Below are 144,179 nucleotides of genomic sequence, written 5' to 3'. Positions count from 1 at the left end.
AAAGTTTGGTGTCGATTAAACGGTTGGATCATCAATTCATATAATAATCAAATGATGGTCAACTAGGCGGTTAATTATGAAACTATATTAAAACATCGAAATTTCACTACATGGATGTCTAATATGGAATCGGGGCATCAAATTTAGCCTAGTATGGTCAGGTATGGTTTCGGCCCACGCGCTGCCGCCACACGCTGCCGTCCCGACTTGCAGGAAAATTCAACTATTTCAAAAAATTATCAAATTTTACAGGTATGTAGATCTCAATGAGGGGAGTAATTTTCATACCTAGGCTGAAGTCCAATTCGGTCAGGAAACCCCTGAAATCGCCCTCGATCTGCCCGATGGCCGGAAATTTTCGAACTTCGCCGTTCCTCCATCGAAGGTTCGATGATAGTGATTATTGTCGGGTTTTACTCCCGCTAGGGAGGGCTACCAACCCCAGGTGGTGCGCCACCGTGATTGTTGCTGGAAAGGGAGCTAATTGTTCTAGGGTTTCGGCCACGAAGTTTTCGTGCTTCGTTTGTCAAACATGGTAATTAATAGGTGGAATTAAGGTAAGGGTTCGATTGGGTTTGAAGAGAGGAGCATTTTGGCATCGGTCCCGTCGTCAACGGTGGTCGGAATAGAGATCTAGAATCGGGTTGAGTCGACGGTCACATGGGATCCGGGATTTGCCGGTCCTTTCCTCTCTCATTTCCCCTCATTTCCCTCCTTATTCTCCTTCCTGATTGGCCTTCCCTTCCCTCTTTTTCTCTCCCGCATCTCTTATCTTCCCCTCTCTTTTGCTGCGATTTGGCAGCATCCAGTCCTTTTTTTCTTTTCTTTTTGTCAATTAAAACGTCTATAATTTCTTCATTTCAACTCTGATTCACGAACAGTTTTCGTCTAAGCGCTCGTAGGATCGAATTCTATCCAATTATACTTAGTGTGACCCTGTAAAGTCCACAAATTTTAATGATTACTGACCAAAATTCAAACTTCGGAAATAGTTTAATTAAAATTTTTCAAAAATAATATAAAATCTCCTTAATACAAATACGTAGTTTTCAATAGTGAAATCCAGGAACGAGATTTCACATAAATAACTTAGGAATGCCGAAATTCCAATTATTAGTGACATTTTGTAACCTAGAAGGTTGTCCTTTGGTACAATACCTAGGGCACACAGTGTGCACAAGTGTGGGCATATAAGTTTGCCATTCTTACTTTAGAAGTTGAAAGATTATCAACTGCTAATCTATGTATACATTTATGATTGATCCAATCGGTTTAGGATGCTACTAGCTACCCTTTTAAGTTCCGATCTTAGTTCAATAGAAAAATGTGCCCTTATCTAGACTGGATAATGCTAGGGAGACCTGAATTTAGTCTAGTTAATTAAAGCATTGTAGTTTTCCATTTGCGTGCAAGTTCAGTTCTTACTTCTTATCATTTAGAATAAGAATCTTCAATGAGAGATCTAAAATACTTTGGAATGAGCACCTTACATTCTTATTTGACGAACAAAAATTAATTAAGGATATTCATCTTGGCCAAAAAATGTGATACAAATGTAAATGGGAAGTTTGGAAAAATAACCAAAATTTGAACACTATATAGAATTATAGCCACATTTTTAAATTTATGATATGTATAACCAAAAGTTGATATGAAAGTACTAATATACCCTTAATGATTAAGACTTTTTACAAAACAAATTCAAAGCCTCACCTCAGCAACTTGACAATTGCAGCCCTTTGAAAAAACTTAGCCAATTTCTAATTATCAACATCAAAAGCTAAATTTCCAACAAATACCTTAGCCTCCTCCTGTGGCTCGACATTCGAATCGTCCTCTCTTCCAACAAATACCTTGGCCTATTCCTGCGGCTCGACATTCGGATCGTCCTCTCTCTCTCTCTCTCTCTCTCTCTCTCTCTCTCTCTCTCTCTCTCTCCCTCCACAAAGACCCGTTTTCCTCGTTGTCGTCACTCCGTCAATGGTGAGCATGTTGTCCTCTCCACCCCAGTCCAAGGTCTGGGCTACGAAGGCGACAGAGGACAGTGGATTTTGCTCCTGAAGGGCAGCTAAATTTCACTCCTTTGTTTTCCACACTCTAAAGTTCACTTCTTTTTTTTCTTGAGAGATTATATTCGCACAACCCAAATTACATGCCCCACACTTTTTTATTTTTTAAATATTTTTTAGATATTCTACACACCACTAACACTTGATAAAAAATATTAAAAATTAAAAGAATGTGAGAGAAGTAATTTGAGGTGTGTGAATATAATCTCTATTCTTTTTTCCCTTCTTTAGATCAGAAAATCACTCAAATCTCATGCTTCTTCCGAACTTGGCAACCAAGATTCAAATATGCATAAGGAGTTTCATTCTACACCTCACAAATGCAATTTTCTTTCCAATTATAGAAAATTTGGAATGCAAAATGAGATTGTTGGAGTGTCAATAACATTTATCTTTTTAAATAGCAAAGATTAAAGCCCAAATAAATGCAAATGCCGGGGTACGTAAATGGATTGATATGGGCCATGGTTGGTAGTTGGTATAAGTAAAACCTTTCTCAATTACATCATGCTCCATTTAAGGTGCCTTAAATTGACTTGAATAACTAGGCCCGTCAAACACGAAAAACAACTCATTGGTACCTCAATTTTTATTTATTTTTTATTATTATAAACGATATTACTACAGTCCCATTCTCCTAGGCTATATGGTATAATGAAATTATACTCACTGTTCGATTTTAATTCAACTATAAGTGGTCATTGAACTTTGTTGTTATTGTACCTTCTTGTCCACTGTTGTACTAAGATAGAACAGTGATTGACCACAACGTTCTTGCACCAAAAGGGTCTAGAAAAAAAGGGACATTGTAAAGGAAAGGGTCTAAACAATAGACGTAGTGGTTTGAAGAGACTCATATCCACTAGGGTAATTCAACACTTGCAAATGATGTCTTTAGTATGAAATGAATAAATTACTTTCATTGTAATATAACAGAAAACAATAATCTCATATCATTTTTTTCAATGAACAAACCAACAGAAACAACAAATAAAATTAAACAAGACTGTATTAAAAAGATAAAAAGGGAAGTGGTTATTATTTTCACTAATGAACTACAATAAAGGTATTAAGTTTCGTTTATCATAACATGAACATGTAATTTCTTGCTACTCAATTTAGCGATAAAAGTTAAAGAACAATTGCTCACACATGTGTTGGTTCAGTCAGTTGTATATATGCTTGAACTTTGTCCAAAACGTGGCATAGAACAAATGTTCTGTTCCAGCTTGCACGTACTAAACGTTGCACGGAGCTTCTGTTTCATCCCATTCCATCTCGTCTCACTGTCCCTTCTAATGCCAAACGCTATCCTATTCCTTTGGCCTTTTTAAGTTTTGTTTCCTTTGTTTATATCGGAATTCTTTGTAATATTTGGATGGGCCTAATATGCATAGATAATGGAATCGAGCTATATACTACGTCAACTTTCAAGGTATATAATTTCTTCTCAGTCCTCGCCTCCCTCTTAGATCCACCTATCTCAACTTTTGTACCGTTTTCTCTTTTTAATGAAATTTATTTTTTCGGAAAAACAAAGAAGAAGGAAAATACGACAGGCACCAAATTCTATACTAATTTTGTGTCCCAATTTTCGTGTAAAAATTAAATGTCCTAGGAAAATGAGTGTATTCTCGTGGTGGTTGTGTTTTTCTGTTGGGTGTTGGTTGGGTCATTATTTCACTAAGTACCAAACTAATCATTAATTATTTTCTGGGGAAACATGTGTTGATATTGATTTTCTCCAAATTTGACAAGTTAACGCCTGCAGGCTGTCTGTTTCTTTGTCTGCATGAACACTAAAAAATATGTTCCAGTGCAGCTATGAGCATTCTTACCCAGTGAGACCTATTTCCTGATGTTGTTATGTGCCATCCACTTACTTGATCCTGTAAGCATATCACAAGGAGTTTATTTTATTTACACTCCACAACCAACCTAAGTTCATCTTGCAGAATTTTTTAACACCTAAAAATCGCAAACTCTGCACTCTGTCACCCTTCCTCCACCACCACTGTACGCTCCATCACATTGCTTTTAATTTCATTGAAATCGTTTTAGTTTGATCTCATTCAAATCCATTTTGATCCGACGAGGAGGAGGAAGAAGAAGAAAGTAAGAGAGTGGTGGGGCGAGAGGGAGGAAGATGGCTGGGGCGGTAGGTTTTGTAAAGTTAAAGGGTAATATTGGATCTTTAGGTGTTAAAACTTTTTGGCGGGTGAACTTAAATTAGTATAGAAAATGTAACTAGAAAAACTCTTATCGCATGGCTGATGGCGCCTTAAGTATATTAAAAACTCTTGGAGTTTTTAAATTTGGTCATTATATTTTTAGCAAAGATTCTAACGAGTGTAGAATTAACTGAAGTATATTAGAAAATTCATCAAATCAAATGCCAGTAGTAAGGTGCAACTTAGGCAGATTGAGCGGGTTAGATGGTCAACCTAACCCTAACCTACATTCATAATTCGGTTTTGGATTGAGTTCGGGTTCATGTGGGTTATTCAAGTTCGGATTTAAATTGGGTTTGGACTTACTTGGGTTGGATTCGAGTTTGTCCAACTTTATCAAGTTTAATCTTATAAAATCTTATTTTGCAGGATTTTCAAAATTATGTACAAAAAAACACCGATACTAGTCAAAATTTAATTTTACACATCATCTTTCACAATAAAAACTAAACCAAACAGTGTGGATACCATTTCTAATTTTTCAAGCATGCGAAGTTCAAAATAAAATAACAAGAGAATACCAAAGTTTTAACCAAAAGAAATGTAAAAAGCAACATTATCACTATAAAAACCAACAAAATTCAATTATAGTCCTAAAACTTGTATCTAATATGAAACATGATGGGCATGAAAGAATTCAGGCTAGAAATCGAGTTGAGTTTGGGTTGATATGGACGGGCAAGGCATCAATCCAACCCAACCTAATAAATGATCCGGTTAAGGTTATTAACCTACAGAAATGTAGTGAGAGGAAGAAGAGATTCAAGCAATTTAGAGAGAGAAGTAGAAACCAAACACTTTCAGTATATTACTTTTCTTACTTACTAAGCAATCCCACATACAACAGTATTTATACCCTTCTCAATATTTTAAACAAACTGCCTAACTAACTTTCTAACTAACTCTCTAATCTGCATACAAGTGGCAGTATCTCAGCCACACAATATATGTCTATCATCCTCCCTCAATCTCATGTTTGGATGATCCTAACATGAGATTGTTACAATGAAAAAGAAACAATGAAGAGCTGAGGCCTTTGGTTAAGATATCAGCAAACTGCTCATTTGAGGACACAAACTGCACCACAAGCTTGTTCTGAGAAACCCGCTCTCGAACAAAATGCACATCAATTTCAATGTGTTTGGTCCGTTGATGTTGGACGGGATTGAAAGACAAGGCTATAGCAGAAAGGTTGTCACAGTATAAAACAGGAGGAGCAGAAATCGGAAAATGAAGAAAAGCAAGGATTTGTTGAATCCAATCAAGTTCTGCTGCAGTGGAAGATAAAGCACGATACTCTGCCTCAGTCGAAGATCGGGACACTGTCTGCTGTTTCTTAGAGGACCATGATATAGGGTTATTCCCGAGGAACACCACAGACCCTGTTGTAGATCGCCAATCATTGGGATCTCTAGCCCAATCGGCATCACTAAATGCAGATAGTGCCAAGTCCCCTTGAGAATAGGTAATGCCACAGGACATAGTGCCCTTCAAATACCGCAGGATCCTTTTAACGGCAGTGAAATGAGAGACCATGGGATGCTGCATAAACTGACAGACTTGATGCACAGAGAAAGCTATATCAGGTCGTGTGAACGTTAGATATTGAAGAGCACCCACCACACTCCTATATAAAGTAGGATTAGGATAGGGGTCACCATCATCCTTGAGTAATCTGTTAGAAGGTAAGCAGGGTGTGTCACAAGGCTTGGAGTCAAGCATTTCTGTTTTGACTAGGAGATCCTGCACATATTTCTGTTGGGACAAAAATAACCCCTTGGCAGTCTTGGAAATCTGAATGCCGAGGAAGTAGTGAAGAGGACCTAAGTCCTTGATGTTAAATTCAGAAGTTAAAGCATCAATGACTTGCTGAATCACAATGGTTGCACTTCCTGTGATGATAATATCATCGACATATAGCAATAAGATCACAATATTGGCACCAACAGTTTTCACAAATAAGGAGGAATCAGAATAAGTGTTATGGAAGCCCAACTTAGGCAGAAAAGAAGTAAACCTGTCATTCCATGCCCTTGGGGCCTGTTTTAAGCCATATAGGGATTTATGCAATTGACATACCAAAGTGGGATTCTGGGGATCCTCAAAGCCAGGTGGCTGATCCATATACACCTCATCCTGTAAGATTCCATGGAGAAACGCATTCTTCACATCTAGTTGCCGAAGTGACCAATTAAATTGAGCAGCAAGTGCTAAAACAATCCTCACTGTGGTGGGTTTAACAACTGGACTAAAGGTCTCACTGTAATCCAGCCCAGGTTCTTGACTAAATCCCTTGGCAACCAATCGAGCTTTATGTCGTGCAATTGAACCATCTGAATGTCTCTTGAGTTTGAAAATCCATTTACACCCTACTAAATTCTTGTTTGCTGGTAAAGGAACTAAACTCCATGTTCCTTGAGTATGCAAAGCACTGATCTCTTCCTTCATTGCTTGAAACCACACATGACTCTTGAGAGCATATTTGTATGTTTTGGGTTCACACATAGACAAATCAGCATCCATGGAAGTAGCAAGGGCAGACAAAAGAACCTTCTTTTTGCTGATACCACTCTTACTCCTAGTCTGCATAGGATGTATATTCAAGGAGGGAATGGAAGGAACCACTTGTAGTGTAACAGGACTATGTTCAAGTACCACAGGGATGTGATCAGTGGTTGAAACTGCACCAGTAATGGACTGAGGAGAGGGTGGTGGATCAAGAAAATGAGAAGTGGTTGCTGAGAAGGATGAAGACCCGGGAGCAGAAGGGGAATGTAATGGAGACTCAGGAGAAATGGGAGTATGAGAGGAGGGTATAGTGACTATAGGCTGTGAGGGGACTACAGGAAGAGATGACAGATCAGTAATGTGAACAGAAGTGGTAGATTGTGGTGTGGTGGCTCGGGACAACAAGTCATTATAAGGAAACTCATGTTCACTAAACACCACATGTCTAGACACAAAGAATTTATGTGTAGAAACTGCAAAACATATGAAGCCCTTGAATTTGGATGCATATCCCAAAAACACACATTTTGTAGTCTTAGCTTGAAGTTTGGTAGCATTGTAAGGTCTTAAGAAAGGATAACAAGCACAACCAAATGTTCGCAAGTGATGAATCACTGGAACAACACCATATAAGGCTTCAAAAGGAGACTGGTTATGTAGAATGGGAGTAGGCATTCTATTAATGAGATAAATGGCAGTTTGACATGCAAAGGACCAAAACTGTGAAGGCAGTTTAGCTGTTTGCAACAAAGTTATTGTGGTTTCAATAACGTGTCTGTGTTTACGTTCAGCCATCCCATTTTGTTCAGGGGTATAAGGACATGATTTTTGATGAGAAATGCCCTTTTGGAGAAGAAAAGATTGAAGTGACTTGCTAATGTACTCACCACCACCATCACTTTGCAAAATTTTAATGTTTGCAGAGAATTGAGTGAGAACATAAGCATGAAAAGCAATAAAAGTGGCACAAAGATCAGATTTATTAATCAATGGGAAAATCCAGGAATACCGGGTACATTCATCAATGAAGGTGACATAGTACCGATATCCATCCACAGATTTACACGGTGCAGGACCCCAAAGATCACTATGCACTACATCAAAAGGAGTTACAGATTTATTGACACTTAATGCAAAGGGAAGTTTACAGAATTTACCCTCAAGACACCTAAGACACAGAACCGGATTTGGGTCTTTTGCAAAAGCAACTTTGGACTTATGCAACATAAGAGAGACAATTGAATTAGATGGATGTCCTAATCTATTGTGCCAGGTAGTAGAAGTAACCAACTGACCAAGGAGGGCTTTATTTGAAGCAATGCTTTGAGAACTGGCAGGTGACACATTGGCTAGAGATGAAAGTGGGTAGAGTCCATTACTGCACAATCCTTTATAGAGTACCCTCCCTGTGGCCTTGTCCTGGATCCAAAAACAGAAGGCATCAAAGATAAGCCAACAATTATTATCCAAACAGATGCGATGGACAGATAGAAGATTCTATGTTAATTTGGGAACATATAACACAGAATTCAATTTTATAGGATGGAGAAATGGTTTTATAACAGTACTACCAATGTGAGATACAGGCAAACATTCACCATTGGCAGTTTGTATGACTTCATTAGTGGGATGGGGTGAAGCTAGAGACAGATTGAAGAGATCAGCAGTCATATGATTCGTTGCGCCGGAATCAGTTATCCAAACTTGGGAAGGAGATGAAGATGCTGCTGGAGGAGAGGGGTGTGGCACCATAGTATGAAAAGCCTGCATTGGTGCTTGAGACTGAATTTGTTGTGGAGCAGGAAACTGTGATGAATACCCTTGCTGTGGATAAGAAGACTGCTGAGAATATGGATGCCCTGGTTGTGGATAAGAACCATTGCCAGCACCAATATAGTTGGGACCCTTGTCATTGTAAAAACAGAACCATGTACTGTGATTAAACCTGCCACAAATCTGACATCGGGATTTCGCAGAAGAATTGGATGGACAGAAAGGCGCAGAATGACCATCACAGTTGCAAAGTTTACATGAGATGAGGGGTGGAGCAGAAGGAGGGGAGTGATGCTGATGAGGAAAAGAACCAAGAACACCAGGACTTGGATTTTGGAGAACATGAGTTTGAGTAGGAAGATATGGCTTGGATGAAAAAGTCCTGTTATTTTGATGAAACCGGCCCTTCCCCTTGTTTTTGGGAGCATTGAACTGCTTGAAAGCACCAGCTACAAAATTGGATTGAGTAGGTGCTCTCGGAGGTAAAGTATGGGCAACCATTGCAGTCATAAAGGGTGCATTAACAGTGGATTCCAGAATAGCTTCTTCAGCAAGTAATTGTGTCCTAAACTCCTTCAGAGATATAACATTCTCACGTCCCCTTATTACTGTTCTGAATGTATTATACTCTGGTGGCAAACCATTCAACGCAAGAATGACAATATCTTCATCAACAAAATACACCCCAGCAGCTGAAAGATAATCTCTGGCCTCTTTGATTTTCTGTAAATATTGAGCAACAGAATCAGATCCCTTTTTAATGGTTTGAAGATTAGACTTCATCTGAAATATGCTAGTCTTGGAGACTGTGGAGAATTGTTCTTGCAATCGAATCCAGAGATCCCGAGAGCTTGTACTACCAATAGTACACGACAGAGCCATTGGACTCAAAGAAGCAGCAAGTAACTGCATCAGGGCTTTATCATGCATCATCCAAATCAAATACTCATCACTAGCAGAAGAAGTTGTTGAATTTGAGGAATTAACACCAGAATCTCTAGATTGTGAGGAATGTCGAAAAGGACAGGGATGCGTGCCGTCGACAAACCCTAGAATTCCATTACTCTCAAGCAGTAATTGCATTTGAAAATGCCAAGTGAGATAATTCGAATCATCCAACTTCACATTCACAGATGTAGAAATCGACGAAACTAGAGCAGTGATTGGAGATTGAAGAAGCTGAAGTTGAGAAGTTGTTACCATCGTTGCCGAAACTCACTGAGACAATGTATCAAACACATGGAGTGCAATATTAGAAGAAGACGAAGACGCAACCAGATCGTAGTTGCAGAGCACCCGGAAACAATAAACCCTAGAAAGCAGAGAAGACAAAGTCCAAGCAATCAAGAAATGCGTGCAAGAAGCAAGAATTCAGAGGAAGACGAAGTGTTGGAGCTGCGGAAGACTCGGATCGAAGAAGCTGATCAAGCTCTAATGGCGAGTGATACCATATTAACCTACAGAAATGTAGTGAGAGGAAGAAGAGATTCAAGCAATTTAGAGAGAGAAGTAGAAACCAAACACTTTCAGTATATTACTTTTCTTACTTACTAAGCAATCCCACATACAACAGTATTTATACCCTTCTCAATATTCTAAACAAACTGCCTAACTAACTTTCTAACTAACTCTCTAATCTGCATACAAGTGGCAGTATCTCAGCCACACAATATATGTCTATCAAAGGTCACGTTGAGTTTAGGCGGTTTTTTATTTCATTATATAACCTCCCAATTAAGTTTGAAATGAAGTCTGGACATGTCTGGATTGGAGTTGACCAAATCCAAATTGCACCCCTAGCCAGTAAGAGATATAATGAGAAAGTGGGTAAACTGTCACACACCATCTTGTAAATGTTAGAGTTCTGCTGTTGGTGTTGTCTCTTTTCATTGTACCCAATAAAATGGGTAAACTTAATTTAGATTTTGTTTGTTAAGAGGTAAACTTTAGTTTTAAATCGTGGGCGTATGCTAAAAATTAAGATAAAATATAAACTCACAAAAGTTGGATTTTTTGAGAAAAACTCTCAATGTTGTACTATATTCAAATGTCATAAGACTATCAATAATGTTATTAATTGGACATATAAAACTGACTACACTACTCTAATATGATTAATTTTGTGTCTAAATAACTCTAATACATACTATATTATGAGGTGGACTAAAAAGATTAGTGAAAATATCGTATTAAGTTACTATCTATATTTAATTCTAATTAATCAGAGCTAGAGAAGGCAACCACACAGCTCAAATATGATTATTTTAAATACATCAACACTCAACTTAATTTGCTAATATATATAATCAGCAGTCATTATATATTAAACATTATATCCATCTTCCATTGTTCTTTTTAGCTTCTTACACACATCTGTATAATTATAATCATTGATTCTGTTTAATTTATTCAATTTGATGATCATAAATAAATAAATAAAGTGTGTAAAATGTTATAAAATATATATATATATATATATATATATAAATGTTTGAAAACCACTTTCTTTAAAAAAAAATTGAATGGCACAAGGTTTAGAATCATCGTCGTATGAGCAAGAATATTGAAGAGGCATCTATATGCTGATTGCTGAGCCAAAAGACTCGAACTCTGGAGCATTGACTAATTTTATACTTATTTTTAATTAGGGTTAACTGCCTTTACACCATAAGATTTTGAAAACCAAATGAGCTTCTAAGTTTTATTTTTGTATTTTACACTGACACACCCAGACCTAAATCAAGGCGTGCTGGCCGTCATGTGAGGGTGACGTAACCCTGTGCGTAGTGCGGAAGTGATAATGATGTAAAAATACGAGTAAATAAAAAAACCAATTTAACTAATTTACACTAGATGAAAATATAGGTGCTAGAGACGAGATTTAAGTGTGATTACACATAATCAAAGCATAGGTAACCAAAGTGCAGTCCAGCAGGACAAATACTAGTTATACAATACCAGAGAGATGGTCCTACATTAATTACAGTCTGTTAGAACCGTTGTCAACTCCTCGCAAGCCACCAACAAGCACACCTACCTAGAAACTGGAGGGGCGCAAAACAGAAAGTGTGAGTGGGAAAAAACAAAGCTTTTCAAAACCATTTCACTTATTAAAAGTAATAACCTCTCGCCATAAAACCCGTATAATTTCCCAGAAAAGAGAATACATATCTATATCGAAACCATATTTGAAATAGTCAAATCCACATGTATGTCATTCCAAATATCTCAACATAATGAAATAAGTAAACCAGGTGAAGTAAATAAATGAAAAGTAATATGTCAGCCGGATCCATCTATTGTGGCCTGTATGGCTGAACCTATAACTCATCAAATATGCCTGCACACGAGTCGGAACGATCTAGAGTGGTCTGTACGACAGAACTGGGTGTAAATAAATACACTCAAGTGCTACGATCACGTGAAGATTGTGCGAATAATTACGGGTCACCTACGAGTCGGAACCATCTATAATGGTTTGTACGACAGGACTGTGCGCCTAACTTGGATGCAAGGTGAGTGTGCGGTGTGGGAGGTGAACATCATGTGAAGGACTGTGCCCTGGCCACGGGCAGGAGCACTAACACCGGGGTGCAGGTTTATGAGCTCTAAATGCATCAAGTGTAATCATAACCATGCAATTCACATCCACAATCTATAAACTCACCTGGAACTTACCTGAGCATTCGCAGCACCGCCAATAATATATGCAACTACTAAATGCACATTCTAAGTATAAAACATTTGGCATGGCTTTCAAAACATAAAACCATTTAACTAAATTTTCTGGGAAAAATACCAAGCATATATATATATATATATGTTGATGCACAAAATCGATGAGGACTTTGGTACAACAGAAAGTGTTAAGTTTGTGACCTTCGCTAGATTGCTCCAGTCACTAGTGTGGATAAGTATGCAAATGGATAGAGACAGGGAAGCAAATACAAGATGTACGTGGTTCACCCAGATTGGCTACGTCCATGGAGTAGAGGAGTTTTCATTAATTGTGAAGGGTTTACACAAGTACATAGGTTCAAGTTCTCATTTACTAAGTACTACAAATGACATTAGGAAATATTGTGAGAGAATGATCTCTATTTATAGAAGAGAGTTTCTAGTTTCATTCTGACATTGACACGTGTCGTGTTGTGATTGACTTCTGATGTTGACATGTGTCGCGCTATGATTGACCTTTGATGTCGACACGTGTCGCGCTGTGATTGGCCTCTTGGTTGGAGGGAAACTCTTCTGGGTCTTTGATGGTATAACGTTGACCGATGCTCAGTAGTTTTGAGATTGGTCAAGTATGGTACAAACAGTGCTCCCCTAAGTTCCCGAGTAAGGGAAGCTTCTCGGTTGGGGACTTGCAAGATCCAAGCTATTGAGTAATCACAAAACTTCTAAATACCAAAGTGTGGTATCATTTTCACTTGCCTTATCTGTCTTATATTTAGATGTGGCATCTTCTCTGGAAATACTTTTCCTCCATCCATGGGTGGTATCTTTAACCGATAAAGATGCACAAGGTAATGTATCAATTTCACTTGAAGCTTACTTGTAGTTTCGGGCTTGGTCAAGTGTGATACAAACCCTATAGTAGGAGTCCCCCAAGTCGCCGAGCTAGGAGATTTGCCGAATGAGGTAACAGACAAGGTAAGCAATCAGACTTTCAAGCAAGCAACATGGATCGGAGGTTCGACTTCGGCTTCCGGTTGGTTGTTCTCATTCTCCTTGTGTCGTAAACAGCAACAAGGATAAGGAGAAGCAAATGGAGAAGAGATGATATGAGATATTTTTGCTTTTGAAGAAGTAACTTTCCACAGGCTTATTCTTAAACTAGGCTAGAGGGTTTTCTGGTTTCCTCCAGAGTATAAGGCCGACTCAAGAATTTGAGGGTCAAAACAAGTCCATCAAATCTAGAGTACGTTCGACCCTGATGATATGAGATACGTTTGCTATTGACAAAGTAGTGGATGTATTGGTACGTGTTCTATTACGCTTGTCTCCACATGCTTCCTTGTATCATTCTCACTTGCCCTATCTGTTCCTCAGGCAGATGTGGTATCTTCTCTGGAAGCATAAGATGTTGAAGATGACTACTCGAGAGCAATGCTAGGTAAGTAATCAGGCAAGGGGTTCCAGGCAGTCAGTTTTTGACTGGAAGCTTGATTCCAAGTGCTGACTGATTACTCTCTTTCTCCTTGTCGTGCAGGTAAGAACAAGGCCAAAGGAAAAGATAGGGAAAAAGCATGATATGGGATACTCTTGCTTTTAACCCTGATGATATGAGATACTCTTGCTCTGGTGTGGCTTGTTTACAGAGGTATTATCGGGAGGAAAAGAAGCTGAGTATTTCGAGAGACTCTGCTGAGAGTGCCCTCTCCGATGTGAAGAAAAGTTGAGCATTTTTTTTATTTGCAAGTCTGCCTGGCTGTGGAGGATGGAGGTCGACATATATAGGAGTCTCCCTAACAACAAGTAGTAATGTTATTCCTTTAACCTTCTTGGTCATAGCAATGTAATAGGAGCTGCACGCTTCACGTGCTTTAACTTTGTCAGAGCACTTTGAAAAAGTGGTATGTGGTATCTGGAAAGCTGATGTTGCGTGTGAAGATTGCATACAAGCTTTATCCAAGGAAATCTGGCTCTCGAAGTTCGGAGAGCAGTGCCTCTTCGATTTTTGAACAAGCAATCCTGTCGGGGATCTGGCTCTCGAGATTCAGAGAACGGTGCCTCTTCGATTTTTTAGAAAGCAATCCTGTTGGGAGTCTGAATCTTGAGATTCGGATAGCAGTGTCTCTTTGATTTTTGAGAAAGTAATCATGTTGGGAGTCTGGCTCTCGAGATTCGGAGGGCAGTGCCTCTTAAATTTTTGAGCAAGTAATCCTGTTGGGAGTCTGGCTCTCGAGATTCGGAGAGTGGTGCCTCTTCAATTTTTGAGAAAGTAATCATGTTGGGAGTTTGGCTCTCGAGATTCGAATGCTAGTGCCTCTTCGATTTTTGAGCATGTAATCCTGTTGGGAGTGTTTTCTTGAATATGAGTAAAGGTTGTGCATTTTTGCCAGTCTGCCTTGCCATGGAGCACGAAGGTTGACACACATTGGGACTTTCTAGTTATCAAGCAGTGGTGCTATTCCTTTACCATTGTGGGTAATAGTAGGGTTCTGGACCTTCAAAATTTATGTGTCTAAACTTTGTCAGAGATCTTTGGATAACAGACTACTTTCCAAACGGTCTGATGAGTTGGCTGTTAAGGATTCTCTGGCTCTCAATGTTCAGTTTGCAGGTTCTATGTCTAATATGGACCAACGCCTATTTGCTTGAATCTGCCAAGTTGAATCATTGGTGGCTGAAGTGAAGTCTCAAATAGGAGATCAGAGGGCTCAAGCATGAGAATAAACAGTTGCACAGGCTCACACATGACTATGCTACAAACATGAAGAGGAAGCTCGACCAGCTGCAGGAATCTGATGGTCAGATTTTACTTGACTATCAGAGGTTTGTGGGTTTGTTCCAAAGGCATTTATTGCCTTCGTCTTCTGGGGCTGTACTGCATAACGAAGCTCCAAATGATCAACCTCCGATGCCTCATCCTTCTGGGGTTCTGCCTAGTACTGAGGCTCCGAATAATCACCCTCTGGTGCCTCCTCTTTCTGAGGCTCTGCCGACTGCTGAGACTTCTCCTAAGCAACCTTTGTGAAGGCTCCCTCTTGTTTGTTTATGATTCATGTATATGTACATATTTGTAACCTATCAGAGATATCAATAAACAAGCTTTGCTTCATTTCAACGTATTGTGTTAAATACACCAAGGCCTTCTTCACTAAGTTCTTTGAATTTTTCTTTTTGTTGAATCTTGTATGTTGAAGCTTTGTGAGTGAAGCATGTAGGTTGAGGTAGTGCTCCCTTAATTTCCCGAGTGAGGAAAACTTCTCGGTTGGAGACTTGAAAAAATCCAAGTCACTGAGTGGTCGTGAGACTTCCGAGTATCAAGGTGCAGTAGCATATGGTATGAGTCCCCCAAGTCTCCGGTCGAGGGAGTTGACGAAAGAGGTGTCTTGCTAGTAGCCAAGTTTCCAAAGTAACAAAACTTCACCATTTTCCTTTCTAAGTGGTAGCCCAAAACTCTTCATTCATATATATATTTGTTATGAAAGTTGTTAGGCCCAAAGAAGAGGAGGCCTAGGCAATTTTTTTTTTTTTTGAATTTTTGAATTTTTGAATTTTCGAATTTCCAAAATATATATATATATATATATATATATATTAAGCTTTATAGGTGAAGCTTTGTAGGTGAAGCTTTGAGGTTGAAACTTTGTTCGGTACCATGAATTGATTTTGCTTCACACTATCTTGATCAAGATAGTGTGAAGCTTTTGTAGGTGAAGCTTTTGTGTTGAAGCTTTGTAGGTGAAACTTTTGTAGGTGAAGCCTTTGTGGTGGGTGAAGCTTCTGTTGTGGGGGAAGCTTTTGTGGTGGGGGAAGCTTTTGTGGGTGAAGCTTTTGTTGGTGAAGCTTTTATGGGTGAAGCTTTTGTAGGTGAAGCTTTTGTGGTGGGCGAAGCTTTTATGGGTGAAGTTTTTGTTGGTGAAGCTTTTATGGGTGAAGCTTTTGTAGGTGAAACTATTGTGGGTAAAGCTTTTATAGATGAAGCTTTTGTGGTGGGTGAAACTTTTATGGGTGAAGCTTTTATGGGTGAAGCTTTTGTAGGTAAAGCTATTGTGGGTGAAGCTTTTGTAGGTGAAGCTTTGTAGGTGAAGCTTTGGAGTTGAAGCTTTTGTTGGGTACCATGAATTGATTTTGCTTCACACTATCTTGATCAAGATAGTGTGAAGCTTTTGAGAATTTGTAGTTGTCCTCCATTGATGAAGCTTTTGTGGTGAAGCTTTGTTGGGTACCACGAATTGATTTTGCTTCACACTATCTTGATCAAGATAGTGTGAAACTTTTGAGAATTTGTAGTTGTCCTCCATTGATGAAGCTTTGTTGAATTTCCCTTTTTTTATGGGGGGGGACTAGAAATTTAAAAATGTGGGAGAGACAACATATACAAATTTTGCTTCCACACTGTTGAGCAAGAGATTGTGATGCAAGCCACACCTTGTAGTAGTCGAAGGCTTGGATAAACCATATAAATTGAATTTGCTTCGAACAGTCTTGAATTTGCCTCGAAGGTTTGAGAATTGTAGTTGCCTTCCATTGATGAAGGTTTTGTTGGCATCATAAATTGGTTTTGCTTCACACTGTCTTGATCAAGAGTGTGTGAAGCTTTTGAGAATTGTGGTTGCCCTCCATTGATGAAGCTCTTGTTGGCACCATAAATTGGTTTTGCTTCACACTGTCTTGATTAAGAGTGTGTGAAGCTTTTGAGAATTGTAGTTGAACTCCTTTGATGAAGCTTTTGTTGGCACCTTAAATTTGTTTTGCTTCACACTGTCTTGACCAAGAGTGTGTGAAGCTTTTGAGAATTGTTGTTGCCCTCCATTGATGAAGCTTTTGTTGGCACCATAAATTGGTTTTGCTTCACACTGTCTTGATCAAGAGTGTGTGAAACTTTTGAGAATTGTGGTTGAACTCTTTTGATGAAGCTTTGGCACCATAAATTGGTTTTGCTTCACACTGTCTTGATCAAAAGTGTGTGAAGCTTTTGAGAATTGTGGTTGCCCTTCATTGATAAAGCTCTTGTTGGCACCATAAATTGGTTTTGCTTCACACTGTCTTGATCAAGAGTGTGTGAAGCTTTTGAGAATTGTGGTTACCCTTCATTGATGAAGCTCTTGTTGACACTATAAATTGTTTTTGCTTCACATTGTCTTGATCAAGAGTGTGTGAAGCTTTTGAGAATTGTGGTTGGACTTCTTTGATGAAGCTTTTGTTGGCACCATAAATTGGTTTTGCTTCACACTATCTTGATAAAGAGTGTGAAGCTTTCTATGAGTTGTAGTGTTTGCATTGTTACAAATGGGAAATGTCTGAAGCAGATGCAAGAGGGCTGAATAGCTTGATCTTCGTATGCCATGCACTGAAGTTGTTGTTAGCTTGCAATAAGACTTTGTTGGTGACTATAACTCTTGTTGGGCATAAGTGCTCCCTTAGTTGAGTTGTCAAGCTTGAGGGTTTTTGATTATTTGTGAATGCTAGGAGTTCATATGTACAAGTTGTACCACTCGTCTTCTGGTAGGTGGAATGAATGGTGAGTTACTTTCATCACTTGGTTGGTGGTACGAAGGTGAGTTCATTCATCACCTTTCATCACATTTCATCACCTGGTTGGTGGCATGAATGGCAAGTTTCCAAATGATATTAGAGTACGGGTTGTACATTTTATCACCTAGTTGGTGGCATGAAGATGAGTTCCTTCTTCACCTGGTTGGTGGCATGAGTGGCAAGTTGCCAAATGATATTAGAGTACTGGTTGTACATTTCATCACCTGGTTGGTGGCATGAAGGAGAGTACGGGTTGTACATTTCATCACCTGGTTGGTGGCATGAATATGAGTTCCTTTTTCACCTGGTTGGTAGCATGAGTGGCAAGTTGCCAAATGATATTAGAGTACGGGTTGTGCATTTCATCACCTAGTTGGTGGCATAAATGAGACTACGGGTTGTACATTTCATCACCTGGTTGGTGGCACGAAGATGAGTTCCTTCTTCACCTGGTTGGTGGCATGAGTGGCAAGTTGCTTAATGATATTAGAGTACGGGTTGTACATTTCCTCACCTGGTTGGTGGCATGAAGAAAAGTACGGGTTGTACATTTCATCACCTGGTTGGTGGCATAAAGATGAGTTCCTTATTCACCAGGTTGGTGGCATGAGTGGCAAGTTGCCAAATGATATTAGAGTACGGGTTTTACATTTCATCACCTGGTTTGTGGCATGAAGGAGAGTACGGGTTGTAGATTTCATCACCTGGTTGGTGGCATGAAGATGAGTTCCTTCTTCACATTTCATCACCTGGTTGGTGAGAATAAGGGCAAGGTGTCAAGGCACATTGTAGCAACTGTCGAAGACACAAAGTATGTTGAACCCTTTCGAAGCACAGTTGGCTTATGTATGGATGTGTTGGAATGTATGATGTTTATGTATGAATGTGTTGGAATATATGATGTTTATGTATGAATGTGTTGGAATGTATAATGTTTATGTTGATTGATATGAGTGATGCTTATGAATGTTTTTCTATGCATGAAGGGATCCATGCTTTTGATATGTGAACCATGTTGGTTGTAACACTTAGTATCACATACTTTGTGTCAAAGTACGCATGTTGAAGCTCTGAGTTGGAGTATAAGGGTAGGTCAGTGTAGACCAAGTGTTCCAGTGCTAGGAACGCAAAAAACTCAGAAAAAAGTTGTCTGAATTCCCTCTTCTTTAAATATTTTCCGAATGGCTTGTGTGACAAAAGATCTCAAGCGGTTGAGAGTCAAAACATTTGTAATGTGTATACCTTCTTATAATAGCATTTCCTTCAGTACCTAGTCCTCCACTTTGAAAGAGTGAGGCTTGGCCCCATAGTCATAATAGTCGACGGTACGTTCACCCCTGGTTGTCTTGATACGAACTTTTATCCTTTTTGTTGTAATGGGTTTGCTGAGAGTAAAAATCCTTCCTCTTACCAAAAGACAGATATGTTTGGTGACTTAGCGAGTAGCTAAATGAGGTATGAGATGATGTAATGGGTGTCTAAATGGCCAATATCTCCTCACTTGGTAGAACTTGACTTCCACTTCCCATTTGTTGATAGGGATTAACCATATAGGGGTTCCCTTAGTATGTCCTTGCTTCGGCGGAGGCGTGGTTGTAAGCGTAGCGAGAATACTCATGGATGAAGCGACCGACATACTCTCGTAGTGACTCATCCAGCTTTTGGCGTATAATGTACAAGTCATCTGCAGAATGCAAGTGATCGGTTTGGAAGATGTGTTGAGAGACAAACAGTTTCCTCAATTCCTCAAATGAGTCTACTATTTCAGGTGGAAGACGGCAATACCAGTTTAGAGCTCCGCCAGAGAGGGTGGAGGGGAAGAGAAGACATCGCTCTTCGTCGGTGTGCATCCGATATGCCATGGTGGACTCAAAGAGGTTAAGTGTTCAATTGGGTCCTCCCTTCCGGTATAGAGTTGTAAACCAAACTTTTGTTTTGTCTTCGCTTGAAGAGGGTGTCGAGGATCCTTCTTGTGAGAGGGCCAGGCCTAGGTTGGTTCCAGTCAGGTATCTCGGCCTGACGTTCGGCCTTCAACTTGTTTACTTCCTCAAGGAGCTGTAGGACAAGGGGGTCTTGAGTGGAGTCATGTACCACTGGAATTTTCTTTCGTAAGTCTTCATCGCCTCTTGGAAGTAGGAAAGTTTGAGCAAGGGCGTCTGGTTTTTTCTTAGACTCGTTGTATTGACTTCTAGGGCGAGTCTGTCGGAATACCTCAGAGTCCCCCGTACCTTCATGTTCCTCTAGGACCTGTCGTTCATTCCCTAGATTGGCAGCTGGCCTGGTCATGGGAGGGGACCGAGTCTTTCAGAAACCCTTGGGTCATTGATCTTCTAGCATATGTGGAGGAGATTCTCTCGACGTTGCTTTAGGAAGTCTCGGCAGTCATGATAAACGGCTTTCGATCCTTCCAACCCTTTTGCAAGGGGGTGTCTTCCTCCACTTCTTCTACTTCAGGTCGAAGCATCTGGGTTGATAGAAGTCTCATGTTGATGATTAACTCGCTCCTCATCAGGATACCTATGTCGAAGGGAGGTGACCCTCCATGTTGGGGGCACCCAGACGATGGTTGATGTCCAAAGGGGCAACGAGCTCGCGTGTTTGAGTACGCCTAGTTTCATGGAGCGTCTCAAAGAGCTTTTCATACTGCTCCTAGAGGACCTCATTCTTCATTGATATCTTGTTGTTCTGAGCTTCTAACTCATCAACTTTAGCTTGAAGAGCAACCCTCTTTCCTTCCTTCTTTTGTTGCTTCGCACTAGGTGCAAGATGGGTGTCATTCTGTGTGCTGTGGCTTCCTTCGCTCCCTATGTTGGAGAGGAATGCCTGGTCAAAAAAGAGTGTACGAATGGTGGAAACCAGCTTGGCAAAGCTGAAGAGAGTGGGAATAAGTGTCGTTCCCACAGACGGCGCCAAATGTTGATGCACAAAATCGGTGAAGACTTTGGTACAACAAAAAGTGTTAAGTTTGTGACCTTCGCTAGATTGCTCCGGTCACTAGTGTGGATAAGTATACAAATGGATAGAGACAGGGAAGCAAACACAAGATGTACATGGTTCACCCAGATTGGCTACGTCTACGGATTAGAGGAGTTCTCATTAATTGTGAAGGGTTTACACAAGTACATAGGTTCAAGCTCTCCTTTAGTGAGTGCTAGTGAATGATTTAGTACAAATGACATTAGGAAATATTGTGAGAGAATGATCTCTATTTATAGAAGAGAGTTTCTAGTTTCATTCTGACATTGACACGTGTCGTGTTGTGATTGACTTCTGATGTTGACACGTGTCGCGCTATGATTGGCTTCTGATGTCGACACGTGTCGTGCTGTGATTGGCCTCCTGGTTGGAGGGAAACTCTTCTAGGTCTTTGACGGTATAACGTTGACCGGTGCTTAGTAGTTTCGGGATTGGTAAAGTATGGTACAAACAATATATTTACATATACTGAAAACCAAAAGCAAACTCACTGATAAGTGGAAGGGTCGTAGCCCCCGAGTCTCGTTTGACTGCGCTCGTCCTTTGGAAACGTCTCACCTATATGTGAAACAACTATTTTAACGTTATTTTAAGCATATAACCAAAACTAGGAAATAACTTCTCATACGTTGCTCAATTGGGGTATTTTAATATACCATCGTGACCTACTCAACCCCACGAACATCCCCATATTTTTAGAAAAAATTTCTAAGTTCCCACGCGCCCTCACGCGCCGGCCAAGGCACGGCTACACGAGCCACCTTCCCTAACGGCGTTAGGGAATATTCCATTAAATAACAACATATTCCGTTTATTTTCCCTGACGCCATTAGCATACTCCGTCAAAATTGATGGAATGTTCTCCTTGTCATTCGTTGGTTCCCCGGAGTCCCGCGCCGGTCACCGCTGCACTCACCAGTTTCTGGAAAAACTTTAAACCTTAATATCTCACTTATTTCTCAACCAAATTCCATGAAAATTGTACCAAAATGAAGCTCTAGACGAGGAGAACAAAGTCTTACCACTTTTGCGTCCTAAAACCAACGGAAACTGGCCAGAAAAAGTCTTAATAGTTCGACCACACCTGCAACTCGACGAACTAGAGTGTCCCAATGTCTAAAACCTTCCAAAATTCCTCTACAAGCTTCGTGAAGTAGTTTTAAGACCTCCTAGAACTTTAAAACTCCATGAAACATTCGCGATCACCACAGAGCAATTTGCACCCCTTGTCGGAGCTCGGGTATCTTGAGTTTCCGAAGTCCTCATGTCAAACTGAAGGTATAACTCGACTCCTGAGCTTGCAAGGAACTCAAAAACAACCTCGACTAGCTTGATCTGTGAGAGATGAAGCTGGTATGGAGATTGGACGTACGGATTGTATGGACGAGGAAGACGAGAGAGAGAGAGAGAGAGAGAGAGAATGATGGTTGCACGTGTGTGTGTGTGTGATGGTCCAGATTGGGCACACATATAAACCAACTTAAATTCCAATTGGGCTACCAAATTTAGTCCTAACAACCCTACAAATTTTTCATTGGGTCCAAAGAAATAGGACATAATGCAATTGGTCCATTTTTCTTAGCCCATTTATCCCTTCACAACCCAACGCTCCAAGGGTAAAATCGATATTTCCACGCTTTCGGAGATAAAATAAATATATATTCGAAACGGGTCGTCACATACACCACGTGATTTCTAGATTGCATTAAATTAATTTCTTCATCAATGTTATTGTCTAATTAGATGTTAAATGCTGACGCATAGACTTGACTAACATTTTAAGCACTGATCAACTGTCAATTTCAATGTTCAGTACTTTACTCTTTTACTTTGTTATTCTTTTTGCGAAGTTGATAGTTATGTATGCTTAAAACGTGAGTGCAATATATGCTACATTAACACTTAACGTCTAATTCGACAACAAAATTGACAAAGAGGTTAAATTGGTGCAATTCAAAAATCACATGGTGTAAAAGGCAAAAACTGAATCTCGTGATTTATTGCAAATGACCCTCAAACCTTATGTGTAAAATGCAGTTAACCCTTTTAATTACTGTACTGTCGTTATTTTCTTTTCTTTTTCGTTTTTACCTTCATATTTTTGTTATTAGTTAAGGTATATAATGCAAGCATTTTGAGTAGGAGGTTATCTACGCCAGCGTTACCTCACTTTGCAAGATATACACATTAGTATAATCAACTGACTTAACCAATATTTGCGTCTTTATATAGTTAACTGGTCTAGCTCTTTCCCCTTTAAAATAAGCCAGCTAAGGTGAGTTCAAGACTTGTTTACTTTGTTGAATGAAGTAAAAGATTAATGTCTTATAAGCTAGGTAATTAAACAAAGGTTTTCATACTACCCTTTTTGTAATTAGTTTCTAGTGAGTGTAGTGGGATATATATTTATTGTTTGTACAACTCCATATTCGCAACGATGAGAACAAGATAATAACATAAATCAACATGATAATTGGTAGGAATCAATAATTTTCAAATCAGACAATTAGACATAGTATGTTATTAAAAAAATAAATCAGTACGAGCAATTTAAACAAGTACTACCTAAACGACGTTTAGAGTAACAATCCTTTTTCATAGTTAATTAGGTATGGCACAACATGAGAAATTGCAACTTCCTCATCTGCTTATTTGTTCTATATAATTACCACTAGATTTATGGTTGCCTTGCCTAACATACGCAGCAAAAGTGTAAATAATTGGTAGGACAAATTTTCTTTTAAAAGACATTTAATCATATTACGAATTGTTTGTTTTTAAAATAACTGAAAATATTTTTTGTAATATCGATTTTCTGTTACAAAAACACTATAGGCATTTTTTTTGGAAGAAACATCATATATGTGCTTCTTGCATGGAACACTTAAAGTGCTTTCCTACGATCTACTTGGATTTTTACTAAGGTTGATTTTAAAATCATTTTCACCAAAAGTTTTTCAATCATTTTAAAAACACTTCTAAACGAGTCATATGTTATCAAAATTATGATCATTATAAGCTACGTATATACATAGATAATTGAGAGTATAGTTACTTAATTAATTATTCAGATTAACAATCTCACATTTGATTAGGTACCACAACATAGGAAATTGCACCTTTATGTGTCCTTGCTTAACATACAAAAAGTGTCACTTGAAAGATTGCAACAACAAGACATACATGCAAATACAAGTTATGGAGTATGGAGAAGATCTAGCATCGGATTTGGCTTGAGTTGTTCCTATCCAGCATTGGATTTAACTTGGTGAGAGCTGCTTTTTTTCACCACTCAAAAACTGACATTCTTATATCACACCTCCAAAGAACATATATCTCACCACCTTGTTTTTTCCCGCAACACCTAGCTATTTGCATGTCAGAAATTCAAATTATTATATGGGCAGGGATGTGATGATAAGGTTACCCAAAACAAGAAAACAAAAAAACAAAATAAAACTGAAAAAAGCATACAAAACATATTCTCCGTCTGAAATTATATAAAGCTGAAGAAGGCAAATGCAGGTGGGTTTGTTTTCCCTTATTAAGCTTGTAGAGTCTCAAAAGGGTACGTAATAATCCATCATGTTCGTGTCAATACAATGACTGATCAATTTTTCAGCATACTCGAACAATACCTTTTTTGAGAAGAAAATCTCGACGATATCAGAGGAATTTTATTGATAAGAAAATCTCGACGATATGACGGTATTAGCAGGGCATAAACTTTACTCTTCATAAATAAAAGGAAAAAAAAACATGAAAAAGACGAGAGGACATAAACCTTAGCCCCTAGAAATGAAAACAATAAAGATACAAAGAAAAGAGGGGAACATGAAACCTAACCCTCTGAAGCCAAACAAAAAGTCTAAACCTGCAAAACAAGTCGAACAACACCACAAGGTTAGGGAAAAAACAAGAAAATGAGACAAAAATGCATGGCTGAGATGTACATTAATTTGAGAAGAGAAAGTCAAGTAAGCCAACATAGCTCGAAAACAATGCAGCACAAACCGCTTGCAGAGGGTAATCATGCCATATGTTGGAGAAGACAAGCCCCTGTTAGAGTAATGATACTTAAACAATATTGTACGTAATGTTATTATTTCATTCGAACTATGACACGGATCTTATTAATATATATTAGGAATTTGAAATATCAATTGTTTATATTATAACACATAAAATGATAATACATCGTAACTATATTTCCGGTACACAAAAATTTCCCTCGATCACTCAAGGACATTATTTTTTGACACAAAATTTCACAGTTTTTGTTGGGGTTTACGACGTTGAATGATTAAATTGTGCAGGTGCAAAGAAATGAGTTTTGGGACCACGCCAAATTCCAGAGCTGGAATGGTACCTATCATTGATAATGACGGTCCATTTTCAAAATCAACGGCCCTGATTGCTTCAAAATGGAAATTGGATTGCATAGAGTGGCAGTGGTGGAGTTCACTCAATCACTGTGCCTACACTTGTGTCAACGTTATCAGTTGCAGAAGCTCATATCTTCAAGTTTCTGTTATTTTTTTTTTAGACTTAAGAAGCTAGGATACACCGGAGTATACGAAACAGTCCAACAAAATAATATTTTTGGAGCCTAGTATATGTCCGTATATAATTCACAGAATGCCGATGAAGCAAGATGCTTAATTTTCAGGGTACCTTTTTTCATGCAGTATATTTTAATTTTTATCAACAATTTGATGATGTCTTGACGGTCCACATAAAATTATTAATTTGTCTTACGTATTATGACATATTCAATCTGCCATCAAGAGTTACCAAAGATTTTCAAAAATAGCAAACATGACTTAATAAATTATATCACATTATTCATCGCATCTCTTTTATAGGTAAAATTTACTCAGACAAATAGGTGAGTTAGAGATAGATTTTATTAACTTCGACGAGAAGTGTAACATAATAAGATAGATCTCAAATCTGCAAAAAGTGTGACTAATAAATGTGGTATCTAACGTTACTAAAATAGAAATTAACCCTTGTTTAGTAATCCTACTCTAATTAACATGCATTGGGAAATAGGAAACTGTAAACTCACACACACGCTTGCAATCTTCACACGAAAGAGAGATTTTTAATGTGCTGAAAACACAATTAGGTACATCAATTGTCATAATATAACTTGTTTAAAACTTGAAAAAAAATTAACCAATTATATTATAACATTTAGTGTACCAAGCCTTGTTATCATGAAAAATTTCCCCACAAGAATTTTGAGAGAGGGGTGAGAGAGAGAGAGAGAGAGAGAGAGAGAGAGAGAGAGAGAGAGAGAGAGAGTTTAAGCTTTTTCACTATCATTTCTACTACTACTAGTATACATATGTTTTGATTTTCCATTGAATAAAAAAAACTACTAATTAACTGGCTAAGATGAAGCATCATCTTAGTCGTCCTCGTCAGCTTCTTCTTCCTTAATCTGATCTTCTTCACCTTCTAACAATGAAGATAAACAAGGAGTAGTGGCAGTACTTTCAGACTCTTCTTCTATGGAGGAAATACAAGGAGTAGTAGCAGAAGAAGAAGACGACGACAGCGACGAAGAAGAAGTAGTAATACTATTGTAAAAATTAGATAAGGGAGAAGAAGGAGAGTTAATAACACAAGAACAAGAATTCCTACTAGTGGTGGTAAATGATAGACCTACCAAGAGATCAACAAAAGCTCCAACAATATATCCATGATTGCTCTTACCATTCACCCTTAAGTACCAGCACAAAAGCTCCTCAAGATTCTCCCAGTCCTTCAAACCATGAGCTTCCACCATTTCCTCCATAGATTTTCTAAAATCTACAATCGGGTCTGCCGAGTCCATTGACAAAGCCACGCTCTCCTTGAATGGAATGACATTATTAACCCCATTACCACCATCATCATCTGGTGCTGCTGGCGCCGCCTCCACTAGCACAGAGCTTGTCTGACCAGCTGGCTCAAAGAAGAGTCTCTCTGACCTCAACCCTTTAATCACACTCTCTATTGCGTCCCCTCCTCCTGCTCCTCCACCGCCTCTAGAATCTTTAGAGGCGGTGGAGAAGCTGGGACACTTGTGAGATGACGAGTTCGTGAAGACCGAGTCTGGTGTGCTATCCACCAACGCCAAATCTGTTGTAGGGTTTGTAGTGTCAAAGTAGGCTGAGTTTATGGTCTTGAAAATATCATTGCCTGTTCTGAAAGAAATGGTTCTGGTTTGAGTACAAGAAGGCCAAGGCCATGAGGAGGAAGAAGAAGAGGAAGATCTTGATATTTCTGATGTGTTCTTGGAGAGAAAAGGGAGCTTCATTTTCTTGCCCATCTGAAAAAAAAAAAATTTCCTGGTTTTGTTGGAGGGATAGGGGAGAAGAAATGAGGTTTTTTCAAAACTTTGAAATATGAATTTTTGGAGCTGTGAAATGTGGCATTGATGGATGGTCAGAGGGGAGGGATGTAGGGGCAGGAAGATTATTTAAAGGAGTGAGACAAAAGGAAAAAAAAAAGATGTATATTATAAATAAAATGAAATTTTAACGATTCATTTTAACGAAAAATCACATTTTTACATTAAAAAATTAATCTTTGTACTATTCATTTTACCATTTTTTTGTCATTTTTTTTAAAACGCAAAGTTTTCAAGTCATTTCCATTAGTTTTCCATAAATAAAATGGGGGTTGGGGAAAGTTGTGGAATAAGGGAAGAGATTCCCTATGGACCTCTCCCACCAAATCATAGGGATTCGGGGATCCGGACCTTTGAAATCTGATTCAACGGCTACAAATATGGGGCTCTTCTAAAAGTTATAATAATTGTAACTGTTAGATCAAATTTCAAGATAAATTTGAACCACATTATTATGGGTAGTCCCATGTGAGGCTTAGCCCATTTCCCACTCTCTTAGTGTAGATAATATAATTTATTAAAAAAAAAGGAAGGGGAGAAGTTTTTTAGCATGTTGGGAGCATGACTCAATACATCATGTGTTGTAATATAAGTGATTGAAACATTTTCTTTTCAAGTATTCAACTATTTGTATTATGACACTTGATGTACCAGACTGTGTTACACCGAAAAAACCTCTCTAACTGGTGGGGTCATTTTGCTCCTTTATGGTATATTTATCTATATAAAAGCAACTTTTAAATTTAATGTTTATTCCATGTTTGGTCATAATTTGTTGGGTTTCAGTTGAGCTCATTGAATAGTATGGTACAGGTTATGTAGAGAGCTTTTATTTCCTAACAGTCATTTATTAAGGGGTGTGCTATCCATACACCCCATTTTACTTCTCACACACCCTTTAATAATTTATGTTCATTGATCTTCTTCAATTCATCCGATCCGATCCGACAGTTGAAAATTAAAAAGGTGTGTGAGAAATAAAATAAGGTGTGTGAATATCACATCCCTTTATTAATTGACTTAAAAGAAAAGGAAACAGTCTTCTTTTTAAGGACATTATTTAGCTGTTCACATGTTCGGAGTTATTACTCTCGGGTACCTATGCATATGTAACTCATGAAAATCATAAAACTAAAAGTTTATACACACATGTTAAAATGCTACTTGTCTAGAAGGATTTGAAGTGTTTTTTCTTTTTTCTTAGGTACGTTTGATGTATCTCGTTTCCACAACCTATCATGTTGCATATCCTTACACAAATTTAAATGTGTAACTACATCGTTCGCCAAAACACTTGAGCTACAAGCGATATTGGGTGAATTTCTAATCAAATACAGGGCACATGCGCACGCACCCGAGGCCCTGTGTGGTTATATTGGCCTCACTAGCATTACTCCATATGAAAGTATTTACAAAGTAACTCTCTATCACGTGCCTTCCCCCCAAACATTACAGAGACAAGATTGATACCCTAGAGAGAGAGAGAGAGAGAGAGAGAGAGAGAGAGAGAGAGAGAGCCATTTATTACTTCATATCTTTCTCATGGATTGGTGAGATTCTTGCTTCGTATCTATCTCATGGATTGGTGGGATTCTCATCTCTCTCCTCACAACAATAAGGAAAGATCAATCAATGAGAGAGGGGAACAACTGCCAATTGTCATGGCAGGAGTTGTATGAACCCTTCAGCAGTTGTTTTTATGCGTTTAATTTCTGTGTATATGGAATCAAATTATCTGCGTTTGAAAACTATAACACTGTTATTATAGTTGATTCTTATAACGTTGAGATCAATTTGATTCCTGTAACATTGTTTTCGCTGTTGAAACTTAATTCTGAATAACTTTGTTTTCGTGGTGGTGGATAACAACATATAGCTGTAAGAGTTGCATTAGGTAAAGAAACACTCATAAGCAGTGTTTGAAATTTTTTCGATACAGTCGATATTTCTGTAGGAATATTGGAAAAATCAAAGAAAGATACAAAGGGGGTGTTGTAGTCTAAACTTCACCCCATATGGGAGAAATTCTTAAATTTCACCTAAAATTGATAGATTTCGTCCATATCTCCGATATATTGTTTAAATATCGGAGAAACTGTTATATTTCATTTAAACCAGTATTTAAAATTCCTTAAAATTTCATTTTAAATTTCCATCACTTGCATTGAAAACAACTGATATCAATATTTCGATATTTCTATCAATATCGAGACTTTAAACATTGTTCATTATACTCATAACTAAATTCACGACTAAACTAGACTCATAAATTTTGGCCCACACTACGAAGAGGCCTGGACCCTTGAATTTAATGGTGCATTTGGTTTGTTCTACGCCTCCAAAAGTAGGTCACATCCATCGGTTTAAAAGTTTAAACTCATTTTTCTACGTTGTGCATAAGATTCAACTATTAAGTCAATCCTAAGGTTAACATCTATTGATCTTTTATTGACACACCATGCCCATATCAACTACATAGGACTACAGATGCAATGCAAGCACCACAAATTCGATAGCTAGTTGTCATTGATCGAGAATGCTTAAAATTTAGTTAGAGGAGATCTCAAATTCGACTCAAATGAATAAAACGGAACGTTACTGCCTAGTGAAAAACTTGTTCATTCTCTTTGCTCAACGCATGAGTTCGAGCCACCACCAAAGCATTCGGTAATGTTAAACCTAGGTATTTGCACAATTATGCGCGTAATTGTTCTCTTGTTGGACCCAAATAGTACGTTAATTCAACGAACTTAAAAGAGTGGCCCATTACATTAATTATGGAGCCCAATGCTCTCGGGTGGGTCCGTAAGGTGTCTATCCTGCTTACCCATTATAGCAGCATAGCTTTGTTATACATAAACTTTCACATTCTAAATATCTAATCATTTATTACGTGAAAAATATAAAATCCTCGATTTAATATAACATGTTAAATTGTTTGATCCTTTATCCTTGTATGGTATTGCACTGACAAAGAAAATAGAGTATGCATCGGAGGGTCCATTGCATTAATCTGAAGTGTGTAAGTGGTCCTTTAACTATATCCACAAAAAGATGTTTAACCGAACAATAATAATATGCTCAATTCACAAAACTTTACCTACACCAAGCAACACAACAGTATAATACAGCCAATCATACCCCACTTTTCTTGTGACTCACCTCCCTCGTGGCCCTTCCCTCCCCGCCCCCGCTCGCACGGCCCTGCTTCTTGGAACCTAATCTAATCAAGCGTGACATTGACAGACCAAAAATGCTAAAAGGACGCTAGGCAATTCCAAGACAAAAGCAAGTACTGCTCTGCAGCTTTACATCTTCAATTATAATGCAAAAACAAGCATTTGATGGCATTTTTACTAAATTCACTCGTCTTCTCCTCTTAGAGCAATTCCGTCCTTGTGGATTGCTCGGGGTACAGGCGATAGAAGAAGGGCCCGAGGCCCTGTGGATTTACTCAAGCGTGAAGGAGCCCGAGTGGAGGGCTGTGAAGACTTGACAGCCCGAGAGCCCAAGCTTCGGGCCTTTTTTTAATTTTTTTTCTGTCAAGCGCGTGCACCCCACTCGAGCATGGGGGCGCGTCGCCCGACAACTTTTCAGAAAAAATAGAAGCCTTTTTAGACTTCAAAGTTACTGTTGGGAAGCCACGTGGCTTCCTATGGTCCGTTCAATCTCAACGGCTATTTAACTTGGACCGTTCAATCTCAACGGTAAAAAAAATAAAAAAAATCTTATTTAATATCAACCGTTCGATCTGAGATCAACGGTCGATATTAATATGCTTTATAAATAAAAGGTCGTACCCAGTGCACAAGGCTCCCGCTTTACGCAGGGTCTGGGAGAGGTGAATGTCGGCTAGCCTTACCCCCATTTATGGAGAGGCTGCTCCCAGTCTCGAACCCGAGACCTATCGCTTATGGGCGAAGGCACTTGCCATTACACCAAATGCGACCTCAATATGCTTTATAAATAAATAAATAAAATGAAAAAATAGTTTTAAAATTAAGAAAAGTTACCGTTGTGACACGTGACACAATCTGGAGTGTTGGAATTCAATTTTTTTTTTAAATCCAACGGTAGAGATTAATTATTTGAATAAAAAAATTAAAAAAATTGTAAAAAAATCCGAAAAAATATCTGAAATTTATTTTAAAAAATGTTTCTACTTTTCTATAAATACCTTCTCATTGTAAAAAATCCAAAAAAATATCTTATCGAAATCTACGACCAATAATAGTCGTTTTGGGTAAATGACACGTGACGCAATGAGAACGATTTAAAATATCTTATCTGAAATTACAAAAAAAAAAATTATTTAGTATTATTTTGTAAAAAAAAAAATTAATAAATATTTTATTACTTATTGCCAGGGCTATTCAAGTGCAAGAGTGAAGATGCAAAAGATAGTTACTGTTCATTATGGCAGTTACTGTTCACAGGTGGATTAAATAGTGGATTGTCTGGGGGGAGGGCTCCAAGGGTGGAGTTGCTCTTACATCCCCCATTTAATCTCGGCTGCTATTTTCGTTTGATTTACTAAATTTAATTCTGGAAAATGGATCGTATTTATTGTGTTCGTGTCATATCAATTATCTTAATAGATCACGTGTCAAACTCGTTAGCTTAACGGATTCTTAACAAGTGATGCAGTAACGATCCAATTCGTTAACGGGTCGTGTCGTTTCGCGTCTAGATTTCGCAAACGAATGTCTTATCGGATTCTTAACAAGTGACTCAATAATGACCCGACACGTTAACAGGTTCTTAACCGATTACCAGATAACGACCCGACTCGTTTACAAGTTGATCAGAAACCTGTTATTTTAGTGTCGTTTCGTGTCGGGTCAACAAATCGTGTAAGAAATTACCAGGTCTAACTGGATCTAATGGTTGAATGTAAAAGACTTGTGTGAAAGGGTAAAAGGGTGTGTAAAAGTTAGCTCCCTATAAAATAAAAAAAAATAAAAAAACTTAACCTTGTAATGAGAAAAGGCCACCAAAAGAACTTTATAACTAAGAATCAATAACAAGAATGACAAAACGAACTTACCCCTTTTTTTTTTTTTTTTTTTTTTTTTGCTTCGAATATAATTTGTTTTCGGAAAATTTTTCTGTGGAGGTACGGTTTGGGAGGAGGACCACCTTAGCCTTCTGAATCCTTGTCTTATGGGGACCAAAATTTACAGCTTGTGGTGTGTGTCTAGGTGCACAGGAAATGCAAGAGCACATGCAATTGATGTGGGTTTTGATTAAGAAACTCCTAACTGTACTTTGGCTGCTTTGATTCTACATTTCTAATTCATGGGATGGAGATGTGCATTGTGTGTGTGGGCATGAGGGTGGCTTCGCCATAATTTTTGAGTACTCGACGAAAGAAACAGACCAGTCCTAACACAACTGCAGTTTTATAGCAAAGGAGAACGGGAGGACAACAAGTGTACAATTTCTTTATCCTAAACATTAGTAATGTTTTCTCTGTCCGTCTTTCCATGAGAAACATGCCAGAATAATTCACTAAGCGCCGAAGGTAGGGCGTAGGTTAAGGGTGCTATATCTTGTCCTCCCGGCAAACATTTAACTCAATAGATCAAGAGAGATTTCAGGATACGTACCATTGCTTCTGGAAAGGTAAATAAAGCTAGGCTAGGTTCATTACTCCGTCCAGTTGTAGATTGTTACCTTTTTCATTTGACCGTCCATGGTGTTCATCTTCGCTGATATCCCTAATCCCACAACCATCTGATTCCACCTCTTGTCTAATCTGGCAAGTGGAGAATAAAAAAGGATCATTAATCACAGATCAATGACAATTCCAAGTGGAGGAAATCATTAATAAAAAATCAAAGACAAACAGAAACAAATGCCACAGCTGTCATGTAAGTTGATCGAAACAATTTCAAGATTACAACTGCAGCCCCACCCAAAAAATTTTAAGGGAACATTTCCATCAATATTGGACCCTGTCCCTAAATCCGGTTGCTTGATTAAGAAATTGTGACCCACAATGGAAAAGACCGACCATCCCTCATCCCTCCTTTTATCCCCCACACAGATCACTTGTGGCTTCAACTTATTCATAGGAAGAAAAAAAATAAAGTTATTCGCAACCAAAACATTTTTGTAAGCATATATAAGAATCCTGCAACAAATATCTGACTCAGCTTACCTTAAGGATCAAAGTGACCATGTATACCAATACGTCAAACCCAAAAAGTATTGAAAATGTTCTACTGGAAGTAAAAGTATATCTTTTTCCGTATAAGGAGATGGTCTGGGTCTCTATAGTCTATGCAGCACCTGCACAATTTTGGCATCCATTACTAACATGTCATCAATCATTTTTCACCCCTTGCACTTCCACATGACAGAGTGCAGCTGCTGATCCCGTCCAATTCTTAATGCCATGTTTGGACCTCTGCATTTTAGAGAAACAAATAAGCATGAAAATAGAGTGTACAACTTAGCACCAGCCACGACTCTAGTGCCCAGATACTCCAGGCACCAATATAATTTGGTACCTCCGTTGAATGTGATGCGATATTGAAAGCAATACTACAGCAACCAACTTGGCCACACTGCACATAAATACAAAAACATATGTTGAAAGACAATTGGAAGAATGGGATCCAGCTCCTCTGCAGTTCCCATGCTAATGGAGAAAGCTAGTTGAATCCAAACAATAGAAATGTGGCACATCTGAATTCAACGGGCCAGCACCATGTGATGGTTCAACTTCAGCTAAAGAAATGGTCCTCTACATTTGTTGTACAAGTGGAGATTCTTTTCCAACTTAATACAGTTTTTCTTGATGCAATACTTACCCATGCAGGAAAAGGCTGGTTGAAATCCAAGTGTGGTTGAATCAATGGGGCCGGCAAAATTTGAAGGTCCAAAATAAAGAACTGATCATTCTCATTTGTTGTCGAAGTGCAGAGTCATTTTCCATCTTAATAGCTTAATGGTTCCGGATAAGCACAAATTTCCTTGGTGAGTACTGAGGAGCAAACCATCGTACCTAAATGAATCTGATTCTAAGTAGCAACAAAACCCAAGCACAAGCACAAGGAAATGGATTGAATTATAACAAAACCTGAACTTGTGATCAGAATAACAGTCAAAACCCAACAGATATGAGGAAAAATAATTAACGCAAGGGTTTTAGTTACCTTCAACTGCTAAACCAAATTATAGGAACCTTTCAACTATCGGTAAAAGTAGCTGAAGGTTTTCAAAGTTGGGTAATCTACCAGAAGCGTAAGATCAAATCTGGGGTAAATAAATCCAAGTGTGCAAGAAAGGCTACCTTAATTTACCCCAGCATCAATATTTGACTGAAGAAAAAAAAAGATAAATGTTTTAAGTCACAGATATGAACCTGCTGTGCAGAGTACTTCAAGATATATCCACAGAAGACGGTCAAGGACCCCTCAGAACAATAACTCTGTTAACAAGATAGAGATTACAGAAAGCAAGCAGACTATAAATGAACTAAGATTTAAGGAGTTAAATGTGACCATAAAAAGTAATAACAGTTACAAAAGAACCGTCTGCATTTAGAATCAATCGAAAATAACCATGTTTATGAAGCTAAATGTGATAGAAAAAGATATAGTTGACAGGCCTGGTGGAAAAAGATATAGACTTGGGCTCCCTCCCCGCTACTAAAACTAGACCAAAACGTAAAAAGATGTTGACTACAAATAGCAGGACCTGATCGAAGACCACATATTCAAATTTAGCTTCAAATTAAAAAAATATTCACTTCCTAAGCAGATGGCATGCTAAAAAAATCAACCTGTTTATTCAACTGCAATGCCACAATACGAAGGAGAAAATGAAAAACAAAAGCATGGTACAGAATTGACACACACAAATGCATATATGGATTGCCTGCATGGATAATCACACAGGTGCATGTGTATAGATATCATATATAAATTCTAAAACTTTAGTCAGAAACATTCAGGGCTGTTGCTCCAGTCAAAACCAGTCAAGTCCACAACTGTCCATTTCATGTTCATTTTTATCTAGTGTTTTAATTTTCAATATAGGATACACATGTATCGAAATATATGTGAATGTATAATTGTATATGTGGGGGGTGGGGGGTACCTGAGGAAAAGGTACAGTTCTAGACGTAACTCAAAACCAATTGGCCACAGAAATTCAAAGAAAATTGACAGATCCTAAACCACCATTCTTACAAGCCAAGTATGAAGGATCATGAACTAGAAGGAAACCCCACATGTCACAAGCCATGACCTTTTAACTTATCATGCTGATGACTAGAAAAGTCAGAATGCTTATGTAACGTAAGTTAAACCCCAAATACTAAACAATATACTGATATGGATGAAAGTTCAACACCAATTCAAGATGCGACAACCAGATTTTTATTGATAGCAATAGCTAAGGGTATTGTGAAGTAAGGGAAGAGCCATTATCAGTTCTGAACGCATCATTCGAGAAGCAATGATATATTTGCAAACATTAAAATCATGCGTCGCAAGCAATGGTCTTTAACTGTTCATGCCAACGACCAGAAAATTCAGAAGGCATATTTATGGAAGTTAAACTCAACTACTAGACATCATAATGACACGGATAAAAGTTCAAGACAATTCATGATGCTGCAATCTGAACACATCATTCGAGGAGCAATGATATATTTGCAAACATTAAAATCATGCGTCGCAAGCAATGGTCTTTAACTGTTCATGCCGACGACCAGAAAATTCAGAAGGCATATTTATGGAAGTTAAACTCAACTACTAGACATCATAATGACATGGATAAAAGTTTAAGACAATTCATGATGCTACAACCCGACTTTAGCAATAGATACTGCTATTGTAAGTAAGCAGACTATTATCAACTAATTACTAGCTTTGGTATAATTACTCTCAACTTGCATTTGAATTCAACAAACCATAAAAAGTGGTTATGTTCTTTCTTTGTGTGTATGGACAACGCAATAGATGATACAATCTGCATTAGTATATAACAGAAATGATAATGAGGATGAGGAGGCAGGTAGACTCTCACCAAGAGCCTTCATTTGCCTCCATTGCAGTATAACAGGACGTTGCTTTTGTAGTCAAAAGGAAACCTGTTAATAAATCGTAACCCCAAATTACGGATGCAACACTCCTGGAAAGATGATCAATCATCAAACCAATCAAATCACTATCATCGAAGTTAGTTTTTATACTAGAGCTTTCTATTGCAGTGTTTTCATACTGGAACTATTGCTTTCGCTACTATTTCCAATTCCGCCACAAATCTAATCCTAGCTGCTGGAATGCATTAACCGATAAATTGGTATAGGAGTCAACATCAATATCAAATGTAATGCATCACAGATGTATGATCCTGATTAGTAACGAAACAACAATTGAAAATTAACTGGTATAGGACAAGTTCATTTGTAGGGAACAGGTGAGGTTTTCTGATACATAATAATCATTCATCTTCCAATAGTTTTGGAAGTCAATAGGCAACTGGAAGGAAAGAGCATATAATTGACATTACAAGCTGTGGTCCATATAGAATGAACTATTACAACTACATTGTGAGCAGAGGCTGAAAAGCTGCTTGCTAGTCTTCTAGCCTTGATAGGAACCACAATATTGACTAGGTTTAATGATTGACCGAGTCATACATATAATCTGACGCTATGTTTACTGACGTCATTAACTAGCGCACTAAGTTCAATCAAGTATTAAATGGTTTAACTGATTTGTTCACATTACTGATAACTACATTTTCCGGTTTGACCGCCATAGCCATATTCCGCTCTCGACAACCTTACCAAAAGTCCAAGCATTCTTAAAGAATTCAACCATCTAACTAGTGGACAACAATAGAGGTATACAATTCCTATGACAATGACCTGTAGAAGAATCCTGAAAAGTATAAACTGTTTCTGTTGTTTTTATGTACCAAGAGAATCCAGCTTCAGCAACCCATTCAACCCATCAGAATTCTCTTCTAAGCACTTATATATACTCTAAAACAATTCATATAGAACCCTACAAAAGACCAACCTTCCCTTTCTCTATAATCCCGAATTCGACAGTCTACACTCCAGTGGAAAAGTCCGAATTTGCTAAACCCACAACCCCACCACACCACAATCCTTTTTCCAAACATCTCCAAAGTTCCTAATTCTATAAGCTTCCAAACCCATCAATTATCACAAACAGATATGCACAAAAGTAAATTAAGGATCAGAAATACCAAAAGATCGAATGCAAAACCAACAACTGCAAAGAATTAATAAAAGCCTAATAATATTGATGAAACCAATTCATGTGTACAAAATTTACTTAAAAGAGAGAGAAATCTATAAGCAATAGATTCCAATGAAAATTTCAAGAAACCTCTAGACCATACAAAACGCCAGCATACTGCTCGATCCCATTCTTCGGAAAGTAGACCTCTCTGATCCTCTGGAACGCGTGCAGGGTCAGCAGGCTATCCGACCCGGCCTGGTGGCTCTTACCGGCAACCCGCTCCACATTCAGTGTCTGGCAGACCCGGTCCAACCCACCATAGAGGCTGGCGCAGAACCTCGTCAGGTGCTTCACGTCGTACACTCCAGACCCAAAGAAAATCCTAACGTAATTCAAGAACACCGACAACTCGTCCGGCAAGACTCGCTGAGTCAACACCTTGACCAGGTACCCAAAATCGTAGACGCTATGGAACGTGACCCAGTTAACGGCGTCGTTGCAGACGAGCCCCGACGACATCATCAGCGCCGCGAACCGAACCGAGTCTACCCCGAAATCCCGGTTCCACTCGAAATCAATCCCCTGCCGGCGAAGCAACTCTACCGAATCGTGCGCGTGGGCGTCCCGCGCGACGTCGAAGTCCCGGAAATTGAATTCCCAGATATACAGATTCTTAGTCCCCAAATCGGGCAGATTCCCGCTGTCGTCCGAGAGGGTGAGGCCAACCTGGATCAGATTGAGGCGATCGACGTTGGCCTTGAGCATGAGGTAGTGCGCGGCGGGCTCGCGGTGGCGGTAATTGGGGTCGTTGGGGTCGGGTCGGACCACGACGCCCGGGAACTCCGTATCCATGGAAATCAGCGGAAAATCGTCGATGACGGATCGGATCAGTTCGAACTCGGACTCGAGGTTATCGGACCATACCGAACGGATCAGGATGTCTCGCGGCGACAGAGGCTTGGGTGGCGGGGGGCCGGATGATGACATCGCATAGGTTCGTCCAGATCGGATTGCGAAATCGGATCCGAATCGACGATTGTTTGTTACTGAAATTAAATAATAAATAAAAACGATGACGGAATTTGGTTAGGGTTTGATGGATGATTTTGAAAGAGGAACAAGAAAAAAGGGGGCAGTTTTATACAGAATCGATAGTTTAGAGAGAGAAAGTAGAGAGAGAGAGACGTGAGACGTGGGGCAATCGTGTTTTTTTAATAATTTATTTACCTTTGTTCTCTGATTTGTTTCGGAATACTATTTTTATTAGAATTAAAAAATGTGATTTGTTGGTGATTGGTTAGTTTATATTTTAATTTGTGAATATTGTATGACTGAAAATTAGACTTGAGAGAAAAAAATAGCTAAAATAGGGAATTAGATCCTCTCCTGAGCAGGAGATCAGGATCCTCCTGAGCAGGAGATCAGGATCCTCCTGATCTACTAACACAAACCGTTAGATTTTAATTCAACGACTACAATTATTATAACTTTTAAAGGGGCTCTCTATTTGTAGCCGTTGGATCAAAATCCAACGACCCTTATTAGTGGGTCAAGAGGATCCTGATCTCCTGCTCAGGAGAGGATCCAATTCCCTAAAGTAGGGACTTGGTGGGGCCCAAAAACTGTGGGGCGACTTGGGTTTGTGGTGTTGTGGCTGAGTCTAGAGTGATTAGTGGAGACATTTTTCAATATGACTAGAACACGAGATGGTACATTACGTGTTACTATACTAATAATAAATTATGTGTGCTAAAAAATTAATAACTTAAAAAATACAATTTCCCACCACTTATATAAAAACACGTGGTGTACCATCCATATTCCCGTCACAATAAAAAAAAATTCTTATTAGTGGGGTGAATTGGGCGACGTGGACATATAAAACGGGTGTGTTGATTCTATATAAAACGGGTCTGTTTATCCAAATAAGATATTGAAAATTTGAAGAATGATATGATCAATTGTTTGCATGTTGATTCTATCTCGAATTTGTCTATTCATACTCGTGAGATCTACAAAATAAGAACGAAGGTTGTTTATACCATATTTAGGGCCTCGTATTTAGACCTCGTATAAATACTCGGAGAACTTAAATGTAATTATGTAATAAAGGAAGGGGCAAATATGTAATAAGTGAGGAGTCCTTATTCTATAAAATAACCCATCACCCTCACAATTAGGGAGAGGTCATTCCTAAGCCTTCTCACTCCTCTCACATCCCCTCTCATATTACAGAGGCTCCCTCCCTCACTTCTCAGATAAATACAATACAATCAGTGTGGACGTAGCCCAAACCTTGAGGTAAACCACGATACATCTTGTGTTATTTACATTTCATGCAGATTCACAGTCGGATTTACGTTGTTCCAAGACCTCCGATTTTGTGCATCAACAAAGGTGTCGCCCTACACATATGAATGCCACTATCATTTAGGCATATTGGTGATGTAGACAGTGGCGGATCTACAGAGGGACCTGGGAGGTCCTAGGACCCTTCGGCGACCCTAAATCCCTGTTAGAAAATTTCCGGGGGACCCCTCGAACACAAGGTTTGAGCTGCTGTGCAGGTTGCAGGTTGCAGTTGCAGGTAGCAGTGAAGAAGAAGACGCTGCGGGAAGAAGAAAGAAAATAGGGCTTTTTACCAATTGGTCCAAAACGGCTGTGTTTTGGCCCATTGTTTTAAGTATAAAAAAACAAAAAGGTAGACAAACGTTGTCGTTTGCCCTGCATGATGACTCAATATTGCTTTAATTTTAAAGCCCAGCCCCCCTGAGCCCTTCCCCAAAGTTCTCTCTTTCCCTGCTGCTTTTCCCCCAATTCCCTATTATTTGGTTCCCTCTTTCCCCCCATTTCAAAACCCTAAATTTCTAATCTCACCCATGACCCAATCCCATATTATAATTACGTAAGTCCAATATCATATATCCACTTGTTTTAATTCTCCACTCCATCACTATTTGGTTCAAAATTCAATTAAGTTTTTTAGAATTCTAATCTAATCTCAATTAAATTATATTAGATATTGATGGAGATTTTTAGTCTATTATTGATATGATTGTTGATATGTTTTATGTTTGTATACTCATTTTATCATTGGAATTTAGATGGAATTTTTGTTTATTGGTTAATCGGTATATGTTTTGTGTTTTTGCTTAAATATGTAGTTTACAAATAAGAAATATGGAAAGATTTTTCCTTCCAAAGCCAATAGCACCATTTATTTGTTCTGGTAGTTCGAGCTCAAGACAAAATGAGTGTGACGTTGATTTTAATAATCTTGAGAGAGACCCAAGAAAAAGAATTCGAATGAAGGACTATTCTTCTAATATTCAAGATGAGGTTCAAAGAACATATTTGCAAATGGGACCTTGTAGGCCTACAAAGCATGAGTTCCCATACACTTTGCATGCAAAGAAAAAACGACGATTTGTTGTTTTGTGATTTTATAGCTTGTAATGTTGTTTTGCGTATGATTTTGAATGAAATGTATTATATTTAACTTTTTAATGTTATTTTTGTCTATAATTTTTTTGAAATTTATTATTGGGACCCCCCGAGTTTAAAATCCTGGATCCGCCACTGGATGTAGATGGTGTCACAATAAAACCAATGATAGGATTGAAGTAAGAGTTATGAATCTCCTAGAAGAAACGAAAGCCAAACTTTCCGTTCAATATTTTGGTAGAACATAAATAATAAGAATCAAAATTTCCAATCCAACTTGTGTTTTTAATTGCGAATGAACGTGAAAAAACAAAACTAAGAGTTTATTCGACGCTAACAGAAGAAAGAAAGAAAAAGCATATATAGAAGAAGCTGTTGACTTTGACAAGTCGGCTCTGTGATGGACAATGCCAAAAATGTGCTCAGAAATCAACAAGGTAAAGTCGGCACTGAGTGTGAAAGACGTGTGCCAAAATTGCCGATTGATAAAATAAAGTATTTTTCCAAGTTGTCACTTGCTTTGTTACCTCGTGTTTGAGCTGTTGCTGACTCCTTCAAAGCATTTGTACTTTACCGGCTTGTTTATAACATAACAACTTATATAATAAGATGAATTTACAATTATCCTGACGTTTCGTATGAATAATTTATATATGATAAAAAGCTTACATATGCTATTTTCTTTTATATGAAGCGCCACAATAACGGTATACTGTTGAAATATCTCAAATCGATCGTATTTATGAAAACAAATGGCTTAAAATCCTAACTCTTGCCCTGTCTTTCTAATAACTCTACATCTCTTCCACCAAGGCTACCGAATCAAGTGATCTGGATCTTTAAAATTTCATCTAACGGTAAAAAATTATTATAGCTTTTAAGGAGTCAAAATAGGTAGACTGTTAGATGAAATTTTAAAGGCTCGGATCACTTGAGGCCTTGATGGAAGAGATCCGAAGAAGATCTCTTCTCTGAAATGGAGGGCATAAGTCCAACACCAAGCAACAAATACTAGATATTGGAAAAGGATCCTCGTCAGATCCTTTTCTTGGAGATCTCATGATCATGGTTGTACATCGTGCGGTCAGTTTTCGTTAGGTACTATTTATATTTAATTTTGAATTTTAAATTTCAAATGATTTCTGACCGTACAATGTACGATGATGAAAATGATCTGTTTTCCCTATATATTTACCGGCAAACAAGTTGTGATGATTTGGTCACCTAACTTTACACGTTTTCGGATACGTCCCACTTAGTTACAAAAACCCAAATTCAATCAATGCTGACCCAAATTTTGAATTATTATTCACAGCCATGGAAGAAAATGCCGATAATATCGGCGAAATATCGCCGATATTATCGGTTTTTCGGGGGATGGATATTTTAAGTGGTATCCGAATGGTTTTCGGCCAAATATCGCGAAATTTTTTTGAGTTTGGTGCAATCAGACTCTGAGTCGACGTCGGAGAAGAACGCCGGAGATGGTGTGCCTATTCCCGAGCCGATTTCGTCCCAAAAACCTTGCAAAAACACGATTTTTAACATCAATTTCACATATAAACTTCAGATTTCACGCATGCAAGAGGTAATAAACGATTCAACATATGTGATGTCGGTTTAGGGTTTAGGGTTTCAATGGAATCTCACCTGACGAAGACGAAGACGAACCAGATGACTGAGCCAACTCCTTGCTCAGCGGCGCACCGCCACAGACGATTGAGCCAACTCCGACTTCGCCAGAGCCACGATCAACGGCGAAGGGAGAAGAGAGATCAGAGAATGGAGAAGAGAGATCGAGAGATCTCTGTGTGTGTGTGTGTGTGTTTGGGAGAAGAGAGATCGGAGATCTCTCTTTGTATGTGGGTGTTTGGGAGAAGAGAGATCGGAGAAGGGAGAAGAGAGATCGAGAGATCTATGTGTGTGTGTGTGTGTGTTTGGGAGAAGAGAGATCGGAGATCTCTCTTTGTATGTGGGTGTTTGGGAAAAGGGAGAAGAGAGATCGGAGATCTCTGTGTGTATGTGTGTGTTGGATCGGATGTCAACCTGTGGAGATCTCTGTGTGAGTGTGTATGTGGGAGAAGAGAAGGGAGAAGAGAGATCGAGAAGGATCGAGAGAGAGAGAGACTGAGGTCATGTCTGCGTGCGTGCGTTGTGTGCGTGCGTTGTGTCATTTGTGTGTGTGTGTGTGTGGGTTCCTCCTGTCAGGATGACACATGCCTCACTCAATATTCCCGACAAGTTTTACAATTATTTGGACAATTTCATGCAACTTTTACAATTATAATTTGTATTCTTTTCAGACCATGGATGGTGGTCATTTGTGTGTGTGTGTGTGTGGGTTCCTCCTGTCAGGAGGACACATGACTCACTCAATATTCCCGACAAGTTTTACAATTATTTGGACAATTTCATATCACTTTTACAATTATAATTTGTATTCTTTTCAGACCATGGATGGTGGTTTCATTCAAAACCGTGTGCCGATATTGTTTTAAAAGGTGGAGTATCAGAGCCATTGTGATATTCTTTCAAAGTTGCCATTGTGAAAAAATTTCAAGAGGTGGAGTATCAGATGAGCCTTTTCGATTATTTTATTTCCCTTACCCCTTTCAAAGTCATTCCAGATCCAGAGCTTAAACACAAAGGGTTCCATATTTAAAATAAGTTTACAAACTTATATTTATATTCTTATAATTTATACAACAACAAAAAAATTTGTGTGAACTCGTATGTTAATTTTTTAAGTAATTAATACTTGCATGTTAGTTTTTGTAAGTAATTAAGTAATGTTAACAATTACATGTTAATTTTTTTAAGTAATTAATACTTGCATGTTAGTTTTTGTAAGTAATTAAGTAATGTTAACAATTACATGTTAATTTTTTTTAAGTAATTAATACTTGCATGTTAGTTTTTGTAAGTAATTAAGTAATGTTAATACTTGCATGTTAGTTTTTGTAAGTAATTAAGTAATGTTAACAATTGCATGTTAATTTTTTTAAGTAATTAATACTTGCATGTTAGTTTTTGTAAGTAATTAAGTAATGTTAACAATTACATGTTAATTTTTTTTAATTAATTAAGTAATGTTGTATAATTATTCCCTAGGATAATTTTAATATGTTTAATGTTATTTATTATTTTATTTCCCTTACCATTTTCAAAGTCATTCCAGATCCATTCCAAAGCTTGAACACAAAGGGTTCCATATTTAAGGTAAGTTTACAAACTTATATTTATATTATTGTAATTTATACAACAACAAATAAATTTGTGTGGACTCGTATGTTAATTTTTTTAAGTAATTAATACTTGCATGTTAATTTTTGTAAGTAGTTAAGTAATGTTAACAATTACATGTTAATTTTTTTAAGTAATTAAGTAATGTTGTATAATTATTCCCTAGGATAATTTTAATATGTTTAATGTTATTTATTATTTTATTAATATTAGGTTTTATTATCAAATAGGATTATTATTCATTAATATTAGGTTTTTTTATTATCAAATTGGATTATTATTCATTAAATTAGATTATTATCAAATTGGATTATTATTCATTAAATTGGATTATTCATTAAATTGGCTTATTATCAAATTGGACTATTCATTAAAGCCCACTCAATGTAGTCTCCAAACTTGAGTTTGTTGAACTTAGACCTTAGACCCAAATCTCAAACATAACCACACTTGGGTTGGGTTGGGTTGAACCAAAAGGTCCAAAACTTAGGCAAAAAAAAAAAAAAAACAGATGGGTATTCTCAAATATCCTCCAAAATTGTCTCACTTGGTGTCTAGCTTTTTATTCATTAATATTAGGTTTTTTTTATTATCAAATTGGATTATTCATTAAATTGGATTATTATTAAATTGGATTATTATCAAAAAGGAATATTATTCATCATTTATATTAGGATTATTTTTTTTATCAAATTGGATTATTATTCATTAATATTAGGTTTTATTATTCCATATTATTTTTTTAATTACTTAAATTTTTACAATCATTTTCTTTACTTCATATTTAATTCTTCTGTAGAATAACTTTATTATTTAGGTTCTCTTAAATAACTTTATTATTTAATTCTTTTGTCTAATTTTCATGAAAAATAAATGTAGGTACATTTACGATGTCTAGTTGAGCTACTAAACGTGATCTAGCTTGGGAACATGGATACCCAATAGACGGAAACAAACATGGCACAATTTGCAAATATTGTGGTCGGGTAATGAAGAGTGGCGGAGTGACACGACTTAAGTACCATCTTAGTGGATTAGGTCCAGCAAAAAATGTCCAACGATGCGATAATGTCCCCCTAGAAGTGAAGGCATTCATCAGCACATTGTTAAAAAATAAAAAACAGCAGAAGGAAAAGATAACACAGGGAATGGAAAATATTCGAGCTGGGCTACGGGGAGAAGTCTATGGCCAAGAGCTTGACAGTGATGATGATGACGATGAGGACAAATGTGATGATGACATGGGACCTGAAGAACGACGCAGTTTGAAACAAGCATTACGTGCCTCCAAACAGTCAGCATGGGAAAGAGAACACCTTCATAAAATTCCTAACAGAGCACAAGGTTCCGGGACAAGTGGTGGTGCACAAATGAGACGGGGAGGCAATCTTAGAGAATCACAACCAACACCACCAATAGCCCCAAGTTTATATAAGTCATCCAAAACACGTCAAAAGAGTGTTTGGAGTTATTTCACTGGAGGTAATGTGAAGGAGGGAATGGGGCGTCTAATTAGCAAGTTCTTTATCTATGAAAATGTCCCTGCTGCGAAGGCATCATCACATCATTTCAAAAATATGGTAGTGGGATGTCAACAGGCCGGTGTTGGAGTACAACCTCCCACTCCCTATGAGATAAGAAACAAATATTTGGATATGGAGTATAAAGACATTGGCGAGTATGTTAACAAGTTGAGGTCAAAGTGGGAAACTAATGGTTGCACAATCATGTGTGACGGATGGACCGGCCCGACCAGATTGTCTATCATCAACTTCATGGTATACTCCAAGGGAAAGACAATTTTTTTGAAGTCAGTTGATGCTTCAGACCATATAAAGAATTACAAGTATATTTATAAATTATTGAGGGATGTAATCATGGAGGTGGGAGAGCATAATGTTGTCCAAGTCGTGACCGACAACGGTTCTGCATTTGTCAAAGCTGGAAAAAAGTTAATGAAGCATCATAATGTGTTTTGGACATCATGTGCAGCACATTGTATTGATCTCATGTTTGAGGCAATGGGGAAGAGAGAGAATGTTGCTACTGTGGTCAAAAGAGCTAGAACGATCACAAATTATATTTACAATCATGGTTGGTTGTTGGCAAAGATGCGTGAATTTTGCAAAGGAGAAATTATTCGTCCAGCTACCACTCGATTCGCCACCAACTATATTGCATTAGACAGCCTACTCAAGAAGAAAACAGGGTTGAAGCAACTATTCACTAGTGACGATTGGGCCAACCACAATTTGAGCCGCTCAAATACAGGTCGTATGGTGGAAAGTATAGTGCTTGATTATGCTTTTTGGACTCAATCAAAACATGTGTGTCAACTGTTTGAACCTCTTTACAAAGTTTTACAAATCGTTGACACAGAAGTGTATCCTACTATGGGGGCAATATATGAGTTGATGCGTGTAGTGAAGGATGAATTGGAAAGAAAACATGGTGCAAGGTGGGTCATAAAGATAATTGAAGACCGATGGTATAAAACATTAAACCACGATTTGCATGCAGCAGGTATAAATTATGTCATAATTTGCAATTCATTTCTTTAGTTGCATAAGTATTATTTCTCTTATTAGAGTATGTGTTTCTTTGAACAACATATTATTTGAATCCCCGATACCAATACAGACCCGGTGTTGGAGATGATGGTAACCTTATACGTGCTGTACATAATGTATACTCTAAATTAGACCATGCATCACCAGCAGTTGGCCAATTTGGAAATGAGGTACACAATTACTTAAATTATAATAATTACTTTGTTGGATTAAACTAACACAATTTATTGTATTCAGCTAACATGGTTTAAAGATGCAAGAAGAACTTTTGGAGAACCAACATCAGTTGCTGCTCGAACAAATATGTCTCCTAGTGAGTATAAACATATTTCACTATAAGTTTATAATAGAATTTGTTGGAGTTATTAGGCTTATCAACATTATTTTTCATTGTAGCTGAATGGTGGATCATGTATGGGACCGATGCACCAACTGTGAGAAAGTTAGCAATAAAAGTATTATCACAAACAGCTTCCTCATCTGCTTGTGAAAGAAATTGGAGCACATTTGCACTCATACACACAAAGCAAAGAAATAAGTTGGCTCATAGTAGCTTGGAAAAATTAGTTTATTGCTACTACAATATGAAGCTTCAAATTCGAGATAAGGAAGCAGAAATCGATCATGTCGACCGTGGTGACCCACTAGATGTGTTTGATATTGTTGGTGAAGATGATGATACGGAGGGTAACCAACTTTTTCAATGGATTAGACCTCTTCATTTAGATGATGATGAAGGCAACCCAGCTCCCAGAGTTGCTGAAGAAGCACGTAATGAAGGGATAAATGTAGAAAGAGTATTAGAGGAAGAGGTGGGATCTAGCAGCTCTGACTCTTTGGAAGAACTTTTGCGCCCAAGACCAAGAAACACTGGAATTCCACCTTCTTCCAATCCTACACAACCACAACATCGTGCTGATACTAATGATAGCTCTAGTACAAGATCAGGAGACTCACCTACCACCGGAGGTGGGAATGATGAAGGACATAGTGGAGCTGGAGGTAGTGGTGGTGGATATGGAAACTATTATGGACCACCACCTCCCGGATATATGAGCCCCTTAACTGGTGAGGCAAACTTCACGCATGCAACACAGGATGATGACCATGGTAGTAGGCGGGCAGGACCAGGAATTGGTGCCATAAGGAAGTACTATACTCGCAGAGAAAGAGGCAAGGGGATTTTGTCAAGTCAAGAAGATGACTCGTTATCTAGAACTTCAGACTCTGTTGGATTGGGAAGTAGTAACTATGGTTATACTCATAACCAACCATTTCCCTACCCTTCATATCCCATTCCTGTTGGGATGGAATCGAGCGACTCATGGAAACAATCCCAGACTCAATCTTCAAATGATTTTTCTTATGGACAACCTCAACCAATCTCAGATCCATATGGGTGGCATATTAACAATTACATGCAAAACTATTTTGGGGATTTATTATTTGATAACTACTCTTCACAATACACTCATTCTACACATAGAGATGATGAAGATAGTGAAAAATTTGAACCTCATAGGAACTCTATGTAGTACTAAAGTGTAAAATATTGTACTAATTCATTATATATAAATGATTATGGTGTGTTTAGACTTCTTTCATTAATTACTACATATTTTCTACACTCACAATGTTTGTCAGATCGTTATATAATCAACTTGATAATGTTAAATCCATCATGCAATGCATTTCCTTCCAATTTTTTGTGATAAACTAATAGATAATTGACTAAATAAACATCCTGCAAAGTTTCAATAAAAATTTCCAAGTTTTTCTTACAATTTCCGTGGTTTCCATGTAATTTTTATCGATATCGATATTATCCCGATATTTCCATCGATATTTCCATGTTTTCAGACTACCGATATTTCCGATATTACCGATATATCACAGCTAAGCTCTTGATTCACGTATAAGCAACACTGCATAAATATCCATATATACATACACACACATGTTATGTGTGTTGTCTATATATATATATATATTATATTCATTAATCATTTTAAACATTGATTTTTGTCTTATTATTTATATAAATATATATATATATATATATTATATTCATTAATCATTTTAAACATTGATTTTTGTCTTATTATTTATATAAAAAAATCAATATAAAATGTTGATGTGACTTAATTGTGACCACATAAATAAAAGGGGATTGAAAGGGTATGAGATGGAGAGGGCAGACAATCCAGGTCCCTTCAAACTAGAGAAAACAATAATAATGTAATATTTTTGTACAAACGCATTTTATGTCCAGAATAAATTGAATAAGGCTTATTATACTAACACCCCACAAATTGTTGAATAAACCCCACATTTACTTTTTCACTTAAAAATTATCTGAATACACCCCACAGATTTTTTCTCAAATCTTATAACACTCATTTTTAATTTTCAGTGACGGAATCTAACCATTTGAACGTTTAGTTTGCCGAATGATTTCAAAATGATGATTTGAAATCATCTTAGTATAGTTTGCATCGACAGAAGTCTACCTTCGTTAAGTAGGGTAACATCAACAACGGCTTCATCGTGTATTATTGATCGATTTGTCATTGTTCTCTTAGGTTGAGTTGCTTAGAGGTCAGAAAGCAGATAAAGTGGAGGTCACTATACAACCTGAAGAATTGGATGATATGGAGACCGTTTTGCCTGCAAAATAAGTCCGAGACATGAAAAAATTGAATTTTACTTTAACAATGTACCTTAGCAGCAGCAGATACCTTTATAACTAGTGTGTCGCATTTAACAGGTACGAAGAAGCAAGGGAGGAGGAGAAGCTGCGAAGTCAGAAGGAAGATTTCAGTGACATGGTCGCAGAGAACGAGAAGAAGAGGAAACGTAAGCAAGACAAGGAAAGGAAAAACAAGAAGAGGGACTTCAAGTTTTAGGCTCTACCCTCTTGACATTGAGATTTTGGTGCCGGTGTTTTTCCGAGAAATATGATATGTTTGCTCTGCTTTTACCGCTTTGATACACACTTAATGATCTATGTCGTAATACAAATACTCACTTTTTGTCATGTTAATTTGTAACCCTTCAGAGTAAAACAATTGTAAAATAAATCTAGGAAGAACTGCTAAAAAGTTCCTCACAAAACTTGTTTTATCGAAAAACATTTTAGACAACTTTTTTACAATCAACGTGAAAAATATGAAGTCTTATCTCATGTGAAGCTTCCGAAACATTGATTTCATGTTCTATTCGTCAAAAACAAATTTTCTCAATGAACATGTTTATAGTTTTGTTCAACAATAAAGGGTGGGAGGGTTTTGATAGTTGAAAAGATAAATAATACGCTAAAAGTGATTTAGGATGTATTTAGAATTTTTTTTTTTTAAAACCTAATAAAGTCAAAATTGGAATTGCATAATGGGGTAAATAAGTCATTTAATATTAAATTTTAATGTGAGGTGCATTCAACATTTTGTGGGGTGCTAATATAAAAAAGCCTTGAATAATTCACTAAATTCAGGTTATATTGATATTTTAAGAAAGAAACAAAGGCAATCATCTAAATTTTGTTTCAAGTTAAAGCTGAAAGACGAATTACTTTCAAAGTGTTGATATCTTAACGACTAATATATCTTCCACCTAAACAATATACGTTGAATCCAACGAAGTTTTCAAAACATGCCTAATCACCAAACGTTGCATGCTTCGGATCAAAGTTGAATATCCTACCTTAGTTGGCGTCATTGTCGAAAAACACAAAACATACGCCTTCGGGTTAGCTCGAATTCCTTCAATATAACCCAAAAAAACACACAATACACATCCTAAAGAGACCATTGGAATCTACAAAGTGACATTACAAGATATTCATCGAAAACTCGAAAAAATATGTTATGGGAGGACAAAAATGACTAAAGCAGCCGCAAGGGAGTAGACAACCAATTCAGAAAATTGTTGAACGCATCATCTACAAATTACAATTGGCAATTGCTAACCAAATGGAGGCTCAAACTGATTACAACAAGATCGCGGTAGATGGCGATCGGACCTCAGTTGTCCTGAAATCCCATTACCATACATCTCAAACAATTTACTTGGACTAACGCACAGATAACAGACGAAATATACAGTTAACCTTTTAACAACACAATGAGTACCCGATTCAAAGCTAAACACGCTTACAACCGCAATTTTCATTCATGGAACTAGGCGTTTGATTAACCGGCCAACTTTTCAAAACATAATGCTTGCAATTTGATAAATTTTACCCTCAAATTAACAAAAGAAACAGAAAAAATCAGAACGAATAAGATGAAAGATGAGTGTATATACAGATAAAAGGGTAGAAGATTCCACTTAAAGGGTATGTTAAACGTTTGACACACATCAAATCCCATTAATGAAACAGCATCCCTTCAACACAGTTCGACAAAACAAGAAATCAAAACAAAGGCGAAGCCATTGAGAGGTAACAGGAGAAACTTTTTGGGCACTCCCCTGCGTGTTCTTAACATAGGATCAACGAGGGCATTACAAACTATATATTGCATATTGCATATGCAATTGGATCCATGACGATAACTATACGGTCTTGAAAGCTAGAAGTAGGTACCTTCTGGAGGCTGGACCAACTTTCGGTTATGTGGGGCGGCCATCTCCTTTTTCAGCTGTGTAAGTATATCCTCCATGGTGTACTCTCGCTGCCAGTTTGCAAGAAGTCCAAACTTCTTCGGTTCCACCTATCAGATATGATGCACTCAGATATTGTCAAATCAAATATCACTAATTATATCCATGCAGACTGAATTTTCAATAGTCAGACACCAGGTCCATAAGTCACAGGTTTACTGTTCTTATAATCATACTCGAAATCATTACAATCCCATGATTGTTTGTGATAGTGATTGTAAATGACCATAAAGTATCTTAATTCTTCTTTGCCCAAAAACAAAAGACAAATATACATGACATTATGCATGGGCGTAACCCTTCTATCTCCTTTTGTGCTTGTGAAAAGGAGAAGGGGGTTTGACCACCAGAAATGGGTCTAAATAATGCCAAGTGTAAATCACTAGATGTAGTGAGAAAAAGAAAATGTGAACCACGAAGCAATAGATTACAAGCCAAGTATGTAATAAAATTTTAACCATACCACTCCAGTTTCATGGTTAACACAAGTCATGTTAACCCGAGAATGAAAACGAACAGTTGGTGCCTTCTCTGGGTAATCTTTATCACAGAACAGTTTCAACTGATAGATCCGACCTTCATGTACAGTCTGGAAAAAAGGAGGAAATATTGCATTAAACAGAAAATATATAGAAAAGCATATTTTTATTGCTTTTGTACGCTAAAACACCTTTGGGAAAAGAAATGTTGCCTGAATAATACTCTATTATCCAGCAGGAGAAAAGAATGCATTAACCCCAAAGAGATTCTTAGAGGGGGGAATATAGAAAGAATTAACTCCAAAAGGTTTTCTGTTATATTTAAAGGTGGCCAAAAAAGGGCTTGTTTCTTTTATTTGCAAGATTTGAAAAGACTATGTCCAATTCCCGCTCCCAGAAATGCAACTTCCTTTACCAAAATAGATAAGTAAAGAAAAAAGAGACCGGACAAGTAAAGTTGGTTTTTAAGCAGGAACAAGTAACTTGGACCAGCTGTGAAAACAGTGATTTGTACTCAGCATTTGCTGAAATATGCAAATATATTAGTTAGTTTAGCCCAAGCTGAACACTAAACGGAGATCCTATCACTCAAATTAGTTGGTAGAATCTGGTCTGCTTTCCACAACCACAAGTCAACCCTTTGTCCTTTCAAAGTCTTAAAGCAGGGACTACTTCCACCAAATTTAAATAGACTTATCTTAAATTTGGGAGAGATCACAAATGCAACACAATCTTCTCCGATAAGCACACATGAAACACATAATCTGCCAAAACAAACTTTAAACAAGAACATGACATAATCTAAAAGAGAAGTGAAATTTACATTGTGGGGACCGATGATGGTGCCAGTCCAAGAACGCATGTAGATGTCATCTCCATCATCCATCCCATAGCTGACAGTGCCGTCCCCAATACCCTTTTCTCCACGTTCAAGTTCCTCCAGCAATCTGAAGTTTCGTGGGACTGCAAGAAAACTCAAGGGTCATACATGGTTGAAAGTATTAGGGAACATAACCTTGCATTATGAATTATAAATTCCTTTTATTCACAGTTTTCGGAATGATAAACACAAACACAACCACAAACTTATATGCAGAGAAACCAAATCATGCTTGGATTGGGCGGAAACTTAGTTGGACGCTTCAAATTTCAATAGATAATAACTAGAAAAAAAAGTTGAAGGACAAAAACTACTTTGGTTTATAATCTATACAAAATATAAATTGAATATACAAAAAAAATAAGATTTTTTCCTCATATGTGCACTCTATACAAAGGCGAACACAAAGTTCAATCTTACATTTCAGAATTGAAATACTGCATCCAAAAACTGTTCAGAAATGAGCTCAATATTTTGATTGCAGTAACACGAATTAATAAACATTATAAAGAAAAACACACAATTAAATGAAATTTAACAAAAACCCCATGTGAAAAATCAATAATTTAATCAACGAAAGGCCAAGGTCACCTACCCACATTCGAAATCATATCAAACGGGGCATAAACCACAAAATCAACAAAAACCCATTTGCATACTCGGTCAAAATCACACAAGAACAAAAAGATCAAGGCAGAAATCGATCAAACGACGACATGGGTTTTGATTGACTCACCCACGACACTCGATCCTCCTGAGCCCAGCGTCATAGATGATGATCAGTCAGTTGGGTGGGTGGGTGGAGGTGGTTTCTCAGGTGGAGGTGCCGAGATCTAGCGGAAGGGAGAGATAACGGAGGAGGGCGGATGGGGTCGGACCGGCGGAGAGGAGGAATTTGAGAGAATCTGGAGAGAGAGTAAGGCGACGAAGGCAAAGTGGGAATAAAAGAGAAAGAGTCGAGGGCAATAGGGATTTGATAGGTTATGAAGAAAAAGATGATGGGTTGGGATTTTTTTCATTTTTGGGAATTAAGTGGGACTCTTTCTTTGCAATTTTCTTAATGCCCATTTTGCATTTTGAAAATAAAATAAAATAAAACAAAAATAAAATATTGTTTAGAATCACAATTTGACATAATTTGAGAACATCTCCAATATAACTTTTAAATAAAGTTTCCACAACCATATAACTCCTAAATAAAAAAAAGCTTTTTAGTCAAAATAATTATTGAGATTTGCATAACTCCTTACTTTAGTTCCTGAGATTTGAAATCAAAAGAATTGGCCCCTCATTTTATCTACAATCGATCATTTTGATTATTCCATGAAAAATCTTCATAAAATAAGGATAAAATAATAACAATATTATCAATTTTTGTCAATTATTTTGACTTATTATTTATTAAATTGAGGTTAATTTTGTCTTTTTGATCCTTATTTAATATAATTTTTCATCTAATGACTAAAATGATTGATTGTGGGCAAGAAACAAAATGCCGATAATATCGGCGATATATCGCCGATATTATCGGTTTTTCGCCGGACCGATATTTTAATAGCTATCCAAGGGGTTTTCGTTAAAATATCGCGATATTATCGCGAAATTTCGGAACTGTGCAAGTCGGAGACGAACGCCGGAGCTTCTACAGCTCCAGCCGATTGTAAAACAGCCCCCTAGACTCCGATCTAGGTATGAAAATGAAATAGAAGATGAGAGGAACGTTTTTATAACGTCCGTTTGCCGTGAAACGGTCGGAGGTGTTCGGAAAGTTCGTCGACACCCACGGCCTCGCCGGAGATGGGTGTGCCTATTCCTGAGCCGATTTCATCCCAAAAACCTTGCAAAAACACGAGATATAACTTCAATTTCACATCTAAGCTTTGATCTGGAATAGAAAAAGAAAAACCCGAAACTTACCTAACCGGAGAAATTGAAGGAACTAGCCGGAGCAGGTGCGATGGTGTGCGTGTAGGTCTCGGTGCAGAGAGAAATGAGAGGTGTATGTGGGTCTCGGTGCAGAGAGAAAGGAGAGGGAGGAGCAGAAGGTCGTGGTGTGTGTATGGGTCTCGGTGCAAAGAGAAATGAGAGGTGTATGTGGGTCTCGGTGCAGAGAGAAAGGAGAGGGAGGAGCAGAAGGTCGTGGTGTGTGTGTGGGAGAAGGGAGAAGAGAGAAGAGAGATCGAGAGATCTCTGTGTGTGTGTGTGAGAGTGGAGAATGGATAGAATAGAGAATGATCAAGAGAGAGAGACAGAGATCTGTGTGTGTGTGTGTGTGGGAGTGGAGAATGGAGAGAATAGAGAATGATCAAGAGAGAGAGACAGAGGTCTCTGTGTGTCTGCGTGTGTGATGTTTATGTGCATGCGTTGTGTGAGTGTGTGGTTGCGTGCGTTGTGTGTGTGTGTGTGGGGTTCCTCCTGTCAGGAGGACACAGGACTCACTCAAAATTCCTGACAACTTTTACAATTATTTTGACAATTTCAGACCACTTTTACAATTATAACTTGTACAATTTCAGACCATGGATGGTGATTTCATTCAAAACCGTGTGCCACTGTGATATTCTTTCAAGAGGTGGAGTATCAGAGCCATTCAGAACATTTTCGTTTCTTCTTCTTCCCTTACCCCTTTCAAAGCTGCCACTGTGATATTCTTTCAAGAGGTGGAGTATCAGAGCTATTCAGAGCATTTTCGTTTCTTCTTCTTCCTTTATCATTTTCAAAGTCATTCCAGATCCATTCCAGAGCTTGAACACAAAGGGTTCCATATTTAAAGTAAATTTACAAACTTATATTTATATTATTGTAATTTATACAACAACAAAAAAATTTGTGTGGACTCGTATGTTAATTTTTTTAAGTAATTAATACTTGCATTTTAGTTTTTGTAAGTAATTAAGTAATGTTAACAATTACATGTTAATTTTTTTAAGTAATTAATACTTGCATGTTAGTTTTTGTAAGTAATTAAGTAATGTTAACAATTACATGTTAGTTTTTTCAAGTAATTAAGTAATGTTGTATAATTATTCCCTAGGATAATTTTAATAGGAAAACTAATGAAAAGGGCTTGAAAACTTTGAGTTTTAATGATAAGGACAAAATAAAGGGTAAAGTGAATAGTACCAGGATTGACTTTTTAGTGTAAAAATGTGGTTTTTCGTTAAAGTGAACAGTACCGGGTGCTTTTCGTTAAAGCTCCCAATTTTAATATGTTTAATGTTATTTATTATTTTATTAATATTAGGTTTTATTATCAAATTGGATTATTATTCATTAATATTAGGTTTTTTTATTATCAAATTGGATTAATATTCATTAAATTGGATTATTATCAAATTAGATTATTCATTAAATTGGATTATTATTAAATTGGATTATTATCAAATTGGATTATTATTCATCACTATGTTTTATATTAGGATTATTTTTTTTATCAAATTGGATTATTATTCATTAATATTAGATTTTATTATTCCATATTATTTTTATAATTACTTAAATTTTTACAATCATTTCTTTACTTCGTATTTAATTCTTCTGTAGAACAACTTTATTATTTAGGTTCTCTTATATAACCGTCATCACTACTATATTTTTTTGCCAAAAAATAATTGTCTAATTTTCATGAAAAATAAATATAGGTACGTTTAAGATGTCCAGTGGAGTTACTAAACGTGATCCAGCTTGGGAACATGGAGACCCAATAGACGGAAACAAACATGGCACAATTTGCAAATATTGTGGTCGGGTAATGAAGAGTGACGGAGTGACACGACTTAAGTACCCCCAGAAGTGAAGGCATTCATCAGCAAAAAATGTCCTTGCTAAGAAAGTATCATCACATCATTTCAAAAATATGGTAATGGGGAAGAGAGAGAATATTGCTACTGTGGTAAAAAGAGCTAGAACGATCACAAATTATATTTACAATCACGGTTGGTTGTTAGCAAAGATGCGTGAATTTTCAAAGGAGAAATTATTCGTCCAGCTACCACTCGATTCGCCACCAACTATATTACATTAGACAGCCTAGACAGCCTACTTAAGAAGAAAGCAGGGTTGAAGCAACTATTCACTAGTGACGATTGGGCCAACTACAATTTCAGCCGCTTAAATGCAGGTCGTATGGTGGAAAGTATAGTGCTTGATCATGCTTTTTGGACTCAATTAGAACATGTGTGCCAAGTGTTTGAACCTCTTTACAAAGTTTTACGGATCGTTGACACAGAAGTGTATCCTACTATGGGGGCAATATATGAGTTGATGCGTGTAGTGAAGGATGAATTGGAAAGAAAACATGGTGCAAGGTGGGTCATAAAGATAATTGAAGACCGATGGTATAAAACATTATATCACAATTTGCATGCAGTATGTATAAATTATGTCATAATTTGCAATTCATTTCTTTAGTTGCATAAGTATTAATTCTCTTATTAGAGTATGTGTTTATTTGAACAACATATTATTTGAATCCTCGATACCAATACAGACCCGGTGTTGGAGATGATGGTACCCTTATACGTGTTGTACATAATGTATACTCTAAATTAGACCCTGCATCACCAGCAGTTGGCCAATTTGGAAATGAGGTACACAATTACTTAAATTATAATAATTACTTTGTGGATTAAACTAACACGATTTATTTAATTCAGCTAACATGGTTTAAATATGTAAGAAGAACTTTTGGAGAACCAACGTTAGTTATTGCTCGAACAAAAATGTCTCCTAGTGAGTGTAAACATATTTCACGATAAGTTTATAATAGAATTTGTTGGAGTTATTAGGCTTATCACATTGTTTTTCATTGTAGCTGAATGGTGGATTATGTATGGGACCGATGCACCAACTGTGAGAAAGTTAGCAATCAAAGTATTATCACAAACAGCTTCCTCATCTGCTTGTGAAAGAAATTTGAGCACATTTGCACTCATACACACAAAGCAAAGAAATAGGTTGGCTCATAGTAGGTTGGAAAAATTAGTTTATTGCTACTACAACATGAAACTTCAAATTCAAGCTAAGGAAGCAGAAATAGATCATGTCGACCGTGGTGACCCACTAAATGTGTTTGATATTGTTGCTGAAGATGATGATACAGAGGGTAACCAACTTTATCAATGGATTATACCTCTTCATTTATATGATGATGAAGGCAACCCAGCTCTCAGAGTTGCTGAAGAAGCACGTAATGAAGGGATAAATGTAGAAAGAGTATTAGCGGAGGAGGTGGGATCTAGCAGCGCTGACTCTTTGGAAGAACTTTTGCGCCTAAGACCAAGAAACACTGGAATTCCACCTTCTTCTAATCCTACACAACCACAACATCGTGTTGATACTAATGATAGCTCTAGTACAAGATCAGGATGAGACTCACCTACCACCGGAGGTGGGAATGATGAATGATGTAGTGGAGCTAGAGGTAGTGGTGATGGATATGGAAACTATGTTGAACCACCTTTCGGATTTATGAGTCCCTTTACTGGTGAGGCAAACTTCACGCATGCAACACAGGATGATGACCATGGCAGTAGGTGGGCAGGACCAAGAATTGGTGCCATAGGGAATGACTATACTCGTAGAGAAAGAGGCAAATGGATTTTGTCAAGTCAAGAAGATGACTCGTTATCTATAACTTCGGACTCTGTTGGATTGGGAAGTAGTAACTATGGTTATACTCATAACCAATCATTTCCCTACCCTTCATATCCCATTCCTGTTGGGATGGAATTGAGTGACTCATGGAAACAATCCGAGACTCAATCTTCAAATGATTTTGCTTATGGACAAGGTCAACCAATCTCAGATCTATATGGGTGGCATGTTAACAATTACATGCAAAACTATTTTGGGGATTTATCATTTGATAACTACTATTCACAATACACTCACTCTACACATAGAGATGATGAAGATAGTGAAAAATTTGAACCTCATAGGAACTCTATGTGGTACTAAGTCACTCATGTATCTTACCATGCAATGTATAAAGTGTAAAATATTGTACTAATTCATTATATATAAATGATTATGGTGTGTTTAAATTTCTCTCATTAATTACTACATATTTTCTACACACACAATGTTTGCCAGCTCGCTATATAATCAACTTGATAATGTTAAATCCATCATGCAATGCATTTCCTTCCAATTTTTTATGATAAACTAATAGATAATTGACTAAATAAACATCCTGCAAAGTTTCAATAAAAATTTCCAAGTTTTTCTTACAATTTCCGTGGTTTGCATATTATTTTTATCGATATTGATATTATCCCGATATTTCCATCGATATTTCTGTATTTTCGGACTACCGATATTTAATACCTTGATTGTGGGCAAACTCATGGATCAATTCTATTGATTTCAAATTTAAAGAACCAAAGTAAGAAGTTATTTAAATTTTAAAGAGCATTTTAGCTAAAAAACAATAAAAATAAAAAGTAATGAACCGAATAGTTCTCTATTATTCCAATGTGTTAATAGACTTGTAAAATACCTTGAAGTTGTCATATTTGAGGGACTAAATTGGATGCGACCCGATCCAATTTTTAATAGAAGAAAATGCCCCCCTTTGCAGCCATGACGAGAAAGCGTCAAAAGCATGGGCGAATAGCCAAGTGCTGCATTTTTTTTTCGTTGAAGAAAAAGTTAGCGGTTCATATTTAATTTGGATTTTTCTTTCTTTCTTTATATTTCAAGATCAATGGATAAAAAAATATAATTTTTTTTTTTTGTCAAATAATAAATTTAGTTAGATTAGATGTTAGAATAGTTATCAAGGAAATTTGAACTCACACCATCATCATACAAGAACTTAACATCTTTCTATTACTGTGGTAAAATGCTACTTGCAAGACGATCTTTTGATTGAAAAATCTTTTATTATTATTTTTTTTTTAAACAAACGATATTTAAAAATCGTTTATATTTGAAGGCAATATTCTTTTAAATGCGAGACTGTCTTTTGATTAAAGAGTCCTCAAATGCTATTACAGGGCTTTTAAGTTAGCAGTTTGCCGCCGAAAGCCAACCGTCCATGGTCCACCCACCCGCCCATGGTCCCACTATCTCTCTTTCTCTCTCTTACAGTAAGAGGGATGCTCGGTCTGACTGCCTCTCTGGCCGCCGCAACGCCACCCAACGCCACCGCCACAAATTCTTGTATCATTCCAAACACCCGTCTTCTCCTGCTATCCCCCGACGCGCAAATACGAACCAATTCCTCATCGTCTTTCACGGTATGCAATTTCTCTGTTTTCATCATTTTGTTATTCACACACACACACACACACATATATATATATATATATATATATATCATATATGTGTGCTTGTTTGTGTATACAGTGTTGCTCAGTGAGGAACTGCACTCAAGTTGCAGAACAATTAAAGCCATGGCGGCGGCTGAGGAAACCCTTACAGTCACTAACCCTCCCTCACCCCTTTCCGGTATGCTCCTTGCTCCTTTTGCGTTTGTTTTGATAGTTTATTTATTTATTTATGAGTATTCTGTGTTCTTATTTAATTTTTGTGCTTTAAAAAAATAAATTTCAAGAGGGATTATTTGTGGGAGTTTTATGTAATTAAATATTGGTTTCAGGTAATAGGCAGGCTCTGATATCATTGTCAGACAAGAAGGATCTTGCTGTTTTAGGGAACGGGCTTCAGGACTTGGGGTAATTTCAGATGTTCTACTTTTTTCGCCAAATATTGATAACGTTTGGCGCAGATCTTTAAGGAGATCACTTTGTAATGTTTCCAACACTTTTGTATTAAGGAGCTCTTGTTATGAATCATTGTCTTTACCTGTTAGTCTGCTTTCAAATTGTATTTTCAATTGCATTATTTGAGTAGGATATATCAAACGCTGATATTTTGGCTTAAACGGTGAGTGTGATATGTTTTTCACGATGGTTGTTTTCTAAAACTGTAGATATCAAATTGTTTCGACTGGAGGAACTGCATCTGCCTTAGAAAGCGCTGGCCTGCCCGTCACTAAGGTGGAACAACTTACTAGTTTTCCGGAGATGGTAAGCCTGTTATTTTTCTTGTTTGGAAATTGCATAAGAGAAGTTTTCCTTGCTTGAAAACTAACATTGTGAAATATCTGATATCGGGGATATTAACTCTTGTGTATTAAAACATGACTAAGATTTCGGTTGCAGCTTGATGGTCGTGTAAAAACTTTACACCCTAATGTACATGGAGGTATCCTTGCTAGAAGAGACCAAAAGCATCACATGGAATCTCTTAGGGTGTGTTTGGTACGCAGACGGGACGGAACGGAACGGGACGGGACGGGACGGAACGAAGGTGTAATTTTTGAAAAAGACATGGGGTATATTTGTCTTAAAATGGTAAAACATTGTGTTCCACAGACGTGGAACAAACCCGTTCCAGGGGGGGGAGGTGGAACGCAAAAACACCCAAAATCTGTCCCGTGGAACAGCCCGTTCCACCCATTTTTGGCGCACCAAACGCGGGACGGAACGCCTCGTTCCGTTCCGTCCCGTCCCGTCCCACGTACCAAACGCACCCTTAGTAAGCACGGAATTGGTGAGTTCTGCTGTAACTCTTTTACCATGTGTAAACAACACGCGCGCACACACACACACTCTCTCTCTCTGTCTCTTTCTAATGCTCTTTTTGTTGGGAATAAGATATGACAATAAAAATATATCTCCACAATATTGTACAGGTACATTTGATGTGGTTGTGGTGAATTTGTACCCCTTTTACGAGAAGGTTACTTCAACAGGAGGAATAGAGTTTGAAGATGGAATTGAGAATATAGATATTGGTGGTCCTGCCATGATAAGAGCAGCTGCAAAGGTTGTTTATCTGAACGAAAGTGCTAGATTATTCTTGTTCAATAATTTTATAAGTCATAATAGGTTTTTTCTGAGCCATGAGTTTTTCCAGTCATTGTCATGAATCAAGTACTTTCATCGAACTATCATTTTGTAATAATCTCTTTTAATCTATCAATGTGAATCTCATTCGTAGCTACCTAGATATGAACTCTGTACTGCATCCTTGGTGCTAGTCTCCGATCCAACACATCCATAAAAATCTTGATACATATTGATCCTAGAAACAGTGATGCAGAATATATCGGTTATGCATTTGGCTTAGCTGGGAAAGTGAAATACATTTTAACATTATGCCTTGTCCAATGTATTACTGCTTATTGTTGTTTAATGTAGTTACACTTTATTTTTGTTGTTCAATGTATTTCCCATAACCTGCTTTCCCAACATAATCCTTGTATCATGAGTAGTACCTAAACTTGTCTGAATATCTTTATCTGATATTCCAAGTTAAATATGTTTGTCAATCAGAATCAAAAAGATGTCTTGGTGGTGGTTGATTCAGAAGACTATCCCGCACTTCTTGAGTTTCTTAAGGGAGACAAGGATGATCAACAATTCCGAAGGAAGCTTGCATGGAAGGCTTTCCAACATGTAGCTTCTTATGATTCTGCAGTTTCAGAATGGCTTTGGAAGCAGACTTCTGAAGGTACTACATCTTTGATGATCTTGCTTTTATTTATAAATTTGCTTTGATAAGGCAAGGATTAATAATGAACTATACTGTCTAGATTGATTTTTATTATGCGTATTTGTGCATTTAATGTCTAAGTAGACAGTAGAATCATAATTAACTGCCACATTAGCAGGTAGGTTGCAATCTATTGAGTCAACTTTTTTCTTTTCGAGTACAGATATTGTACACTAATCTACACTAAAGGGAGTGGGGATGGTTTGAACTCGAAACACAGTGGGTTGAAGATCACCAGGGCAATCCACCACTTTCAAGTCAACAATTTGATATTCATAAAAATGAATTATGAGTTAGCTGGAAACGACCTTGAAGAGAGAAGAGGGAGGTTCATCTAAGTACAACAACAACAAAGCCTTTTCTCACTAAGTGGGGTCGGCTATATGAATCCTAGAATGCCATTGCGCTCGGTTTTGTGTCATGTCCTCCGTTAGATCCAAGTACTCTAAGTCTTTTCTTAGAGTCTCTTCCAAAGTTTTCCTAGGTCTTCCTCTACCCCTTCGGCCCTAAACCTCTGTCCCGTAGTCACATCTTCGAACCGGAGCGTCAGTAGGCCTTCTTTGCACATGTCCAAATCACCGGAACCGATTTTCTCTCATATTTCCTTCAATTTCGGCTACTCCTACTTTACCTCGGATATCCTCATTCCCAATCTTATCCTTTCTCGTGTGCCCACACATCCCACGAAGCATCCTCATCTCCGCTACACCCATTTTGTGTACGTGTTCATGCTTCACCGCCCAACATTCTGTGCCATACAACATCGCTGGCCTTATTGCCGTCCTATAAAATTTTCCCTTGAGCTTCAGTGGCCTACGACGGTCACACAATACGCCGGATGCACTCTTACACTTCATCCATCCAGCTTGTATTCTATGGTTGAGATCTCCATCTAATTCTCCGTTCTCTTGCAAGATAGATCCTAGGTAGCGAAAACGGTCACTTTTTGTGATCTTCGCTAGATTGCTCCGGTCATTAGTGTGGATAAGTATATAAATGGATAGAGATAGGAAAGCAAACACAAGATGTACGTGGTTCACCCAGATTGGCTACGTCCACGGAATAGAGGAGTTCTCATTAATTGTGAAGGGTTTACACAAGTACATAGGTTCAAGCTCTCATTTAGTGAGTACAAGTGAATGATTTAGTACAAATGACATTAGGAAATATTGTGGGAGAATGATCTCGTAATCACGAAACTTCTAAGTATCGGAGTGTGGTATCGTCTTGACTTGCCTTATCTGTCTCATAGGTAGATGTGACATCTTCTCTGGAAGTACTCTTCCTCCATCCAGGGGTGGTATCTTTAACTAGTGGAGATGCACAAGGTAATGTATCAATTTCACTTGAAGCTTACTTGTAGTTTCAGGCTTGGTCAAGCGCGATACAAACCATGTAGTAGGAGTCCCCCAAGTCGCCGAGCTAGGGGATCTGCTGAAAGAGGTGACAGACAAGGTAAGCAATCAGAGCTCCGGCTGATTGTTCACATTCTCCCTATCTTGCAGGCAGCATGAAGGATAAAGAGAAGAAAAATGAGAAGAGATGATATGGGATACTTTTGCTTTTGAAGAAGTAACTTTCCACAGGCTTATTCTTGAACTGAGCTGGAGGGTTTTCTGGTTTCCTCCAGAGTATAAGGCCGACTGAAGAATTTGAGGGTCAAAACAAGTCCATCAAATCTAGAGTACGTTCGACCTTGCTGATATGGGATACTTTTGCTTTTGACAGAGTAGTGGATGTATCGGCACGTGTGCTGTTACGCTTGTCTCCACATGCTTCCTTGTATCCTTCTCACTTGCCCTATCTGTTCCTCAGGCAGATGCGGTATCTTCCCTGGAAGCATAAGATGTTGAAGATGAGTACTCGAGAGCAATGCCAGGTAAGTAATCAGGTAAGGGGTTCCAGGCAGTCAGTTCCTGGCTGGAAGCTTGATTCCAAGTGCTGACTGATTGCTCTCTTTCTCCTTGTCTTGCAGGTAAGAACAAGGCCAAAGGAAAAGACAGGGAAAAAGCATGATATGGGATACTCTTGCTTTTAACCCTGATGATATGAGATATTCTTGCTCTAGTATAGCTTGTTTGCAGAAGTATTATCGGGGGGAAAGAAAGCTGAATATTTCGAAAGGCTTCGTTGGGAGTGCCCTCTCAGATATGAGGAAGGGTTGAGCATTTTTGCAGGTCTGCCTGTCCGTTGGGGATGGAGGTCGACATATATAGGAGTCTCCCTAACAACAAGTAGTAATGCTATTCCTTTACCCTGCTTGGTCATAGCACAATAGTGGGAGCTGTCAGCTTCACATGTTTTAACTCTGTTAGAGCACTTTGAAAAAGTGGTTTGTGGTATCTGGAAAGCTGATGTTGCGTGTGAAGATTACAGACAAGCTTTATCCAAGGAGATCCGGCTCTTGAAGTTGGGAAAGTGGTGCCTCTTTGGTTTTCGAACAAGCAATCCTATCGGGGATCTGGCTCTCGAGATTCGGAGAACGATGTCTCTTCGATTTTTGAGAAAGCAATCATGCTGGGGGTCTGGCTCTCCAGATTCGGAGAGCGGTGTCTCTTCGATTTTTGAGAAAGTAATCATGTTGGGAGTCTGGCTCTCGAGATTCAGAGGGCGGTGCCTCTTCGATTTTGGAGCAAGCAATCTTGTTGGGAGTGTTTTCTCGAATGTGAGTAAAGGTTGGGCATGTTTGCTAGTTTACCTTGCCACGAAGCACAGAGGTTGACACAGGGACTTTCCAATTATCCAGCAGTGGTACTGTTCCTTTACCCTTGTGGGTAATAATATGGTAGCTAGACCTTCAAAATTTATGTGTCTAAACTTTGTTAGTGCTGTTTCTTTGCTATTCTTTTACCCTTCTTGGTCAGAGCGATGTAGTGGGAGCTGCAAGCTTCACGTGTCTCAACTTTGGCAGAGAACTTTGGCAAAGTTATCTGTGGTACCCATGAGCTACTGTTGCGTGTGGGGAGTGGGTGATTGAACAGTAAGATTCATGTGCTTTCTACTTCACCAGAAATCTTCGATAGAATGCCCATAATTTCCGCAAAGCTGAGTGTGCGTGTGATAGGTGCTGACAAGGCTGGAAGAAGCAGGTGCCTCTTCGATTTCTGAGATCGGCCCTCGTGGTCTCTGAGCAGCCCAGCTTTTAAGAAAGCAAACGCCTCTTCGATTTCTGAGATCGGCCTTCGTGATCTTTGAGCAGCCCAGCTTTTGAGAAAGCAAACGCCTCTTCGATTTCTGAGATCGACCCTCGTGGTCTCTGAGCAGCCCAGCTTTTGAGAAAGCAAACGCCTCTTCGATTTCTGAGATCGACCCTCGTGGTCTCTGAGCAGCCCAGCTTTTGAGAAAGCAAACGCCTCTTCGATTTCTGAGCAGGCGCCTCTTCGATTTCTGAAGCTCCGTCGAGTGCAGATTTTTATAGGGGCTGGCATTAAGTTCCAAAGCACACTTGAATCTCCATCAGTAGAAACTCCATTCTTGCACTTCTAAGATCTTGATTTGTCCGACCTCTTCTCTCTTCAACACCTTTGAAAATGTCTGGCCCCTCCGACCGTCGTTTTGACTTGAACCTTGTTGAAGAGGCAGCCCCGCCTTCTCCAGACAACATATGGCGCCCATCCTTCGTCTCCCCTACTGGTCCTCTTACCGTTGGGGATCGTGATGAAGAATGATACGACCGCTGCGATGGTGGCCAGGAACCTTCTCACTCCCAAAGATAACAGACTACTTTCCAAACGGTCTGATGAGTTAGCTGTTAAGGATTCTCTGGCTCTCAGTGTTCAGTGTGCAGGTTCTGTGTCTAATATGGCCCAACGCCTATTTGCTCGAACCCGCCAAGTTGAATCATTGGCGGCTGAAGTGATGAGTCTCAAACAGGAGATTAGAGGGCTCAAGCATGAGAATAAACAGTTGCACCGGCTCGCACATGACTATGCTACAAACATGAAGAGGAAGCTTGACCAGATGAAGGAATCTGATGGTCAGGTTTTACTTGATCATCAGAGATTTGTGGGTTTGTTCCAAAGGCATTTATTGCCTTCGTCTTCTGGGGCTGTACCGCGTAATGAAACTCCAAATGATCAACCTCTGATGCCTCCTCCTTCTAGGGTTCTGTCCAATACTGAGGCTCCGAATGATCCCCCTTTGGTGCCTTCTTTTTCTGGGGCTCTCCCGACTGCTGAGACTTTTCCTAAGCAACCTTTGTGAAGGCTCCCTCTTGTTTGTTTATTTTGACTCATGTATATGTACATATTTGTAACTTATCGGGGATATCAATAAATAAGCTTTCCTTCATTTCAACGTATTGTGTTAAATACACCAAAGCCTTCTTCGCTAAGTTCTTTGAATTTTCTTTTGTTGAAGCTTGTATGTTGAAGCTTGTATGTTGAAGCTTTGTGAGTGGAGCATATAGGTTGAGGTAGTGTTCCCTTAATTTCCCGAGTGAGGAAAACTTCTCGGTTGGAGACTTGGAAAATCCAAATCACTGAGTGGGATCGGCTATATGAATCTTAGAACGCCATTGTGCTCGGTCCTGTGTCATGTCCTTCGTTAGATCCAAGTACTCTAAGTCTTTTCTTAGAGTCTCTTCCAAAGTTTTCCTAGGTCTTCCTCTATCCTTTCGGCCCTGAACCTCTGTCCCATAGTCGCATCTTCTAATCGGAGCGTTAGTAGGCCTTCTTTGCACATGTCCAAACCACCGTAACCGATTTTCTCTCATCTTTCCTTCAATTTCGGCTACTCCTACTTTACCCCGGATATCCTCATTCCTAATCTTATCCTTTCTCGTGTGCCCACACATCCAACGAAGCATCCTCATCTCCGCTACACCCATTTTGTGTACGTGTTATGCTTCACCGCCCAACATTCTGTGCCATACAGCATCGCCGGCCTTATTGCCGTCCTATAAAATTTTCCCTTGAGCTTCAGTGGCATACGGCGGTCACACAACACGCCGGATGCACTATTCCACTTCATCCATCCAGCTTGTATTCTATGGTTGAGATCTCCATCTAATTCTCCGTTCTTTTGCAAGATAGATCCTAGGTAACGAAAACGGTCGCTCTTTGGTATTTCTTGATCTCCGATCCTCACCCCTAACTCGTTTTGACCTCCATTTGCACTGAACTTGCACTCCATATATTCTGTCTTTGATCGGCTTAGGCGAAGACCTTTAGATTCCAACACTTCTCTCCAAAGGTTAAGCTTTGCATTTACCCCTTCCTGAGTTTCATCTATCAACATTATATCGTCTGCGAAAAGCATACACCAAGGAATATCATCTTGAATATGTCCTGTTAACTCATCCATTACCAACGCAAAAAGGTAAGGACTTAAGAATGAGCCTTGATGTAATCCTACAGTTATGGGAAAGCTTTCGGTTTGTCCTTCATGAGTTCTTACGGCAGTCTTTGCTCCTTCATACATATCCTTTATAGCTTGGATATATGCTACTCGTACTCCTTTATTCTCTAAAATCCTCCAAAGAATGTCTCTTGGGACCCTATCATACGCTTTTTCCAAATCTATAAAGACCATGTGTAAATCCTTTTTCCCATCTCTATATCTTTCCATCAATCTTCGTAAGAGATAAATTGCCTCCATGGTTGAGCGCCCTGGCATGAACCCGAATTGGTTGTCCGAAACCCGTGTCTCTTGCCTCAATCTATGCTCCATGACTCTCTCCCAGAGTTTCATTGTATGACTCATTAGCTTAATACTTTTTTAAAATGATGCTGCCCAGGATCGAACTGGGGACCTTCAGTGTGTAACAGACGTGATAACCACTACACCACAGCACCTCTTTGAGGTTCATCTAAGTACATTGCAATAATATCTTTAATCACCATTTTGATGTTCATGATAACCTTGGGGGATTGAGGGGCAAAGACCGTGGTGGTGAAGGGGGAAAGGAGACGGACAGGGAGGGAGGGGGGGGGGGGGATATTAGTTTCTATGAAAATGCACTTAAATAAATTTGCTTGTGTCACTTGTTGTGATGGGATGCATTGATGGACAAACTTCCTTTTTTTTTTTTTTCCTCAAGATAAATTCCCTCAGAGCTTAACAGTGCCTATGTTGCTTAAAAGTCCCCTCCGTTATGGTGAAAATCCTCATCAGAAGGCTGCATTCTACGTTGACAAGAGTCTTTCTGAGGTGAATGCAGGTGGTATTGCAACTGCTATCCAACACCATGGGAAGGTAAGATAGACATCTTCCTTTAGCTATTGGATTCCATGTAAAGTAAGGAATTGCCAGGGATTACCCTGCATCCTTATTTTACTGAATCTTTATCAGCATTTATGTTGATGAGGAAACCTTAATATTTTTTTATTGAAAGTATCAGGTAAGATTGGAATAGACACCCACTAACTGAATTTAGTCTCATATTATTGTTGTTGTGGACATGCAAATCATTCAAAGTAGCATGTTAAAAGGAGTGAATCCTTCAAAGTAGCATGTTAAAAGGAGTGAGTTCGTTCACCATATTTGCTTTTGAATATAGATTTTGGTGGAAGTATTTGCTTTCCAATATATAAATTTTTGACAGTATTGAAGTACGTGAATATAATATTCACTTAAACATAATTATGATGCCAACTGATCTTTCCCAGTAGCACCATATGTGGAGTTCTTTGATATTCTGAATGTTAGTTGGTGGGAGGAAAATATTTGAATTGGTCTTCGTAACCGGTCCCTCTTTTGAATGTTTACAAAGTAATCAGTCTCATCCGCTTTAAACATTTTAGTTTCTGCATGCAGGAAACGTCATATAATAATTATTTAGATGCCGATGCGGCTTGGAATTGTGTGTCAGAGTTTCAGAATCCTACTTGTGTAGTTGTAAAGCATACAAATCCTTGTGGCGTATCTTCACGTGATGATATTCTTGAAGCATACAGGCTTGCTGTCAAAGCAGATCCCGTGAGTGCATTTGGTGGCATCGTAGCGTTCAACGTAGAGGTTGATGAGGTGAGTTGGAGTTATCAGGGTCTGACCTCGAATTTATATATGAGACGAGATCGAATTACTATGCACCTTTCAAAACGTTGGTTCACCAAGTTTGTTGAAGTGCACTGGAAGCAGTTAGTCTGGCACTGATGTCTTTTAATGAAAAACTGTCCATCACTAAATTGCTATTCTCTTATTTATAATTATTTTACCGAAAACAAAAATTGAAAATATCACCTAAGATATTAAAACTTTTACCACTTGAGCCAAGACTTGAATGGGTAGCTAAACCACTTTGTTTTCAGTGATAATTGTGCCGTGCACGTTGGAAAATTTGATTGGAAACTGGTTTAGTCTGAAAAGCTAGCCCTAAGAAGTTTAAATGTTTACTTGTTTTGAGGTTCGCTCTGTTTCTAAGTCCTTTATTTCTGTTATTCTAGGCTCTTGCTAAGGAAATTCGAGAGTTTAGAAGCCCGACAGATGGCGAAACCCGGATGTTTTATGAGATTGTGGTTGCACCCAAGTACACAAAGAAAGGGCTTGAAATCCTCCGTGGAAAATCAAAGACTCTAAGGATCCTTGAGGCAAGAAAAAATGAAAAAGGAAAGCTTTCACTTAGACAGGTTGGTGGTGGGTGGTTAGCCCAGGACTCGGATGATTTGACCCCCCAGGATATACAGTTTAAAGCTGTCTCTGAGAAGGCTCCACAAAAGAGTGAGCTTGCCGATGCAGAGTTCGCATGGTTGTGCGTCAAGCATGTCAAAAGCAATGCAATTGTAATAGCAAAGGTCGTCTTTCTTTGCTTCACCTTTAAAACCTCGGCCTGCTCATGTTTACTATATTTTTGGTATGCCACTTTGAGTGAATTGATTGGTACTTTGTGAAAAATATTGGATTCTTGACTTATGAGCAGAATAACTGCATGCTGGGCATGGGGAGCGGGCAGCCTAACCGCTTGGAGAGTTTAAGAATAGCCTTGAAGAAAGCTGGAGAAGAGGTCAAGGGTGCAGCTTTGGCCAGCGATGCCTTCTTCCCATTCGGTAATTTAGTACTCAGTGCATTAATTTTTGTTTATGTTATTCAAGAGTGGAGTGCAAGTGGAAGCTTAATGAGATCAATTTCGTATGCGTGCAGCATGGAAAGATGCAGTGGAAGAAGCTTGTGAAAGCGGAGTTAGTGTAATTACAGAACCCGGTGGGAGCATTAGAGATGGGGATGCTATGGACTGCTGTAACAAGTATGGAGTTTCACTTCTTTTCACAAACATTAGGCACTTCAGGCATTGATAACGATTTTTGCCCTTGGTGCTTCCACCTTAGGACCTTAGGTCTGAATCTGTTGTTTCAATAAGATAACTAGGTTTTTCTTGTGGAGACGTTCCTGTAGACATGCTTGTTTGATATCGAGGCAAATCATAATATATGTTTATTAATCTAAATGCGGATTTCAGGTACCATAGATTTATAATCTGTGTATGCTTGTTATATATTGTTGATCTTCAGGTGTAGTTGCAAGAATTTAATTTATTTTCAGTATATTCTTTTTATTGGGATTGTTAGCTAGAATCAATGTACTCACATAGGATATTGTCAAGAGAAATTCTCATGTCTACCTTGAGGTAACTCTATTCGTAGGCCCACACACAACCAAGTGAACCGTCTGTAAGAGATTGGTGAAATCGGGCTAGTGTGGTCTTGAGTACAAAGGCAGTCTTGCTTAGTTGTGTGAGTGGGCGTATGGATGACATGATCCTCTAAGTGGACACAAGATTTTCCCGTAATGCCATGGCTAATAAACTGTCTGCATCAGGCTTTCTGAGACTTTTGGGATGATACATGCTTGAGTCTCCGCTGATATTCGGTGACAAATTGGTCTGTGAAGATATTTGTAGGGCTCTTAAGGATGGCTGTAGTCCTTGTTACATTTATAGTTTGATTAGCCCAAACAGGGAAGGAAAGGTAGAAAAATTTTACAGCCCTAAAGTAAGACTTGGGGTCTTAAGGGTTTGCAAGCCCATCAGAGCAACTCCACCCTTGGTGGTTGCTCCAGGGACAGGCGAAGGGAAAGGGCCTGAAGGCCGGTGGATAGGGCTCCAGCGTGGGCAGCTTGTGTGAAGGTGGGAGCCGGAGGGCCAGGCCCGTGAAGGATTGCCAGCCTTGCAGCCCGAGGTGGGTGTGACGTCAGGTTGACGCCAGGCCTGGCGTCGATCCTTTTTTTTATTTTTTTTTGTGTCAGGCGCGTGCCCCTCACTCGCGAGTGGGGGCGCGTTAGCTGACAGCTTTACAGGGCACAGGCCCCGCGCGCCAGTTTCAGCAGGTGACTGTTGGGAAGCCACGTGGCTTCCCACGGTCCGTTCGATCTCAACGGCTCTTTAATACGAGCCGTCAGATTTACAACGGTAATAATAATAAAAAAGCTAATTTAATATCAATCGTTCGATCTGAGATCAACGGTTGATATTAATCTGCTTTATAATTAAAAAAAAAATAGTTTTAAAATTAAGAAAAGTTACCGTTGTGACACGTGGTACAATCTGGAGTGTTGGAATTAAAATTTTTTTAAATCCAACGGCAGAGATTAATTAGTTGAATAGAAATTTCTATTGCCAGGGGGGAGGGCTCCAAGGGTGAAGATGCAAATGACAATTACTGTTCATTTAGGACAGTTACTGTTCACTAAGTAGATTGAATAGTGGATTGCTGGAGGGAGGGCTTCAAGGCTGGAGTTGCTCTCAGCAGCAATATTTTGTTCACATCTCTTTTACGTGCATGCGAATACGTCAAGAAAAAGATAAAAGTGCTCTCGCTGATGTGAGAGTTTTTAAGATATACGACATGTAGGTAAAATATTATCTTATGATTTGCGTTTGAGGCATATTTCTAACTGAGTCTCCTTTGAAGGCATTCGCAACAACCAATCTTGGAAAGACAAGTGAGTATCTGCATTAGTGGGTGATCAAGTTAAAGGGCAATCACTTTATAATAATTGATCTGTCTAAAAACCGAAAGTTAAGTGCTTTGTTTTCACGAATCTGGGTCATCGCCGGATCCTCCTTGTGAGGATTACAGGGATCCGTGAATTGTGTATGTTCATCGTACATCGTGCGATCATAACTTATTTTAAATATTTTTATTTAAAATTAAACATAAACAGTACTTGATGAAAATTGATCGTACGATGCATGATAAAAGGACACGATTCACAGATCTCCAAGATTTTCACTAAAAAGATCCGGAGAGGATCCCGTTGGTGTTTTTACCATATAGTTTGAAGTATTACTTCAAAATAATATCTTTATTTAGTCATTCTACACATTTTACATTTTACACAAAAGTTATCAAACACTAAAAAATTGTTGATTGTACTTATAATAAATTTAATTAAAATATAGTCTACCAAACGCCAATTTTTTTTGTTTTTTTCCACAGTATTTCTCGCACAGAACTTTCAAAAGTGATTTTTATCACAGCACAGTCAAACTAATTTTATAATATTAAATATTATATAAAAAATTTATTTTAATTAATTAAGATGTTGAATGTAAGCAATCGAGTCATATTTGTGGATATGAAATCCTTTGTTGACTTGTAAGTCGACTTGTAAGTCAAGTCAATTATATTTTGATACAGCATATCTGGTTAATATCCAATCATTCAAAGGAAGGACCAGTTTTGGCTTCTGCTTGCAGCAATCTCTCTCTTTTGTTGCAATTTTATCAAGAGATGGATACTAAAATTCTACTCTGCTATGCATTGAGATTTTTGTTATGTTGTACCTTCATTGCTTGTATTTCCACCGCGTCTCACACCATCTCTCCAGGCCAATCTCTTACCAAGGGACAAACAATCACCTCTCCAAGTGGAACATTTGAGCTCGGTTTCTTCACACCAGGTAATTCTCGACACTGTTACGTAGGCATTTGGTACAAAAATCTACCCAATCTGCCTGTAGTTTGGGTCGCAAACAGAAAACAACCTGTTTCTGCACCAATTTTTTTGGCATTGGAACTTGTCGAAAATGGAAACTTGACGTTAAGTAGCCCCTCCAAAGTTGCAGTATGGTCGACTAATTCGAGATCAGAGGTCTCTAATTCGAGTGTAGCAAAGCTTCTTGACAATGGGAACTTTGTCATAACAGATGCATTTGATTCATCCGTTGTTTTATGGCAGAGTTTTGATCACCTGTCGAATACTTGGCTGCCGGGTGCTGAGCTTGGATACAATAATCGCACCAAGAGAAAACTAGTTCTTACATCCTGGAGAAACGTGGAAAATCCTGCACCTGGTCCTTTTTCTTTTGAGCTAGATGAATTACCTTTTAATTTATCTGACCATCCTGATGCCTTTACTAGAGGCACGCTTGAAATCAATGGTCAGCTCAACTTCTATTACTTGGACCAATTTTACAGTATATGGAATTCGATTTCAACTCTACCATCGGACCGATGTGAGGTCAATGCGTCGTGTGGTGCTTTTAGTATTTGCGACCAGCAGGGGTATCCTCATTGTGGTTGCCTCGAAGGATTTGAACCCAAAGTCAGGGAAAATTGGGGACTACAGGACTTCTCCGATGGTTGTGTGAGGAAAATTCCTTTTAACTGCAGTTCTGGGGACTCATTTTTGGAGATAACTGGTGTTGCATATCCTCAGAACTTCAAGGAAATTTTCCATGTGAGCTTTGATCAATGCAGATCAGAATGCTTAATAAATTGCTCATGCACTGCCTTTGCGTATAATTTTTCGGATAGTCATCGGTGTTACATGTGGACAGGGGATCTATATAATATAAGGGCAACACCATACGGATCCGATTCCATACGTTATTCTCGAGGTATCAGAAGTTATTCTCCAGACAGCATAGGATTGCATCTCCGGATTGTGGGTTATAAATATAAGATTACTTGGAGTGTAATGAGAAAGACTACTTGGATGTCAATTGGACTAGTTGCAGGGTTATTTTCCATCTTAAGCGCTGCCACTTACATGTTATTTTTTAGAAGGAGATGGTCAGCGGGAGCATTGGCGACTGCTGGTGATTCTTTGGTGCTTTACAAGCATAGAGATTTAAGAAGAGCAACAAAGAACTTCTCCCAAAAGCTCGGGGAAGGAGCCTTTGGTTCCGTATTCAAGGGGATGTTGCCTCATTCAACAGCCATTGCAGTGAAAGAGCTGAAAAGTATGAACCAGGGAGAGAAACAATTTCGTGCCGAAGTGGGAACTATCGGTGTAATCCAACACATTAATCTTATTCGCATGCGGGGATTCTGCGTGAGCGCTTCAAAGAGGTTTTTGGTTTATGACTACATGCCAAATGGTTCTCTACAATCTCTTCTACTTGGAAAGAACCCGACAATGTTAGATTGGAAGACTAGATATCACATTGCAGTAGGGACTGCCAGAGGATTGGCTTACCTCCATGAAGATTGCAGAGACTGCATAATACACTGCGATGTTAAGCCGGAGAACATCTTGTTGGATTCAGAATACAGTCCCAAATTGGCGGATTTTGGTCTTGCAAAACTCTTGGGGAGACACCACAGCCGGGTTTTAACAACCATGAGAGGAACTGTCGGCTATCTCGCACCAGAATGGTTTTCGGGTGAAGCCATCACACCAAAAGCCGATGTGTTTAGCTATGGCATGGTGCTGATTGAGGTCATATCAGGGAGGAGAAACAGAGAAGGGTTAGATGACGGAGTAGAGAACTTCCGTCCCATCCGTTTCGCGAATGCAGTTAATAAAGGGGAAGATCTTTTCGCCTTGTTAGATTGCAGGTTGGAAGGCCAAGCAGACGGAGATGAACTGAGCAGAGCATGCAAAGTGGCTTGCTGGTGCATTCAAGAAGACGAGAAGGATAGGCCAAAAATGAAGAAGGTGGTTCAAATTCTTGAGGGAGTTTCGGACATCGGTGTTCCGCCAGTCCCGCGGTTCCTCCAGCGCCTTATCGGAGGTCCGTCAGAAGGCATCAACAACCAGGAGACCACATCCGGTTCGGGTTCATGGTCATGCTCCGATGTCCAAAGTGCATTTCAAGCCCAAGTCAGCAACTGCGCATTTCAAGCCACTCATTAACTACCTCTAGACATGCTTGTTAGATATCGAGGCAAAGCATAATATATGTTTGTGTAATTGCATGAATTTAGTTTGTTGTCGTATATTCTTGTCTTTGGATTGCACACCTGAATCGTTTGAGCTGCGTCGTTTGTTAATCTTGTCTGACCTTCGTCTTCCTCTTCGCTCTCTTCAACCTCTTGTGCGAACTGCTTCTGCTTCTGCTTCATTTGTGAAATTATATCTGGACATAAGATTTGGGATGGTTTGATGTCGATATCGGCTTCCTCAGGTCCTTTCGATATTAGCTTCCTCAGGTCTAGCGGCGGCGACGCAATCGATCTCGTCCGTCCGTCCGGTCGAAGCAACGGTGGCGGCTTAACACTCGGTTCGTCCTTTTTGTTCCACAAATATTTTGCGCCTGCCTTCATGAACCGATCGGCAAGTGGTGCTGGTTGGGGTTCATCGAGTTGTGCCCAATTGTCGAATTAGAAAAGCAAGAAAAGAAAAGAAAGAACCAGAAACGTCTAGAAAGGAAAAGAAGAGGAAAAAAAGGGAATAGAATAAAAAAGAAAAGGAATTGCGGATTTCGTAAAGGAAGAGAAAAATAAAAGATAAGAAATGAAAAAAACAGAAGAGTCTGGAAATGAAAAGTAGAGGAAAAAAGAAAAAAAATGAAGAGAATAGGAAGTTTGAGAGAGGAGAGAGAGAGAAAATAAGGAAAGTTAGAGAGAGGAGAGAAAAAAAAATAAAAAAAATATGTCGATATTTAAAATAATTGAGTCCTAATTTAGAGAATTTATTAAATATAGCAAAAAAATAACTATTAATTTCCAAATATGTAAGTTTTGATAAAAACTTTCTTATATATTCAAAATCTCACTTAAATAGACATAGCTACTATCAATTTATACGAATAACTATGTTTGGATGAGGGAAATAAACTTGAAATTTGGTAAAAGTCGGAATTTATAAATTGACATGTACCAATTTCTTTGTTTGGATTCATAAACATAGAAATTTAGAATTTCTACATGGAAAAAAAACTTGGAATTTGGGACCTCTAATTCCCAAGTTTAAATTCCATGTAAATATGTGTCATTTTCCAATTTCTATGATTGAGAGTTTAAAAATAACAAATTCCGTATTCAATTCCATTGTTTTTTAGGTTAACCAAACAAGAAAATTCACAAATTCTAAAAAATAAAATCTCTTCATTTCAATTTCCATCATTTTAAAATTCCTTAGTAATTTTAAATTTCTCCAAACATAGTGTAATTGTTAGACTTAAGGCTTCTTGTGCTATAATCTCTAACTAAAACTTTCTCTTTGTTTTTTCTTTTCCAAACGAAGAGCAAAAGTTTTCTCTCAATTTTTTTTAATAAATAATCAAGGAAACCTTTCTTTCTCACATGGTTCACAGAAAAAACTTTAGTATGTTATAAAAGTGAACTATCAGAGTAAATAAATAAAAGTAATTATCTTTTAATTGTCGGAAATTTAAAGAAAGGAAAACTAATGAAAATGACTTGAAAATTTTGAGTTTTAATGATAAGGACAAAATAAAGGGTAAAGTGAATAGTACCAGGTTTGACTTTTTAGTGTAAAAATGTGGTTTTTCGTTAAAGTGAACAGTACCGCGAGCTTTTCGTTAAAACTCCCTTTAACGAATTGTACGTACTACCAAAATAAACAATAAAATTATCAAAAGAAAATATTTATTCGTTACACCCCAATTTCTTGGCCCAAACGATAAAATGATAGAAAAATAATTTTATTCATAAAACTCCAATTTAAAAGGGTTCTACATAGTAGGATGAAGTTGAACGGAATTCCTACAAGTCTATTTATAATGGCCATTTGAACCACATTTTGAACACTTTCGAGTTGATTTTTCTTCTCCACGTGATGGGATCCTCTTTTCTTTGTGCCTACCATATCTTCTTCATGTAATTGGTGATAGGACAATTCTTTCACGCACATCATCAGTTACTATCCACATTCACAATACAATGTACTTTCTTCTAAAGCTCCGCAATTGTAATTTTGTCTGAAACAAGTAACCCTTTCGTTTTGCAATTTTTGAACGTTGAGTCAGCCCACCTCCCACCATAGTTCACTAAAATTGTCAAACTAGACATTGTCCTGAAATATAAGCAAAACAATAAGAAAAAAAAAGTGACATACATACACAACTAAAATCGATATATATGTGATAATAAAAAGGGTGTTGTGAAAACTGGATTGAATCATGAGAAAGGCTGGGCGTTAATATATACAACGTTAATATATACACAAAACATCATGAATTTGAGCAATGGAAGAAGGACCTTGTTGATTAAAGTGCTATTCTAGAAGTAAACTTCCAATTACTTTTTGCATTGAAAAAAATTAAATTAATATTGCTTACCAAACCAACATAAGATGAATAAAAACACAGAAAGAAAAACTTTATTCCGTAAACCCTAAATTTTCAAATATGCACTGGAGAACTATTAGCTTTGCCTCTAACTGATTGGCAAATGCTATTAGATTTGTCAATCTTCCATTGACATAAGAAACCTAATTTTTCTAATATGTGCTAAAGAATTTCTATTCCGTAAACTTTACAAAAATTGACAGTTCGTTCTTCAATACAATTCAACCGAAGGAAGAAACTACAAAAGCAAAGAGAAAACATAGAATAGGAAGAATGACAAATTTAACCATCCACACTCACCTTTGTACGTTTAGGGTTGCACAAAGTCTCCACAGTAGCTGATGCCTTCACTATCTCTCCACCATTTTTTAGGTTTTGGGGTTTAAATTTATTTGGTTTTAAAGTTTAAGGGCATTTGTGTCTATTTAAGTGATATTTTGGATATATTTGAAAGTTTTTATAAAAATTGACATTTTTGAAATTAAGGGCTAATATTTGGCTATATTTGATAAATACTCCTTAATTTAGTTCGACACAACACTGAACGTTTTATTATTCTTATACTACTTAGTTTATGTCAAGCCAAGTCAGCTTAGTCCTTGAAGCTACTCCAGTTCGAGATAGTATGGTGCAACAAATGTATTAAGTGGAACTGTTTGCATTAGGCTTTCTGAGACTTTTGGGATGCTACATGCCTAAGTCTTTGCTGATATTCATGACAAATTTGTCTGTGAAGATATTTGTAGGGCTCTTAAGGGATAGATTGTTCAATGTGACCAACGGGGTGGTATACCACGTGTCATTATGCAAATGGTAGAATATGTATGTTAAAAAGTTAATAGCTTAAAAAATAAAATTTTCCATCACTTATATAAAAATACGTGTTGTAACACCCATGTTCCGGTCATAATGAAAAATTTCTCCTCTTAAGGATAGTTGTGGTCCTATTCACATTCATAGTCTGATTAGCCTAAACAAGGAAGGAAGGGTAGAAAAATATTAAGCCCCCCAAAGTGCAAGCCCATCAGCATCAATATTTTGTTCACATCTCTCTTACGTGTGTAGGCGTAAACGCCAGAAGAAAAAGATAAAATAAATCTATTTGATTGAGATTTTCCAAGATATAAGAAATGTAAGTAAAATATCATTTTATGATTGGCTTTTAAGGCTTATTTCTAACTCAGTCTCCGCTGAAGCCATTCGCAACACTTGATCTTGGAAAGACAAGCGAGTATTTGCATTGGACCTGAGCCATGATGAGGAAAATAATAGTTTTTTAGTCAAAAATGGTTTCGAGAAGGACATAACTCTTCATTTTGGTTTGTAATAATGAAAATTGATTGATGTGGGTCCTGAGTTTGTCCACCATAAATTATTTTAGTAGTTCTATAAAAAAATTGTTAATGTTCTCGTTAAATTGTCACGTGACCATGTAACTACTTTTTAAAGGTAATTTTGTTAAACCAACCCTTCGACTTAATAAGGATATTGCCAGATTTTTCACGGAATGATTAAAATGATTTACGATAGACGAACTCAGAGACCATTCCAATTGGTTTTTAATGTCAAAAACTAATTTGATGAGTTATACTAATTTCAAAAACTATTTTAACTCAAAAGCCAAAAGAATATGAACTGTGGACAAAGAATATTCCTTCAAAACATACAACATCAATTTTAGAGATAAACTGGAAAAAATATATATATTTAAGACTTAGTGTCCCACGATGTTAAAATTGTGCTTTAAAAGTCAATTTTTGTTGTGGCCTATTTTAACTAATAAGGGGAAGGGGGCCGGCGACAAAGAGAGAAGAGAGAGAGATGTGTGTCTGTAATTGTATAGAGGAATGTGTTTGTTATTCCCCCATACGTAGTGCCTTTATTTATAGTAATAAGAGGAATGTGTGTGTTATTCCTCCCTTACGCATACAAATTCCTTGAACAAGCTTTTGAAACGTCGTCTTCGGTAGTGATTTAGTGAAGAGGTCGGCCAGATTGTCTTGTGAATGGATTTGTGTGACTTCAATCTTCTGATCCTTTTGTTGTTGATGTGAGAAGAAGAACTTCGGCGCAATGTGCTTGGTGTTGTCTCCTTTGATGTAACCCTTCTTGAGCTGTTTGATGTATAAGCATTGTCTTCATAGATCATCGTCGAGACATCAACGATGGGGTAAAGATCACATGAGCTTCGAATATGGCCCACAACTACTCTCAACCAAAAGCATTCCCGAGTTGCTTTATGTAAGACGAGAATTTCAGCATGGTTAAACGAAGTGGCAACTAAGGTCTGTTTAGTTGACCTTCAAGAGATAGCAGTGCCTCAAATGGTAAAGACATAACCCGTTTGAGAGCACACCTTGTGCTGATCAGATAAGTATCATGCGTCGACATAACCAACAAGGCGAGAATCGACTCGAGATAAGAGGGTGCGACATCACTCGAGGATCCATAGGGATAGAACAAGCCCAAATCCATAGTACTCTTAAGGTAACGAAAGATGTCTTTAACACCAGTCTAGTGTTTGCGTGTTGGTGCATTACTGTATCTTGCAAAAAAAATTAACAGTGAATGAGATGTCCGGTCTAGTGCATTGAGCAAAGTACAATAAAGCGCCTATAACACTTAGATAAGAAACTTCTGGCTCCAAAATCTCTTCATCATCCTCATTCGGACGGAAGAGATCTTGTTTTGCATCTAGTGATCGAACAACCATAGGAGTACTAGAAGGCTTCACTTTATCCTCATTAAAGAGGCACAACACCTTCTGGGTGTAGTTCGTTTGATGTACTAAGATTCCATCCGAACGGTGCTCTATCTCGAGACCGTGATAGTTTCGATCTTTCCTAGATCTTTCATCTCAAATTTCGACTTCAGGTTCCCGACAGTTCTAACTAGCTATTCGGGAGTTCCGATGAGGTTCATGTCATCGACATATATTGCAACTATCGCAAAACCGAAATGTGACTTCTTAATGAACACACAAGGCATAGTTCGTTGTTCACATATCCCTGACTAGTCAAATACTTACTCAGACGGTTATACCACATTCTTTCGGATTGCTTCAAACCGTAAAGTGAACATCTCAGCCGAATTAAAAACGTGTTTTGAGGTTTGGAAATATTTGATCCAGTCAATGTAAGTCATTCGAGAACTTTTATATAAATTTTCGTATCAAAATCCCCATAAAGATAAGCAGTTACTACGTCCATCAGCTGCATACTTAATTTTTTAAAAACTACCAAACTGATAAGGTAGTGAAAAATAATCACATCCATAATGGGTGAATAAGTTCGTCATAGTCAATCCTGGGCGTTGTGAGAAGCCTTGCGCAACAAGATGAGGTTTGTAACGCATAATTTCGTTTTTCTCATTATGCTTCCGAACGAAAACCCACTTGTAGCCAACAAGCTTCACATGTGGAGGAGTAGAAGCTACAGGTCCAAACACCTTACATTTCACAAGCGAATCGAGTTCGACTTGGATTGCTTGTTTCCAGTTTGACCAATCGGTTCTACATTGACATTCATCAACGGAACAGGGTTAAATGTCATAGCTCAACATGATCACAGTAGCTATTGCATATGCTAATGCATCGTCGACGATCATCTCATTTCTACACCACACATCATCTAAGCTAGCATAATAGACCAAAATCTCATGATTCTCGGGAGGTGGATTCATCTCTTCAAGGACGCTTCCGTAATCTAGAATTTTTTCATGAGTTAGATAGAATGAGTAATGGACAGTCATATTCACAGTAGGCTCTTCAGGTGCCTGTGTCATGGGTTTCCTCTTCAGGGGGTGTGAATCTTTAAAACCAAGTGGTCTGCCATGCTTATGTGTAGGGGCAGATGATTGGCTAGCTGCTAATGTATATGGATCACCAAAGTTGGTGTCCCAGGCCTCTAGGAGGGAAATCCGTCGTAAATTTGGTACATCCATCTTTGCGGGCACATTCGCAGCTGGAATATGTGATCTTGTCATTTGCTCTAGATCGGTGAAAGTATCTGACATGCTCTGAGTTATGCTATAAATATCTAATATGCGCTGAACTTCAGTTTCAGACTGAGCGGTGCAGGGATCTAAATGAGATAAAGTGGGAGTCATCCATGATAATTCACATCGTTCTTCAGGAACGTTGACGTTCTTATCTTCCCCTAACGAAAGGAAGACTGTCTTATAGAAGTGACAATTCGCAAAATGAGCGATAAACAGATCACCTGTCAAGGGTTCTAAGTAACGAATAATCGAAGGAGAATCATATCCGACATAGATTCTCATCCTTCGCTGATGCCCCATTTTTGTACGTAAGGGCGGCGAAATTGCCACATAGACCACATAATGAAAAATGCGCAGATGCGATATGTCGGGTTCGTATCCAGTAACCAACTGAAGGGCGTTATATGGTTGGGTCACAACAGGCCTCAGGCGGACTAACATGGCTGCGTGCAATATTGCATGGTCCCAAGTAACGATCGGGAGCTTGGTACGTATGAGTAATGATCGGGAGCTTGATACGTATGACTAACGATCGAGCAATCATTTTTAAGTGCTTAATGAATACCTTTGGCAGATCGTTCTGGGTGTGAACATGGAGTACTAGATATTCAACTTTAACCCCAACTGACATGCAATAGTCATCAAAAGTTTTAGATGTGAATTCTCCAGCATTATCCAATCAAATAGATTTGATCGGATAATCAGGGTGGTAAGCCCTGAGCTTGATAACCTGAGCCAACAATTTGGAGAATGCAGCGTTCCTTATGGACAACAAATACACGTGTGACCAACATGTTGAGGCATCAACCAAAACCATATAATATCTAAATGGTCCGCAAGAAGGGTGAATCGGTCCACAAATGTCCCCCTGAATACTTTGTAAAAAAATAGGAGGATTTAAACGAATCTTGTCATAAGAAGGCTTATTAATAAGCTTTCCCATTGACCATGTTTGACATGTAATTCCTTGAATTGAACCTAAACTTCGGGTTAGTGGATGGTCGTGTGATGATTCCAGGGTATCCCAAACGATCATGCCAAAGTGTAATTTCGTGCACGGTCTCAGAGATAGTGGCTTTCTATGGGGCGTATAGTCGTCGTATACAGACCACTTGGGTTACGCTCTATCTTATCTAGAATACACTTTTGGCCATATTCGTAGAAAGTTTTGCACAAAAATTCAACTCCATTTTCTACATAGGTTTCAGTGTGGTAATTATTATCTCTAATGTCTTTAAAACTCAACAACGTTCTTTTGGAATATGAAGAATAAATTGCCTCATCAATGGTCAAAATTGTATCATTAGACAACATTATATGTACCTTACCGTAACCTTCAATTAGGGTGGATGAGCCTGAGAGGGTTGTTAGAGGTGCATTCTTAGGTATGAAGTTAGTGAAATAGATGTGTTAAAGCAAAACGATGTGCGTGGTTGCACTATTTGCCAGACAACTAACTTTCCCACTAGTCATACCTAGAATGAAAATTAATTTGAATCGGTCACATGCATAAAAGTTCTTAAAACAAATATCCATTCAAAATAATTTTTAAGTGTTCAAGGATGGAAATTAATTAAAAAACTTAATATCCAAAAAACAAATCACCAACAAATAATCCAAACATAAAGGAAAATTGTTCAAAATTAACCAAAAACACAATGGTACTCTTCGGTTCGTCCACTTGCACAAAGTTTGATTCAAACTTTTTACAACAAGATTGATATTTAGCTACAACTTTCTGGGGAGCTCGGAAAACAAGGAACCTATGGTCCTTTGAACCACATCGATAACAAATATCTGCATCCATGGTTTCAAGTGCTTTGCCCTTATTCTTGAAGTTTGGGGCATTGGGAGCGAGGTTAGGGCGTTTCTGGACTTTGTTTCATCCTTTAAATGGGCATTGGCTCTGTTGACCTTGACGGGGTGGCTTCTGAATGCCCCTACCACGGCTCTTTTGGTGTTTTGGGTGTTGGTTCGTGCTATAGTGTGCTTCATGCACAACAGTCGTCCCAGTAGGTCGAGCTTGATGATTCTTCATCAACAGCTGATTCTGCTTTTCAGCGAGAAGTAAAACAGAGATCAGATCCGAAAACTTAGTGAACTTCTGAGCTCTATATTGTTGCTGCAGGACAATATTAGTAGCAAAAAAGGTCGAATAGGTATTCTCCAGGAGATCCTCTTCGGTCAAAGTTTCGTTACAAAACTTGAGAAGTGATCAGATTCGACAAACTTCATAATTATATTCATTCACAAACTTAAAGTCTTGGAAGCGCAAATACTGCCAGTCATGTCTTGCTTCAAGTAAGAAGATGTCCTTCTGGTGAGCAAAACGATTAGCCAAAGTGACCCATAGTGCTTGTGGATCCTCCTCAGCAAGGTACTCAATTTGCAGTGCGTCATGAATATGTCTTTGGATGAAGATCATGGCAGTGGCTTTCTCTGCTTCTCTAACCGGGTTGTCCGTCTCATCTTCAATGGCAGGACGCAAATTCTTTGCAGTGAGGTGAAGCTTCACATCTTGGACCCACTTGAGGTAGTTCCTTCCGCAAACCTCCAAAGCGGTGAAGTCGAGTTTGTTCAAATTTGACATGTTCCCATCACAAAATAAAGGACAAGATGTGATTAGTGTAATGGAGAAAAAAATATCAATCCATTCACATAAGAGTAGAACATTCAGGTTCTAATAAACATGTATTGGTTAAAATTCGCATGAAAAATCTTCAGGTTTTCATGGGTGATGTTTTTCAGGAAAACATTAGGTTTTCAAACAAGGCATGTTTCTAGAAAACTTCAGGTTTCGAAATAATTATGAACTTCAAGCTCATATGTTTATGCAGGCAAACGCAAATATATATACAGAAATATGCAACAAGAAAATATGCAAATAGAACTTCAGGTCTATAATTATAATTGTATTAATTATTTGAACTTCAGACCAAATTTAAAGTATGGGTGAAAAAATATAAAACTCAAATTGTCTAAAAAAAATAAACAATTAAGCTTGAGGCCCACGAGTGGGCTGAGCAAATTGGAGCTGTGAGGCACAGTCCCAAGAATGGGCTGGAATGGGCTTAGGCCTAGCATGCAGGCTGGCCCAGCATTACAAATCACTACAAAAAAAAGGGCCTTTTGCGACGGTCAAAACGTGTCGCAAAAGTAACTAAAAGCGTCGCAATAGCCCTTTTACGACGAGCATGCGACGGAAAATAACGCGTCGCAACAACTAGGCGTCGTAAATGTTGGTTGATTATATGCAACGCTTTAAGCACGTCGCAAATATTATTTACTACGGACTTGCGACGGCAAACTAAACGTCGCAAATAATTGGCAACGGGTTTAAAAAAAAAATATTTGGCGTCAAATGAGATGCCACAATGACATTATTTTTAGTAACTTCACCAAAATTGTTAAATGTGAAATTTACTACAGGTTCCAAACTAAAATAAAATCCAACATCATTGATACAATTCATAATTCACAAAATGAAACACTTATTTGGAATCTTTGATATCAAATAATGTATTAAACTTACAGTAATTAAACATAAATACATGATCTAAACATTTATATACTCTATAATCCTACGTCAGACCTGTGCTTCTATGTCGAACCTAGCAAGAGATCCCCTTGAGTGTTTTTCCTTCTAAACTTTATGCCTCTCCCCTTCATATTACAATACAAACCTCATCAACATTTACTTCAGATTGAAATCGAAGCTTGGGTCGTGAATGAAAGTAGAATGCGCCAAAGGTGAGGTAAGAGTGCGAGACGCTGTTTATTTAGTTAGTAAGATGGAACAATCTAATGGATTTGTTTCTTCACTTTGTTCCTCCCGTTGATCAAACTAGGCAAGATGTACCAACCAGGCCACACCAGGCCCTTTGAATTGTAAACATCAAGTTCAACAGGGGAATCTCCTGCTGGGACTGAACATCACAAATAGATAAATGTCAAGCAGAAAACAACCATTGTTTCCGGATTTCATCTCACGCATGTAAACCACTAATGACAAACACAAGACCCTAGTCATGACATACTTGGCTCTTGTTGTACTCAAACTCAATAATATGCAGACAATATTCGATTCCAACTTCCATCTGCAAAGGCAATAAAATTATAGGAAGATCCATTGAGGGAGGACTAACAATGGGGTGGCTGTTAAATAATAAAAAGTGTGCATGATGCTCAAAAGATCCTGGTATTCCAAGAGAGAGAGATTACCACAAAATCATGGTATTCCACTATGCTACTACCATAACCACAACTACACTAGTGTAGCAAAATCTAAAAGCTGCCAATAGATATTTACTTCAAGTCTTCGATAAACAATTAAGAATGAAAATATAAGTAACTATCAATGTCTTAAGAGTTACCTAAGTCTCACATTCCCGTTCTAAGTCTCATATGACATCTCAACTGTAGAAAACTCAAAAGGATATGTTTTCCTTTCATATATCTGTCCAGGAACATCAAGTTCCTTTCATATATCTATCTTTCTTTATTTCTAATGTAAAGGGTTGGTAATTATAAACAAAGTACCAAAATCAATAGTTTTAAAAACCGAGTAGAAACTATACAAAGCTAATGAAATGAAGCCAAAACAAACTCACCAAGGGAAGTAAAGTCATAAAAGTTGCCTCCGTAAAAGTACATCTCTGCAACATAAAGTCTATTAGAATGCTAGGGTAAGAATAAAAATCCTAAGAAATGCTATTGACCAAGAAGCAAGAAAAATAATTACAGGCAGGAGTTGGTTGATTAGCATGTAATGAACCAAAAAACAAATCTCATGCTATTATTTTCACACTAAACAAAAAGCAAATACTTAAGAGTGGCTTCAACACTCTCTACTGTAACTCTGTCATCAGTTGAATCCAAGTCCAGATAGGGAAAACTAAGCTACAACAGCATACGAACGAAAAACTCAGATTAAATAAAATCAAATTCTACAACAAAAGTATCAATAAACTTAAAATCACTCTGAAATGAATCTTCACACATCGTTAGCTGTTTCCATATGATCCTCGTCATTTCATCAGCTAATTGACAAAATAATACCATAATTAATAGAGTACAGAATCACAACATCATCAATTACAAAAACTGGCTCCAATTACAAAAAATCCTCCAACAATATTAACAATTAGTGATGAAGTAAAACGCAGCAAAAAACTGAAAAACCCTAAACAACCAGAGAGCTTATGGAGAATAGATAGGATTGAAATTTGCAGAAAAATGATGAAACAATACCCAGAAAAGCAGAGGCTCGAGAAGGGCTCTGATTTGGTGCGACGAGTACACGGGGGCACAAAAAATCGATTTTGGGCTGGTGGTACGTGGGCTGGGTCCAACAGAAAAACCCAATTTAGTTTGTTGGATATGGGCCATGGTAGCAAGAGCAATCAGCAAGCCCAAAGGGTGTTGTGCGATGCAGGCCTGAGGGTCAGAAACCCACTAAGGCTTGAGTCGAGAAAACCTAGGACACCTCAGCGGTGTTGGGTGTCGGATTCGAATAGGAAAAAAGCTCTAGCGTCACTTCAGGAAACTTCCCTCGGGTGGTCACGGTAAGGCGATGCATGTGGGTTTAACTAGGAACCCAAATCTTGGACGGAAAATCATGTTTCAACGTCGAGGGTTCGAGAAACCTTGAGGATTCGAAGAATTCATTGATGGTTCATCGGTTTTTCTGAGAAAAACCCATCGTCGTAGACGATGGTGAGGTCCCAAACACGAATGCAGGTTGTGATTTCCCAGGAAAAAAATGGTGAAGCTATGGCCGACTGCAGGCGACGCTAGGTCGTGGGTTCGATGCCAAAACGACGTCGTCTCAGATGGAGCATAGGTTCGGCTCCGGTGCATGGCAGCCTAAATAGGCTAGTATGAGCCCAGTTTTGTGTCACAGGTCATGGGTTCAAAGGACCCTAAGAGTTTCCGATGTTTTTTTTTTTCAATTAATTCAAAGCATATTCAAATAATTTTAATGAATGAACATATATTTGATGCAATTCATGGCAAATATTAAATTCACATTGTTTGTACCATACTTGACTAATCCCGAAACTACTGAGCACCGGTCAACGTTATACCGTCAAGGACCCAGAAGAGTTTCCCTTCAACCAGAAGGCCAATCACAATGCGACACGTGTCGACATCAGAAGCCAATCACAGCACGACACGTGTCAACATCAGAAGCCAATCACAACACGACATGTGTCAATATTAGAACAAAACTAGAAACTCTCTTCTATAAATAGGGATCATTCTCCCACAATAATCTATAATGTCATTTTGTACTAAACTATTCACTAGAACTCACTAAACCAGAGCTTGAACCTATGTATTTGTGTAAACCCTTCACAATTAATGAGAACTCCTCTACTCCGTGGACGTAGCCAATCTGGGTGAACCACGTACATCCTGTGTTTGCTTCTCTGTCTCTATTCATTTACGTACTTATCCTCACTGGTGACCGAAGCAACCAAGCGAAGGTCACAAAACCTGACACTTTCTGTTGTACCAAAGTCCTCGCTGATTTTGTGCATCAACACACATAATTCAATAGTTATGGATATAATGCATACACAATTTATGTAGAATCTAAAATTGGAACAACGTAAAGTTGAGTCATGTATTATGGTGAATGTACATTCATACTATCTAGGCTGCAAAAAATATCGAGATAAAAATCATTGTTTTGGAAGAACCTGATTGCGTGATGATATGGATGAACTGGTTTGATGTAGAAATTTTAACAAATTTGAAAATAACTTGAATTAAATCTAATCTAAGATTTACACAATCACACTTAAACTAGGAAAGTTTATAATAATTTTGAAATTTTAAATTTACACAAAAAAATATATTTTAATTAATTAATAAAAGGACAATATGAAGTCTGACTTTATATTATATTAAATAATATAGTAAAGATGATGAATTGAACGAAGCCAAAAGAAAAAAGAAAAAAAATTTGTGAATGTGAAGTAGTTTGTTGACTTGCAACTCAAGTTATATATTTTGATACAACATGTCTGGTTAAGATCTCATTCAAAGGAAGAACAAGTTCTGCCTTCTGCTTGCAGCAATCCAAACTCGTTCATTGCAATTTTATCAAGAGATGGATACGAAAATTCTGCTATGCTCCGGTGTATCATGTAGACATTTTGGTTATGTCTTACCTTCACTGCTTGTATGTCCATGGCGACTGTCACCATCTCTCTCCAGGCCAATCTCTCTCCGGCAGCCAAACAATCACCTCCAGTTGGAACATTCGAGCTCGGTTTCTTCACACCAGGTAATTCTCAAAACTATTACGTAGGCATTTGGTACAAGAATTTACAGCATGGGACTGTAGTTTAGGTCGCAAACAGAAAACAACCTGTTTCTAAACCGAAATTTTCAGTATTAGAACTTGTCGAAAATGGAAACTTGACCTTACGTAGCCCCTCCAAAGTTGCAATATGGTAGGCTAATTCAAGATCAAAGGTCTTCAATTCCAGTGTAGCAAAGCTTCATGACAATGGGAACTTTGTCATAAGAGATACATTTAATTCATCTGTTGTTATATGGCAGAGTTTTGATCACCTGACGGATATTTGGCTGCCGAGTGCTGAGCTTGGATACAATAATCGTACGAAGAGAAAACTAGTTCTTACATCCTAGAGAAACCCGAAAAATCCTGCGCCTGGTCCTTTTTCTTTTGAGCTAGATAAAATACCTTTTAATTTATCTTCCTATCCTGATACCTTTACTAGAGGCACACTTGAAATCAATGGTCAGCTTAAGTTTTCTGCCTGGGACCATGGCATTAGGGGATGAACTGTGATTGCGGTTGAACCATTGGACCAATGTGAGGTTTATTCTTCGCCCGGTGCTTTTAGTATTTGCAATCAGCGGACTTCTTCTAGTTGTGGTTGCATTGAAGGATTTGAACCCAAAGTCAGGGAAAATTGGAAACTAGACGACTACTCAGATGGCTGTGTGAGGAAAACTCATTTTCACTGCAGTCCTGGGGAAAATTACTCATTTTTGGCGAAAATCAATGCTGGATATCCTAAGAACTTTACGAATTTTTCATGTGTGAGCTATGATCAATGCAGATTAGAATGCTTAGCAAATTGTTCATGCGCTGCCTTTGCTTATGATTCTTTAGGTAATGGTGTGTGTTACATTTGGATAGGGGATCTATTTAATATACCGAAAACCGCATCTGCATCTGATTACATAAGTTACTCTCCAAACGGCACATGATTGCTTATCCGGATTGTGGATTGTGCAATTAAGACGAAGAGAAAGACCACTTGGATTGTAATTGGAGCACATGCAGGGTTCTTTTCTATCTTAAGTGCTGCCACTGTCATGGTATTATACAGAAGGAGACGGTCAGCAGCCGCATTTGTGACTACTGGCTATTTTTTTGGTTCTTTACAAGCATAGAGATCTAAGAAGAGCAACAAATAACTTTTCCGAAAAACTTGGGGAAGAAGCCTTTGGTTCTGTGTTCAAGGGGATGCTGCCTAACTCAACAGCCATAGCAGTGAAAGAGCTGAAAACTATGATTTCATGCCAAATGGTTCTCTGCAATTTCTTCTACTTGGAAAGAACCCCATAATGTTGGATTGGAACGCTAGATATAATCTTGCAATAGGGACTACCAGAGGATTGGCTTACCTCCATGAAGAGTGCAGAAACTGCATAATACACTGGGATGTCAAGCCGGATAACATCTTGTTAGATTCAGAATACATTCCGAAATTGACGGATTTCGGTCTTGTAAAACTCATGGGCAGACACCACAGCCCGGTTTTGACAACCATGAGAGGAACTATAGGATATTTCGCACCAGAATGGTTTTCAGGTAAAGCCATTACGCGAAAAACCGATGTGTTTAGCTATGGCATGTTGCTGATTGAAGTCATATCAGGGAGGAGAAACAGAGAAGGGTTAGATGGGGTGGAAAACTTCCGTCCTATCCAGGTCGCGAATGTAGTTAATAAAGGGGAATATGTTTTCACCTTGTTGGATTGCAGGTTGGAAGGCCAAGCTAACAGAGATGAACTAAGTAGAGCATGCAAAGTGGCTTGTTGGTGTATTCAAGAAGATGAGAAGGATAGGCCAACAATGAGGCAGGTGGTTCAAATTCTCGAAGGAGTTTCGGACATCGGTGTTCCTCCAATCCCGCAGTTCCTCCAGAACCTTATCAAAAGTTCAGTAGAAAACATTAATTACCAGGAGACTACGTCCGGTTCGTGTTCATGGTCATTCTCTGATGTCCAAAGTGCAAAGTCAGCAATCAATGACAACCATGTTCATGGTCATTCTCTGATGTCAAATGTGAGGGTTCTATTTTGATGTATGATTTGTGGTACGATTGTATGTATTGTTGGTTATTTATTTTATTTTCTTAAAGATTCAAAACTTTATTTATTATTATTTTAAATAAAAAATATGAAGAGTCTTATTCATTAGAGAAGTCATGTCTTTTATTAAGGGGTATGTAGAGTTTAATAAATAGCGAACTCCTCAAACAGAACAAAGATGTTAACATAGATTCAAATGTCTTCCTTCTCTCCCTACTATAGTACTCATATATAATCCTTATTATCTTCCTACTCATCTTGATCATCAATGGGCAATTGATCACTACTTGGCACCCCGTCTACCATAATCGTGCTTATGGATTAGACACTATGTGAGATTCAAGGGTTGTATCTTGGAGTTGTAGATAGTCGTTATAACCGGCACGTAGGGAGGCGTCTACGGCTTTAGGACAGTGACAACACGCCTCTCTTGATATCACAGGTTAGATCATTCTTTACCTTTTCCTTTTTACTGCTTTATTTATTGATATATGTGTTTGATGCATTTGGGTATTATCTAATTGATTGAATTTACATGTGTATTATGATCATAATCATTTATATTATCCAACATGTATAACCTTGTCTTGAAGGTACTATGGTTATTTGAGTGATCCTTGTACTTGTAGGATCCACTCTGTATAGTTTTTCAACAATCTCAAGCGTCAAATTTTATGTATTTCCTCAAAATCATCCTTGCAATAAATCACTTAAATCCCGAATCATTTAAATCAAATTACATGATTATCATTTGTACTTTCTTGAAATATAATGTTCGTCTATTTCTTTCACGACAACTAGATGTCCAAACTGTTTCAGATTTGTCTTATTATTTACTAGGTTGATCTTCAAACGAAGAGTTCATTTTTTTCAAACCTACAAAAACGAATCTTGATCAATCCTAACTCGCACTCATGAATTGTAGCCCCAGTTTGGGGTTGAGGTGATTTTAAAAAAAGCTCTTATGAAAAAAAGCTGGGAGTGTTTTTGGTGTTTGGTAAACTTAAAAAAAAGGGCTTATTTTGGAAGCTGCTGTGAGAATAAGCTGAAATCAAAGGAAAAAGCTGAAGCTGCAATTTGTAGCTTTGGAAAACTGGCTTTTTTTCAAAGCACATAGAACTGCAGTGCTCCTTTAATGAAAAGATCCACTATCAGACTGCTTTTTTTTCTTTCCAAAAGCACTTTTACAAAAAAGTTTACCAAACACTCTGCTGATTTATTTCACAGCCGCTTATTCTCACAGCACAGCCGCTTATTCTCACAGCAGCTTTTTTTCAAAGCACAGCAATACCAAACCAGCCCGTAGTCATTAGAGCCGTAATCATGCATATGCAATCAAGGTCAACCTGCACTCAAAACATCACTACAAGAAAAATGGGCTTTGGGTACAAAATTAAGGACACAAATGAGAAGTTTGTGTGTGTTTGAATAAGAATAAGGTGGTAAAGTGCACATTCAATAAAAGGGCACCATATATTGTGCCCAATGTAAAAGAAAATGGACACAAACACATTATTGGGCACATGAACAGGCACGAAAAACTTTTTGTGCTATAAATATGATTTATAAGCACAATTGCATGTGTCCATATTTATAATAATGAAACTTTTATTAATTAAATATATTATGTGTGACAAAATGACTTTTGTGCCTTTACAAAGGCTACCAATAACATGCATGTTTCTCAAGGATTAACATTGTTACAAACCTCTCTTCTATCTCCAAACTTTCCTCTGCAATTTTTTCTAGAATTAATGAGGTCCAAAATATTTTCTCTAATCAATTGTTCAATGACAAGCCAAGAAACCCAAAGTCAAATGTTGGTTCAATTGAAAAGCACCATGAATCACTCACGCCAAGTTTTCAAAAGTGATTTTAACTGAGGACACCATGAATCTTCCACTCCAAATTTCAAAAAGTGATTTTAAGTGAGGACAGTCTGCCAAGAGCTACACACCCAAGTATCACAAATCATGGGCCGCACAACTCTAACCTCATGGTAACGTACATAGTTTTGTATTTTATGATTAAATATATTTAAATAAAAGTTATTTTTTTGGCCCAAACGTTTAGTATTACATTTTATGCCCTAATATTTGGTATATATTTAAATCAAATGTACATTTTGAATTATTTGTACTATATACTTTTTAGATTTCAAACGGCACGTATAAAAATAATTGTGCCTTTTGTGCAAAATAACAAAAAAAGAAAAAATATGAAAAACTTGAAGATGAAAAAAGGTTATTAGTCTTCTCTTTCTTCCCTTCATCCTGTCTCTTCCTTCCCCTTCACTCTCCTTCTCGTATCCTTCTTATATTTCAGGCAACAGCGCCGCCTTCTACTTGTCACCACAGACCGTCAAATTATACCTTCATAATCCTCTTCCCATCATCTTTCCGATCCTCAAGTTAGTTTCTACAAATTCATAGCCAAATTTCTTTAATTTCAGATCTAAGAAACATATGATTTTGTTCATCTTTTGTGTGTTTTGCAGGTATGAGAGCGACATACAAAACGACGAAGAGAGAAGTAACAGTGGTGTCGATGGGTGATGAGGCCTGAGCTGGTGATGAAGTCGATCTGCTCTTTCGGTGACCCATAACACCAACGGTCTTGCCTTCGTCCTATCATCTTCTCACCTCCGTCACCATTCTTATCATTTTTTCCACCTACCTCAACTTGCTGTAATTAACGATACAGGAGAGTCTTAGAGCAGTTGAACCCGTCCAGCTCCACCTTGAACTGCGGCAGCGTCTTCCAGCTCTGCTTCTTCACTCGAGCCTGAGTTGAGGACCCCATATTTCCCTCTTGCTTTGCTATACTTGTCATGTTACTTGATGGAACTGTGGCAGTGCTCTTCAGCTGCTGTGTTCTTCAATCATGATATGTTGCTTTTAATTTTTGGTGCAAAGCTTAAATGAGATTGTGAAAAACTGCGCTCAGGTCCTCCCCAACGAAGCTGTCAATGGACTCCTTGCTCAAGGTCCTCCGCCTATATCTTTCTCCTCACTTTGTCTCTCTAAAATTTCAGATTTATTTCTCTAATTTTTTAACTTGAAGTTTTTGGTTTTTTCTATTTTAGGCCAAATGAAAAAAAAATAGAATTAGGCTGAGGCATAGTTGTATTAATGAATCCCTAATTCTAATAAATTCCAATTTCTCAACTCTAATATGACTTTGGTTCTGGGTACTTTCTCTCACTCTACAAATTTGAGCAGCAAAGAACAAATCGTTATGTTCTTCACTTCAGCTAGTTTCGTATTACAGGTACATCAACTTTCTATTTTTTTTTTTGGTAAAGTGATTAGAGTTGTTTCGGTTATAATTATGTTAAAGTTTTAGTTAGGATTGAAATTATTGATTGCCTAGCTTTTGCTATGTGGAATTGGAGGTGGGCTTTGTGTTAAAAGTCAAGAATTTGTGTGCAATAATAGGGATTGAGTTATAAAGTTGTGTGGTGCATCAATTGGTGAATGAATTTGATTGGTTTTGTTTTTTGGGATTGAAATTTGAAACAAAATATTCATGCTTTTGTGGCTTATGTAGGTCAATGAATTTGATTGGTTTTGTGTGCCTACGTTGTTAAAGAAAAGCCAAAACAAAACGAAACGAAAAAGAAAATTAACAAGAGTGATCGAGCAATGATGAATAAACTTAACATTATCGGTGACCCTGAGCAGCCTGAACTCGAATCATACGTACTGACCTTTTCTTTTTATGTTGAATTTTTTTATATTTTTTTTTTATGATTTAGGGTCAGATTTGAATGGGGAAGTTGCTACGGTTATAGGAGAGCTTGATCATGGTGATGCAGGTACAAGAAAAATGGATGCTTGGGGTACTTGGCGGGGCCATTCAAAACGACCCAATTGTTCAGAAGCAGGCAATCAAATTTTCCCTCTCTATATGCGATGGCCACATTGAAACCCATCAACCACCAAAGCCACCCCTGACCAGGTTGCCGACTCGAATATGAGAAAAGAACTGTGCAGGTTCACTTAAAACCTTAATATTTGATGTTCTTATTCTTGAGAGAACCGATATTCACTTAAAACCTTTATAATTTTAGTTTTATTTTAGTTGGGGATATAACATGTAAAATTCTAGTTGTTTTTATATATAATGGTTGTGAATATCTTTGTAAATTGTAATATTATAGATGCTTGTGGTTGTGGGCTGTTTTAATTTTATGAAAAAATAATTTTTTGTTTAGCCTCAATCTCAATTTGTAGGTGATTTCGGTTTTTAATTTGTTTTTTTTAAATAGTTGACATATTGGGCACAATAACAACAAATGTGCTAACATGGGTGGCAGCAGCCATCTGACAATTTTGTTAGAACTGGGCACAAATGAACCTTTATTTGTGCTTACACTTTTCAGCACAACATACATTATTGTGCCCTTTTAGAAATGGTAACGCCCATAGAGGGCACAGACCCTAAGATAGTAGCTGTACTGTTGCTATTGGTCTATGGGTACATATGTTGGTGCTCTTTGACCTCAAAGGGCACATATAATTTATTGTGTGCATTACTCATATTTTTTGTGGTGCATATGAAATTACAAGGAAAAATTTGTATAGAGAGAAGTGCAAGACGATATTTTTAAAGTCGCAATAACAAAACGCAATAAATGGAGAAGAGGTCAAGGGTGCAGCTTTGGCCAGCGATGCATTCTTCCCAATCGGTAATTACTAGCTCATGCATTAACTTTTGTTTATGTTATTTAAGAACAGAGTGCAAGCGGAAGCCTAATGAGATCAATGTCGTATGCACGCTGCATGGAAAGATGCAGTGGAAGAAGCCCGTGAAAGCCGAGTTCGAGTAATTGCATAACCCGGTGGGAGCATTAGATTTGAGATACTATAGACTGCTATAAAAAGTACGGAGTTTCACTTCTTTTCACAAAAGTTAGGCACTTCAGGCATTGGTAACCATTTTTTCCCTAGGACATTAGGACCTTAGGTCCTTAGGTCTGAATCTGTTGTTTCAATAAGATAATATATGTTTGACATCGATGCAAATGATAATACGTTTATGCAATTTGAATGCGGATTTCAGGTACCATAGATTTAAAATCTATGTGTGCTTGTTATATATTGTTGACCTTCAGGTGTATTTGCATGAATTTAATTTGTTCTCAGTATATTCTTTTCATTGGGATTGTTAGCTAGAATCAATGTACTCACAGAGGATACTATCGAAGAAATTCTTGTGTCTACCTGTTGACCCTAAAAACTACCAAGCCTACGTGGCGCGCAAGCCGAGTAACTAATAAGCTAACTACGTCATTCGGTTGATGCGGGGCGTGCCAACTCTTCGGCCGAGTTCGGCCGAGGAGTAAAATGTGTTGATGTTGCGTTGAGCGCGCGACTGACTTCTCGATCTTGCCACTGTGGCCGAGGAAGAAACACGTCCCGACCTTTGGGTTTTAGAGCCTAAAGACAAGGCTACTAAACCTGTGAAGTTCACAAATTGTCGGCGTCGGATTCGGTCACAGTGATTATATTTGTAAGAGTATAAGCATGCCGAATCAACATTAGAGTATAGGGGCACAGATACTCAAAACAGATATATGTCTTGATGGTAAATGTGGTTCGGCCATTAGAATGTCGAACTCTAAAGCCTACTTGTGAGTATCCAATCATAAAACAACTCGACGTGCAATGTGCCGAGCCCTAGTAACACCTCGCCTCGCCGAGAAGGCTAATGAGATGACCTATGTCAAAGGATTCGAAAATCCTTTTCGACCGAGACTTGGATAGGTAACCAGTCGGCCTCGACGCAGTGCTGTTTATCCAAACTAAAGATATTCGCGGTTGGCTGAATCTACGACAATAATGCTGTTTATCCAAACTGAAGATGTGTCGACGGAAAAAGAAAATAAAAATCTCAAGGTTGTTGAGAGGTTTCGTGTAGAGCGAGGGTTTGCGCAGGGCAGTTTGTGTGTTGAATTGGAGGGGGCTTGAATGATGTCCTCCTCCCTCTATTTATAGTAGCTAACCTGCTTCCGATCGAATCACAACCATTCTCGGATTAGAACTCCTTTCTCCGATCCAACCTTATCTCGGCCAGTCCTACTCCTACTAGGACTTTGAACTCAACCCCTTATCAGGCCACATTCAATCCCGAACTTCAACATCCTTATCATGTCGAAACTCCTTCTCGTAATAGGACTCATCCACATCCCATGGATTCCCAATGGGACATGACAAGCCTTAACTATGCGGCCCATGAGCCGGACGACCCCGAGTGACTCTTAAGCACGACCTCTGGGCCAAGAATAAACTCGGCCCAAACCAGTATTTTGGGCCCAAACACTATCGAGATGGTAATGCTATTCGTAGACCCACACACAACCAAGTGAACCCTCTATATGAGATTGGTGAAATCAAGCTAGTGTGGTTCTGAATACAAAGGCGGTCTTGCCCAGTTGTCTGAGTGGACATATGGATGACACGGTCCTTTGAATGAACATGAGTTTCCCGTAGTGCCATGGCTGAACTGCTTGCACTAGGCTTTCTCAAACTTTTGGAATTCCACATGCCCAAGTCCCCGCCGATATTCGATGACAAATTAATCTGTGAATGATGGCTGTAGTTCTTGTCACATTCTTATTTTGATTAGCCCAAACATGGAAGGAAGGGTAGAAAAATGGGAGTTTTAACGAAAAGCCCGCGGTACTGTTCACTTTAACGAAAAACCACATTTTTACACTAAAAAGTCAAACTTGGTACTATTCACTTTACCTTTTATTTTGTCCTTATTGTTAAAATTCAAAGTTTTCAAGCCATTTTCATTAATTTTCCTTAGAAAAATATTACAGCCCAAAGTAAGACTTAAAGCTTAAGGGTTTGCAAGCCCATCAGCTGCAATATTTTGTTTACATTTCTCTTGCGAACATGCTTAAACGTCAAAAGGAAAACATAGAAGTGAATATTTGCATTGGACTTAGAGCTTTGAGATTGACATAATTTTTTACTTTTATTTTTGACAATGAAAATAGATGAAAGTGATCATTGAGTTTGTCAATCATAAATCATTTTGATCATCCTGTGAAAACTATTAATATTCTTGTTAAATTTTCACATGACTTTTAAGGGTATTTATCTCAAACCAACTCTTCCACTTAATAATGATATTGACAGCTTTTTTTATGGAATGATCAAAATGATTTACGATATACAAACTTAAGGATCACTCATATCGATTTTTAACATCAAAGATTAAAATTAAGAATTATACTAATCTTAGAAACTATTTTGGCTAAAAAACGAAGAGTATCAACTTCGGACAAATAACATATCTCCAAAACATACAGCATCGCCTTTAGAGAGAAACTGCAAAAAGTATATTTAACCCTTATTGTCCCACACGATGTTAAAATTGTGCGCCAATATTTAAATTTTATTCTAATTAATTAATAAAGACAAGACAAAGACCAAAGTTTGACTCCATATTATATGACTCTTTGCATTAGTCTAATTAATTAATAAAGACAAGACAAGACAAAGACCAAAGTTTGACTCCATATTATATGACTCTTTGCAGCAATCCAACTCTTCGTTCATTACTTGGTGTAGTTCATTACTGTTAGGCTGTTCCTTTGTTGACTTGTAAGTCAGATTACTATGTTTTGATGCAGCAATCTAACTCTTTGTTGCAATATTATCAAGTGATGGATACGAACTCTGGTGTATCATGTATATTGAGATTTTTGTTATGCCTTACCTTCACTGCTTGTATGTCCATGGCGTCTGTCACCATCTCTCCAGGCCAATCTCTCTCCGGCAGCCAAACAATCACCTCTCCAGGTGGAAAATTTGAGCTCGGTTTCTTCACACCAGGTAATTCTCAAAACTATTACATAGGCATTTGGTACAAAAATCTGGCCAATCGAACAGTAGTTTGGGTTGCAAACAGACAACAACCTGTTTCTGAACCGAAACTTTCAGTATTAGAGCTTGTTGAAAATGGAAACTTGACCTTAACTAGCCCCTCCAGAGTTGCAATATGGTCGACGAATTCAAGATCAATGGCCTCTAATTCTGCTTTAGCAAAGCTTCTTGACAATGGGAACTTTGTCATAACAGATGCATTTAATTCATCTGTTGTTATATGGCAGAGTTTCGATTACCTGACAAATACTTGGCTGCCGGGTGCTGAGCTTGGATACAATAATCGTACCAAGAGAAAACAAGTTCTTACACCCTGGAGAAACTCGAAAAACCCTGCACTTGGTCCTTTTTCTTTTGAGTTAGATGAAATACCTTTGCCTTATAGTATATCTTCCTATCCTGATACCTTTACTAGAGGCACAATAGAAATCAATGGTCAACTCAAGTTTTATGCCTGGGACCAAGGCTTTAGGGGATGGACTTTGCTTTCTGTTGAACCATCGGACCAGTGTGCGGTCCAGGGGTCATGTGGTGCTTTTAGTATTTGCCACCAGCAGAGCTCTCCTCGTTGTGGTTGCCTCAAAGGATTTGAACCCAAAGTCAGGGAAAATTGGAAACTAGAGGACTACTCAGATGGTTGTGTGAGGAAAACTCCTTTTCACTGCAGCCCAGGGGAAAGTTACTCATTTTTGACGTTAACTGATGTTGAAAAACGATACAATAAAAACTTTAAGGAAAATTTCTATGTGAGCATTGATCAATGCAGATTAGAATGCTTAATAAACTGCTCATGCACTGGCTTTACTTATAATTCTTTCGATAGTGGTCGGTGTTACATGTGGTTAGGGGATCTATATGATATAGTGGCAACCTCCGAATCTCATTCCATAAGTTATCCTCCATTCGTCACAGGATTGAATATCCGGATTGTGGATTCTACAAATGAGATGAAGAGAAAGACTACTTGGATTGTGATTGGAGTAATTGCAGGGTTCTTTTCCATCTTAAGTGCTGCCACTGTCGTGGTATTTTTCAGAAGGAGATGGTCAGCAGGAGCATTTGTGACTACGGACGATTTTTTGGTGCTTTACAAGCATAGAGATTTAAGAAGAGCAACAAACAACTTCTCCGAAAAACTTGGGGAAGGAGCCTTTGGTTCTGTATTCAAGGGGATGTTGCCTAACTCAACAGCCATAGCAGTGAAAGAGCTGAAAAGTATGAACCAGGGAGAGAAACAATTTCGTGCTGAAGGGGGAACTATCGGCGCAATCCACCACATTAATCTTATTCGCCTCCGGGGATTCTGCACGAACGCTTCGAAGAGGTTTTTAGTTTATGATTACATGCCAAATGGTTCTCTGCATTCTCTTCTACTTGGAAACAACCCAATAGTGTTGGATTGGAAGGCTAGATATCACATTGCAGTAGGGATTGCGAGAGGATTGGCTTACCTCCATGAAGAATGCAGAGACTGCATAATACACTGCGATGTTAAGCCAGAGAACATCTTGTTGGATTCAGAATACAGTCCCAAATTGGCGGATTTTGGTCTTGCAAAACTCTTGGGGAGACACCACAGCCGGGTTTTAACAACCATGAGGGGAACTGTGGGCTATCTCGCACCAGAATGGTTTTCGGGTGAAGCCATCACACCAAAAGCCGATGTCTTTAGCTATGGCATGCTGCTGATTGAGGTCATATCAGGGAGGAGAAACATGGAAGGGTTAGATAACGGGGTTGAAAACTTCCGTCCTTTGTGGCTCGCTAACGCAATTAATAAAGGGGAAGATCTTTTCGCCGTGTTAGATTGCAGGTTGGAAGGCCAAGCTGATGGAGATGAACTAAGTAGAGTGTGCAAAGTGGCTTGTTGGTGCATTCAAGAAGATGAGAAGGATAGGCCAACAATGCGGCAGGTGGTTCAAATTCTTGAGGGCGTTTTGGACATCGGTACTCCGCCAGTCCCGCAGTTCCTCCAGCGCCTTATCAAATTTCCGGTAGAAGGCATTAACTACCAGGAGACTACGTCCGGTTCGGGTGCATGGTTATGCTCCGATGTCCAAAGTGCATTTCAAGCCGAAGTCAGCAACTGTGCAACGAAAAGTCATGAGGATCAGATGAAGGGCGTGAGGGTTCTAGTATTATGATTGTCTATATAACCTTTTCTTGAAGGCAGTAAGTTTTTGAATGTTTCCCGTTCAATAAATGATGGTTATGTAATGAGATATTAAAAAAGAAAAATGATTTTAGCATTCTCCACCAACTCACCTGTTTTTTTTGCCTCTTAATTTTCCTTGAATCTATTCAATTTAAACGCTAAAAAAAGAGTTCCATCACAAAGAGAAAAAAGGGGTCGTGAAAGGTTTTTTAGTCAAATTGGTCATTGAAATTTGCATAACTCTTCACTTTGGTTCTTGATATTTGAAATCAATAGAGGTAGTCCCTGAATTTGTCCACAATCAATCATTTTGGTCATTCCATGAAAAATCTCCATTAAATAAGGCTAAAATAACAAAAATTTCTTCAATTTTTGTCAAATTATTTGGTCCATTGTTTATTAAATTGAGAGTATTTTTGTTATTTTGGTCCTTATTTAATATAATTTTTCATGAAATGACCAAAATGATTGATGGTGGAAAAACTCAAGGACCACTTCTATTGATTTCAAATCTCAGGAACCAAAGTGATGAGTTATACAAATCTTAGGGACCATTTTGGCTAAAAAAATCTTTCTCTAAACAATGAGTTGCACATCTTCTAGTGTATACATGGGGAGCTCCATTTGTGGGACTATCTGAGGCATCCCTTGTGTTACTCACTTTGTATGATGTTTCAATGATCTAAACCATTTATGCTTCAAGCCTTTATTTATAAATTATTTTTGCAAAAAATTAAACAAATACATAACCATTAATACATCCTATTGTAGTGAAAAAAAAATTGACAAATTCGGTACTTCAAATGAAAACTAAATGTACCTTATAATCCAATGGTCATATTGTTTCCAATTTCAATGATTTTTTGTAAGGATGATATCTGCGGAAAAAAGTCTAAAAGTAATTGTTGCAATACAATGTTAACTCAATATTCATTTGACTCACCAAACTGTGTGACACAATAAATCGAAGACATGGTCAGTACCAATTTTACTGACCAAACTATGTGGCCCAATAAATCGAAGACACATACTTTCAAACACTCATAATTTTGGCAACCAAACACCCTTAATCTCGTAACCAAACACCATGTTCTCTCTCAATTCACCACCATCTGAAGAAAATTAAAACCAACAGAAAATTCATCGGACTGAAACATCTCTGCCATAAATTTGATCCTCACCATAGTTTATATTTTAAACAAACACACAGTTTGATTCCTGTGCAAAACATAATAGGCAATAGCATTAGTTGAGAGAGGAGAAAAATTATTAAAACTATAAAATAAAATAAAAAAATCCCAGATTATTGACCATGGACAAGTTGAGCAGCGGAATGAAGAGGTCGTCGGTGGTGGCTTGCTTCAACGACGAGAGCTTTATGCTTCTGCTTCCAGTGACGATTTCCATAGTTATGCATATCTCGCTCTTGTTAACCTACAGAAATGTAGTGAGAGATAGAGAAGAGACTCGAGAGATTATAGAGAGAGAAGTAGAGAATGGAAAGCTTCAGTATATTTTGTTTTCTTAACAACTACGTAAGTACACTCATCAGTATTTATACTGTTCACTACTTCTATCACCTTAACTAACTAACTAACTAACTGATACAAGTGGTAAAATCAAAGCCACACAACCTATCTCTATCATCCTCCCTCAATCTTATACTTGGAAGGGTCGAGCATAAGATTGTTACAATGAATACGGAACAACGGAGCACTGAGTCCTTTGGTTAAAATGTCAGCAAACTGTTCCTTGGATGACACAAATTGCACCAGAAGCTTGTGTGTAGCTACTCGTTCCCGAACAAAATGCACATCAACTTCGATGTGTTTGGTGCGTTGATGTTGCATTGGATTAAAGGACAGTGCTATAGCTGAGAGATTATCACAGAACAACACAGGAGGTGCAGAGAGTGGAAGATGAAGAAAGGCAAGTATTTGTTGAATCCAATCAAGCTCTGCCGCTGTAGAAGATAAAGCTCGATACTCAGCCTCAGTTGAGGATCTTGAGACAGTTTGGTGCTTCTTGGAGGACCAAGATATGGGGTTATTGCCGAGGAACACAACCAATCCAGTTGTAGAACGTCGATCATTGGGATCGCCTGCCCAATCCGCATCACTAAAGGCATGTAAATCCAAATCTCCTCGGGAATAAGTAAGACCAACATCCACAGTTCCTTTCAAATATCTCAAAATCCGCTTTACTGCAGTGAAATGATAGGCCATTGGATTCTGCATAAACTGAGACACTTGATGCACAGAGAAGGCAATGTCGGGTCTTGTGAAGGTAAGATATTGCAGAGCACCAACCACAGTTCGATATAAAGAGGGATTAGGATAGGGCTCACCATCATCCTTTAACAACCGGTTGTAGGGGAGACAGGGTGTATCGCATGCCTTTGATTCATGCATTTCTGTCTTAACAAGTAACTCCTGAATATACTTATGTTGTGACAAAAACAGACCATTGGGAGTCTGAGATATCTGAATCCCCAAGAAGAAGTGAAGAGGACCTAAGTCCTTGATATCAAACTCGGAAGTTAAGGCAACAATCACATGTTGTATCTCAGAGTGTGCACTTCCGGTGATGATAATATCATCAACATATAATAATAAGATCACAATGTCAGATCCAACAGGTTTCACAAATAAGGAAGAATCTGAGTAAGTGTGCTGAAATCCCAATGTAGGCAGAAAGGTAGTAAATCGATCATTCCATGCCCGTCGAGCCTGCTTCAAACCATAGAGAGATTTATGCAATTTACACATTAATGTGGGATTATGGGGATCCTCAAAGCCAGGTGGCTGAGCCATGTACACTTCCTCTTGAAGAATGCCATGTAGGAAGGCATTCTTGACGTCAAGTTGTCTAAGAGACCAATGGAAATGGGCAGCAAGGGCAAGAACAATCCTCACTGTGGTGGGCTTAACAACAGGACTAAAAGTGTCACTGTAATCAATGCCAAGTTCTTGGCTGAAACCTTTTGCAACCAAGCGAGCTTTATGCCGTGCAATCGACCTGTCGGAATGTCTCTTGATTTTGAAGACCCATTTGCACCCCACCAGATTCTTATTGACTGGTAATGGAACCAAACTCCATGTGCCCTGACCATGTAATGCACTAATTTCTTCTTGCATAGCTTGGAACCAAATTGAACTCTTAAGAGCTGATTTGTATGTTGAGGGTTCACAGATAGACAGATCGACATCCGTAGAAGCAGCAAGGGCAGACAAAAACACCTTTTTCTTACTGATACCACTTTTACTCCGAGTCTGCATATGATGAAGATTGATTGGTGGTATGGAAGGAACCACCTGAAGTGTTTCAGGGCTATGATCAAGCACCACAGGGATATGGTTGTCAGAAACTGCACCAGTAATGGACTGAGGGAGTGATGGTGATACATGAAATGGTGACTGAGTGGGACTTGGAGAAGGAGACAGTGAGGAAGATACTAGACTTGTATGAGGATCTTGTGGCAGTATGGTGACTATATGGTGTGGAGTAACTATAGGAGGAGAAGGTTGAGGATCAAGAATCACAGAACATAATGATTTGGAATTGGTATGTGCCAATAGGTCTTTGTAAGGAAAATCATGTTCACTGAACACAACATGCCTAGAAATAAAGAATCGGTTTTAAGAGACTACATAACAAATGAACCCCTTGTATCTAGACGCATAACCCAAAAATATACATTTTGTTGTCTTGGGTTGAAGTTTGGTAGTATTATATGGTCTGAGAAGAGGGTAACAAGCACAACCAAAAGTTCTTAAGTGGTGAATTACTGGAACCGCACCATACAAGGCTTCAAATGGAGATTGATTGGATAAAAGGGGTGTAGGCATCCGATTAATAAGATAAATGGCTGTTTGACAGGCAAAAGACCAAAACTTAGGAGGCATTTGAGCTGTTTGGAGTAAGGTGACTGCGGTTTCAATGACATGTCGATGTTTTCGTTCAGCCATGCCATTTTGTTCGGGAGTGTAAGGGCATGATTTTTGATGTAAAATGCCTTTGTGTAGAAGAAAGGACTGAAGAGGTTTACTTATGTACTCACCACCACCATCACTTTGCAAGATTCTTATTTTTGCAGAAAATTGAGTGAGAACATAAGCATAGAAGCCAATAAAGGTAGTACAAAAATCAGATTTATTGACCAAAGGAAAGAGCCAAGAAAACTTGGTACATTCATCAATAAAGGTAACATAGTACCTATATCCATCCACAGACACACAAGGTGCAGGACCCCAAAGATCACTATGCACCACTTCAAAAGGAATGACAGATTTATTGACACTTGGGTAAAAAGGGAGTTTGCAAAATTTTCCTTCTAGACAGCTTTGACACAGTACAGAACTAGAATGTTTTGGTAACACAACATTGGATTTATGCAACATGATAGACACTACAGAATTAGACGGATGTCCTAATCTATTGTGCCATGTAATGGAATTAACAAGCTGACCAAGAAGGGCTTTATGATGAACCATGCCTTGAGAAGGTGAAGGACAAACATTGGCAAGAGAAGAGATGGGATAGAGTCCATTACTGCACAGTCCTTTGTAAAGGATCCTCCCTGTGGCATTGTCCTAGATCCAAAAACAGAAGGCATCAAAGATAAGCCAACAGTTATTGTCCAAACAAATTTTGTGAACAGATAACAAATTCTGTGATAGTTTAGGCACATATAAAATAGAATTCAGCTTGATAGGATGCATTGAAGGCTTGATAACAGCGTTACCAATATGTGAGACATGCAAACTTTCACCATTTGCAGTTTGAATGACTTCATTGGTTGGATACGGAGAAGCCAGAGATAAATTGGAGAAATCGGCAGTCATATGATTTGTGGCGCCAGAATCCGTGATCCACACTTGTGAAGTAGATGGAGTAGCAGGTGAAGGATTGGGCTGGGACACCATAGTATGATAGGCATGTAGTGGAACTTGAGATGTAGCTTGGTGTCCAGGAAAGTGTGATTGAGCCCTTTGTTGGGGATGAACATCAACTGGTGAAAATGGGTACCCTTGCTGAGAATGTGGAGACATTGGAGGGTAAGGCAAATGAGCTCCACCACCAATATAATTGGGACCTTTCTCATTATAAAAGCAGAACCAGGTAGTATGATTGAACCGTCCACAAAGTTGACATCTGGACTTCTCAGGTAGAGCAGAAGGGATAGGCTGCTGCATATAAGGAACCTGAACAAGTATACCAGGACTTGGCGTTGGAAGGACATGAGTTTGAGTAGGCATGTACTATCTGGGTGAAAAGCTCCTGGAATGTTGATTAAATCTGCCCTTGCCCTTGTTCTTATTGGCATTGAACTGCTTGAATCCATCAGATACAAAATTGGAATGATTAGACCCTCTCGAAGGGGGAGTATGGGCAACCATGGCTGTCATAAACTGTGCATTGACAGTAGACTCAAGAATAGCTTCTTCAGGGAGTAACTCTGTCCGGAATTCTTTCAAAGAAATGACACTTTCACGCCCATTTATCACAGTCCGAAATGTATTGTACTCTGCTGGTAAACCATTTAATGCCAGTATAACAATATCTTCATCCAGAAAAGAAACCCCTGCTGCAGAAAGATAATCTTTAGCTTCTTTTATCTTCTGTAAGTACTGAGTAATAGAGTCAGAACCCTTTTTAATTGTTTGCAGATTCGATTTCATCTGAAAGATGTTAGTCTTGGAGACAGTTGAAAATTGTTCTTGTAATCGAATCCAGAGATCCCTTGAACTAGTACTCCCAATAGCACAAGACATAGCCACAAGGCTCAAAGACGCAGTGAGTAATTGCATCAGGGCTTTATCATGCATCATCCAAACTAAATACTCATCATTAACAGAGGACGATGATGAATTGGACGAATGTATTGCAGAATCTCCAGAAGAAAAGATAAATCGAGTAGGACAGGGATGTGAGCCATCAACAAACCCTAGGATTCCATTACTCTCAAGCAGTAATTTCATTTGAAAATGCCAATTTAGATAGTTTGAATCATCTAGTTTAACATTCATAGATGTAGAAATCGATGAAACCAGTGCTGTGATTGGTGATTGAAGGAGCTGTAATTGAGAAGCAGTTACCATTGTTGTTGTATTGCAAGTGAAAAACTTCTGTAATTTGGCAGAAAAGTCACTGAGAACACACACCAAACACCTGGAGTGCACAACTTGTAGAAGACGAAATCACAACCGAGAACTCAGTTGCAGAGCCTGAGGGACAAAGAAAGACGAGATGAGAGAGCAGACGAAGGGAATCCGATCAAAATCACAAACAATAAGCAAGAAAGATGAAGATCGATCAAGAAATCAGAGCAGCGGAAGATCGGGATCGAGATCAAGCGTGAGCGTTCATGGCGATTGATACCATGTTAACCTACAGAAATGTAGTGAGAGATAGAGAAGAGACTCGAGAGATTATAGAGAGAGAAGTAGAGAATGGAAAGCTTCAGTATATTTTGTTTTCTTAAGAACTACGTAAGTACACTCATCAGTATTTATACTGTTCACTACTTCTATCACCTTAACTAACTAACTAACTAACTGATACAAGTGGTAAAATCACAGCCATACAACCTATCTCTATCAGCTCTCAGTCTCCTGATTCTGATGAAGATGGAGATGGTAGGGGATATTGACGTTGGGGTCGCCCGAGATGGGTTGGATGGGCGGGTTGGAGTCGGGATCGACGGAGAAGAAAGATTGAGGGTGATATCTGCAGTGTTTGGTTGCTAGAATAAAAGATATGCTGGAGTAAGGATCCCTAAGGCAAATCATAGCTTGCAAGATACTGCTTGTCCTGAGGTCATATCCAACTTCAGGCCATCCCTTTTGCAAATAACACATGCCTTCCACAACCCGCATCAATATCTTCAGCCTGTGATTCCATGATGTACTGTTTGACTCCAACAACAACATCTCAAGGTCGTAATCTTTTTCTTATCAGGGAGTAAACCTAAATGCAAGGGCGGCCTTGAGGGTGTACCGAGGTGTGCGACCGCACAATCCCTAGATTTATAATCTATTTATGCTTGTTATATATTTGTTGATCTTTAGGTGAAGTTGCATGAATTTAATTTGTTCTTGTGTATTCTCTTCATTGGGTTTGCTAGCTAGAATCAAGGTACTCACAAAATTAGAGAAATTCGTGTGTTTACTTAGAGAATAACGCTATCTGTAGGCCCCAACACAACCAAGTGAACTGTCTATATTGGGATTGGTGAAATCGGGCTAGTGTGATTCCCAATACAAAGACATTCTCGCTTCTTTGTGTGAGTGAGTATGGATGACATGGTCATCTAAGAGGACACAAGATTTTCCCTCCCCAACTTCTGTTTATTTGGAAAGTTGTAAGGGGAAAAAGCAAACTTTATAGCTAACTTGCTCTAACCTATATGGGAAGAGATGAAGATTGAGTTTAATGAATTTTTGAAATACGAAATATAACCTTTGTATTATAACAATGTACATGATAAGCCAATTCTCTTGCGCTATTTCGTGTGCCAAACACCATCCACCACCATTGATCACCCACTAGCCACCACACTACCCAACGGTGGAGCTAGGAATATACAATGATGGAATCATAAAATAGAAGCTTCCAAAAATTAATTATACTTTTACTTATAATTGCCACTTTATAATGTTTTATGCAAAAAATTCATTCCAAATCAATCAATCAATACAAAAACCCTAAAAAAAACCATTAAACCCAAGATGAGAAAAATACTGATATGATTGGGATTCCGTTATACAACAAAGTGCGATGAACGGTGCTTGAACGAACTTGAACATCGAAAAAGCTTTAAATTAAGAGATATAAGAGCATCCTTAATGGGGGCTTTATCCTCCTTGAAAAATTTCATCCCCAATAGGCCGGAAAATGGGGCTATATCTATCACAAGGGCTAGCAACTTCAATCCTTGGGTAGCAAGAAGTTAGGCTACATCTAGCCTCAAAAAGTAGGGGGACCACACCAAATTGAAGGCCCACTCTTGGTTTTTGTTTTTGTTTTTTTAGTTTAGAAATGGGTGAGCCCCATTTTTAATTCCAAAAAATGATTTTAAGCGTTTATTTTTCAACCGTTTAGGATTTTAAGAGTGTATTTTCAACTGTTTGTTTGATTAAGAAAACATATACAAACAACGACTATTTTTTGTGTTATTGATTAGAAAAAAATGTTGTGCTTCGTGTTTAATTTTCTAGAATGAAAAATTCATATACAAAATTGATGACATTTAACATTGGTAGTTTAGAGACCTAAACCGAAAATATAAACAAATAACATAACTAAATTGTGATAAGATAATCCAATCCAATGATTGTTATGAAATGAAAATCTTGTTTGATTTCGGAGAATGTGTCAATCAGAGAAACAGTGTTATGAAATGAAATCTTATCTTGTCTAATTTCATAGAAACAAACAAACAGATGACATTGGGATAAGATAATCAAAACCAATGATTGTTATGAAACGAAATCTTATCTTGTCTGATTTCATAGAAACAAACCAACGGATGAAATTGAGATAAGAGAACCTACAATGATGCATAAGTGATTAAATCTAATTTTGTCAGAATTTGAATATTTTTAAGTTAAAAAGTTCATAAAATTAAAATTTAAGATAACACGTCCAAAAATCGAGTTTAGAGAAGTTAAGACAGTAATAAATTTACTGCGTAATCCAATTACTATATAATAAAATATATAGCCGCATATAGAGCTCGAAAGATATATAGCCCCTTATTGGGAGAGATTCTTTTTTAGAGCCCCTAAGATTCCTCGGAGCTTTAAATTGGGCTATATCCAACACTTTTCTAGCCTCATATAGAGCCCCTCATTGGGGATGCTCTAAAGTCTAGGTTGTGAGGGTTTTTGTGTTTGATATGTCTTTAGCTTCTTTGAGAATTAGCATGCTAAACTTTTTTTTTAAGTGAAAAAGAATATAAATGACGAATTCTTGTTTTGTGTCGATTTAAAAATATTGATTAAAGATCTCCTTATTTCATTTGTCTTAGCTAATATAGGAGTCAAATGAAATTTCAAAAGAAGGATTTTATATGTTATTAGGGTTAGCAGCAGCCACTGCCCCCACACTGGGGGGATGATGCTCCCCCTCCTAATTTCTCTCCTCATATTTGAACGGTTATTGTTAAACTAAGTCAACCTCTTATATTGATATTTTTTTTTATAAAAACAACAAGCCCATGGTAGCAAAATTGTCCGCAACAAGATTTCCTTAGCAATATATGCGAGATGCGTAGAAAGTCATTTTCTGAATGCGATCCAAACAAATAGACCATTGAGTATGAAGAGGCCAAGGAGGATCAAAATCAGACAATTGAAAAGCAAAAATAACACTAGAACTATCACTTTCCAACCAAAGACAATGCCAACCCCGCTGATAAGCAAACTCAATATCAATAATAATTGTTGATAACTCTGTGAAAAAAGAGTTGCAATGACCAATCCGTTGACAAAAACCTTCAAGAAAACGACCATGGCAATTCCTGAAAACTCCTCCATATGCAGCAGGACCGGGATTTCCTTTAGACAAACCATCTGTATTAAACTTAACCCAAGGAAACCAAGGAGGAGACCAAAGGACAGGAAGAATAGTAGGTGTCTTGTGAGGGATAGGTTGGATCCCCAAAGAAGAAATGATCCGAGTGACAAAACCTTGAGAATAACCAGGAATAAACTTCCCACCATGAACAATCGCTGAATTGATAGACATGCAAAGACGATGAAAATAGATTGGACAACCCTAAAAAATAAATTTATTTTGAATAATAATAGTCGTTGGATTATTGGTGATGGGAGGTCAATTTCTTTTTGGTTTGACAAATGGTTGGATGAGCCTATTATTAGCCATTCTTTATTTTCGGTCATTTCACCTAAGGTTCTTCCTCGGATTTCAGATGTTATTGAAGCACAAAGTTGGTCTTTGCCAGATTATTTTTCAAATTTATTCCCTTCAATTGTGCAACAGATTTTACTTCTACCTTTGCCTTTAAATGTTGAGGATGACAAATTGATTTGAGAGCCCTCACCTACTGGGAGGTTTTCTTTTTTCTTCTGGTTATCACCTTATTCGAAGGAGACATAGTGATTGTGCTTGGGCTAAGGTTATTTGGCAACATTTTATTCCGCCATGACTATCTATTTTGGCTTGGAGGCTTTTTTATGATAAACTTCCTATAGAAGATGCGCTACAACGACATGGTATTTCTTTAGCATCCATTTGTTGTTTATGTCGTAATTCTGAAGAATTTACTGCTCATCTTTTCTTTGGATGTCGGATATCTAGGCAACTTTGGAGGTGGTTAGCATGTCAATTTGGTACTTCTTTGCCTCTTCCAGATTCTTTGGTTGCTTTTTGGGATGTATATGTTCGTAAGCCATTTTGCAAACAATTGCACAATCTATGGATTTTTGCGGGTCTTTCTACTCTTTTAGCTATTTGGAAAGCTCAAAATAAATTTATTTTTAAGGGTCGTCCAATCTATTTTCATCGTCTTTGCATGTTTATCAATTCGGCGATTGTTCATGGTGGGAAGTTTATTCCTAGTTATTCTCAGGGTTTTGACACTCGAATCATTTCTTTTTTGGGGATCCAACCTATCTCTTTCAAGGCACTTACTATTCTTCCTGTCCTTTGGTCTCCTCCTTGGTTTCTTTGGGTTAACCTTAATATAAATGATTTGTCTAAAGGAAATCCTGATCCTACTGCATGTGGAGAAGTTTTCAGGAATTGCTATGATCATTTTCTTGGAGGTTTTTGTCAATGGATTGGCCATTGCAACTCTATGTTTTTGCAGAGTTATTAGCAATTATTATTGGTATTGAGTTTACTTATCAATGAGGTTGACATTGTCTTTGGTTGGAAAGTGATAGTTCTAGAGTTATTTCTGCTATTCAATTGTCTGATTTTGATCTTCCTTGGCATTTTCATACGCAATGGTCTATTTGTTTGGATCGCATTCGGAAAATGACTTTCTACGAATCTCACATATATCGCGAAGGAAATCTTGTTCCGGACAATTTTGCTAACATGGGCTTGTCTTCTCCATCTTTAACATGGCATGATTCTCCTCCGATGGTGGTTCGTGCTGCTCTGTTTTCTGACTATATTGGCTTGCCTGGTTACCGCTTCTTAAATTAATGTGCATGTCGGCATCCAGGTTTGTCTTACTTTTTTTTTCTCTTTTATGGTGTTGTTTGACTTGTTTTGCAGGTTTAAACCTTTATGTTTGGTTCTAGAGGGGTTAGGTTTCATGTCCCCCCTTCTTCTCTTTGTATCATTCTCGTTTTTTGTTTCTAGAAGGGTAAGGTTTATGTCCCCCCTTCTTTTTAGTGTATTTCTTTTTGTTGGCCCTATTTTTTGAGAGGTAAGGTTTATGTCCCCCCTAACTATGTGTATCTTGTTTTTTCGTTATCAATAAAATTATCCTTGTACTGTCGAGGTTTCCCCAAAAAAAAATGGAAGGGGATGAAAATACATCAACTCCGCTACAGCTATAGCACCAGTCTGGTACGACCGAAAAAAAAAAGATATAAAAGAAAGTATTTGGCAAACAAAGAGAAACCGCCTTTTTCAAAGTTTAGAGGTCATCTAAAGCTAAAAAGCAGAATGAGCAAATCAGCTTCGAAATAACTGCCTTTTTGTTTTATCATTCTAAAACTCGGATGTACTGTGACAATCAGGAATTTTTGTAACTCTCCTCCTTCCTCCTAGCTCTAGTCTCCATTGAATGTCTGAGCTTTCATCTGAGATTTCCGCTACCACTTACCTAAACCGCGATAATCAACCACCAAATGAACCCTACAAACCGCAAACCCACCTAACTCTCCTCCTTAATCCCTTCATTCACTGATGCGCATTGGTTCTCCGACGCCGGAGCTCCTCCGATTGCAATTACCACCTGCAGTTCGGCCAGATCCGCATTAAACAAACGCTAACCCTCTGATTCAGAGGCACAACGTGGAGGACGCAGCGAGACATAGAGACCACTATTCTTCAATCTGAAAACAAAGAAACGGCGTTCAAATGGTTTGGCAGGATCGAAACAAAGGAGGTGGGTGATGACTTTGAAATTGGAAAGGGAGGGGAAGGGGTAAAGGTTGGTAAGTGAGGACTTCGAAATTTCAAAAAGGGGCGTTCAACTGAAAAAGGAAAGAAAGCTAGAAACTTTCTAGCAAAAAGAAAGAAAAACAAAGAATAAAGGAAAAATGAAGAAAGGAAGTGTTGTAAATATGGTGGATGTCCACTCAAAAGGAATCAAGTAATGGCTGCCAATTAAACTGTTTTTGGTGCTTGATAATCATTGGTCACCATGACTATCCAACTAGTTGGTATTTGCCTATAAAGTGAATTGTTGAAGATGAGAGCAAATGTACACACAAAAACTCAAGCCACACGGCTGAGAAGAGAGAAAAGAAAGAAGCAAGAAGAGAGGAAGAAGTAAGAAGCCATAAGGCTCACGGCAGAGAGAAAGGAAAGAGAGAGAAGAGTTATCTTTGTAATCTTATTATTCCAGATTATAAATAAAAGCACCACTGCTGCCTCGATGACGTACTCCAGTCACACCGACTGTAGAGGAACCTCGTAAATTTTGTGTTTTGTTTCATTTATTCCACTGCACACACCATCAATTTTACAACACGTTATTAGCACGAGAAGCTCTCGTGTCAGTAAAAAGCACAACGCCACAAATCTTGTTCACATCATCTCACAGATAAGAAATTTTTTTTATTTCATCCTGTTCACACCATCGTACTACTGATTTTCTTGAAGCAAATATATATATATATATATATATTGTTATATGACTGTATATCATCCTTTGCAATAGCAAAAGAGTACAAACTCAAAATTCGTGGAGAATCTGACAACCATGTAAACAACATCAGAACTCCAACTTGCAGAACTCGGATTGAAATATTTTCTTCTTCAAAGTTGTTTGTCCGCCCAGTACCTACAACATATCAAATAAAGACATGAAGTTTCTTGATAAGTACATTAAGTTTGAAGAGCCGAAGTGCCACAACTTAATTGTAATAAAGGCGATGAGAGTCCCAATCCATAGGCTATTAAATAAGGACCAGAAGTTCCTTATGTTCATACTCAAAATGGTTTAGCAGAAACATTTATTAAGCGGATGAAATTGATAACCCGCGCTCTACTCATGAAAACGAAATTGCAAGTTTTCTACATGTAGACATGCCATTTTACATAATTCACTATTAAGTTTGGTTGAGACCAGTTACCAACCATCGATATTTCTTAGTACAACTTGTGTTTAGGCACTAGCCAAACATTACACATTTACGAGTTTTTGGTTATATTATCTATGTGCCTATTGCACTGTCATAACGTACTAAAATAAGGCATCGATACAAACTGGGAATTTATGTTGGATTTGATTCACCATCTATCACTCAATATTTAGAACCCTTTACTAGGGATATGTTTACCGAATGGTTTGCAGACTGTCATTTTGATAAGACAATTTTCCTACTGTTAGGGGGAGAAAATATCGTTCCAGAAGAACGATGAGAAAATATCATTCCAAAAGAATAATGAGAAAAGACCATTCCAGAAGAACGAAGATAATTTGTCTTATTTTGATTCACGAAGCAATCAACATGAAAATGAAGACAAAATAATTAAATGATGCAACAATATATCAATCAAAAGCCAGATGCATTTAATGATGCAAGAAAGTGATGACATCACATATATTTGCTGCAAATGTGCCTACAAGAATTGATGTCCTTGTTGGACAAAAATAATGAGGCAGCAAATGATTTATCTACTGCACGCTTGAAGCATGGCAGACCCTCAGACTCAAAAAAGATTCAGTCTTTCGAAAGAGGAAGAATATGGCACTCCTAAACTATTGCATTCCCAAAGCATAATTGTTGCATGCCAGAAGCATGACAGTCACCGCATGGATATACGACAATCCGCGGCATGAGAATGTTGATGTCTCATGGATAAAGCATGATAGACGTATAGGTTCCAAATGACTCAACTCCCGAAAGTGGAGATTAAAATCCAAACTCTATAACGCTCAAGAAGAGGTTATGATTCATATTCTCTAAATTACAACTATCCTGGAAGAGATAGTGTAATGCCCTTGAAGAGGCAATGGATATCCAAAAGAAATGAAATGCTTTTATGCATGCGTATGCACATGAGAATATGGGATCACAGATTGATGATAACCAATGATAATTTTGGTTTTTATAAATAGCTACTAAATTCATCAATGAGCTGTGTTGATATTGAGTCCCGTTTTTTTCGTCAACAAAATTATTGGCCAAAAATGGAGAAAGGCAATTCCATTACAATTTTATAAGAATGTGAAAATGGACCTATATATTTGAATATAATACAAATAGCCAAAAAGATGTTGAACCAAAGAGGTTACATTGGGCATTTGTAATACAGTGAAATACTCACATGATATGACACAAGGTATTGAAACCTGAAATTATACTCTTGTAAACGAGTTCATATGAATGGAGAATTATATACGAAGGGTTGTGAGTCACCCACATCATATCTCCATAAGTATATCCCTCAATTATACATGGGAGCAAGTTGATCTGTATAAATTCCAAAGGAAAATGTGTCATGAAGTGTAGAAAATCTCTGAAGGATTCAAATTGCTTGAAGTAAGCCCTGGAAGGGTAAAGTATAAAATATGTACTCCATACCAATGAATGGTATAAATTGCCTAAGTGAGTACTATCATTATGCTATTGTTGCAACATACTAAAATCTCTTGCAAGAGTCAATAACATTAAATTAGAACTCCTGAAGAGTTGATGATATTAAATTGAAACTCTCGAAGAGTCTAGAAAGAATATAAAGTGTTGAGGGAAATATTGTCTCGAACTGCAGATCGAAAAATATGCCAACACGAATCTTATCCATGATGTTTATGATATTAAAGAATCACATAGATTGAAGATTATGAGTTGAATACTTAAATGATGTCGACGCTAAGAATGATCATTTATCTTCATGAGGGAAAAGATAAATTGATATTTGATCTAGAAATACCACATCTGAGTGTTCGGCAATACCCCAGAAGGAGGAGGCACTGGAGATTGATCATGTGGCACCCCAGTACTTGACAAAACACCAGAAGGGGAAGGCAGCAGTTGCTTTCGAAATCTAGCAGCGAACCTCTAGTGATTACTTTGAATCCGACTTTCAGGTTCTTGCAGCTGGTCGAGCTTTCTTTTCATGCTCGTCAAGTAATTATTTGCAACCACATGTAACACTCTATTCTCATGCTTGAGCTCTCTGATATCTTATTTAAGACTTGCCTCCTCAGCCATCAATAATTCAACTTGGCGAGTTTGAGCAAGTAGGTGTTGGCCCATATTGGATACAAAGCCCGTACATTGAACACTAAGAGCCAAGAAGTCTTGAACGGCCGACTCATCAGACCGTTTTGAAATGATTCTGCTATCCTTTGAAGTGAGAAGATTCCTAGCTACCATAGTAGCAGTTATGTTATTCTTCATCACAGAATCCCCAACTGTAAGAGGACCATTAGAAGATAAGAAAGACGGGTGCCATATATTATCCTGACGATGCTCGTCTGTATCATTCCTAAGACTCAAATCTAAGCAAATGTTAGATGGGCAAGCCATTTTTAGAAATGATGAAGGGAAAATGAGGTCAAATAAAATCTCAAAAGTACAAGAAGGGGAAAATTTCTACAGGCAGCAACTTTCTGAGCATACTCTTAAACACAATGGATGTCTCTATAAAAGAAGAGGTAACAGAGCCACTTGTTTAGAGATTGAAGAGGCACCGCTCTTAGAATTTCAAAAGCCAGATTTTCCTGAATAAAGTTCGTTGGCATTTTTTAGACGCAATCTCAGCTTTTTCTAATATCGTGTGTAACTTTGTCAAAGATCTCTGACAAAGTTGAAAATGCGTAAATCTTACTGTTCTAATTACACCACAGTTGTTGACAAGAGTAAAGGCACAGCACCACCACTTGCTATTAGGAAATCTCTATATATGTCGACTTCCGTTCTCCATAACAAGGCAGACCTACAAAAATATCTAACTCTTCTTCCTCTCCAAGAATGCATCTTCAACAAAGCATATCGAAATACTCAGTTTTCTTCCTTTTCGAGAATACCTCTTCAAAACAAGTCACACCAGAGCAAGATTATCTCATATCATCAGGGACGAGAGCAAAAGTATCTCATATCATGCAATCTCCCTGTCCTTTCCATTGTCCTTGTTCTTACCTGCAAAGACAAGGATAAAGAAAGCAATATGTCTGAACCTCCACTCAAACTTTCAGTAAGGAACTGACTGCCGGAACCTTTCCTGATTGCTTACCTAGCTTTGCTCTCGAGTACTCATTTTCAATTGCTGATATGATGATTGGAGCTGCCAAGCATGATGAATCGCTGAGAAGTGATATTCTGAAGGACCTTTCAAATGCAAGGTTTGCATTCCATTCCTGCATTAGAGGGCAAATACTACAAGAGAAGATGCCAAACCTGCATGGGGGAAAACTAGGAAAAATACCACTTATGCAAGGGGAACAGATATGGCAAGTGAAAATGATACATTGAAACATGTGGAGACAAGCACAACAAAACACGTGCCGATTCATCCCTGATGGAGCTGAAGATCACTTGTCATATAGAGCTACTCGTGGTTCCATTTCATTCAAGGACAGGTCCCAAGGATCTTGAAGAAATCATAAGTCCGATTCAAAATCAAGTGTCCACCACCCTTGAATCAAATTCCGCTCTAGATAAAAGGAGTAAATTCAAAACTTTGGTGCAAGTCTAGCAGAAAGCCCTCTAGCCTAGTTCAAGAAATAGCCCGTGGAAAGTCAACAAGTACAACAGATGTGTTACTACTCATAAGGGGGAGCATCCAAAAATAGATCACGATTTTATTGAGTCAATCAAAGACTTGTGACCATCCAAGGGGGAGTGTTGTAAATATGGTGGATGTCCACCTAAAAGGAATCAAGTAATGGCTGTCAATCAAACTGTTTTCGGTGCTTGACAACCATTGGTCACCATGACTATCCAACTAGTTGGTATTTGCCTATAAAGTGAATTGTTGAAGATGAGAGCAAATGTACACACAAAAACTCAAGCCACATGGCTGAGAAGAGAGAAAAGAAGGAAAGAAGAAGAGAGGAAGAAGTGAGAAGCCACAAGGTTCACGGCGGAGAGAGGAAAGAGATAGGAGAGTTATCTTTGTAATCTTATTATTCCAGATTATAAATAAAAGCACCACTGCTGCCCTGAGGACGTACTCCAGTCACACTGACTGTAGAGGAACCTCGTAAATTTTGTGTATTGTTTCATTTATTCCATTGTACACACCATCGATTTTACAACATGAAGAATTTAGAAAGAAAAAGGAAGAATAAAAGAAGGAAGGAAGGAAAAAAAAATGGAGAAGAAAAAGCCCATAAATTATATTTGTTTTTGTTGTTTACACTATAGAAATATGTACCTAACATAATAATACTGTTTTTTTTTTATTAAAAACACTTTTACAGTTGTAGTGTATCAAACATGCTTTATTTTTTAATTATTTATTCTCATAATACAGCAGCATAAGTAATTTTGTTTCAAACACAACAATAACAAACTATACCCTAAGACCAACTCCAACAATGGGCTAAAACCTAAAATTTCACTCCCCCCCCCCCAATCCACTCCAACCCATGACCTAAAAAAAAACCTAAAACCCAAATGGGGGTCAAATTCTGGCCCAATTTTAGGCCACAAAGCAATTGGGCCCCACCAATTGAGATGGAAACTAGGGTTGTGAAGCCCACTTCCCAAATCCAACTTGCCTACGCGCTGCACGCTCTAGGCTTTTGCTGAAGGGTGACAACCCCATGTGGGGGGTGTTGCCCCGGTATGGCTACTTTTTATCATCCAAGGGTCTTCATTAAATGGGCCGTTGGTTAGTCCAATGGTCTAGGTTCAAATTATTTTTTTTAGTTTTATATTTATATATTTATTGAATCCAACAGCTTAGATCGAATATAATCAAATATAACGGTAAAAAAAAAAAATCTAACGGTCCAAATTTAAATCTAACGGCTAGAATAATTTTAAAAAATTATTTAACTTAAAATTCAACCAAAAACTCTATAAATACCTATGTATTTGTTCAAACATCCACACAAAACTCACTTTTCTCCTACAATTCTTCCAGTTTTTCTTTCTACCATTTCTTCTCATTTCCAAATTTTTCAAGATGGCAAAAGAGCATGTTAGAGGTCGTAATTGGACCTTTGACGAAGATATTGCTTTATATTTGGCATGGATTTCTATTAGCGAAGATGGTTCCATCGGCACGAATTAAAATAGAAAGGTTTTGTAGGGTAAAATTGTTGATAAGTTCCATGAAAACTCCAACGCCGGTTGAAGGGAAGTTGATGGTGTTTATGATCAGTGGAAGATTATCAACAAAGCGTGCACTTTATGGAAGGGAAGCTTGGAGAGAGCCATGGTTGACATGCCTAGTGGAAGAAGCGCCTCAGAAATTGTGAGTTTCTTTGTTGATATTTTAGTTGTTATGTACATAATAGTATTTTGCAACTAATTGTTTTTATGTATTTGTTGCATAGGGTGACAAACTAATGGCAATTTACAAGATAAGAACTACACCAAAAAATCAAGCTTTTAAGTTGCATCATGCTTGGAACATCCTTAAGGATTATTCGCGAGGAACATCACTAGAGTTCAAGGGAGGGTTTGATGGCGATCCACCATTTTTGAATGTAATCCCATCAATCTCCACCACCATTAGACTTCCCTTGAGCCCTGGAACAAAGCTCAATCCGTTTTAGGAGCGACGGAACACTAGAGTGGACGAATCGAAGCTCACCCATTCTAGGGTTTCCAAAGGGTGCAAGCTGATTTGGGGCCTTTCCCAGCAAAATTGGATTTGGTCACAGGTATAAAACTTACTCTACTCATTGAGATCTTCATTTCTGTAAATTTTGGTAATTTTAAAAAGTAGTTGAATTTTTCCAGCAAGTCGGGGCAGCCAATCGCCACCTGCGGCGCCCTGGCCAGTGGTTCGACGATGTCCTTTTAAGTTCAAATAGATGCCTTGATTTCATAATTGATATCCGTATGACGTAATTTGATTGTTTGGACTTAGTTTCATTACGATAAATATTAATCAACGATCCGACCGTTGGATCGTCACCAAACCTTAATGCGTGATAGAACATAATATTTTTGGATCATAGAAACTTAGGGATCGGGCCGACGTACAGATCTTCCCTAATTGGATTTCTAAGTTTGCAAAATAAATTGTTGACCGCCACTTAATTTTAGTAATTGGCGGAGATCCGACCGTCGGATCGCGATGTGATTTTAGTATGTTGTTCTAGAAGCATAATGTGGACTTTGGGAATTTATGGATCAGAAATCCGATATGCGGATCTTTAAGATCGAATTTTGTAGAGTTGTGAACCCTATCGTTGACCGAGAGTTGATTTGTGGTCAACATGTCTTGAAACATTCTAAATAATAAAATTAGTACTACAGGACCATGGTCTAAAATATCCATAATATCCTGATATTTCTATCGAAATTTCCGTGTTTTTGGACTACTGATATTTCCGATATCATCGATATTTTAGATCTTGCTAAGTCATTCATGTATCTTACATGCAATGATAAAGTGTAAAATATTGTACTAATTCATTATATATAAATGATTATGGTGTGTTTAAACTTTTTTCATTTATTATTACATATTTTCTACACTCACAATGTTTGCCAGCTTGTTATATAATCAACTTAAATAAGTTATATCTATCATGCAATGTATTTCCTTTCAATTTTTTGTGATAAACTAATAGATAATTGACTAAATAAACATCCTGCAAAGTTTCAATAAAAATTTCCAAGTTTTTCTTACAATTTCCGTGGTTTTTATTCAATTTTTATCGATATCGATAATATCCCGATATTTCCATCGAAATTTCCGTATTTTTAGACTACCGATATTTCTGATATTATCGATATTTTATACCTTGTACGGGACTAATTGAAGTCTAGTGGGCCTATATTGGTTAGATAGTGACTTGAATATATGAGATATGATTATTATCTTAATTTCTTATATTGGTATCATTTGTGAATATGATTTGGTCTTATAAATATGATTTCTATTGAAATGTGATTTTTATATATTTAGCCATAGACCTATGCTTATTAAATAAGATTTGGCTTGTGTACTGATGATGTTTGTGATATATATATGTGTTTAATTATCTCTTTAATAATGTGATTGATAATTATGATGAATGTTATGACAATTATGTGATCTAAATATTGTTTGATAATTATTTGGATATGATTGCCAACTAAATAACTATTTGAACTTGGCATTACTACCTAGCATGAGATGGAGATGAAAGTCAGGCGATGAGTTAGGTACTTTATTAGATTTTTAGTAGAAATAGTAATTAAGGGAATTCTTTGTGTTGTGCTCCATATGACTAGATGTTGATTGATATGGGGAATCGATAGCATGTATGCATATAATTATGTATAATGTGTGATGATGAGATTACACCATGTAGTAGTGGTACATGGATGGTTCTACTTGGTATATTCGCGATGGGGGACCATACACATGCTAGGAGTAATCATGTTTGGTATATCCGCGATGGGTGATCACTACCTAGAGCTATATGATACAGTCCTGCTTGGTATATCCACGATAGGGGACTGTTATGGGTGATCATGCTTGGTATATCTGCGATGGGTGATCACTGCTTGCACGATGAGATTATGCCTATGGTTCTGCTTGATATATTCGCAATGGAGGACCATACACATTCTAGAGGTGATGATGATTAGTTGTACTTGGTACATTTGATAGGCGATCATATTTAATTTGGTTCCGTTGAGTGGTTTGGAACCCAAGGTTGTTGAATTTCATGGAGTAATCTAAAAACCCATTATTTGGAGAAGTAGGCTTGGCCTAGCTGTGTCACTCTAGCCTTAGTTTTATACATATTTGTGTCAATGGTTTCGAGAATCTTGTGAATTGAGTTAGAAAAGATGTTGGACGTCTGAGTGACTCTTTCGGGATTTTCTATGATTCGAATATGATTTCATAAGGTATGAATTTAGAAGATATGGGAATAATTGTTATTACTTTGATCAAATTAATTAATGCGGCTAGAGAATGGTTTTGTGTTTCGTCGGTTCTTAAACATGATGTATGTTGTGAATTGCGATATCATGATGAGACATAATGATTTATATGTTGGATAGGAGAGAAATAATGTTTTCATGGGAGTTGGTTATGTAGCCTGAGTCCGGGAATTACATGTTGTCAGTTTATAATAAATGATTGACGAATGCTATGCTTTTATGCTTGAACTTAGTGGAATAAACGTCTGATTTTGTGATAAGTGAACTACGAATGACTTGATCCCTATTGAGGGTAAGTAGACAGTCTAACGAGCAGGTTAGATGCAGCCATAAAGTAAACGAAAAATTACTTTGCAATTTGATTTTCGAGTTGTGATTTTCCATATCCCGGATATGGGGTATGTAAGATATACGAGTATTTGGTGACGTCATGTGTCGATCCTGGACGTGACATAAATTACAATCCAGGTCAAATTCTTTACCAAAGTGTGTTTTGGAATTATGTTCCTACACTGCCCAAGGTAACCCCGTTGTGTTACAAGTGGCAAAGGAAGCGTAGTGAGATGAATGAAATAATGTGATACGATGCACTCCTTACTACGTAAGATTTCTCTCAAACGTCTTGTGATTGATAACAGCATTATGAAATTTGGTTAGTGTTTTCTCCATGGGGATATAAGATATGGAGATTTACATGTAAGTTCCCGAAAAATTACATGGACTGGTTCAAATAGTTCCAAACCACAGAACACTTTCTTAACTTGTTTAAGGCGTTCACTTACGGATTGAAGCAATCCGATGGATGTGGTATACTCGCTTAAGTGATTATTTGATTACTCAAGGATATGAATGAATGCCCTTGCATGTTAAACTATGAAGTCTTATTTTGAATTGCTAGAGTTACCGTTTATGTCGTTGACATGAATCTCACTAAGACTCTAGAAGAGCTTGAGAAAACTACCTTAGCACCTGAAGATGGAATTTGAGATGAAGGATCTTGGGAAAGCTCATTTATGCCTTGACCTGAAGTTGAAGTATTGTTCTGACGGTATTTTGGTCTACCAGTCGAACTATACCCCGAAGGTGTTACTTTTGAGTATACATGTGACTGCCCATATGTTATATGCAAATGAGACCCTTGAAGAGGTTATGGGATCCGAAATTCCATATCTAAGTTCAACTTTATGCTTCGTTGTACTTAGCTCATTGTCTTAAACAGTACATCCCATTCACTGTTGATCTATTGGTAAAGATGCATCACCGCACCTACACGCAACCACTGAATTGGTATTAAAGATGTACCCTGAAGGTACTACGAATTTGGGCAAATCCTAACACATCTTAAGTGGATTCGACCCCCTGATCCTCGAAATGATGCTTGCTTTGTTTGTTATGCTAACGCTGGTTACTTATCAAACCTGCGTAAGGAAAAATCCCCGAATGGTTATGTCTTTACCGTTAGGGATATCACAATATCTTGGAGGTCCACGATATGACCTTAGTTGCAAAATCTTTGAATCATTCCAAGACTCACCTCACTTCACTACACCATATGTGAGACATGGTTAGGAGTTCTTGTTGAGCATATTCGAAGTACTTGCTGTTTTCATCCATCGTTGAGTCCCAACGATGATCCATGAAGACTATGCCACATGTATCAACCTGACCAAGGTATGATACATCAACAAAGTCAACACCAAGACATATTGTGTTTACATCAGCAAAGCATCAGGAGATTGAAGTCATGCAAGCCGATCCTAGACAACCTTGCCGACCTCTACACGACATCACTGTCGAAGTCAACCTTTCAGAAGCTTATCCAAGGAATTGGTATGCCTAACTATTCATATGCAATGCTTGTAGTTTTCATTTGGAAGTTATGTCAAACTCAAGGGGAGTATCTAGAAGTATACTCACTTGATCTTAATGTACTCTTTTCCCTACTATTAGGAGCATTTTCCCACTGAGTTTTTGCTACCTAACTAGGTTTGAACGAGGCACCCATCTTGGGCTGATCATACCCTTGTGAGCTCTTCTACTTGCTTCCAAAAGGCATATAGTTTTGACTTAATACAACTTCTCACTTTTCTCCTTAGTCTATGGGTTTTTCTCCCACCTTGGGTTTTACCATAGTGAGGTTTTGTGAGTTTTACTTTTTATGCATTGTTTCGTTGATTTGAGACTCGCATTCACTCATTATGTCGACGACTTCATCAACTCTACTTACTTCATTGCTGAAGACCTAATGCGCCATTTACTGTAGTATTTATACACTCAAGGGGGAGTGTTGCAATCCTATTAGATTAGGAATGTGATTGTGTAAATTTTAGTGTATCTAGTGATATCTTGTATATTCCCTTTAGTAGTTAATATCCTATTATCCTAAAAGGGTAAGGAATTAACATTTCCTACTACTATAAATAAAGGCACAATGAGGTGGAATAGAACACATCTCACAATTACACATCTCTCTCTTCTTTCTCTATGTGCCACACCCCCTCTCTCTGCCTCCATTATTATTCAGTAAATTATGCCTACAACAATTCTACACATTTTACAACACTTTTCACAAAAGTTATCAAATACTAAAAAACTGTTGATTATACTTGCAACAAATTTAAAATGTAGTTTACCAAACGCCAAACTATTTTTTTTCCATAGCCAATTTCTTGTTAGAGTTTTGAGACTCTTGTCCCACATTGGAGAAAACAAGATTCCCAATGACCTTTATATATGTTTTGTCCTCTACAATATTAGATAGGTGTTGGACCATTTGGAATGGGTTTGAGGTTTGGGTCACCAATTGTGTGGATTAGGCTTGATGATTATACCATAATATTAATATAAATTAATATTAATTAATCAAGACAAGGGCCTTGGGCCTTAGGGCACTTGGGGCCTAATAATTAAAATTAATCTGATCAATTAGTTTTAATTTTCGAATTAAGTTTTTAATTAAAAACGTTTTGATTAATAGACACAACTCTTTGGAAAGAGTTGTATAGCTTCAGATACATCCAAAAGGTATTTGAAGAGGTATGAAAGAGCCTATATAACTGGAGTCCTCAGTTCCATTCCAGATCATCTTTTCTTCCTCCTTTCTCTTGTACGAAATTTCCAGAGAGTAAACACATAAAGCAAATTCGCTAGAGTTCTAGAATCCAGTGCGGGTTGTAGAATTAGGTAGTTGAATCCTGGTCGAGTAGACTTTGTTGAACCACAAGCACAAGAGTGGGATGGAAATACTGTTCGAAAGACATAGCTATTACGCTAGCCTCTACCTTCTGTAATCATGTTAATACCATTGATATTCTTGTATTGATTTCTGTATTTCATTCTGCAAAACAAGTATTTTGATCAATAAATATTCTACAATTTCGAATCTTGTTATTTTTTATTTATTTTTGAATTGTTCTCCAACATTTCTCGCACAACACTTTCAAAAATGATTTTTCTCACAGCACAGTCGAACTAATTTTATAAATATTATATATTGTATAAAAAATTTATTTTAATTAATTAAGATGTTGAATGTAAGCAATTGAGTCATACTTTACTCACCAAAAAAAAAAAAAAAAAAAGAGAAAAAAAAATTGTGGATGTGAAGTCCTTTGTTGACTTGTAAGTCAAGCTATTGTATTTTGATGGAGCATATCTGGTTAAGATCCAATCATTCAAAAGAAGGGCCAGTTTTGGCTTCTGCAAGCAGCAATCTCTCTCTTTTGTTGCAATTTTATCAAGAGATGGATACGAAGATTCTACTCTGCTATACGTTGAGATTTTTGTTATGCTGTACCTTCATTTCTTGTATTTCCACGGCATCTCACACCATCTCTCCAGGCCAATCTCTTTATGGGGGACAAACAATAACCTCTCCAAGTGGAACATTCGAGCTCGGTTTCTTCACACCAGGTAATTCTCGAAACTATTACCTAGACATTTGGTACAAAAATCAAACCATTAAGACCGTAGTTTGGGTTGCAAACAGACAACAGCCTATTTCTGAACCGAAAGTTTCAGTATTAGTACTTGTCGAAAATGGAAACTTGATCTTAAGTAGCCCTTCCGAAGTTGCAATATGGTTGACTAATTCAAGATCAAAGGTCTTTAATTCGAGTGTGGCAAAGCTTCTTGACAGTGGGAACTTTGTCATAACAGATGCATTTGATTCATCTGTTATATGGCAGAGTTTCGATCACCTGTCGGATACTTGGCTGCCGGGTTCTGAGCTTGGATACAATAATCGTACCAAGAGAAAACTAGTTCTTACATCCTGGAGAAACGTGAAAAATCATACACCTGGTCATTTTTCTTTTGAGCTCGATGAATTACCTTTTAAGTTATCTGACTATCGTGGTGCCTTTATTAGAGGCACACTTGAAATCAATAGTCAGCTCAGATTTTATGCCATGTACCAAGGCTTTGGGGGATGGACTTTGATTTCAGTTGAACCAGTGAACCAATGTGAGGTCGATGCGTTGTGCAGTGCTTTTAGTTTTTGCTACCAGTTCGGTTCTCCAGCTTGTGTTTGCCCCGAAGGATTTGAACCCAAAGTCATGGAAAATTGGAGACTAAAGGACTTCTCAGATGGCTATGTGAGGAAAACTCCTTTTCACTGCAGTCCTGGGGAAAGTTACTCATTTTTGCTAATAACTAATGTTGCATATGGATATCCTAATAAGTATCAGACAATTTCGAATATAAGCAATGATCAATGCAGATTAGAATGCTTAATTAAGTGCTCATGCACTGCCTTTTTTATATTTCTTTTGATATTGGTCGGTGTTACACGTGGATAGGGGATGTATATAATATACGGGGAACATCCGAATCTAGCTATAATCCGGACGGCATAGAATTGAAAATACCGCTTGTGTATCCTACAAGTGAGACGAAGAGAAAGACTACTTGGATTGTACTTGGAGTACTTGCAGGGTTATTTTCCATCTTAAGTGATGCCACTCTCATGGTATTTTTTAGAAGGAGATGGTCAGCGGCAGCGTTGGCGACTACCGATGATTCTTTGGTGCTATACAAGCATAGAGATTTAAGAAGAGCAACAAAGAACTTCTCCCAAAAACTCGGGGAAGGAGCCTTTGGTTCTGTATTTAAGGGGATGCTGCCTAACTCAACAACCATAACAGTGAAACAGCTGAAATTTATGGACCAGGGAGAGAAACAATTTCGTGCTGAAGTGGGAACTATCGGTAATCCAACACAATAATCTTATTCGCTTGCGGAGATTCTTCGTGAATGCTTCAAAGAGGTTTTTGGTTTATAACTACATGCCAAATGGTTCTCTGCAATCTCTTATACTTGGAAAGAACCCGACAATGTTAGATTGGAAGGCTAGATATCACATTGCAGTAGGGACTGCCAGAGGATTGGCTTACCTCCATGAAGAGTGCAGAGACTGCATAATACACTACGATATTAAGCCGGAGAACATCTTGTTGGATTTAAAATACTGTTTGGATTAAAACTTAAACTTTGGGCTCAAAAGGGAGTTGGCCCAAAAGGAGGAGAGAAGCCGAAGCCTAGCCGAAGGCCAGAAGGCAGAAAAGGCATTTCCCGACTAGGTGCAGATCATTTGCACCACTTGCTCACCTGCCTAGGGACTAAGTGGTAAGCCAGCTAATCAGCCCAAAAGTACTTTACAGTGGCAATACAAGTAAATAGCTGATGAGTCATCACCCTTCAAGCTGCATTCGGGCAAGATTGTTGCTACAAGAGGCCAAACTGAAGTGTCTATAAAAGAAGAAAGAGAAATCAGAGATAGACACTCAATCAAACAAACAAATACAAGCACAAACTCTGCTCAAAGCCAGATTTGTCTTTAAACAAAGCTGTAGTCAGCCCAAGTCTTCATCCCTTTTGGGATAAACCCTCACCAAAAGCCTTTGTAATAGCTCTGCTACCTTGTCCTAAGCTTGTTGTAGTATCGATTTCTTTCTGTAAACTCATCTCCTTACCCCCATTTCTAAAAGCTCTCAAACCCCTTGATAAACCACAAAGATAGGAAGTTGCAAGACGATTAGCCTTGCCCGACCCTCTTTGTTTTTGTCTTTTCATTCATTAGCCTAGCAATATGTTGTATACTTTAAGTTGTATTCAAGTTATTTCTAGTAAGATGACTATTAAAAGACTCTCTCAGCTCTTGAATCCGATTTGAATATGTCTTCATAGTTCAAACCAGATCTAAGTTCTAAGCTCTCGGGCATGTAAGATTGATCATTTAAAAGTTCTTGGCCTCAAGGCATAAAAAATAACCTTATGTGGACTTAACCCATCCACGACAAGCTTTGATAACAAGAAGTCTGAAGTTACTTGGGGCGCAAGTAATCGATCTATTTCTTAGTTTTATTTCTATTATATTATGATTATAGTAGAATGTTTGAGTATAGAAGGGATTCTGATGGGAAGCCTCAAGGCCTATATCTAAGGCCCTACAAAGGCACCTATTTGGGTTCATTCTGCTCTGCGGGCTCGGATAATCAAAAGTATAATGGTTATAACACTTCTGCAAACAATAAAACAGACATCATATATTCGAGTACTGGGTTAGTTCTTGATCGGAAGCCTCAAGGCCTACACCTAAGGCCCTACAAAGGCACCTGTCATAACTAACATGGCCTTTCGAGTATATGTGCAACTAAACCTCAACATCCATTTTACATTTGCCATGCTAAAGATGGCAGTGGCACGCCTGAGCATTTAAAAGTTAATCTTGATTGTGAGCCTCAAGGCCTACACCTAAGGCCCCACAAAGGTACCTTTCAAAGTTAACTATGTCCTTCTCTTTCAGCCTTGCCCGACAAGCCCGCCAGTGAAGCAGAAGCTCGACAGAAAGCATCAACCGACGCCAACCTCTCGGGGAGCTGTGTGCTCGTTGGCTAGGAGATATCCCCGACGAAAATTCTAGCCACGAACATAGTTTTGGCACGCCTGGTGGGATTTCATTTATCTTGATCTTGCATGTCCAAGAAGAAAAGCCATAAACTTTGCAGAAAAAAATACGAATGATGGTTCTTTTTAACCTTTGTTACAAATGGCAGATCAACCAGGAAATCCTCCTTCCCCATCAGGACAGGTGGTCCTGAAAAGCCCATCTTCATCCGGAAAGTGGAAATGGAGAGGAGCTAATGAGGAATTACAGGCTACTATGATACAAGTATTAAGAAGCATTGAAAAAATCTCTTTGGAAACCAAGGGGGAAGTCAGTAGACTGTGTACCTTAACAGGGAATTTACAGAGAAGGCTAGATCTGGAGTTTTCCACTCCAAAAGGCGCTTAGGGAAGTGGGATGGGCCAGGTTACCATCAGAAGCGAACCAGTTATTCCCCTATTTCTATTGTTAGAAGAAGAAAATGATAGGGGAAAGAATAAAGTAGTTCCTGAAGGAAGTCAACTCGTGATAGAACCAGTTCTGGAGAAGGAATTTCTAGCTTCCCATTATTATCATTTAATAATAGAAAGCAAAGCGAGCAAGAAAGGATGAATATGGGATGCCCATAACAACAGGAGAGTCCAACAAAAAAGAAAGTTCCGCAGTTTTGGATAAACCTCTTCCTTATAGGCCACCCCCATTGGCTCATAAGGGAGAGAGAGCCAACTGGAGAAAGCCTGAATCAAAGAAAGAAGCATTCATAGGCAATGACTGATGCCCGAAGAACGAGTCTGCCATTCTCTTCCAGAATAATAATATAGCTACTCAACAGCTAAGGGATGGGTTGGCTGAATTAAAGAGGGCGGTGGTTCAAAATGCTCAACCATGGGCTCGCCCAGTGTTCAGGGTTACTTATCAAAAGCCTTATCCTGAATACATTGATGAGCAAAATCCATTTCCTCTCAACTTCAAGATGCCCGCATTCCCAACATTCACAGGTGAAGATAACAGTGTGTCTTCCAGATACCACATTTTCAAATTCTCCAATCATTGTGTGGCATATGAAGATAACCCAAACTACAAGTTAAGGTTGTTTAGGAATTCATTGGCGGGGCTAGCATCTCAATGGTATTCTCTATTACCCCATAACTCTATTGCCAACTAGGGGCAGATGGAGATGGCCTTCCATGAACAATTTTACAGAATAGAACCAGAAATGACTATTAATGATCTGGTTGAAGTCAAACAATATAAACATGAGTCTACAGAGGACTTCATGATGAGGTTCAAGAAGACAAGGATGAGATGCCAATTCCCTGTTAACCAAGCTTAGCTCATATCAATTGCTCAAAGGGCTTTGAGATTACCTTTGAGGAAAAGATTTTATGATACACAATTTAACGAGCTACAGGAATTGGTAATTGCTGCCACAAAGTATGAGAGGCTGTTGCTAGAAGAACAGCAGGTGAAGCATACTTCCAAAACTCATCCATTCTACAAAAACAAAGCTACAATTCATCGTGTGGAGGTAGGACAAATCGGGCCAGAGCAGGAGGATGTACATGACAGAGAGGAAGTTGAGGTGCGTGCTACTGAGATGACCATGCCTTTCAAACCATTGATGGTGAAAGGATTAGTTCAACCCATCAAAGACTAGAAAATTGTGATGAACGATGGAGGCTTCGTCCCTATGAAACCTCCCAAATACCAGAGTTATTCGTTCGATCTGGCCAAGGCACCCGAGATTTATGAAGAACTGGTGCGGGTAAGAGTAATTTTGCCCGACAATACTAAAAAGATGCCCAAACCAGAAGAGCTGAGGGGGAAGAAGTATTGTAAGTTACACTATACCTTCAACCATTCTATAACCAATTGTGTCCAGTTCAGAGATTGGATACAAGACCTTATAGTGAAGGGAAAGTTGTTGCTTGACAAGCCCCAAGCTAGTATGATGGTTGATATCAATCCTTTCCCGGAAGCCCCTATCAGCACGACCAATCTAATTGGGGGAAACCCGAAGTGGTATTAGTAAGGGGAGCAGAAGAAAGAAGAAGATAGATAAGGGGGCAAAGAGTTGCCCGAAATAAGTTCAGACCAAAGCCAGAAGCGAAGCAAGCAAAAGACAAATCCATGTTCATCTTGCTAAAAGAAGGGTTACAAATACATTCTAGTCTAGTAATTTTACATCTTTACTCAGAGTGATTATTCGAGAATGATATGTCTGCATGATGGCAAGGATCCTATTAGGTTCGTTAAAACAATATGGCTATTTACAAGTTGAGACCTAATATGCTTTAAATCCGAGTTTGACTTCTTCACTTCGTCGATTTGGTTTTCGAGGGTGTCAAGAAGAGTTGCTTGCTCAGCTTTGAGAACAACCAGTTGTTCCTCTAACTTCTGGATTTTAGAAGTCACCACTCCAATCCTTGCTTTTGTCAGTGAACCGTCATTCATCAACCTTTCTACCTGAGCAGAAGTACTTGTTTCTTTCTCCTGGAAACATCTTACACGATTGGCTTGTTTTTCAGCTCTCTTATGTTGATCCCGGAGAGCCCTCAGGTTCTCAAAGAAAGAGAGAAATGAATCATGTTGAGTTTTGGATAGCTGATCGGTTTTGAGCAGCTCCATTGTAACTTTCTCTATATCATGAAGAGCCTTGAGGCTGAACGAAGCTGGGAAGTCCTTCCTAGCCCATTCTTGGAAAGCTCGTTGCTGCTCTTGAAGACCAGAAGATACGGCATGATGCTTTGAAGATTTCAGCCTTGTCTCAAGTTGCCCGAATTATTCAAAAAGTTCGGGCAACTTAGCAGTTTTTGAAAATGGAAAAGCAGGAGGGGGATTTTGCACTCTCGTTTCCTCTAATGAAGTAGTATCTACTAATGGGGTAGTTTCTGTTTTCCCGATCTTCTCAATTCCAGGATGGGAAATCCCGGCACGTCCAATAGTTAAATGAGGTTGGGGGAGCTTTGACTTACGAACCAAACGAGGAGGAGAGGCTTCTTCCAAAACTTGCTGCAAGGACCAAAGAAGACCAAATTAAGACAACAATATAGTTTAGAGCAAAGGGAAACTTTGGGAAGAAGAGATATACCTGACTAAGCCCTGGGGCTTCATAAGGAAGAATACCGATTCCTGGTTGAGGGGAAGACTCTGTACCACTGACAGGGGAAGAAAAAGTTGTGCCTGAACCGTTGCCAATACCCTAGAAGTATCCAGGAATAATAACAATTGTTAGTAAGCAGATTGTAAGACAAAAACAGGAAGAAAATACCTCCATACCTGAGTTTGACCCCGAGAAGAAGGAGGTTTATCGGTAGTAACCGTCGGGCAAGCAAACACCTGCAATACCGCTACCCCTAAGGTCACAGGAATCTCAGGGACTATGGGTTCATCACATATTGCCACTGACGATTGGGGTGCTTCATGTAATGAAGAAGGCTGCAAGAAATATGAATAAGAGTTGATATGGAAGTAATGCACAGAAAGTCAATGTAAGGACAGTTACTCACCAAATTACTGTTCTCATCCACAAAGTGCAACATAACTCCGGTGGATGGATCAAATTAAGAAGATGGAGTTGCCTCCAGGGCAGAAGGAGAAATCAAAGACTTCAAAGGAGAACCTTGACTAGGCAAATGGGTAGATACCTCGACCTGGAGAAAGATAGAAGAAGAGAAAAGTTTAGGCATTAGCTCCAGAAACTATAAAATTGCCCAAGGATCGAGAAAGAAGGGAATGCACCTCTAAAGGATTAACTCGGGAAGGAGAGAGGCTTGTTTCTCGGGCAAGCGGCGAAGAGACCTCGGGCGGACGGAGCTTTTCCTCTCTTGCAGCCTGCTTCAAGTAAATCATGCTCAAGTTTTTGTGGAAGCAGGAAAGATTATATAGACATAAACATAAACAATACCTCAAGTTCTTTGAGGGTAATATTTTACAATTCTTCAGCCTTTGTGTGCATTTCATCTCCTAATGGTTACTCCTTAGAAGCAATGGTTGGTTTCTTAGATGTTTGAGGTCTTGTTTTCAAGGAAAGCAAGGGTAATTAGATAAAGAGAAATGGTGGCGATCTGATAAAGAAGAACAAAACTCACTTGAAGACTTTTGCTTCTTTCTGCCCGCCTCAGAAACTGGAGCAAATGAGGTTGAAGACTTGTGAGTTTGGACGGTTCTTATTCTCTTACTCTTTCTAGTAGGAATTGGTCGTTTAGTCTTGGGTGGGGATGCAGGATCAGAATCTGAGGTCTCAATCACAACTGCTTTCCTTCGCTTAAACACTTAGGTGATGACTTCAGGCGCTTCGTCTTCAACCCCTGAATCTTCAGAAACATCCCCACCTTCTCCAACTTCTCGTCTTTTAGCCTCTGCCGCAGCTCCATGAAGAACTGCTGCGTCAGCTGAGTCATCCTCGGACTCAATAGGTACCGATTCAACATTCACTTGGGCTGCAGGATTAAGTAAGGTAAAATTTAAAGAGCTTTAGAAGAAGGGATACATAATCAAGATAAGAAGAAGAAATACCTATCAGAAGTAATCGATTCTTCTCCTGGATCATCTCCTTCCAATTTTCAAGTTCGCCCGAACTAGGGTATGATTTGAGAGAAAGTTGATTGAAAAGACGATAATGAGTCTCTCTCAAGTCTTCTCCATATTTCTTGGCCCATTTGTCTTCCCATCAAGAAGAGAAGAGTGAAGTGCATTCAAAATTAAGAATGATGGACTTTCGAGCAACCTAACTCATGACTTCAAGACTACGTCGGGCAGCTCGAAAAGTCACCTCGGAAGGAGATGACAATCGAAAGGAAGTGCCACAATGGACAGAGTCGAAGAAAGGGATGGGAATGGCTTGCCTAAAACCTAACTACCTGCTGCAAAAGTTAGGGTGATACACCTCCAACCCTCGATCATATCGATTGCCCCGAACTCCCCAGGCTATGTTTCTCGGTTGAATGCAACTGATAAATTTTTCCCTGCAAAAGGGGGTGGCATCTTCCCCAGGAGCATCTTGAAAGGCCTGATCAGAGAACCAAGGATATCTCCTCAAGACTGACGCACCCCATTCCAGGTCTGATCGAGTCCTACAAACCTTGAAGAAGTAAAAGCAGGAGAAGGTGGAGTGATTGATAGGAGCAGCTTCAGCTAGGATTCGGGCAGAGGCCATACCTTATGGGAACTCTAAGTTCGTAGCCCGAAACTCTGGAAAGTACCATTGAAGCCATGTTTGTATCATCCATATGGGTCCATTCAGGTTAGTCTCAAATGGCTCACCTTGAGTCATTTCGAAAAGAATATGGTAAAGATGAGAAAGAATGAATGGACCTGTTGCTACATCATCAAAGTTATGTAGACCTTCCACCAAGGGGATCCATTCAACCTTCACTCCTTTAGACTTATTGGGGAAGACATGTTTGTTAAGCCAGTATAGGAGGAAATACATGTGTTCTTGATCTTTATCAACATGCGAAGACCCTGCTCCAAATTTTTCCTTTGCAAAAAGGATGAAGCCCTTGAAAGAGGTCCCGTAACTCTTGAAGGTTGCAGAATTATATTCCAAGGAAAGAAGAGAGGCAGATGACCCTGAGCTTTCAGCAATTGAGGAGAGAGCCCAGTCTTGAGTAACATCTACTATTCTGCCCGATGGCCTTAGCCTGAAGACCTGGGCCATATCAAGAATAGTCAGAGACATAGGACCCATACGGAAGTCAAAAGTGTTTGTGCCCGAATTCCAGAAAAGAAGAGAAGAAGCAAGTAGTTCGAGCTTGGGAATAATGGTAGTTTTTGAGAGCATTATCAATTCATAAATACCATTATTCATCCATTTCTTCTTAAAAGTTGGCTCTAGTTCATTGATCCACTGAGCCCAAGCCGGATCATTCATTAAAGGAAAGCCTCGACGATATAACGACCACTTGGATGAAGAAATGCCCGACTTAGCCAAAATGGGATTTGGGGAAAACCAATTATCCCTGGGCATATTGTTCTCTATCACGGAAGAGACATTAGAAATCCATGCGGGACCCAATGATTGTACCCCATGCACTTCAAAGAAAAGCTCAGAATGCAAACCTGCCCGAGGGCGATGCAATCCGTTGAGTAAACGGCACAAAGTGGCGATTCCTTCACCAGATTCATAGGATAGTTGGATTTGGCTGGATCCTGAAGCCATTTAATGAAGTTTGGAAGGAGAATGGCAAAGTACAGAGGATTCGTGGGTTAGTGAAGTGATCGTAGGAAGGTGATGATTATCTTTAGAAGATGTGCAAATCCCGAAAGAAAGACGTGGGTTTTAATGGGGAGCTATTCAATCAATATTGGCGCCTGGAATTCTAGTCTGAATATCAATTGAAGGGGGTACTGTTTGGATTAAAACTTAAACTTTGGGCTCAAAAGAGAGTTGGCCCAAAAGGAGAAGAGAAGCCGAAGCCCAGCCGAAGCCCAGAAGGCAGAAAAGGTCTTTCCCGACTAGGTGCAGATCATTTGCACCACTTGCTCACCTGCCTGGGGACTAAGTGGTATAAACCAGCCAGCTAATCAGCCCAAAAGTACTTTACGATGGCAGTACAAGTAAATAGTTGATGAGTCATCACCCTTCAAGCTGCATTCGGGCAAGATTGTTGCTACAGGAGGCCAAACTGAAGTGTCTATAAAAGAAGAAAGAGAAATCAGAGATAGACACTCAATCAAACAAACAAATACAAGCACAAACTCTGCTCAAAGCCAGATTTGCCTTCAAACGAAGCTGTAGTCAGCCCAAGCCTTCATCCCTTTTGGGATAAACCCTCACCAAAAGCCTTTGTAATAGCTCTGCTACCTTGTCCTAAGCTTGTTGTAGTATCGATTTCTTTTTGTAAACTCATCTCCTTACCCCCCTTTCTAAAAGCTCTCAAACCCCTTGATAAACCACAAAGATAGGAAGTTGCAAGACGATCAGCCTTGCCCGACCCTCTTTGTTTTTGTCTTTTCATTCATTAGCCTAGCAATATGTTGTATACTTCAAGTTGTATTCAAGTTATTTCTAGTAAGATGACTATTAAAAGACTCTCTCAGCTCTTGAATCCGATTTGAATATGTCTTCATAGTTCAAACCAGATCTAAGTTCTAAACTCTCGGGCATGTAAGATTGATCATTTAAAAGTCCTTGGCCTCAAGGTATAAAAAAGAACCTTATGTGGACTTAACCCATCCACGACAAGCTTTGATAACAAGAAGTCTGAAGTTACTTGGGGCGCAAGTAATCGATCTATTTCTTAGTTTTATTTCTATTATATTATGATTATAGTAGAACGTTTGAGTATAGAAAGGATTCTGATGGAAAGACTCAAGGCCTATATTTAAGGCCCCACAAAGGAACTTATTTGGGTTCATTCTACTCTGCGGGCTCGGATAATCAGAAATATAATGGTTATAACACTTCTGCAAACAATAAAACAGACATCATATATTCGAGTACTGGGTTAGTTCTTGATCAGAAGCCTCAAGGCCTACACCTAAGGCCCCATAAAGGCACCTGTCATAACTAACATGGCCTCTCGAGTATATGTGCAACTAAACCTCAACATCCATTTTACATCTGCCATGCTAAAGATGGCAGTGGCATGCCTGATCACTTAAAAGTTAATCTTGATTGTGAGCCTCAAGGCCTACACCTAAGGCCCCACAAAGGCACCTTTCAAAGTTAACTCTGTCCTTCTCTTTCAGCTTTGCCCGACAAGCCCGCCAGTGAAGCAGAAGCCCGACAGAAAGCATCAACTGGCGCCAACCTCTCGGGGAGCTGTGTGCTCGTCGGCTAGGAGATATCCCTGACAGAAATTCTAGCCACGAACAAATACAGTCCGAAATTGGCAGACCTTGGTCTTGCAAAACTCTTGGGAAGACACCACAGCCGTGTTTTGACAACCATGAGAGGAACTGTGGGTTATCTCGCACTAGAATGGTTTTTCGGGTGAAGTCATCACGCCAAAAGCCGATGTGTTTAGCTATGGCATGTTGCTGATTGAGGTCATATCAGGGAGGAGAAACACATAAGGGTTAGATGACGGGGTAGAAAACTTCCGTCCTATCCAGCTTGCGAATGCAGTTAATAAAGGGGAAGATGTTATCATCTTATTGGATTGCAGGTTGGAAGGCAAAGCTGACAGAGATGAACTAAGTAGAGCGTGCAAAGTGGCTTGTTGGTGTATTCAAGAAGATGAGAAGGATAGGCCAACAATGAGGCAGGTGATTCAAATTCTTGACAGAGTTTCAGACATCGGTGTTCCGCCAGTCCCGCAGTTCCTCTAGCGCCTTATCGGAGGTCCATCAGAAGGCATTAACCACCAGGAGACTACATCCGGTTCGGGTTCATGGTCATGCTCCGATGTCCAAAGTGCATTTCAAGCCGAAGTCAGCAACTGTGCAACTAAAAGTCATGCGGATGAGATGACGAAGGTGAGGGTTCTTGTATTATGACGGTATGTTTAACCTAGTGTTGAAGGTAGTAAGTTTTTGAATATTTCCAGTTCAAGAAATGTTGGTAATGTAATGAGATATTATTAAATAAGGGAAACGATTTTCGCGTTCTCCACCCACCCACCCCTTTTTGTTTCTTTTTCTTCCGAGTCATTTCTTTGTTTTGGGCCCCTAATTTTGCTTGTATTTGTTCAATTTAACCGCTAAAAGAGAAGTTGTAGCACAAAGAGAAACATGGAGCGCAAAAATCATTTTCCTTTGTTGAGAAAGAAATTTCTTGATTAAAGATGGGTTATTGGAGTTACAAATCCTAGACTAACATGAAATCAGAAATCATGTCTTTATCAACTTTGGCTTTATCAACTTTGTCAAAAGGTGTTTGTCTTTATCAACTTTGTCAAAAAGTGCCATGTCTTTGGCTGCTCACTTTTTGTCAACTTTGGCTGCTCACGTCTAATCCCGGGGATTAACGTGTATATAACTTCTTAGCATTGTGTTTGATGTAATCCCTTAAAAATCATTTTCCTTAAAAAATGAGCTGGACATCTTCTAGTGTATGCATGGGGAGCTTTGTGTGGCTCACTTATTTATACTTCAAGCCATCATTTACAATTCATTTTTACAAAAAATTAAACAAATATGAAACTATTAAGATATCCAATTATAGTGAAGAAAATTGACAAATTCGATACTTCAAATGTCCCTTACAATCCAATGGTAATATTGTGTCCAATTTTAGTGATTTTTTTAAGGATGATATTTGAGGAAAATTCTAAAAGTCATCATTACAATACAATGTTGAGTCAATACTCATTTTACTCACCAAACTATGTGGCTCAATAAATATGAAACGCGTACTTTTAAACACTCATTATTCTTGTAGCCAAACACCCTTAATCTTGTAACCAAGCACCAATGTTCTCTCTCAACTCACCACCAACTGAAGAAAATTAAAACCAACAAAGAATTCATCAGACTAGTCCATCTGCGTCATAAATTTGATCCTCACCATAGTTTATATCTTATACAAACACACAATTTAATTCCTATGCAAAACATAATAGGAAGTAACATCAATTGAGAGGAGAAGAATGATTAAAACTATAAAAAAATCCCAAATTATTGACAGTGGACAAGTTGAGTAGCGGAATGAAGAGGTTCTCGGTGGTGATTTGTCTCATTATTTGCTATAGGTTATCTAAATGGTCTTCAGCCATCAAATTCAAATTTATTACTTTTCTCTTACAAGTAAAGAATACAATTATCAAGTGGATTTAAGCACGCATAATTAAATCATACATCTAATTGTATATAATTTATACACCACTTAGTACTACGATCAGATGGTATAACAATTGCCCCTAAGCACATAAAAGGTCTAATTAGATGCCACTAACAATTTCCCATGCAAGCTAGTAAAGATGGAATGCCACTAACAATTGCCCCTAAGCACATAAAAGGTTCAATTAATAAAACTCTATTATAACAATTGAATTTGGGAAAACGGACATCGAAAACGGATTCAGGACGTCGAATTACCCTAAGAAGGGTCCCGGATAAATTTCGTAAAAATCAATAGAATATTCCCTGACAGAATATTCCACATAAAGGGTTTGGGCCGACAAGGGTATAGGGTTTTGGTCTCAAAGGGCTTTGGGATTTAATAATTAAAAAGGGTATGGGTTGAAAAGGTTTAAAGGGTTTAGTGGCTAACGGGCTTAAGGCCCTAACAGAAATGGCCCAAGGTCTTTGGGTTTTAAAACTAAAAGGGTTTGAAAGGTATTGGGCTTGAAAGCCCGGGCCAATTGTTTTGGGTATGAAATAAAATGAATAGAAACAAAATAAAATAAAAGGGGTTGGGTTGGGTTGGGTTTAAGCACGGCCCAAAGGGTCTAGTTCGAATGGGTTTAGGCCCGAAGGCCTTCGTTTCTTGGTCTCGCCAGAAAAGAAGGCCGGAATTCGGCCGGAAACTTCCATAACTTTAAACGTTCATAACTTTGTCAATACTCAACGAAATTAAGTGATTTAAAAACAGAAATCATAGCCATAGAAGAGATGAAGAGAATGGAACCTTGCACGATGTCTAACTTGCCGTGTTTTGGCCGGAATACGCCTCGAAATCCTCGGAGGTCACTGGAAACTGAGTAAGATTCAAATGGATATAACTTCTTCAAAATTCAACGAAATTGGGTGAAACGAAAAGGAAAGTTGTAGTACTTAGCGAGACGAAGAAATTGATACCTTGCATGCTGGCCAACACCCTGTGGTTTGGCCGTAAATTGCCTTGAAAGTGACGGTTTCCTAGCCGGAAGTCTGGGGAAGTCTCCCCGACTTGTTTTCATGTCCAAACCTTCACCAAAATCACATTTTAGCAACAATGAATCCTTCTAGACTACTAGGGAGAAAGATAGAAGGGTGTTTTGACCTACCTTCGTTGAAAACGATGATAAAACGTTGGGGAATATTTGCATTGTGGTGAGAAGGAAAGAGAGTGGAATCGAAGGGTGGTGCCGTCGTGTTATTTTGCATGTGCATGGGTGTGCGTATGTGTGGTACTTGGGGAGGAGGAGAGAACACACAGAGAGACTTGGGGGAAAAAAAAGAAAAGGAAGAGAGTGAGAGAGGGAAAAAGTGAGAGTGAGACCGAGAGAGAGACCAAGAGAGAGAGAGAGAGAGAAAAAAAAACTTTTTAAAAAAAATATAAGAAAATGGAAAGGGAACCGGGGGACAAAACAAGGGGTGGGCCCTTGGACATACCATTTAAGACCCAAAACCAATTTTAAAAGCAAGACAAACTCAAACTTAGTGAAAATACAATTTAAATTAGGGGTGGGTATAACAATCTACCCCCTTAAAAGAATTTCGTCCACTAAATTGAAATACTGGAAAATAGTAAGAAGAATATATGTATAAAGAGAAATCAAGTCAGAGTGGGTGCATCAAAGAGAATACGCCACACCGTCGCTAGCGGGTTGCAAAATCCTCTATTATGCCTCTAAGCTCTTACTTTCTTCCCCATCAGTGTAAAAGTAGAAACATACTTTATAAAGATATAAAGTCAAAAACATAAAATAGCTTAAGGTTAATAGTAAGTACACAAAATACGATAACATCAAAATAGATATGTACTAACATATAGGCTGAAAACTTGTCCTGAACTTAAAACCGAAAATAGAAATACTTTCCCCCAAAACATTTGTAACGTCTAAAACAAATAACTAAAGTAAAGGAAGTTAAAGTACTTATACTGAAAACCAAAACTGAAAAATGAGAGAGGGTCTCGCCCAAGAATACGTACTTCATAAGCTCCGAGAATAGATGTGTCTTTGGATCGAGTCCCAAGAATAACAACTCTGTAACAACTACTGAAGACGGATCTTCCTGCCCACTTGCTTAACGAACACAACGAATAAGTTATTGATCGACCGCCCTCGATATCGACCACACAGTTGTTGTCTCGATAAGCAAGCAGTGATTTCCTGAGGGCGTACAATTTCTCATAACGTAGATTTGATCCTCCGAACACTAGTTCACCATACTCCTTTGCCAACTAGTATTGCCTATAGAAAACTCTCGTACCATGTTGCAAAAAGTGCCATACTCAAACTGAACAAAACAGAAATTGTTGTTGTAAAAACTCTATCCAGAACCAAACACTTTATTCTCCTTAGTTCTTCCAAAGATGACCAACTACTCCAAAATTTCACTAGTAAAGAGCCCATTGAAAAATGTACGTTGGGATTCAAGAGAAGTGGCTACCATGTTAATAGTAGACCCAAAAGCTCGAACCAAGCAAGCAGAAAACGAGAAGTCACCTTCCCCAACAAGTAGTATCTCTAGGGAGCTGTTGCAATGCTTAAACCACCTTTCCATTTTTGCTTAGTTGCAAATTTCTAGCCAAACAAGGTCAAAGTTAGTGGAAAGAAGAAGAACTCGCAAATGGTTAACCTAAAAAACACCAAAGAGAGCACACACCTTTCAAGAGAAGTGTAAAGATCTTCTGATTCTCGCCTCGACTGTGTTGTAATGCCATTCCAAAGTGCACGAAAAAGATTTGCTATAAGTGTTCCGACATCCACATACACACAACAAAAGAGTCCTAGAGTGAAGCAATGAAAAGATGCGTTGAGACAAAAACATCACGTTGGAAAAGAACTGATGTGATGCCTATGAATTATACTAAGATGGTGATACAATCCGCTAACCTTCTGTACTGAAACCTTCATCCAACTCTTACTAAAAGACTGCTCAAACCTCACGCCCACATGTTCGCAAACCGAATGATCCTGGTGCAAGGTAGTGGAAAGCTGCGTTGAGGCAAACGCATCACATTGAAAAGGTCTACTAGAGTACAATATGATGGTTATGAATTGTAGCAAGATAATGAGTGGTGACCATTCAATTCAGCGTGAAGATAGTGATGCAATCTGTTGATCACCTACACTACAATATTCACCAATCTCTTACCAAAAGATGACTTAAACCTCACTTCCAGTTGGAACTCTTTCTGGTAAGTCTGGTAGGCTTGTGAAAATGTTATGCTCCTAACATTCATGTCCAAATCGATAAGATCGTGAATTCCTCATTGATTAAGCGAGAAACCAAGTCGAGAAGGCTGAATGAACACTCAAGAATTTGAGGGTTAAAACAAGTCCTTCAAAACTGAAGTAAAAGATATTTGGTTTTGAACAAGAATTTTTTTTTTTTTAACCCTTAGTGAAATGTTCCGTCATGATCCGGTTTACATTGAGAAACAAACAAGTGAAGGAAAGTAAAGATGCAGAAATAGAAGTCAATATTTATGATTATTTGGCTAATCATCACAATAAGGTTGACGGGTTTCTTAGCCAAAAGGGAAACAGGTCTAAACTCAAAGAATAGTAAAAAAAACTGCTTATAAAATTTGACCAGGCCAAAGACATTTTGAAATTCACAACACTTTGTGAGATTTGTTTCAAAGTTCAAAAATTAAACATAGAACCTCTGAATTAACAGAATGACGAAGAAGAAAGATACAAAACAACATGCGTATGCATGCAATGACACAATTGACTACCTTAAAATGATGCCTTTGAGGAAACCAAAGTTCAATGAGTCCAGAGAAATTCATAGCAAGTTCAATTTTCATACCATGATGAATATGGTGGGAGTCTCAAGCCATTACACTAAAAATTACAAGGATGAACAGTTAATGGACAAGAGCACTAGTCAGTTGGGCTACAAGCAAGATGCTAAGTTCACCTCTACTAAAAAGTACGAGGACAAAGAGCTAGGGTTTACCGCTGAGTACCAGACCCAGATGAAACTCAAGGAGTCTGTTTATCCAAACGAGACTGGATTTTCATCATCCAAGTCCAACTCCGACAACAATAAGAATCACAACTCCCATTGGAAATTGGTGGAAATAACGTCTGCTATCAAGGAGTTTCCCAAGAAAAGTATAATCTCTAGACGAAGTCAACGCTCAAAGGATTTGGTGTGAAGCTGACGATCAAAGGTTCGTGAACTTGACTTCTTCGTTGGAATAAACAAGAAGGTTATCGATAGAACAATCATCGAAGATTCATTCTAAAGATTCACACGAATATCCTTTGTGGAAACGAGTCCGAGAACATTGATTTGCTCCCACCAACTACCACCTATTAACTGTCGTCACCACTAGCACTTACTCGCTTCTTTAGCACGCACTTCGAATGTTTCGAGCAATTTCCAAGAGATATGACTCTGCCCGCCATTCCTAGGGAACACATGTCATAGAGTGATATCATCGTTTCAGAACTCCAGTTGGTCTTAGCCAATTCGTACCGCCAAGATTTTTCTGTTTCCTAAGATTTTGATGTAAAGCCAACTCCGCCCGTAATTCCTAGGGAATGCATGTTGCAGAGTGGCATCGCCATTTCAGATCTACAACTGATCTTGACCAAACTTCCGCAAACTAAGATTTCTAAAACACGTTGCTTCCAAGTAACATCGACTCTGCCCGCCATTCCTAGGGAATGCACGTCGCAAAGTATCGATCCAATGTCGAAAGTCATCCAACAAATCAAACATGTCACTGATGAGGCACAATCCCAACACGAATTACAAAAATTACAAACGATAAATGTACCCTCCATATTTTACAAAAATTACAATCTTTGCCCCTAAATTATTTTCTTTGGTTTATTATATCACATTCAATACCATATCATTTTCAGTCATTTACAAAAAAAAAAAATAAAAAATAAAAAAAAATAAAAAAAAGAAGAGAAAACAGATCATGCATGACAACAACAAACCATATTGAGACTTGGTTATCGCATGCGTCACACACAAGTTGGAAAACCGAAAAACTTAGAAAGTCTTCGTCTTTAATTGAAAAACTGGAATTCTTTGCGTTAAAAAAAACAAAATAAAAGAAATATAATGCAGCTGGAAGAATGAGTCCTGGAATTCTTTGCGTTAAAAAAAAACAAAATAAAAGAAATATAATGCAGCTGGAAGAATGAGTCCTAAACTGGTAGTCTTCGTCTTCGTAGAAAGAGGTCACCATCCTTGCAAAGTCACACAGGCCAGTTAACT

General features: G+C 38.3%; 9 protein-coding genes, 1 long non-coding RNA gene, 1 other non-coding gene and 1 pseudogene across 13 annotated transcripts; 7 read left to right on the top strand and 5 right to left on the bottom strand.

Moving 5' to 3' along the window:
• Window positions 1-1,646: 1,646 nt before the first annotated feature.
• On the bottom strand, window positions 1,647-2,101 carry LOC126598373 (uncharacterized). Its single transcript, XR_007614804.1, has 2 exons — window positions 1,946-2,101; window positions 1,647-1,909 (listed from the first exon to the last, which is right to left on the bottom strand). It is a non-coding gene; the product is annotated as an uncharacterized LOC126598373 (long non-coding RNA).
• Window positions 2,102-25,854: 23,753 nt separating this feature from the next.
• Window positions 25,855-27,290, bottom strand: LOC126598367 (transcription repressor OFP15-like). The gene has a single exon (XM_050264726.1). It carries the CDS (start codon window positions 27,087-27,089, stop codon window positions 26,184-26,186), a length of 906 nt encoding a protein of 301 aa, XP_050120683.1. The 5' UTR covers window positions 27,090-27,290; the 3' UTR covers window positions 25,855-26,183.
• Window positions 27,291-37,442: 10,152 nt separating this feature from the next.
• Window positions 37,443-38,587, bottom strand: LOC126598368 (probable CCR4-associated factor 1 homolog 11). Its single transcript, XM_050264728.1, has one exon. It carries the CDS (start codon window positions 38,387-38,389, stop codon window positions 37,541-37,543), a length of 849 nt encoding a protein of 282 aa, XP_050120685.1. The 5' UTR covers window positions 38,390-38,587; the 3' UTR covers window positions 37,443-37,540.
• A 5,386-nt stretch (window positions 38,588-43,973) lies between these two features.
• LOC126598365 (uncharacterized) lies at window positions 43,974-46,697 on the top strand. Its single transcript, XM_050264723.1, has 2 exons — window positions 43,974-44,065; window positions 44,969-46,697. The coding sequence occupies exon 2, from the start codon at window positions 45,079-45,081 to the stop codon at window positions 46,648-46,650; it is 1,572 nt and encodes a 523-aa protein (XP_050120680.1). The 5' UTR covers window positions 43,974-44,065; window positions 44,969-45,078; the 3' UTR covers window positions 46,651-46,697.
• Window positions 46,697-48,252, top strand: LOC126598369 (uncharacterized). Its single transcript, XM_050264729.1, has 3 exons — window positions 46,697-46,829; window positions 46,897-46,972; window positions 47,056-48,252. Exons 2-3 carry the CDS (start codon window positions 46,963-46,965, stop codon window positions 48,192-48,194), a joined length of 1,149 nt encoding a protein of 382 aa, XP_050120686.1. The 5' UTR covers window positions 46,697-46,829; window positions 46,897-46,962; the 3' UTR covers window positions 48,195-48,252.
• A 2,706-nt stretch (window positions 48,253-50,958) lies between these two features.
• On the bottom strand, window positions 50,959-53,655 carry LOC126598371 (ubiquitin-conjugating enzyme E2 variant 1D-like). The gene is made up of 4 exons (XM_050264731.1): window positions 53,414-53,655; window positions 52,621-52,760; window positions 51,782-51,907; window positions 50,959-51,368 (listed from the first exon to the last, which is right to left on the bottom strand). Exons 1-4 carry the CDS (start codon window positions 53,445-53,447, stop codon window positions 51,228-51,230), a joined length of 441 nt encoding a protein of 146 aa, XP_050120688.1. The 5' UTR covers window positions 53,448-53,655; the 3' UTR covers window positions 50,959-51,227.
• A 5,988-nt stretch (window positions 53,656-59,643) lies between these two features.
• LOC126598363 (uncharacterized) lies at window positions 59,644-70,693 on the top strand. 3 transcript variants are annotated; one of them, XM_050264722.1, is made up of 13 exons: window positions 59,644-59,918; window positions 60,028-60,129; window positions 60,281-60,356; window positions 60,614-60,710; window positions 60,846-60,929; window positions 61,221-61,236; window positions 61,379-61,512; window positions 62,022-62,199; window positions 68,279-68,436; window positions 68,998-69,207; window positions 69,627-69,974; window positions 70,100-70,226; window positions 70,321-70,693. In XM_050264722.1, exons 1-13 carry the CDS (start codon window positions 59,717-59,719, stop codon window positions 70,470-70,472), a joined length of 1,884 nt encoding a protein of 627 aa, XP_050120679.1. In that variant the 5' UTR covers window positions 59,644-59,716; the 3' UTR covers window positions 70,473-70,693. The 3 variants fall into 3 exon arrangements, with proteins under 3 accessions (XP_050120679.1, XP_050120677.1, XP_050120678.1); XM_050264720.1 differs by having other exon boundaries at window positions 60,846-60,934; window positions 61,223-61,236; XM_050264721.1 differs by having other exon boundaries at window positions 59,645-59,918; window positions 60,846-60,934; window positions 61,223-61,236; window positions 68,282-68,436.
• TRNAC-ACA (transfer RNA cysteine (anticodon ACA)) lies at window positions 67,966-68,036 on the bottom strand. The gene has a single exon. It is a non-coding gene; the product is annotated as a tRNA-Cys (tRNA).
• Window positions 70,694-72,857: 2,164 nt separating the features above from the next.
• Window positions 72,858-75,420, top strand: LOC126598362 (G-type lectin S-receptor-like serine/threonine-protein kinase At2g19130). Its single transcript, XM_050264719.1, has one exon. The coding sequence runs from the start codon at window positions 72,909-72,911 to the stop codon at window positions 75,255-75,257; it is 2,349 nt and encodes a 782-aa protein (XP_050120676.1). The 5' UTR covers window positions 72,858-72,908; the 3' UTR covers window positions 75,258-75,420.
• A 13,403-nt stretch (window positions 75,421-88,823) lies between these two features.
• LOC126600414 (G-type lectin S-receptor-like serine/threonine-protein kinase At2g19130) lies at window positions 88,824-90,023 on the top strand (annotated as a pseudogene).
• A 193-nt stretch (window positions 90,024-90,216) lies between these two features.
• LOC126600413 (G-type lectin S-receptor-like serine/threonine-protein kinase At2g19130) lies at window positions 90,217-95,844 on the top strand. The gene is made up of 6 exons (XM_050266989.1): window positions 90,217-90,967; window positions 93,339-93,423; window positions 93,511-93,564; window positions 93,929-93,999; window positions 94,771-94,830; window positions 95,753-95,844. Exons 1-6 carry the CDS (start codon window positions 90,217-90,219, stop codon window positions 95,842-95,844), a joined length of 1,113 nt encoding a protein of 370 aa, XP_050122946.1.
• A 2,922-nt stretch (window positions 95,845-98,766) lies between these two features.
• LOC126600412 (G-type lectin S-receptor-like serine/threonine-protein kinase At2g19130) lies at window positions 98,767-137,261 on the top strand. The gene is made up of 2 exons (XM_050266988.1): window positions 98,767-100,608; window positions 137,169-137,261. Exons 1-2 carry the CDS (start codon window positions 98,767-98,769, stop codon window positions 137,193-137,195), a joined length of 1,869 nt encoding a protein of 622 aa, XP_050122945.1. The 3' UTR covers window positions 137,196-137,261.
• The last annotated feature ends 6,918 nt before the right edge of the window (window positions 137,262-144,179 follow it).

This window comes from Malus sylvestris, chromosome 14 (genome assembly GCF_916048215.2).
Source record: "Malus sylvestris chromosome 14, drMalSylv7.2, whole genome shotgun sequence".
In the NCBI taxonomy this organism is placed as follows: Eukaryota; Viridiplantae; Streptophyta; class Magnoliopsida; order Rosales; family Rosaceae; genus Malus; species Malus sylvestris.
The sequence above is the reverse complement of the archived record's forward strand: the minus strand, read 5'-3'. Positions and strand labels throughout refer to the sequence as shown.

Bases quoted from the DNA above. Each gene is read 5' to 3' on its own strand.
- LOC126600412 (XM_050266988.1), top strand. From the start codon at position 98,767: ATGGCGTCTGTCACCATCTCTCCAGGCCAATCTCTCTCCGGCAGCCAA. The intron at 100,609-137,168 runs GTCATATCAGGG...TTGCTGATTGAG, and splicing joins ATGGCATGCTGCTGATTGAG to GTCATATCAGGGAGGAGAAA.
- LOC126600413 (XM_050266989.1), top strand. From the start codon at position 90,217: ATGCCAAATGGTTCTCTGCAATTTCTTCTACTTGGAAAGAACCCCATA. The intron at 93,424-93,510 runs GTTAGTTTCTAC...TGTGTTTTGCAG, and splicing joins ATCATCTTTCCGATCCTCAA to GTATGAGAGCGACATACAAA. The intron at 94,831-95,752 runs GTACAAGAAAAA...ATTTAAGAACAG, and splicing joins GCTTGATCATGGTGATGCAG to AGTGCAAGCGGAAGCCTAAT.
- LOC126598368 (XM_050264728.1), bottom strand. From the start codon at position 38,389: ATGTCATCATCCGGCCCCCCGCCACCCAAGCCTCTGTCGCCGCGAGAC.
- LOC126598371 (XM_050264731.1), bottom strand. From the start codon at position 53,447: ATGACGCTGGGCTCAGGAGGATCGAGTGTCGTGG. The intron at 52,761-53,413 runs GTGAGTCAATCA...GTTTTCTTGCAG, and splicing joins AGGAGGATCGAGTGTCGTGG to TCCCACGAAACTTCAGATTG. The intron at 51,908-52,620 runs GTAAATTTCACT...CCTTTTTTCCAG, and splicing joins CCATCATCGGTCCCCACAAT to ACTGTACATGAAGGTCGGAT.
- LOC126598362 (XM_050264719.1), top strand. From the start codon at position 72,909: ATGGATACTAAAATTCTACTCTGCTATGCATTGAGATTTTTGTTATGT.
- LOC126598367 (XM_050264726.1), bottom strand. From the start codon at position 27,089: ATGGGCAAGAAAATGAAGCTCCCTTTTCTCTCCAAGAACACATCAGAA.
- LOC126598365 (XM_050264723.1), top strand. From the start codon at position 45,079: ATGAAGAGTGGCGGAGTGACACGACTTAAGTACCATCTTAGTGGATTA.
- LOC126598363 (XM_050264720.1), top strand. From the start codon at position 59,717: ATGGTCCACCCACCCGCCCATGGTCCCACTATCTCTCTTTCTCTCTCT. The intron at 60,130-60,280 runs GTATGCTCCTTG...TATTGGTTTCAG, and splicing joins CCCTCCCTCACCCCTTTCCG to GTAATAGGCAGGCTCTGATA. The intron at 62,200-68,278 runs GTACTACATCTT...TTTTTTTTCCTC, and splicing joins TTGGAAGCAGACTTCTGAAG to AAGATAAATTCCCTCAGAGC.